Below are 121,896 nucleotides of genomic sequence, written 5' to 3' on the forward strand. Positions count from 1 at the left end.
TCGGCGCTGGATTCCTCAACCTTTGCCACAACTTGCTGGTAAATAGTCTGGGCTAAAATTAGGTATATAGCAAAGGGTAGGTGTTACCATCTGCTGCATGTTGTTAATTCTTGATGGCCTGATAACATCTATTTTTGATGTTCTTTATTAGCTTTCTGGGGAGGAGAGAAGAAGGATAGGGCTCTAGTGCCACCATCAGTGGTTTGCAGTATTTGCTACTTTTCCTCATTTAAGAGCCACCTCAGTCACAACAAAGGAGTTTTAGAAGAGCATGCTAGGTAAGACAAGAAACCATGACAATATTTGAGATATTATCCTTCATTGCAGTGCTTTGAAATCATCACTGATTCTTCTCATCTGGTTCTGAACTCTCCATTTTCACCACCTACAATCATGCTCCCAAAGATGGAGTAAACAAGCCAGATAAGTGACTTAGCACACACAATTCTCAGCCACTTACTAGTAAGCATGTAAAAGATGGTTCTTTAAAAACTACTGCTGAAGGCCTGAGTTGCCTTTCTCATCTTTTACTTTATACATGGCTAAAGTATTTTGCATCATGCTCAGCTAAGCATAATGCAAACAAAAACTGGGAAGAGAAAATAACTCAGAAATTAGCTCAGGCCTCTCAAACTAAAGAGGATCTTCAACATAGGTCAAATTTTCAAGTGAAAAGTTCATGAAATATTTTAAAGGTTAGTAGTGGAGGCTACCTTTTTAATACAAGCTTGGCATGCATTACAAGTTTTCACCTGGAATCCTAAGCTTTGTACTGACCCGTTATTTTGGAATTCCGACATTATGTAGACTTCTTACTCTTATCTTGCATATCCTCATAAAAGCTCCTTCACTGCATGCCACCAGCCATCTCTTCCATGTTGGTCATACTCAATAATTCTCTTTCTTCTTCAAGGTGCCAGAGATTCACCATGACACCAGCTGTGACAAATAAGTGCTTCATTCTCTAGTAAACCAGATGATGCAGCAGTCCAGCTCTCAATTCCATTGAGCTGCTGTCCTGGCTGGGTGCCTTACCATCTTGACCTGTCTGCCCAAAGCCCTTCCTGAGAAAGCTTGGCTGTGTTCTTCCAACAGCATGAAACAGCCAACAAGCCAAGCACCGGTATCAGGACTGGCAAGTATATTTGTTTTCAGCATCTCTGCGGTGAGTCAGTGAGACAGATGTACTCTTGAGGGCTAGCAAAGTCACATTGCCTTTTTATGAATAGCTGAGTATTCAAAACGGAAAAACAGCTTCCCAGAGGAGGCAAATGCGCCCCAGCCTGAGTCGGCTTAGGCCCTCCTGGAAGGCTCAGTGTCTGGAAACATTAGGAGGTAAGAAATATCAAGAGAAACTGTAAATGTCAGCAAAAAGAGTTACTACTCACAAGTGATACATTAAAGATCCCCATCCAGTGAGAAGACTGTATCTGATATTTAGCTCTCCCCAGACATAGAGCTCTGCTACATGGAGATGGAATACTTGTAACTGAAATAGATAAATGCTCTGGCTGCTTTTAGAAAGCCTCCTGAATTATTTGCCTTTTTCAATCTAAAGAGATTTATATCTCAACATAAGCAGGCTGTAGCAGGACAAACAGAAAGAAAAGGGAATGTCTGCAGGTGAAAATGTTACCAAACTCCAACCAACACACCACGTAACCTAGAAGCAAGAATTGTTAGATACATAGCTCAATATTTCTAAAACTGTGGTCTGTGATGTTTATAAGGGTCAATAAAAGATACAAACATTAAAAGTGTTAGATATCAGGAGCATCTGCAGTTTATTTCTAAAGGAGGTGAGTTATGGATGTGGATTATAACATGAGGCTGCAATATTCACAAGACGGGGAACTCAAATACCCTTAGCTGCTACCAGCAGCTTAGTTCCTTCAAGGCAAAACATTAATTAAAATCAAATGTAGCTGGCAACTATGGCTTGGTTTGATACCCCTGTAAGACATGGAAGGAGCTATGTCTGATGCAGTGAGTAAAAATTATGAGATTACATGGAAAAAATGAGTCAAAAAAATAGTCACAGATGTTTTAGAAAATACTATGCCTGTCTTATAGGGAGCTATCTGTTGTTTTCTACAGTCTGAATAAGCTGAGAAATTCACAGAAGGGATGATCAGTGATGAGAAAAGTGGACACCAGAAGCTGTCAGGCAAAGGCTTTGTTTGTGTAATCTAGTACCATTTCATCAGCTTCCATGAAAATTCACAAGTTCATACCAGCTGAGGACCATCACATGTACTCCTACTATGAAGAAATGGAAGAAAGAATAAAGGTTTTGCAAATATGGAATTATCACCTATAGTACCCACTCAGAAAACTAAATAGTTGTATCCCTAAACCTCACTCACATACTCCCTTCTCTCACAAACACACAGGCACACAGAGTATGCAGAAGGATAAGGACTGCTTGCTAATCCCTGGCCATTGCAAAGGAAGATAAGTAATCCTCTGTAATCAAATTTGTATGAAGCTTTTGTTTTTTCATAATAAAGCATTCATGTTACAGATGTCCTGCCAGATTTTACCATCTTGCCTTTATATTGATTCTTAAATAGGAAAGCTATCATACTTCTGACTGCTTCTCATGAGGAGACTAATTAGATTATTTCATCATCTGGTTCATCAAAGCAGGAAATACTTAAGTGTCACAGCTGGTCTCAAACTAAGTATCTAGTACCAAGATTTTAAATGAAAACTATTACATCTTCAGTGGGTAAGCATTTCATAAATGGCTAGATGGCAAAAAATGATGAAGATAACAGATATCATCTCACATCTTTGAGCTGTAAAGGGAGTCTTAACTCTACAAGTGCATTTGGATTTATTTTCTCTTGCTTTTGCTAGTATTATCATCAAAGAGGTTTTGCATAATAAACAGATCTGAAAAACTGAGAGAGCTATTTAGATTTCTGGCGAAGATTTATGACTGAGAATTAAAAACTCTGAGGCAACATCTTCATTTTAAATTAATATCCTGTTATTAATGTAACCTTTCCAATCAGAGCACTCACCACTATGGAAAGATCAGCCACAAGGAAGCGCATCCCCCTTGCAAAGGAACAATCCCACCCTCCACTCACCATTCACTGCCCATCATTCCTTTCTGAATTTGTAAAAGATCTTCCTATTTCCCACACACTGTGTGCATTAAGCAAATCCTCCTGTAAAGAAACTTGTGACAAAGCCACAACTTAGTTGTGCTTCACCTTCTATATATACACAGAGGGAAAGATAAGCCATTCATGTGAAAGAAGAATTTGTTCACCACAGTGATTTGGAGTGAAATTGCCACCTCTCACCAGCAGACACTTAGGAAAAGGCCTAGGCTTTGCAGAGCTACTTAAGACCTCAAAAAGAGCAGCGTGACAATGGGTAAATCATTTCCTTTAAAGAACGTTCTCATGAAAATCATATGTAAAAGCAGAGTCTCCATATTATACCAAAACCTCAGTAACTTTGTTATGGGATAATATAATCCCATTTCTCTTACAGACCTATAATGTCATTATGTAAATGGCTATACAAAGCCATGATTATATCAACAAAATGAAATTGTTGTGTAAGACAGTTCCCAGTCTCTGCAAATAAGCACTGTAAAACCAGAAGGTTTCCTACTATAATGCTAGAGATAATGTTAACATTGTTGATTGCTGTGGTATTTTTTTACTTTGAGATATATCACAACCCCGAAGAGCACAGGACCAATAAAATAATATATATATGGAAACTGCATCATGCAGTGAAAGCTGTAACAATATTTCGACTCCTCTTATGTTCTACACTTCCTTGGCCTTACTAGAAATTTAAAAATCCTTATAACTTTGCCGGCCAGTTTACTTGGTCAAAAATAGCTCTTTGTAATCTAAACTCTCCTGTTTTTTTAAAAAATTAGGCTGTAGGCCTAATAAAATTTTCAACAGAAGTTTTGACTGGGTTACTTTGATGTGAGAAAATTAATTTTTATGTCATAACTATCTTTTTTAAGTTATATGAACCAATAGATGAGCCATGAACCTCAGAAAAGGACACATTCTTTCTGAACTCAGCCTAACTTTTGGAGTGCTCAGAGTAATGAAAGATGCAAATCGTTTAAAACACACATGGAATAGTTTGAGGGCAGTATCAGTGTCATAAGAATATCTCCAATAGACTATCTCCTGAATTAATAGCATATAGCTGTTACAAGACAGTGCTATTAAATAAACCGGTAAAATTTAGCTACAAACTTCAGTTAATGATCATGTAAAATCATGATCGGTGATGCTTTTTAGCCTATTATATCAATAGCTATTCTTAAATTTCTAATTTATCTCTGCTTTTGTGCTGGTTTTACCTTGGATGCATTTCTTTTTCTACAGAGTAGCCAGTGTGTGGCTGTACCTTGTATTTATGCTGAAAAAAAGGTCAGAAATGAAATTCAGATCTTTGTACAATGCTGCAGTTGACCTGTAACCAGCAGTGTGCAACATCTGCTGTGCTAAAAATGCTGGCCAGGGGAACTGCACTGCTCTGTGTTGAAAAATGTCTCCATCTACAAAAAGGCAAAGAGATGGATCTTCACATATCATTACAATAAAGTCTCAAACATGTGTATGAGCTTGTCCACAGCAATGGTGTAGAGAACCATGAGCATTGAAGTGGCAATAGCTATGAAGTATACAATCCTCATTATTCCACTGCATTTTGGACACAAAGAAACACTTTGTTCCTTCCTCTTTACAAACCCTCATTTTCTCATACATAACTTAATTTCTCATATCTGTATGTTACAGAAATACTCTTTAAGGAAGGGCAGAGAAGGGAAAAAAGAGAAGGTCTAACACAGGCAAAAGTGAGCATTCCACCAAACCCAGGTGCTTAAAAGACTGTAGGCTCCACAGTCTGAGGCAAATGAATGCATGTTACAGACAAAATGAGAATGTCTGACCTCCTTTTCCCTCAGCAGAAGTTATTGTTTGGTTTTACACAAGAAAAGGAAAACTGAATATGGGTGCCCGACATTCCAAATAGTGATAAGCAATACTGCTATTTTATTTTAAGATAATTTACTTACTGATATGGGAAAGAAGATATGCCACTGCATAATCAACAATAGGGGGAAAAATCTTACTCAAATACTTGCCTTCACAGCATTTTAGTAGTAGTATTTTAACCATGAATACCATCTCCCTAGCTGATCTGAAAAAAGTCTCCTGTATTCCGTCAGGGCAATAATTTCCATAAAGGTCATCAAATGAGGCCTTACTTTGTTGTTATCAAACAGGTAGCACCAGAGAACTGATAAAGAAATCCCCGTGTGTAAAGTAGTTCTGCTATGGTACTGTTGTCCTATTTAACTTTTTTATTTACAAATTAGGCAACAAACAGAGAAATCACACCTTTCTCTCACGTGGCTTGCACATTTTTATTTTCTTGTGGCAGTAGTCAATTTTGCTATTGCCAGAATTTCCCATCCTCCTGATTACATTTACTGAGCAGTCCCTCATTCCTCCCTAACCATCAGATTCATGTTTCCAATCCCATGCCACACTCTGTTATCTACAGTGGTTTGTGGAAACTGGAAACAAATTCAAACCATGCAATTTTACAGACAAGCCTAAGTTAAAATAAATAAAAAGGCATCTAAAGTAACAAATAATTTAAAAATTAAACAAATAATTTAAAAAATTAAAAAATTCAACAAATGAAGTTACTAATGTGTAAATGAATACTAGATTGAAGAAAACCAGTTGAGAAATAGAGGAGGAAGGAAGAACTAAGCAGCAAACACTGGAGCTTACGGAAAGTCAGACTTACTTTGTTGTGAATAAATGCAAACTACTAACTGAAATGTAAAATTTCTCTGAAACAAGTAATGAAAATTTCAGATTTTCTCATCACAGGGAAAAGATGAAAGATGACGCATTTCTTAAGAGGGCACTGTGATTTCAATGTTAAGACCCCAGTGTCAACAGTGGCTCCCAGCCCTTCTTTTCATAAGACAGGTAGCTAAAAAGCCAAAAGAGGAAGGGAGGACTACTACAGAGCTCTGCCTACAGTTTGGCAGCCTGAGTACTTCCAAGAATGCCTGGATGTCTCAAGACCAGAAGCTTTTTGAATTTCAGACTTCAGAGCATGGCCCATAACTCTTTAATCCCAAAACAGCCCATGTGGCAGGCTCAGACCCAGAGCTGAAAGTCCAGGCTCTGCAGCACATCAAGAGTTCAGCAAGTTGAATAAAAAATGTTTGCAAGTAAAAAGCAACTTCCTTTAGAAAATTTTCAGTCCACTTGAAGAACAACCCTGACCAGGTGATAACCTCAACTCCTTTATGCCAGCAGTGAAAGTCCTCAGAGCAAGGCCCAGCAAAGTGACCCAGCCTCATTACAGCAGCTCTGATGTCATTTTAGTCATGTCAAGGCACACTGAGGCTGCCAAAGAACCCATGGAACCACACACCTGCCCAACCCCCTGCAGGCTTCCCACACTTTTGAGATGTGGCCAGGGTCATGGGAACACACCTTGGCAGCTGCTATGCTGTTCATTTATCAGTGTTAATGTTATGCTTCCAGAAGATTACCAAGCAAAAATGTATCTGTTACAAAACCTGCAGGCAAGCTTTCAAACCATGTATGGTATTGGGGCATGCATCCCTAGCCAAACAAATAGTACATTTTCTCCACAAACTGGTAACATCAGGACACTGACAAGTAAAAATACGGTGATATGCAATTTCTAGCAATGCATTTGTTAATAACCATTGTTATTCAAAGCACTCTGTACCACTGATTCACACTAGTCCTACCAGTTAGCTTTGCCTGTACACACACACGCACATTCGCAATTCTCTCCACATGGAGGTCCAGCCATGGAAACATTCAAGGTCAGGTAGGATAGGGCTCTTAGCAACCTGATCCAGATGAGGATGTCCCTGCTCATTGCAGGGAGGTTGTATTAGACCTGTAAAGGTCTCTTCCAAATCAAACTATTCTATGATTCTATAAAAAAACCTTCCAAGCTGGGACACCACAAGATTTCTTTCAGCAACTGGAACATACCTCATATCCCCTGGCTATTCTCCAGCCACCTTCATTACCTTCCTCTTACATCCAACCCAAAATAAGCAGCAGGCAAGTCTTTAACAGTATGTTGAGGATAATAAACACAATTATCAAGGCAAGTAGCATTTATTTCCTGTAATTTATAGTTGTTTATGTACTTTGGAAATCCATTTTAAAAAGTCAACCTGCTGCTGCTGCTGACACCTATCCAAGCGGAATACTATGAAGAGGTACAACCTCCTCATTTACCTGACTTCCTTAATGATGTTTAATCTTGCAAAAGAGGTTTTGCTGTTTCCACAGGAGTACATGCCTAGCAATCATTATTCCAAAAACATATCTTACTGGTATAATTCTTTTTACTTCACAGAAGTTTAAAAATAAAAGTAAAGGTCATATGCTAATTTGACATTTCAAAATCACACTCAAACCTGAAGATTCATAGAAGTTTGATTACAACACTTGATGTACTCTACATATAGGAAAAGCTTAAAATTACTTCTTTCTGTAATGTAACTGAGATTTTTTGCAATAAAACATAATTTTAAAAGGAAGCTTTTACCATTGTCCTAAAATTGCAACAGATGTACCAAATAACATACTTTCTGAAAATTCTCGAGTAATCACAATGCCACAAGAATTTATAGCTTAAAAAAACCCTTTTATTTTGTTGATGCTGTAAGTAAAATACACACTCCACCCGTTTTTTATTTGAATTTAAAAGAAGAAAATCCCATTTAAAGTAGGGAAAACAACCTTACAATTCCTTAGGAACACTGAAGATGTGCATAATACCTAGGCTGATACTTATTAAATACACCTTTAACATGTCATTACTATCTTGTATTCCTTCATCCTTATCTTCTCCCTTTTTCTTTCATTTCTTACCACCTTTGTAAACTCTTCAGAGCAAGTTTTTTTATACAAGTCTTGACACAACAGAGGGCATTTTCCCCTCTGAGAAATTGACATATATAAGATAAAAAGAAACCAGATCTTAAATTGTCCTGTTATATTAGCTGGTTTCACTCATCGCTGATCTTTCAGTATGCTGCAAGTTCTGCCCGAGAAGAATCTTTTGACAGACACTGAATGATCTGATGGCTGTTTAGGAACAGCTGGAGCCTTGGACAGCTGGAAAAGTATAAGGGGCTATTTAAATTATGAATTAAGCGTAACAGGCAAATAATTATGTTTAAAAGATGACCCTACCAACTGAAACTATCAACTGCTAATACCACCATGAGATTTCCAAGTTAGCAACAGGCTTTCTCCTCCTGAGAAAATGCAATGGTTTCAGGCTGGCTGCAGATGTGGAACACCACTTCTGTCATATTCACAAGCTTTTCTTCATGGCCAGAACAGCGGAAAAGCAGTAAACAGGTAACCAAGACACAATTTTGTAACTATTTAGGACAGGATCAGGTATGATACAAGTTCCAATCTTCAACTTTTGACTTACTCTGAGAAGCTTAGAGTTGCCTGCCTAAGTCCTCTACATACAAGCCATACTTAGGAGGCTGGATTCCCAGGTGCTAGAAGTAACCCAGCTACTTCAGTTTAGTGGTGAACACAGTGATGTTAGGTTAACAGCAGAACTTGATCTTAGAGGTCTTTTCCAATCTTAATTATTCTAGGATTCTAGAAAGCCACTATTTGCAAAGGGACTCCACAGAAAAGACAAATTAATAAGGTCATCAATTCTTAAACAGCCTAAAGAAGGTTACTTGACCAGGTTATTTGAACCCTTTGAAGGGTTCTGTTGCTTAGCTCAAAGGAAAAAGGTGGGTTCCTGATCTCCAAAACTGTTCATCTTTCTTTTAGTTGTAATTAAAATGATAATCTGGAGTTGTTCGTAGCAGCAGATTGGAACAGACAATATTGTCATTTCTTCTTCTGTTTTGTAGAATACAAAGAGAAAACAAGGTACGTGCAGCAGTTACCATTTATTCCACGATTGAGTCCCATACATCATTTAGTACTAGATGAGAGCATCTTGGGAAGGCAGGGGAATTCTGACTGGGAAAGTAGAAGCTCCAGGTAGCGAATGTCTTATAAAACTAGAAGCAAATAAAGAACCTTCTATCCCTTGTAGCTGTAGGTAAGATTGCTTACATACTGACAGCTTAAAATGCAGACTAAATAAAATCATGCAGCACGAAATGTCAGCAAATAAGACACAAATTTTTATTTTCATTTTTATTACAAAATTACAAAAAAAAACTTCTGCTAACATTTGAAGTTTAACTCAAAAAAATCTTCACGGCTCACCAGGCTACCAAAATGGAAATGAAGGTAAAGAAGTTAAGAAATGTGTTTTGTTCTCCATCATAAACAGTAAGAACTCAGGAGTCTGCCATCATAACATCAGTTTGTCCAGCACTTCTGCCTCTACTGCTGCAAACAAGTAAGTGGCAGAGGTCTCATCACATTTTCTTTCTATTTTTCAAAGTATATCTAAGCACAGCAAAGGATACACAAAGTGTACCATTCCTTAATTTTTATTTTTTTAAAGGGATCGTTTTTATGTTGGCTGAAAAATACAGCTCACTGGCATGGCTTTATAATGTTCCAAAACATAAGGAAATTTTTTTTTTTTTTTTAAATACATATAGTCTGCTAAAATTTCTGAATTTTTAAGATGTTAAGACTGATCATTTACAATGTATTCAAAAAATTAACACTATATACACAAAGAAGGAACTGCCAATGGTTTTGAAAGTGTAATTTTACATAGAATATGGTCAGTCAAGAATTCATATGCCAATAAACATAAGCACTGCTCCTTTTATTTTCTCTGAGGCAGACAGACACATACAAACATGCAGGAAGATACACTGCCTTCATAAATATTTCCAGTTCAAAATCCATTGTTTTGCAAAAAAATCTTTAAGAAAATATGCATCATTCAAAACTGTTTACTTCCATTGACTCTTTAAAAACAATACATTATAATTCTTTAAAAATAACACAAGAGCTACAGTACAGCAGGAGCAATGTGCTATCAGATCAGATTTGAAAGCTGCAGTGAGAATACTTTAAAATATCTTTATTTTCTTGAGGTTTGAAAAAGAACAGGGATGAATTTACTCTCTAACATTGTTGACAGATGAAGAATTGTTTTCAGCTGGTGAGTTAATACAATTATTCTTCAAAAACCACAAGCCTATAGAAACACACAATGCTTATTCTCTAGGGTCATGTTAAACATTGACCAAGAAGGAAAACTGCAGAGTAACCTCCAGTTATGCCAACTTTTTACCAGTTCACTGGATGGCCAAATATGATTTTGGGGTGGCCATCAGGAATCACCAAAGAAACCCCTGAGACAGAGGAACAAGTGTGCAAAGGGGATGGAACATACGTTACTGATTTTGGGGAAATTATTATCATCTTTATGTTTATTCAGACAGGTATGTAATATATGTAATATGTATGTAAAATACCCCATATAAATAGGAGCTTTCCCTGTAATCAGCATACACAGTATTTCAGAGGAAATACTCCCTCATGCATCTAGCCAAATAAAGAATGCCTTCTTAATGCTAACCAGCAACTAAGAAGTCTTATCTTTACTGATTTTTGGTAACAATATCAGTATTTAAATATGTTTAGATCATCAAAGTAAGGGACCATCTTACACAAAGGGAGACAGCATTGAACAGATATCCTGCTACTTAAAGAATTCTAACTAAAATGCAATTGGTTTTATTTCTGTCACCTTTAGGTGCACCATCAGTAATAAAGTTAAGTTCAAGAGCCCCCTGGGAAGGTGTGATATTTCAGAAGATATAGATATCTAAGACCCAGCTCAGTTTTCTTTCTGGAGAAGAGTGAAATAATCAATGTGCTGAAACTTCAAGACCTCATTTCCCCAGCTGGTCCAGCCAGGCTGTAGGTTGCGAGCAAACAACTCCAAGCATTCCACATCTGGTTTGATAAACTCTGCCAGAACTGCTGCACAAGAGAAAAAAAAAAAAGAAGGCAACAACAATGACAATGGTACAAATAACAATAGTAAACAAGTAAAACCTCCCCTGTGATGCTAGCAGATGAAAAAAATGGATGTTTCATTATAAAAGGGAGAGACAGCAAATTAATTTCAGAGGTTTCATCAAACAGCTGGACTATTTATAGTGAGAAAGTAATTTTAAATAAGTGCCCTTGAGATTCTGAACAATACTGTCAAGGCCTTCAATAGCCTTGATTTATTGGTTTTCATTTAGAGAAAGGGAAGGAGGATTTATTTCAGCCTCTACATAGATGAGTTCTGAATTTTTTACTAATATCAACCAAACACCTCCTAAAGCTTCACTTAGCTCCAATAACAAGGGGGAAATACTTCTAAAAATAAATAAATAAATAAATAAATAGACCCTTTTCTTAATTAAGACCACACTCTTTTCCTCTGTACCTTAAAGGGAATAAAAGCATTTTTGTAATGGCAACTGTTAAAAGATAAAATAAGACACATCAGTTAAATAAGTATAGCACTAAAAGGGCTATAAAAATACAGCACCTATTTTTTCCTCCAGTATCAACCCAGCAGCTGAAGAGATATTTCTATAACTATTACTGTTATTCAGTAACATAAATTTCTTTCATAGTTAGGCATTTTTACTGCATAAATTCAAACATAAAGATATCTGTCATTAACATCAATTGTGTCACTGATCAGGACATGGTATTCTTGGAGTGATAGAAAAAGGTCTTGCATTTTACTTGAAAAGTATTACTGTGAAGAGTACATTGTTAAATGTGTTACTGGTCATACAGAGCCATTTAGCCTGTGGATGGTCCAAGTGACTCCTTAACTAGGTTTCATGAAATGGCTACAACAATGTTATTGTATACAAAAACATGAATGAGAAAAGCAATGGTTTAAGGACCACCCAACAAAGAGAAGGCAGAAAGACTGTAAAACTTAGCTATACTAAAAATTGCATGTTGTTTTTTGTTTTGGCACTGAAGATAAAAGAAGAAAAACTATGGAAACATATCCCTTTCCAAAGGATACCTTGGTCACTTTTAGATCAGACCTGACAGTGATTTCTGAATTCTGTCACTTAAAAATACAGCTCATAAATCTGACATTTTGCTGCTTCACTCAGTCTCTCCAGATAAGATCACTGCAGAAAGCAAAAACACATCCAGACATCATACACCAAAGTATGAGAGGAAATGTTTTTTTCTTTTTTTTTTTTGTGCAATACAAGTACTGACTTTTTGCATTAAGTTTGCCAATCACAGATGCCCTATGTGATACCCCAGCTGACCAGGTCATGGATTACTCCTGCTGCAGAAAGATGAGCACCCACTTCACTTTCTTGTGTTAGCCAACCCCAGATGCATTTCCTACCTACATGATCACCTCTTCCCAAGCCCCAATATATTAAAAGTTTTTCTATAAATATTTTTTTTGATGGCTGTTTCCAGGCTTTATTGTGTTTTGGCATGGCATAAAAATCTATTTGCCTTCTCCCAATCTTTAACAAATGTCACATGAATGTCTCAGATGGGTTATCATCAAGGCAGCTTTTAATCTAAAAAATACTGCTACCAGAAGGAATCTTGTTCCAAAAACCTGCTTCTTTTAGAGGCAAGATAAAATGTTTAAACAAATCTAGCATTTGCAGAGAAGAGTCTGGGAAGTTTAGAAGAAAATGTACATTCTGACAGAAAACTCATGCACAGTTTGGTGTCATGGGAGTTCATCTAATTAGACACCACTTATGAGTAGCTGCTTAATACCATTTTGCAAACCCATCATAATAAAAAAAAGTGGTAAAAATTATTGTTATTTTCATAGGTCCATTAAGATAAGAATTTCTTGTGCATAATTTGCTGACAATTTGATCAGAGGGCTGAAGCACCTCTCCTAGGAGGACAAGCTGAGAGCTGGGGTTGCTCATCTTAGAGATGAGAAGGCTCCAGGGAGACCGTATTGTGGCTTTTCAATGCTTAAATGGGGTATATAAGAAAGAAGGCAATAAGCTGATTTTAGCAGGGCCTGCAGCAACAGGACAAGGGATAAAGGTTCTAAACTAAAATCAGATCAATTCAGACTAGATATAAGGAAACAATTGTTTACAATGAGGGTGCTGAAACACTGAACAGATTGCCCAGAACTTAAAATTCATAAGTTAAAAATATCATCATAGCATTAGGTTCAGTAATCTAAAGCAGTTTTAATAGGCACCAAAAACTTTCATGTGTAGAAGAACAAATTTGAAAACCACACTTCAAAGATGCAACCAGCCTCAAAGACTGGTTCACCAGAAAGCAAAAAGGGGTAGCCAAGAAACCCATCAGTTCAGCAGAAACAAGAAACATGTCTTTCTATCAATTTCATTACAGAATTTAAAAAGGAAGTCACAGGAATCTCCCCCTCTCCTTCTGCCAGAGACAGCATCTTTTTAAACTCAAAGGGCTTTTTTTTAAAAAAAGATACATATTACATATAATTTGAGATTACATTATAGTATGATTCCTCATTGCTAGGTTGTAGGCATTTACATAATCACATCAGGCAGTAACTTGCACTGCAACGAAATTACCATATCAAAAGAGCTGAATTTTGTTTGCTTAAAATCTCATTACACTGTTTTCCTTAAAATAGGAAAAATCAGTGTTCAAGTTACAAATTATTTCTTTGCTAGACCTTTATATGACCAGTAGGCTATCTTAACACATGGATCTGATCTGCAGCCCTCAAGCAAACCCTTGGTTTTTTCCTCTGAAAACAGCTTAGAGGAGTTCCATCAGTAGAAAAATTAAGTATTGAGTTTTTCTACCACAGGAATAGATTGAAAAGCAAAACCCAGCACACAATTACTTCTATCCACTTACAGATACCACTGACAGGAAACAGGTTAAATAGATGATAAAGAGCCTATTCTTTATCACTTGCAGGTGACTTGCAGGTGTCACAAACACTATGACAGCAACTCAGGTACTTATACTTGAGCACCTAATGCCCTAGGACACCTGAAGCTAGCACTGAGCCAGCTGGCAGACACAACAGTTCCAGAAAACCCATTTCATTCTGAAGTGATCAGGCAGGAGACTTGCCACACCTGCATACTCCTAATCCCAAACACGTAGTGAAGATGCATCCTCCTAAATCCTCCTAAAAATGTTTAAGTGAGCAAAAGAAAGAATTATCTTTGAAACAAGCAACAGTTTCTCCTTATTTTCTGAACTTCCACTGCCTAAAAAGCAGGTTCTGCACTGACAAATTTGATATATAAAATGAAAATAACTGTCTGCTTTTTCACTGCCTGATCAGTGAGCCATGCAAAGAACAAAGCACACAGTTATCTCAGTTTAGAATAACCCTTCAAAAGAGTTTGCAATGTAGAGGCCCTTATTGCCCAATTTGTCTAAACCCTGAACAGAGCAGGACCAGAAAATGATCTGAAATCCAGTTCAAAGATGGCTTTACAGCACTGCATCTTTCCTGAACTTCCAAGTTTAACCTAGATGCTGATGCACCTATCAATTAGTCTTACAGCAAGGGCTCACAAGGCACATAAGGAAACAAAAGGCATTTACTTTTTTTTGTTCAAAAAAAACCTCTATAACACAACCTAATAAGCCCGTGACTTCTCATTGTGTAGTTCTGCTGAATATATGCAAATTGGTTAGAACATAGCCAAGAATTAATTCCAGTGCTTTTAGGCAAACTCCTACACAACAGTATTATTTTCTAACAATAACTGCACATACTTAAAAACTGGAAGAGCAATGGCTATAACAAGAGCAATATGTAATACAGGAAAAGGAAAAAAGGTGCTGTGAAGTTACCTAGAACTTCATACATATCTGTAACAGAGTATCTTTTGTGCTCTCTAAGAGCAACGTTGAATTGAATTAGGAAGAAAACCTGCTGTTATTTGAATCAAAACCTGGAGTAATAAAATTTGATTTTAACACATTTGCATAAAGCAGCTTAAGTACATTTACAATGACATATTAGAGCTCTAAGCATTGAACATAGCACATGCATCACCAAAAACCCCTACAGTTGCAATTTCATGGTTAAATGCACGGTAGGAATACAAACATCTCTTTTTGATGGCTTACTTTAATTTACATCTTTCTCTTCCCCCAGAGAGATAAACTCTTATAATCAGTCATTAAGTGGCTACATATGTACCAACATACAACCTTTATTGCTGTAATATGAAACAAAGTGCCAGACAGCATCAGTAAATTCTATATTTCTGGCTTTGTTACTACTAAACAAAACATAAAGAATGTGTGTGACTCATCAAGTGTCCTTCTCCCCCCTTGCCAAATCCCTGCTTCTGTTCAAATCTCTTCTGAACCCCTCTAGGATGTAGCTCAGCTGCTCTCTACTGGCTGCTTGAGAATATTGGCTGGTCATGAAAGCAACACCTTGTATGGCACAGAAGTCAAAGCATCAGCAATCAGCATTTGCTTTATGGTCTACCTTTTCATTACATAACCATATTCTGCAAAGACCTGCCAATAAACTGTAGGATATATGTGGATTTTCACAAAAACTTTTAAAATCATTTATATTGCTCCACAGCAAGTTAATTTTTTCAAAGAGAAACATAAATGCTGCACAATGGTATCAAATCCTATCACTCAAGTGAAGATTCAAGAAATACACACAAGAAATTAGCAAGGACAGTTTCTTTTGAAGTCCACTCAGGATTATAATTTATAAAGTATTCTCCCATATGGTTTTTAGATTCTGCCCTACAAAAGAACTGTTCCAAGGACCATGGTTGCACTAAAATTTTCTGTAATACATCCAAATTGCTGGTTTGCACCCTTGGATACCTCAGAAGTTTCCTGTTTGTGTCCAAGTTTGCTGCTAAGTATTGGATTGCTAAAGAGACCCTAGGTGACAGCCTCATAAATAAGCACCCCACTGTTCATTAGCTTAAATCAACACATACACCTCCTGCTGTAGCCCTAACTCTTAACAATGTGGCTTTGGGATGGCAAAAAATACTCCTAAAATTGCCTTTCTTTTTTTTCTGTTTTTAGCTAACCAAAGTATGTCCTTTCTACTAGTTTTTCAACAGAGGGGCAGCTGTGTGTATGTGTGTATATATATATACACACACATATATTTATATTTATATATTTTTATTTTATTTTTTTTTATGGTAATTTAATTAATTCAAGCCCCAAACACAAATTTCAAAGCATCCCTGAAGGTACGACAATTGTTCAGATCGAAAGTAGTTCTACCCCTTCGGAAGAGAAAAAGGAAAGCATATCAGTGAAGCAAAGTGTGACACCTCTCCTCTCAAAGAGCATTAAACATTTCTTCTACCTGCCTTTTCTGATGTGAATACAAAACACCTGGAATATTTGCAGACTCTTCTTGAACTTCCCCCTTGGTGGAGGATGAAATCATTCTTGTAAGAGGTATTAATCATATTTCTTACCACAGCCTTGCAAGGTTCTAAGGTGCTGTAATGATGAAAGTACCACTTCCTATGGATGAAAGTGCTCCAGAACAATTCATTGGACTAACTCTAAAAAGTTGAATTTATACCCACACTAACCAGCTGACTGGAATTACTGCATCAATTTCAGAGAGTGAAATACAACTCCTCAGAAACAAGCAGGGCATGCCTTATTTGTTGCCTCTTATTAGCAGTCTTAAAATAATTAGGTTTTTTGATTTAAAGGCATAATAGTACTGCAGGCATATAATCAATTCATGCAGATATGTTAACATTTTTTCAGGACAACATAATAAAGAAAGAGGTTTCTGCTTTTCTATTTTATGTATTCCCCAAGTTCTCTCCTTCACAAGGTACTTTAGGTCATTTGTCACAACGTCTTATACAAAGTGTCTATAAAACTGTTTTTGCAGTATTTAAAAGAAAAATTTTGAAAAAGGCAACATATTTTCTACATGTCTACCCAAAATGTTCACATTTCAAGTAATACTTGAAGTCATAGCTCTTATATTCATTTTTGGAGACCAAGAGTGAACTGTTTCAGAACACTCAGAAATGTTGAGGAACCGCAACTTCTGTTAAGTAAAGTTGCTTGGCAAATGGGAAATCATGGCATTTCTACGTACATCCCAGAATGAGGCATTTGAGTCCACTGAGCTACAGAAACATTAGGCAAAAAAACCAAAACATACCAGCAAGAGGAGGTTTATGTGAATGCAGACTGCAGGGTATGCTGACAATTAACTGATGCTCTGGAATTGGAAGAACACATTCAGATTTCCTGCCATATAAATCAGAAAAGAAAAAAAACATGAGAATGAATGCTACCCAATGTGATGCTACAGCTCTCGCAGAGCTACTCCAGATGGGAGATAATACACAGAATGTTTATTTACAAACTTCAGGGAAGTCCAAGGGAAGTCAAATGTTGCTCAGACATAACGTATAAAATGACAGTTTATGAAATCATTGAGACAAAACATGGTTAACAACGGCCATGCAAAGCCACTGAGAACAAACAATGCAGTCCAGTATATCTTCATGTGTGGAACAGCAGCAGCATCCCCAAAATGGCATCAGCCTGTGCCAAGGACTTGTGGTCCAAGAGAACCAGTCAGCAAAGGAAGCCCTGTCCACAAGGCTTTTCTCCCAGACAGTTCCCCAAGACAGCAGACGCAAGGAACAGACAAGGGTTCCATCCTTTAATCTCACTAAGACACTCTCTTATTCCAAAGCTAATAAGGCTATCTTTAGGTCCACAATCAGCCAAGAGATTTTGGGACATTATAATGCATTATAAGCAAGTGATACATACAAAGGGAATCCTAGCAGATGCAAAAAAAGACACCATAAATATCCTGACATACCTTAAGGCTTCCTTTACATCTCCTTGAAATCTCCCTAATATGAGAACTTCATAGGGTTTTTTGTGCAAAGAATCCAAAGGCAATACAAATTCTCCAGCTGTAGTAATCTGACACAAGAGAGTTAAAAATATACAGCAGAAGATTTTAATATCCCATATTTTTCCAATACCTTTTCCTTTATAAAGAGGATAGTGATGATATCATAGCTTTCAAATACAGAAACACATGATAGTAAATAGAAAAATTAGAAGAACATAAAGTGTCATAGTGCACATCCAAGAAAGCAACAAAACAAATTGAGAGCTTACTTTTACCCAGTGCCACTCAGCAAGTGTTTTCACCGACCAGTGAGGATAAAGTTCATCCTTAACAAAACGTAAGTGCTTCTGTCTATTAGTCACCCACGTGACTACAAGACAATTTGGAGCAGCTAGTGCTGGTACAGGGATCTGCTTGATTTGCCATGAAGACAAGTGGCTGTACCTATGCCAGTATAGTGAGAAAGCAATTAGCATATACCAACCATAAAAACTGCAAAGCAACACAAATAGATAAAAAAAACTACACAGAGCAGTCACTTCAAGAATTACCTCCTGACAATCTAAGTCATAAAAATAGTTCAAGACTGACACCCAGTGGACAATTCTGAGGGATTTTATACAAAATCATTAGGGTAAGTACATAAATTTTACTGAGCAGAACCTTGAACTATGTATTTCCACTATCCCTCAAAATAAAGCATTGTGAGTTGTGACTCTGAAGAAGTTTAGAAGCCCATGCTTCATTTAAGAACTATCAGATGTAATTCAATTTTCTCTTCTTTGTGCCAGAACAAAGCTATTTAGTGAACAGTAGTTTCTTAGACAATGTAATACTATTCACTTCTCATAATAAACTCTCTACTGAATGAAAATGACAAGTGAAAATGACTTGCAAGGGCAATACTAACTTGAATGGCAAGTTAAGAGGTCATAAAAGACAATGATTTCTCCAATTATTTTCAGAAGTTGTTAGTTTTTTTAAATTATCAGCCAAGTAAAGTTCTCTAGGTTATTCAAAACCATTCTGCACTTTTATGAGCTAACTGAATGCTACACCAGTGAATCCAGGATGCCTCCCAGATCCTGGCCCGTGCTACCATTTTTTTTTCAGGATGCAATTCTACACTATTAATAAACTGCAAGAAGCTACACATTGCAGCACCAAAAATATTGGCACACTGCCTAATGAAAATCAACAGCCACCCTGTGGGTACCCAGGACCCCACACAATACTTCAGTGAGAAACAGTAAACAAGGATAAAATCCAAAATAACTCCTGGACTAGATTTTCCAGAGAAAAAAAAGATTCACCCAGATGAGAAATGCTTCACAATGATTAGCTGCCAACAAGATAATTATGAGCAGTGATATCTCTTCCACTTTTTGCCTTTATTTTATAAGGGAGAGAAGATCTTGGTGACTAAATTATGCTAGTAAGTACAATTCTTCTCTGAGTACCTTATATACTCAAGAAGGACATCTGAATGAGAGTTTCTAGAGGTTCCTGAAGGGCTTTCAAAGGAAAGCCTACTCATCAGTCTCCACATCTTCAAACTAAGTCTTCATAATAAGTTTCAAAAGCTACAGCAAACTTTATCCTAGAAAGTTGTAAGGCCATATTTCCTGTCTACCCTTCTTTCAAACAGATACAGTTCTATGGTAGTCAAGAGGACTCCACTGCCATAAACATGATGTTACTCAGCAGTGAAGAAAGCCCATAAAACTTTAAGTTAATGACTTCATAAACTATAGTACTCAAAGTTCCTATTGCACTAGAGGGTTTTACTGCTGCATCATCATGTTCTTCTAAACATTAGACTGAAGCTTAAGCTACACCTCAAATTAAATAAAAACCCACTCAAACTTCAGAGCAAGATTTCAGTCTTGGAAATACTTACACATTTATCTAGCTTTATGCCCATTGAAGTAACCCTATTAATCACAAACTAATATCTGCATGACCTGGGCCCTACAAAACAGCAGAATCCCTACTTGCTTTGTAAAGGACTAAGATCTTCTCACCAGCTAGATAATTTAAGATCTACTCTTGTAAATATTTTGTATGCCAAGCATCCAATACATCTCAGAAGAACACCTAAGACAGTCCATAGATTTGAAGGCAAGCATGGTCAAAATATTTACAAGTTTTAAACTACAGTCTCACAGCTATACTGGTCCTAGATTGGATCAATATATTAAAATGTTAATTACCCTTTGTAAGCTACAATGACAATGTTTGTTTGATTTTACTATAAAACATACCTGTTACTCCTTTTAACAGACTTGTTCTCCCATGGTGGATCAATCACAATTACATCATATTTTTTCTTGTCTGGCAAGTGAAATTAAATAAAAAAAAAGCCAGTAAATTAGCTTTAAAAAATATCTGTGAGTTAAAACAGATAAACAGCAAAACTGCAAATTTCTTCTGTTATTTCCAAATAAGAAGTTAAAAGACTTTTGACATGCTTAATGCAGATAATCATATCCAGAAAATTCAATATTTTTAGGCTGATTAGCTAAGGAAAGGACTTTGATGTGATCTGTGTCAGATCCCTCCAAGAAATTTTGAATATCTCTAGGACTTACAGGAAGAAAAAGGGACAGTAGAGTGTTAAGTATCAAAAATAAAATTTTTTTCCAAGTTTCCCAACAGAAGCTATGTAATGAGGCACCCAGCTGAGTGAAAAGCTACAGCCCTGAATGCAAGATTCCTGTCCTGTTTGATCTTCTATCAGGCCAACAGGGACATGCAGAGTTTCAAGCCAGCCCTAGAAAACTGTTTTCCAATACTGGAGGTAAAGAGAGACAGATAGCTAGACACAGTGTATAAAATGGGAATCAATGAACAAGAGTAAAAAAACTGAAAGAGTTTTCATGGGAGAAGCTGAGTTTACTTTAGCTGGAGGAAAAAAGATACAGAACACATGCATGAAAAAAAAAATAGAACTCCCCAATTTCATTTCTTCAGAGAACATATTTGTTCTTTCATTGAGTCTGATGGTAAGAACAACAGCTTAGTATCTGATTTTCATAAAATGTGATTACAACTTCTTATTCATTTAACACTGGAGGTGTTATCCTTACACTGGACTGACCAGCAAGAATTACTTCTCTTTTGGCACATGAAAGACAAGGAGAAAAATAATAATAAAAATGGACAGCAGACTTACTCAGAAAAAAAAGTCTACTATCAGGGCATTATGTTAACATTCACTGTTGTTTATTTCAAAAGCATTTGCTCAGATTTCTTGGACTTCACTGCAACTCCTTGGAGAATCTTATATGCTCAACTGTGAAGAGTGGTAGCAGAGTGATAATAATCTTCTTTCTTTCCTACAGATGAAAACAGCTAACGAGCTAGATTCTGGACTTCAAATGCAAAATCATTATGTAGACAGTAAGATTCTACCTCCTGAATATCTTCTCAATAAAAAGCAAAATTAAAAAAATATAATGTTTAAGTTACATGTTTCCTCTCTTCTCATGTGCATTTAAAAAACATAAAATTACTGTTTAGCGGGTAGAGCAGTAATGCCCAACTCTTGCTCACCGGCAACATCTTTCCTGTAAACTGTCTGATAAAGCCTAGCTGTGACTGATAGTAATAAAGATAATACTAATACTAATAGTAATAATGAAGGTAAATTTGAAAGCTAATGGAATGGCACTGAAGACCAAGCATGCTGTCAGCTTAAGGCTGAGGATAGTGGCTTGTATAGCTTTTGACCTACTTTTACAGAGGACTTGTTCTAAAATCCCCCCATTTCCCTGTCACTGATTTTTGCATAAGCCAACACTCTCAGCTGTGAAGCATAGCAGCTGAAAAGTCAAGTCAAGTCATGCTTGCTACTGGTGGTCTTGCTAAAGTGGTGTTGCCTTCCAGCTGGATGCAACAGCCTCTCAAACTGTTACCTTCCCTGGGGCATACTGGGCTTTGTTCCACGACCAGTTTATTCCAATCTAAAAAGACCCTGCCACTGAAGTGGATGAGTCTGTAAGTGAACATTTGCTTTAAGGTGCATTATCTCATCTCTTCCCCATGGTCAAATCAAGACAGCAGGACCACCGCTTCAGCAGCAACATGGACCTACCTATGCTAAAGGCTCATCCTGAGGGACAGAGACCCAGCAGCACAGCTAGTCCAAATTCAACATGACTTCCATGCTGACAGCGGCTCAGAACACACTCACAAACTGTTGTATTTTGGCTGAGATTTTTAAAGGAGCCTCCTGGAGACAAATAATCCCCTCATGACATGATTCCCTAACCCCTCAAGATCCCTTTGAAAGTCCTTGCCTATTTGCACAAAGTTAGAAATAACACCTTGAAAGCCTGCAGCAGCATTTGTGATGCTGTATATTAAAATCTGTTCATTGAGTTATCTTGACATTAACTGCCCTTCTTGGGCAGGAGAAAAGGGGTAAATTCTAATACCAAAAGATACTTACAGTTCAGCAGGGGCTGTAAACATGAAATATCAGATAAGAGGAAACTGCTTTTTGGTGGTACTAAGTATTTCTCCCCCATTAACACAATTATCTTCGCACAGTTTGAGCTGTTTTCCATAACACACGAAAGCAGGTCCTGCTCTGCCCTGGAGATTTCCTCCTCTAGCACATGTACAGCTTGATGGTCACTTTCATCCACAGCTGGAAACTGCTTTGCCATTTCACATAATTCAGCCAACCCACAGACAATGTGTTGAGGAACATTATTCTTCCTGGAACTGGGCTTTGCAGTAGTATGGTGAAGAAAACCACTTTTGAGTCCCTCTTGGACTAAATGCAAAGTGCCTTCCCAAATGAGCTTCCTGACCTGTATGGTCACAATAAAAACAAAGGAAAAAAGAAAAGATGTTTCATGTGTCCACTTGACCAGGAAATGCAACTGAAATCAAAATATTTTCAATCTGCAGGTAGGGAAAAGGAACCTTGCCAATTACTGAGATCAAAAGCTACAAAGGCATGATAATAAGGTGTGTGTCTTGGTCTAACCCAAGCTGGCAACCGAGTACCACACGCCCATTCACCCATACCACATGCCTCCCACTCCATGGTGGGCAGAAGAATCCAAGGAAAAAAGCAAATCTCATGGGCTGCTATAAGAACAGTTTAAAAATGGAAACAAAATTAATTATTATCCTTATTTTTATTATTAAAAAGCGGAAGTGAGAGAAGTATGACCCAAGAGAAACAACTGACACACAATACAATTACTCACCACGTACTGACTGATGTCTAGCCCCTCCCTTACTAGTAAATCCACGGCTCCTGGCCAGCTCCCATTGTTTATATAGTGATCATGACATCCTATGCATGGAATATCTCTTTGGCCAATTCAGGACACCTGTCCTGGCCATGTTCCCTCCCAGCTTCCTTTGTGTACCTGCTCATTGGCAGACCACGGGAAACTGAAAACTCCTTGACTTAGGAGTTGCTTAACACACCAATGTCTTAATTTGTTGCTGTCAACATTATCCTCATGCTAAACCCAAAATGAGAATCTTTGATGTTTTCTGATCTATCCTGACCAGGCTGGAAGGGACAAAGCAGATGCAGCTGGGTGCAGACGTTCAGGCAAGATATTTACCTTTAGCTTTCACTATGACTCTAGGGCTTTTTTAATAACTTGGGTTTATTTTTCATTTGGAGCATTCCCACTCTATCAACTCTGTGTTAGCTGTCCAGCTACCAAGCAGAAAACTAACTCTATCCCAGCCATAAACCAGGACACCATGCTAACTTCTGTTGTTGGTTTTCATTTTTTGGTAAAGTTACAATAATTAGAAGGCTGGAGAAAGAAAGAATGCAAAACTACTGAATAAAACATTTCAGACAACAGACGTGGAATATAATTGTTTCAAGCAAACATTTGAATTTCAAATTTCAAAGCAATTATCTGAAGTTTAATTTAAAATTCTAATTTAATTTCAAGTTACTGTGCCCATGAACATATTTTTAATTGAAATGTATACTGGGATCTAAAAAACAGTAATTTTCCACATTTCAATTCACTTCATAAAACAACAGTCTATGCATTTTACAGTAATACAGAAGTACAATCAGTAAATCAAAGTATCAGAATTTGATTTTTGCAACTTTTCTAAGTGGCAAACCTCTCAAATAGCCTGTTAGTCCAGGATGACACAATTGTTGGACCTATATACACTGTTACTTCAGCACCGTCACAAAATTTAGAGACCCATTTTGCTGTGTTCTGCAGCTGCAGGATCAAGTCCAGGGAGGTTATGGATTCTGGTGACTGACATGGGATGCAATGAGACGGGTCTCTGCTTGGTTAATGTCAGGAAACCATTTATTCAACACAGGAACAAACTCAGCTTAAATCCAGAGACAAAGAACACAGACCAGAGGCAGGGTGGGGGTTTCATGGAACAGAGCCAGGGTGGAGTTTAAGGTCAGGGTCTAATAGGGACATTGCAAGGGAGAAACCCAGGGGCACAAAACAAATCAGAACACCCTGAGCTGCAACCCCATGAGGGGTCTGCAGATGGGGCAACTCGTCCCGGGCTCACAGGGCACATCTCCTGAAGCAGAGGGTGGAATTTACTTTTCCCGGGCTTTAAAGCCACACCTCTCACTTTAACACTGCTTATCCAAAATTGAATCTTTGCCCCCCACACCATTTTATATCCAAATCATGGAGCCTTTATGTCTTTTGATTGTCAGTCAGTCAGGTGTGTTTATCCATTTGTCCATTGTCAGTTATAGGGGCTTTATTAAATGTTTCAAATACATACTGCGGTTTCAAATGCTTCTGATTACAGAATCTTCAAGATTACAAGAGGGTTTTACAAAATATGCTTTATTACAATTCCCAGATTAGTGACAGGGGAAGAAATTTTTTTTAATAATTTAATAGTGCCACCTCTAGATATCAGAGAGTACAGAGTCATAAATTTTTAGTACCTTGGTTTGTGATAAGAGAAGTTCATACTGTTTCAACAGAATTAATAAATATATCTTTAGAAACTACACCCTCTTACATGCATGCATTAACTCACAGGTGGACAAAGTGGACAAAGTGGACAAAGTCTCCTGACTATCAATCTATTGAAGCAGGAGTTTTACCAAATGGCTGCTGAAGGAATTTAGCATATTTTGTACTGTTCCCTATGTTGACTCTGACTGAAATTCATAAATGGATTCAATAGCTAAAATTCATAGATTCACTTGCAGAAACAAAATTGGGGTTGTTTGGGTTTTTTGACAATGACTCTACAGATACAAATATGTGCCAGAATAATCTGGGTTGACTTGCAGAGCTATAACCTTCAACAACACAAATACAGCAAAAACCCAATACTACTTTCTAATCTCTGAATAATCTAAGAGGCTAACTGGGGTCACAGATTTTTCCAAACTGTCTTTTCCACATATTTACCAAATATCATTTGAAGTTAAACAAGGCTCCAAGACATCAAACTTCTTTTGTTCATTTCTTTCCTTATTTCTACTGTTGAATGATTTTATTTTTGCCTTGAAGTTTTCATACTCATGTATGAAACTTCATGCTGAACTTCAAAGTTTTTTCCTTTAAGGTGATTTTTTGCACATGCACAGCTTATCCACAAAAGTAATCACAGGACCTCTACACTGTATCAGCAAGCTGCAAATATTTACTACAAGATTGTTGCCATGTAAAAGGCAAAAAAGCATAGTCATCTAAATGTAGTTCAAGCAGAACAGATTTAAGCAAAAAGCCCAATATGACTAACATCTTTGTCAAAGGAAAGAAAGCAAGTGTAGCTCCCAGTTCAGGCTCACATCACTATTTGGGAAAGCAGTAAAATACATCAAGCATTACCTACAGATTGCATTTCTATGATTCACTATTGTGCTTCAGTGTTAATCAGTTGTATCTCCACCAGCACATCACTGACATAAGCACACAGATTTGAATTCCAATCAATGCCTAATCCTTTAGTAGGACAATATAAAACATTAGAGAAAGGTTATTTTTTTTTTCAATTGCAGAATAAGATACTTTGAAGCACATTTGCTTCAAAGGTCACAAAAGCTTTGAGTAACTCAGCACAGTGTCCTGAAACACTGAGGAGCTGCTATTCAGAAGGGGTTATGCTGCCAATTTCAAATCGATCACTTCCTAATATTCAACTCATCACAACATGATGTTCAGTTATCTATAACAGTACAAGGTTACTTTGTGCATGCAGCTTCCAGCTCTTCGTAATGTCTCAGATGCAGTTTCACATTTATCTACACAGAAGATCTACTCTGTAAGCATGAATTCATATAACGATTGGAGAGACGGACCTTCCTTTCCCTTTCCTTCTTTGCACCAGTGGAATAAGCTACAAAAACAGAATTTGTTTGCAACCATGCCCTCCTCTCTGCACACACCCAAAGTCAAGCAGCATGTACTTGCAAAATATACATTTTCTCCAACTTACATTTGAATGGTATTCCAAAGCATCCAGTTCACCTTGGTTGAATACACATTTCCTTTTACGTTTCTGCAGAATTGGCAAAAAACAACAACAAAAAAACAAACAATTCCACAATGAAATAAAACAGGGAAAAAAATCAAACATACCTGAATTAAAACCTACCTCTTTAAAACCAGACAAAAATTTCCATCTCTTTTTACTATCACAAGTACAACTCAAATAAGCAAAAAGATCTGAAACTAAACTGCTGCAGGCATTCACAAGGTACACAGGCTTAAAGCTGCTCTAAATTATTCATGGCACTAGGATCTGAAGGTATCTAGTGCACAGATTGTGCTCATGCCTCTTTGGGCCCATACTAAAAGTTTCAGCTGCCAAGTGCAGTTTACCAATAAAAGAAAAATATTAACTATTCTATATGATTACATTTATTGGTTTAGACAAGTGACTCTTATTTTCTCATGCCCATATGGAACAGTACTGAACAACACTTAAAGTGAATTCATACTGTCCTTCCCAACTCACTAATCTGCACAATCTCAACAGCTACCACAGTTTCAGGCTGTGTACCTGACCACAACCAGTGTCAGATGATCTCAGGAGCAATCCACTGTTTATGAGACACAGAATGTACAGAACTCACATGAGTGGCACAAGAATATCCTCAAAATTTCCCACTCTTCTACACTACCTCAAAAGACTTAGTTATGCAAAACAATATTAGCAGAATAATATTTATCAAGGGATTACTGTAATTTACTGTTACAGAGAACATACCTTCCTAGCAGTGGCAAGAGAATCTCCAGTGTCACTCTTTGCTCCTTCTTGGTATTCCTCTCTGCTGCTGTTGGCCTTTATTCCTGTCAGACTCACCTCAGGGCATCCCTGACACGGCTGCTCCTCACAAGCTGCAGCTATATGGGGCTTAGAAATATCAAAGAACTCCTCCCGAAACACATATCTCATTTTTGCTCTTTTACCTTCTGCTTCTACGGCATCTCCAGGATCATAAGGAGGACCACCGCTTGATGAGGGCATGGCAGCAAAAGTAGAAATGCTGTAATAGTCTTCAGTAGATGTGACAGAAGTACTGTGAGTGACACCACCAGGGTGTGCAAAGGAGTCACAGATCTCATAGCCACACTGGTTGATGAAAGAGAGATGATCCACAAGCCATCCCGCTGTCAGACGATGTACCACGGACATCATAAGTCCCCTTTTCAGGATGAAAAATCAGCTCCCTGAAACCACAGCCTTCACCAACCATCTGCACTTCCTGGAGCAACCTCCTCCTGTGGGAATTTTTATAAGAATTCACTTTACAGAATTACCACTGTTTAATAAACTAGCACATCTCTTCTGACAGACATTTCCATGCTCACACAGGGCACACTGCTGAAACTGCTGACTTCAGCTAGTTTCCTCATTATGTTGATCCCCATGCCACTACATTTTTTGTAGTAACCGAATTTTATATGACTTTCCATACTTTTATACGGTATGTGCCTACTCTGTCTCTTTTAAACAAGTCAGAAAACAGCCCTATGACACTCCAATTATGTCTAAGACTATACGATACTTGTGTATATCTATACACTGTATATACACCAAATATATACGCATTTACACTACATATCTTTACCACGTATGTTACACACGTGCTATATAGACTACATATAATGCACACACTATATACAGACATACGCTATATGTATTTACAAATAAACACACACATATATGCATACATACCCACTATATACATATGCATACACTGTATCTACACACACACATATACATATACATAGAGACATGGTTCACAATGACGGCACCCGGGAGCAGCAAAGGCAGGAGCAGCCGCAGGCCCAGCGCTGCTGAGGCCAGGCGCCGACTCCCATCCCCGAGGGCACACAGGGACCGAGAGCTCGGGCTTTTCCCCAGGAAAATTCTCGGCGGCTGGAGAAAAGCCCGGGATTCACCGAGGCCCGGCAGCGCCTGGCACACACTCACCGCGGGCGCCGCCATGTCTCTGTACGGCCATGGCCCGTCCCTGAGCCCTTCCGGGGCTTGGGCTCCTCCTCTCCTCCATTCGCTCCTCTCCTCCATTCGCTCCTCTCCTCCATTCGCTCCACCCCTCTATTCCCTCTATTCCCTCCATTCCCTCCACCCCTCCATTCCCTCCTCCCCTCCTCTCGGCGCTGCTCCGCCCGCGGCCCCGCCGTGACGCAGTTCCGTCTGACGCACTGAGGGACGTCCGGGCGGGCATATTTGAAATTGCGAGCGGGCGGCGGTGCTGGTGGTAACAGCAGGGCGGGGAGCGGGAGGGTAGCGGCAGCAACATCAACATCAACACCAATACCAATACCAATCACCCTCACCCACCGGGACAAATGTCCGTGCGGCGGCGGCGGTAGTGGTGGTGAGTCCCGGGCTGCTGAGTGCCCCGGTCGCCCTCGGTACGGTTTAGAGGCGCTCTCAGGGCGAGCGGGCGGAGCTGCGCCCGGATCTGCCGCGCTCCTACGTTTTTCTCTTTTTTTTTTTTTTCCTGCTGGCATGCTGCCTCTGGCAAACTGCTCTTACATCTCTGCTCCAGTTCTGCTCTTACAGCGTCCTGGTTAATGGCAGCAGCAGCGTGGCCAGCAGGAGCAGGGCAGTGACAATCCTTGTGCGCGGCACTGGCGAGGCTGCGCCTCAGTGCTGTGCCCAGTTCTGGGCCCCTCAGTTCAGGAAGGTCAGTGAGGGGCTGGAGCGTGTCCAGAGAAGGGCAGCAGAGCTGGGGAAGGGGCTGGAGCACAAGTCCTGTGAGAAGTGGCTGAGGGAGCTGGGGTTGCTGAGCCTGGAGAGAAAGAGACTCTGGGCAACCTTATAATTTTCTGGAAACACCTGAGAGGAGGCTGTAGCCAGGTGCGGGTCGGCCTCTTCTCCCAGGCAGCAAGCGACAGGACACGGTCTCAAACTGCGCCAGGCTTTGGTGGGACAGTTGGAGGAATTCCTCCACAGAAAAGGCGATTATACACTGGAAAGGACCGCTGTCGTGAATGAGTGTGCTGAGCTGGCTTAAACAATCATCAAACCTGCCCAGCATAATGGGGAAGTCAGTGTCCCTGGAGGTGCTTAAGGAAAGGCTGGATGTAGCACTTAGAGCTATGGTCTAGCTTACAAGGTGGTGATTGCTCATAAATTGGACTAGATAATCGCACAGGTCTTTTCCAGCCTAATTGATTCTGTTATACTAGAAGCTAATCAGTTGCTATGTTTGTGAAAATTCAATCTCTTTGTGGTTGGTCCCAGATAAAATAATGGAATAATGCAGCTTCTTCCCCAGACAGAATGAAGTCATGGAATATGCTGCCCTATGAATTGAGCTTGAGCTGGACTTCTGTTGTGGTCTGTGAGCAGGGGAACTGGAAGCAAAATGAAGCAACAATTTATATTAATAATGTGTTTTGGTAATGTTTGTAGTGGAGGGGGCTTTTATTAGTTATAATTCAGTCATTTAAGCCCATTCCACAAATGAGATAGAACTTCTGTCGGGGGCAGAAGCTGGCATTTTTTTCCTCAGTTAATTCTGTTTACTTCAAATTCCACCTTAATGCCACTGTGGGGATGATGGTATTAATATTCCAGTTTGATTTATATTCTGCATGTACAGTCTGAAGAAAGCCATAATATTATCTCAGAATAGGTTTTCCAGTTACTGTGCTATGATTCTGGGAGATCAGTAGCAAATGAATTGGTAGGCTCAGATTGAGCAGCCCAGGAGCTGATGTATGGCTGAAGTGCTGTAAGCAGTACTTGTGTACTCATGGTAGTGTGGCCTTTTTCCCCAGTGGACTGAACTGAAAAATTTCTCAAGCTCTTTTGCTTTTGGAACCTGGGGATTTGAAGTGACCAATAGAAAGAAAGGCAAAACAGAAGATTTGGAGTAACCACTGACTTTTGTCACTAAAACAGTTGATTTAAAAGACTGTGGCTGCTCTTACGTATTTCTGGAGTCTAACATAATCTTTTTCTTCTTTTTTTTTTTTTTTTATATTTTTTTGGTCCAATGTGTACAGGTCTACTTCTTTACTTTGGAAAATCATTGTGGCATTCAGAAAAGAAAATACCCTTAGACCCTGGATTTTCTGACACTGCTGGAATACTGAGGGGTTGTGATTTACAGCAGTCACAATGAGGCGAAGCTCAAGTATTGCTGGAAGCAGCAGCCGACAATCTATGATGGCACTGAGAGTGCAGGACAGCAACAAGATGGGTCTTCAAACACCTCAGATGTACGTCTTGCCTGTCAGATTGCTAAAAATAAGTATATAAAACTAATTCTGAAGAGATTGATAGTAGTGTGTCTGAGTCTGTAAGTAGCAACTGAGAAAAAAAAATGAAATAGTGAGAAGAAGGCTCCTTACAGCCAAGCATGTTTGCACAAGTGTTCCAGTTCTGCAACAATACTTGCTTTAACCTTTTTGTATACCTGTGTAATGTTTCAAATGGTAACCCTTTGTTACATGTTTCTTAGGAGATGGCTGGGTGCATCAGCTGACCTTTCTAAGATGTTGCTATGATGAAGGTGCTTAGGAATATATGAGTGCATGTATAGTTCTTGTACAAGCAAAAGATGAATTGGTAGAAATAGTCACTTGAATCCTTCTCTCTATTCCTAAGGAAGGACAGAAGCACCCTTGGGAAGCAGAGTATGAGCAAACCTACATCTGGAGCTTCAGAAAGAAAAGTCAGCTGTTTTGGGAACAGGTATGGATAGGTTTTGTTCCCTTCACTGTAAATTAAAACAAAAATGGTCCTACATAATTTTGGAATTTTTCTTTCTTGACTGGTTTTCATTATAGTGAATAATGGATCTGAGGCAAGCAGACCTTCAGGTCTGCCTTCTTCCAGTCTGTGATCACTAAACAATAATGTTGTGGAGCAGGAATTGCTTTGGGAGCTTTTTTTTTTGGGGGGAACTACGTGCACTGCAGACCTTAAGAGCATCTCAGTACATTTTCTTGTTTAAGGAAGGATGACATCTGAAGCATACTCTGCATTAGTTTCTTCTCTCTAAGATACAAACCTTCCAATAATCTATAATCTTTCTGCTTAGCTCATGACTTTCTGTGCTGTGGGTATCTTCTTTCATAGGACCCCAATACTGCAGAGGTCTATTCCTTTTAAATGGTCCTTAAATATTTTAGTCTTTATTTACAGTCACCAACATGATTTCTTCTTCATCTTTGGGGTTTTTTTTTCTGCTCTCTAAAAGTTTATTTCTTTCAATAAAATGATGAAAGTATTCATCTAGGATGCAATAATCCCTTTGTTGCACATGTGGCATTGTGGTTCCCACTCTGATGATGTTTTTACAACCACCTTAAATGAAGAGAAAACTTCAAGTATCACTTTGCAAATGCAAAGAAAATATCAACATAACATTTGTGTTGTGACTTAAACATGGGGAGTGTTCTTTCTATGTATTATCACAAGACCTGTGTTTATTGTCTGTCCTTAGAGCAAGTGGGGCTGGAGGGTCCCGCAGCAGCCAGTACAGTGTGTTTGGGACAGAAAAGATAAAGGATCCCAGACCCCTTCATGACAAAACATTCATCCAACAATGTATCAAGAAGCTTTGTGAGGTAACATATTAACTCCTTCTGCACTTATGTTATGAGGTGTAAAATGTACTAATCAGAAGGGTCTTTCTCTTGGCTTCAACTCTTACATTTTATTTACTGACTGATATTCTGTGTTTCTTTTGCACAGTTCCTCCTTGAGAATGGTTACACCCACAATGTTTCCATGAAATCTCTACAATCTCCATCAGTTAAGGACTTTTTAAAGATCTTCACCTTTATCTATAGATTCCTCTGCCCTTCTTATGAACTGCCTGACTCAAAATTTGAGGAGGAAATTCCCAAAGTTTTTAAAGATCTTGGGTAAGATGATTATTGTTAGTCTCCTGGGCTAAATACATATGATATGGCTAGAAATTTAAAAGCTAAGAATTACGCATTGATAGTTGGGGAGAATGGATAGGTTTTTTTATTCAGATGAGACTCTAAAAGTACAATGTTGTGATAGTTTTGTTTCACTTTTGTTTAGCTCTAGATTTACTTGCTGATTTTCAGAGTCTACTATACATTTTATATTTAAACTTGCAGAACTATAAGCTCTTTGGATCTTGCTTTGTAACATTAAATTTAATTGATTATTTGTATAAAACTTTGAAAGATAAGACAGAATTTTTCTTGACAGACCTTTCTTAGAGTTTGTTAGAGTCTAACAACTAAAATTTCCAGAATTTTTGGATCAAGTCAATTTAGTTTAAAATATGTTTTCTTGCAATTTCTCTTATTCTGCTTTGAAAACAGAATGTGGAGATAACAAAAATGACTGTTTAGGTGAAAAAACACTAAGTAGCTGAGTAGTTTATTGCTGAATTTGTTCAGTGTTTGAAATTATTAATGCCCCAACACTTTCCAAGAAAGAAAATCTTCTGGCTATTGTTAATTGTGAATTTTCAATCTCATTAAAAAAAAAAAAAGGCTGTTTTACTCCTGTAGATTTGAACTCGTGATGGTGTGAAAGTGCCAGGGCTCCTTAAATGTAGGTGTAAATCTGTTTTGTTCACTTCTCGGCATTTTAATAAAATTTTGTTTTAATCTGTAACATTTTAAACTGCTGACCTAGCTTGAATCGTTGAAAAGGATTACACTCTGCTGCACCAAGAGTGTAATTTTGGATAAAATTACTAATTCTGACAATTCACTTGAAGTTGTCTTTTGGGAGTTCAAGGAGCATCTGGATGACACTCTTGATCATACAGATTGGTTGTAGACAGTTCTATAAGGAGCAGGGAGTTGAATTTGTTGATCCTTAGGGATCTTTTTCAAATTAAGATAGTCTATGAATCACAAAATGAGAAACCCACAATAATTGAATAAAATAGTGCTGTAAGAACTTAATTTCCTTTGAAGTACAGTATAAAGTGCAACTGAGTTTGCTCTTCCTCCTGTGCTTTCATCCACATATAAAAATGTGCTGTGTTATTTTCCAAATATGCTGATTTGATTTCGTCACTGTCTGCCACAGCTATTAAAAGTGTATCTTTTTTGGTATTATAGGTACCCCTTTGCCCTGTCAAAAAGCTCCATGTATACTGTGGGCGCACCACACACCTGGCCTCAGATTGTGGCAGCTTTGGTTTGGTTAATTGATTGTGTCAAGGTAACGTTAAACAAATTTCTTTAACATATAGGTATGGAAAAAGTTGGGTGTTCTTAACTGTCATCTGGGAGCTGACCCTCAGCCTTATGTTTTAGTAACTTTTAAAGTGAGCTTTTCATGTTATATTGTGATATTTTTTTTCTTTAAATGTATGCACTGGATAAACTAAAGTATAAAAAAAAGGTGGGGAAATACTGACTTATACATACATTAAACATGAGAAGTTTATGAGTATAATAATTGAATATAACATATATCTTCAGTGCGAATGTTGTGACATCTACCATTCTCTCCTAAATTTGAAATCTAAGGATGGAATTTTCAACTGAAATTATTCAAATGCCCTGTAATTCTTATACAGAGTGGCAAGTTTTGTGTTTGGGCAGGGTGTTTTTATTTAATTTTGGGTTTGAGTTTTTTAGTTGTGGAAATAGTTGTTGCTGCCAGCTCAGGTCTGAGCAAAATTTGGAATCTGTGACAGAAGTTCACCACTGCTGACCTAAGCACCCATGAAAATCCTGTCTTTTTTTGCTGAAAAGACACAAGACAATTTGACAGTGTTCACTGTCCAGTTCATGCCTCTTTACTTGTGTGTTTAGTCAACTCAACACAGGCTCACTCCAACCTGCTTACTGAAATCGTAATCCAGTGTTACTCTGCTTCTTATCATGAAACCAATATGAAAACTAATGGATGTGTTCACATTTGCTCTTTGTGTGTGCACCTCTGCTTTTCAGCTGTACAATGCGATCAGGGAAAACCCACCATCGTTTGATGATGCACAGAACTGGGGAGGAGAGGTGGATGATGGAATTGTACATCATAAGGTACCATAAAAAGGAAATTGGAATCAGAATTGCTCAACTGAATTTTGCCATGTCCTGTAGCAACACAATTTAAATACAGTTTAGGTTGTTGTCATGTATTTATAGATTCTGTTCCCTTTGATATTCACAACACTTTCTAGGAAGTAGAGTAGCATTATATAAAAAGCCTGATCAACTATATCCTGAGCAGGCATCATGGCCAGTCTATTGGTGAAAACTGGGTATTAAACAGAAGTGCCTTATTCTCCAAGCACCTACTGTTTCAGTTCTCCTTTGTGGAGAAAGGGAATCATGCTGCTTATTGTTTTAATAGAGTTTCTGGAATACTTTGCTTTAGCAATCAAGACTTCTGAGGTTCACAGCAGTGCAGTGTAAAGACAGTGACTTAATTCTAAATATAGTGGCTCCTGCCAGTATCTAGTCAGTTAACTATGTAAAAATTGGTTATAATGTTTTATTTATGAGCCACAAAATACGGTGGCAATGTAATTCAGGGTCTTAAAAATCCAAAAGCTTGGTTTCTTTTTAATTTATCATTGATTATTAGTACTACTCAGATTTAACTCAGTGTTAACACACAACAGGTGTTTGGAAGGGGTCACATAAGCTAAACATTTAATTAGAGAATTGCAAAAATCAAGTTAAATCATGGTTTTGGACTAAGGTTACAACCTGATGGTTGGCAAGTAAAAATGTTTTTAAACTAAAAATGTTCTTCTACACTGACACTTATGCATATATGTTGATACAAAATTCACAATATTGGTGTAATTGCTTCTGAAACATCTGTAACAGTGTCTAACAGATTCTTTTTGGGTAAGCTTTTGTTAATTCTAGCTTAGTTCTTTGACATCTGCAGATCTGAATTTTAATGGTCATATTTACTGAAGAGATCTGTTAAACAGACCTCCAGTTTCCATAAACTAGCCTGAGAGAATCATATCAGTCAAGATGAAAAATTCTTAAATATGGTACCTTCAATACTTGTTAAATATCACAGAAATATACAGAATTTCTAGATCTTTCATAAAGTGAATTATAGATGCCTCCTTCTGTCTGAATATAATCTGCTGACATTCTTTTCTCAAAGGAAAGAAAAATGTTTAATTTTACAAAAGTACAATCAAAGCATTGAAAGATATTTTGGTGTCTGTTTAATTCCTGTGACTGAGTAGCTTTAGACTACCCAGATATTTTACAGGCCTTGGAATTGTTGAAATGAAAGATTTTAAAATTGTTTTCAGCTTTTCATGGACTACTGTGTGAAGTGCTATGATCTTTTCATGAAAGGGAGAGATACCTTTGAAGAAGTGGATGCTGAAGTGCAGTCAAAATTAAGTAAGTTTTTGAGTCTTAATTAAGTATTCAATTGTGTTACTGGTTTTTCTCCTAGCATCAGTTTGTTTGGTTTACAAGTGAAAGTGATCCAAGGGAATCTCGAATTCCTAAGTACCTTTTGGTTACTTCAACTTTTAATGTTCTCTTTTTTATATATTTTTACCAGTACAGATGGATAGGTGATGATCTGCTATCAGCTGTAGCTGTGTCACCTGTTTTTTTAGTGGTTTGTCACAGAAAACCAGTATACAGTTCTTCAGATGCAAACTCCCATCTATGCAGATGACTCTTGTTCATGTCATATTTGTGTCTTGTTTATGGGAAAGCTAACAATTAAAAATCAAGAAAAAGGATGATTATCAGAGGATGCACACCTGATAAGTAAGAAAGTTCATCTTTTGAAAGCTGTGAAAACAGTCTGCAAGAGTTTCAAACTCTATTGTGAGAGTTCTTGTATGCGATTCAGCATGTACCTGTGTTTGTCTTCGGGTGGTGGAAAATTATTAGGTTTTTTTTTACTCACCACCTACAAAAATACAAACAGAATGTGAGAACAAGGAAGAAAAGTGTTTCTTACTTTCTTTGATTTCCTATGAAAAGCTAGACTAAGGGCCCTTTGTTTGCAAACTGGAGCCTTCAGCTGGAGAGGAAACAAGCTACCACACTGTTGCTGGATATTAGAAAAAAATAATCATCCCATTCTTTGGCAAAGCCAAGTGAAGTAAGGGAAAAGATGTCTCAAGAAGCAAGGAAGTATATGGATAAGAAAGAGGTTGTTAAATAACTTTGATCTGTTCTAAGTTCACAAGGTAGTCTGATTTGTGTACTCTCTTGTGGTATGGGCTGTATGAGAGTTTGGAAACTCTTACCTCTTGGGAGAGACTTTGAACTGTTTTTGTCATGAGGACTGAGAAACCAATTTCTCTTCTTGTTCGTTTTGGGGTTTTTGCCTAGTTGCATTTGAATGAAGGGTTTTTCTGATAATTTCTTGTGTTTTTGTAGTTGCTTCTTTAGTGTAAAATAATTGTCCGGATAATGGGTATTTACTGTGCTGAAGCTTAAGTTCAGATACTCAAAATAGGTGGTAATATTAAGTGAGATTAATTTGTAACCCCGCTTTTTCTTCTCTCCTACAGAGGATTTATTTAATATAGATCAAGTCAAGATGGAAAGTTTAGCAGCTGAGAACAAAAGACTCCAAGAAGAGATTGCAAGACTAGAAAAAGAGAAGGAAAGCGAGCCGGTTAGTAAATTGTGTCTATTTTTATGGTGGAGTTGAACTTTATATTATTAACCATTTCTTAATGAAGATACTTACAATACATAACAAATAGAAAATTATTTTCAGTGCTTTAGGATTTTAATTAGGCCAGGTTTTTACAGACTTTATACCATTGTAGAACAAGGCTTTTTCTGTGGAGTCTTCAGTGACTATTTGTTCGATAATGTGCAGATGTTTCCACATAATAAGGTCTTGTATTGACTGAAATATTAATAAAATACTTGAACCTCTTTTTTTTAATATAAATTTCAACATTATTTTTTCCAAAAGTGTTGGTGTGAGGTGTGGGATTCAGTGGTAACAATATATTTTATGGAAAATATTTTGCTTGAAAAGCTGGATTCTGCTTTTAATGCATCATGAGCTTAAAAATGGGTTAGTGGCTGTGCAGGTGGCAAATTAAAACTCTTGCTGTGCAAAATGCACCGGGTTTACTCATGGCTTTCCATGCATGCCCTAGTTTTATCTGCCTTCCATATATTATTAGAGTTACTTTGTGAACTACCTGTAATAAGAATTTTCTACATGCAGTGTCTGATGTAAATGAGAGACCTAATGCTGAAATGCAAGAATCTTTCCAGCCTTCCTAGCTGTTATTTTAAAGGTGCTTGACTTGACTCAGCTCTCACAGAGCTTAAAAATTGTTAAAGTTCTTTAGTTTTATATTTGTGCTATTGATATTGACCAGTTATTCTACGGTCTTGTCTGGAAAGTGAAGTCATTATTTTATATTCATCTAAGAGTGATTGTTTTTCTCACCCATTTCCTAGGATCGTAGAGTAACGCTACGAAACGTGAAATCATCTCTTCAAGGAGACGTCCAGAAATACCAGGCTTATTTGGCTAGTCTGGAATCTCATATAGCCATCCTTGATAAAAAATTGGAAAGTGTTAATGATGAAGTTGAGACAGCAGGTAAGGAGGCCTTGATCACAGTCAGGACAGTGTAGCTATAAATAGTCTTCAAATTGTAGTTCTTAGCTTGAGGACAGAAGTTGATCCTTGGAGTAGGATGATGCTACAAATAAACTTTCCAGAATGGATTGCTAATAAAACTATTTTTTGTCTAATAGTTCTTTTATGTCCATTTCACAAATGTTTTGTGAACTTAGAAATGGAAGTAGAAGCAATGAAGCAGGAGAATGCCCGGCTCCGGCACGTCTTAGATAACCAAAAGTACTCAGCTGCGGACATTGAGAGACTAAATCACGAGAGAAATGAGCTGCAGCAAACCATTAACAAGCTGACCAAGGAACTGGAAGCAGAAGAACATCTGCTGTGGAATGAAGAGATAAAATATGCTAGGAATAAAGAGGGGGTATGTGAAGACCACACTACACTCAGAGGTGGCTGTCAGTTGTCATCATATAAACTTCAAATTGGAGTCTTGATAGTTTCTTTCCTATATAATCTAACACCACCATAAGTGTATCTAACCAGGCAAAACTGTCAAGAATGGCCTCTGTTTACAATATTGCTGAAAGATGTTTCTCTTTTTTTTCCTCTTTTTCTGTTTTGCACTTAATGGAAATGTATTCTTTTTTTTCTCCATAAGAGATGTAGCTAGAATATGAATCACTGTCAGCTCTCACTGCTGTAGCATTAAAAGCTTTGATAACATTAGCATGCCATTGGTTTGATAACACAAGAAATTTCAGACTAATGTTAATATTTCATAGCAAGGAAGCAAGGCAAAACTATTATTTGAATCAATAGCTTTGCATGCATTTAGGGTTTGATTAGTTCTTTGTGTAGAAGTTGTAACATCTTTCAAGGGCAAAGTTCAATCCCATCAAACAGAATGAAAATATATAATCCTGTAGGTGATGGGATTTAAAAGCTTCTGCTTTGCCAGTTGGAGAACTAAAGAAAAAAAAATTCAAATATATTTGGTAGGGTTACCCTTTATCAAACACTTGTATTAACTTAAATCCTTCTGTGCAAGTATGAAGCACATAAAACTGGAAAAAAAAAAACCCTGGGTTCTTTGTTAGCATATAAATAGCACTCATTAATTAGTAGTTAGAGCATTTAATAAGCTTTGTTTCAGGGCATACTCAAGTTAGTTTGTTATAAGGATGTGTGGCTGTGTGGCATTTCCTGTCAAGACTAATGAGAGAAGGCATATTGACCTGATGACTGATCATTGGTTTAGTGTTATTTTCCAGCATGTTTTTAGTTCCCTGTCAGCTAATTCTCAAAAACTTGAGGCAGGAGAAATTATGGCAGATGAATATGGAAAGCCACAGGTGAAACCATTCAGTGTCAGCCACATACACTGAGAAACCTGGCTGAGCAAACTGAAAGAATCATAAAACAGTACCTAATGCAGCAAACTGCTGGACTGGTGTTACATACAGCTCTCTGGTGTAACCAGGAATCGTGTCTGTAGAGAGAGCAACTCAGGAACTTGTTTAAAGTATTATATGAATGCTTCTCACAAAGCTTTTAATTTGTATCTCTTCTATGATTTCTGCCCTTTTCTCCTCTGAGCAGATTGAAATGCAACTGGCGGAGTATCATAAACTGGCTCGAAAATTGAAATTAATTCCAGTAAGTGCTGAGAATTCCAAAGGCCATGACTTTGAGATTCAGTTTAATCCTGAGGCAGGACCAGATTGCTTAGTCAGATACAGAACTCAGATCAAGGTAAGTAGAGTCAACACTGAAGGCTTTAGTTACCACTCACAAAAAAGATGTGTTTCTTTGGAAATGCTGGAAAGCATCTATCAATCTCAGAGTGAAATGTCATTGAGAAGTTTGTGTGATGAGTCACTATAATGATGTTGTATATACAAGATGTTTTGGTTTGGAGAATATAGTAGCCTAAAAAAAATAGAAAGAAAATATGTATCTTGGTTCAAATAAGCAAACTGTATTTGTCAGATCTTCTTGTGTGTTTATTACAGGCTCCCCTCATGGAGATCATGAATGAGACTGAGGAGGAAATCTGTAAAGCTACTCAACGGAAAATGACTTTGGAAGATACTTTGGACCAGGTGTGTTGGCTAATGAAGATTAGGAGCCCTAAAACCTTATCTGCTGCTTTCATTCCACCTTTTGCATGGATGAAGTGTGGTGTGGTGGGTTAGATTTTTGGATTGGTGGAGGTTTTTCTGAGGACAAGCAGAGGGGGAGAAACTGTGAGAAAACTTTAATTGTGATGGAACCTAAAAGTTTTTCTAAGAATTGGGGACTTCGTTGGTTGAAATATTGTGTATTCTCTGAATTAAAGTTTATGTAGGTTACATATATTTGACCATAAATATTGGAAATATTTGTTTTTCATAAGTTGCCCATTCCAGTCAATTGTGTGGCTTACCATCACTGACAAATTGTCATCAGGAAGATTTTTAGCAATATTTGGTTTGCTGGTATTGCAGCCTAGCCTAGTTTAATTGGTTTTTGGGAGATAGCAGGTGTAGTTTGTGATGGCATGTATTTATATGTTGGAATTCTTTTTGAACCATATTTCCTCAGTTATGTTTTCATCCTAGGTGAATGTAATGCTAGAGGAAAAGAAACGCAATGTGAAAATGCTGACAGAAGAAGCTGAAAAGCTGGATGATCTTTACCAGCAGAAGCTTAAGGTAGAACTTCTTATAGCTTGATGACAACTTATCCTTAATCATACCCTTATCCTTAATCTTTGTGTTTATAGATAAGTTTTGGGGTTGCATTTTTGTTTGGGCTTCCACCTTTGTCTTCTTTCCTTCCTCTTACAGGATTTTTTCATTCTTTTCAGAAAAGTTATTTGGCTGCTACCTTAACTGAATCAGTTTTCACTCACTTGTAAGAGAATCTGGCATGATACTGTAGCAGATCCTGCAAATCTTAAATTACTGCATCCAGTAATAAAAGCAGCAGCAATCATCTGACCTCAGGATGTCTTCACGCATGTGCTTGAAGGAGATTTTAAGATTAACAGAATCTGCCTTGTCTAATTAATTTGTTTGTGATAAATACATTTACATTTTTTAGTAAACATGTTTAATCAGCTTGTGTAAAAACTAAGGAAATCATTGGCTGGCCAAAAGTATGTTAAATTGTTCTAAGGATCTTAAACTGTTGCTTGCTTTAGCTTCCTTTCCCAGCACAGGAGCAGTCCCTATCCTTTTCCCCTCTTGCAGTTCAGCAACAAAACATAGCCCTCTCTGTTAAAAACTGAGTGGCTATTTTGGTACCTCCCAACTTCTCTGACAACACTGTTTTGGTGGGGCTGAGGTGCCCTGCAGAAAAATGTTCTTTGAACTAAGCCAGTGTTTGCCATATATGCTCTTGTAAATCCTAACTCCTGTGCTATAGCCAGGAAACAGGGTTATTTCACTGCTAATACCTGCTGAGTTGGCTAAGGGCAATTAATTTAGTTTATATTTTTCAAAACCACATGAAATTTAGCTTTTGTTCTCTGCTCGTGCATATACTTTTCTCTGAAGTTAAGCTCATAAAATACACAGTTGCCATTGGATGTTTATAATAACATATATAGTAATATATATAATAACATATATAATAAGACATAGTCATGTAATTCCTCTTGTAATTTTTAAAATGCTGTTTGTAAGTCTTAAGTATTAAAATTATTTTTTTAAGAATGATGCTTCAGTAATCTACCAGAATCGCATGTTGAGTTGATGACAGAATTTTGTTTGGTTTTGTGTATAGCGTCAACAGTGTCATTCTCCTTGAAGAGATGATTGCTTGGAATTGCACTCTCAGACAAAAAGGAAAAGCCGTTTTCTTACTCAAATGTGGTTGTATTTTTTTAACCTAGAAACAGGTGCTCATGATGTGCCATTTCTAAGCTATATAGACTATCTAAGCAACACGTTTTGAGTTTAACTGTGAGGGGAAACTAGCTGCAACACAGGCCTTTAAATATGGTTAAAGGAAAAAAGAGATGGTTAGGCTTATTCTGGGATGGGGATGATACAGAAAATAGCTGAAACTTTGTTTGGGAAAGATGTCCTTGGGTTTTCTTTTTTTCAGTTCTGAAATTTGAGTTACTTGTGTGAATTTTGAATTCAAGCGTTAGAATGTAATCAGGTAATAAAAAGAAGAAAAAAAAATTATTCCTGAGCAATACAATTTTTTTCTCCTCTTATGACTATAGGAGATAGAAGAGGAAGAGCAAAAATGTGCAAATGTACGGGAATCATTAGAAAAGCATAAACAGTTACTTGAGAGTGGTGTCTATGAGGGTCTCAGTGAAGCCACAAATGAATTGCATGATCTCCAACTACAGTAAGACTCGTAACTTCCATGTTTGCCTTGTTTATTTTGTTTTTTAAGGATAAAGATATTCTCTTGAATGTAACATAAAGTTGTTTCAGCATGTATCCATCTCAGTGTATCAATTTCACAAATTAACAACTGAAAGGTGTTCCTCCTCAACACTATTTTGCTACTTTTTATATTTGTCTGCTGCATCAAAACTCCTGTTTTCCATGTAATTTTTTATATATATATATGGTTGTAGCAAAGAAATTAGTTTCCAAACTTATATTTTATACCTCAAAGTCTGGAAAGAGTATTCAGACTCTAAGGTACATTGTTTCTTATCAGTTAGCAAAATACAGACTTTTTTTTTTTTAAATTGAGTATTAATATATTCTAACTTGGTTCCAATTAATCCTAATAGAAAAAAATATGGCTAAACATGATGATAAATCCGATTTGAAGTGATTGTTTTAAATGTTAGGAATTCTTTAATTTAGAACACGACCTTCTGAGTATCTTTACCTTTTAGATATCAAGTTGTTCTGCAAACAACAACAGAAGAGAAGAGGAAAATTGGTGATAACTTGAGTCATCTTATAGAAACAGTTGCTAATCATATAGCATCTATAGTGGTAAGCTAAAATTTGATATTCAGAATTAAATCTCTCTAGAGACATTCATAGTTAAACACTTGGAAATTAGAACTTACTTTTTCTAAGGAAGTATCAGTTATTTAGCTGCTGCACCGAGTCCATGGATTTTAGTTAAATTTTCTGACAAAACCTTTGGTATAATCAGAATTGATCACTAAGTTTCAGCAGTAACATCCTGTCAGGTTAAACCTGCTTCTGGTAGATGTCCCTCAGGAAAGTGTTTAACTGAGATCAGCTACCCTATGCAATGACTGCTTAAAATGCTTTAACAGAATCAGTACAAAACAGATCATGATAGAGCTAATAAAGTTTTCTGTACCTCTTTTCTAGAAATACCTTGATGAACAGAATGTGAAAATTTACAGAGACTATGAAGAATTCATGTCTGAAGATCTATTGTCAAACTTGACCAGCATCCTAGAGAGTTATAAAAAGAAGGCTGAAAGTCTCTAATCACTACAAAGATGGAGATAAAAATGTTGCATTTCTGAAGCTCTTCTATGAGGCCTTCTAAAAGGATGGATACTACCTGTATTTAGCACTGAAACTGGTTTTAAGTGGAAGGAAGTAGTTATGAACATTCTTTTTGTTGACACAAATGCATTAAAGAATTAAACAACATATTTTCGTTTTCTTAAGAAAGGCTTTGCTCAGACTTTGTACTTGCAATAGCATGTGTATACATTTAGGGCACGTGCATGACAGACAGTTCACATCCTTCTCCAAGGTTTATTTTACTAACAAGACAAAATGTAAATGTCTGTCTCCTGCTTGTTCAGTTACCTATGAAACTGCACAGAGACACCTCTTACATGAGTAAAAAATCAAAACCTCTTTTGAAAAGAAAACAAGACTCCTTATATAGTAGTCTTGTAAATAGTCTAGAAAAAGAAACATAGTAGTTTGAACACCAAGTTTTGTCTTTAGTTGCTCATACTCCCAGATGAAACTTCACTGAACATCTTGAATATGTGTACCAGAGAAAGTTCTAAGTAGGACATCATATGAATTCTTGGTGTTTATCTAATGAGTTAGATTTGGTTCATGTTAGATACATCAAAATGGTCTAAAATGTCTGTATTCTTGTTAGGCCACTTGGACAGACTCTATTTGACTTCTCTTCCTCAAGAAAGTAACAGTGAAATCAGTGTATGGGCAGCTTTGGTCTAAAATACTTTGAAGAAAGCAGATTGATACTATGTGAAAATAGTATGTTTTTATCTATTCTGTGTATAATTTTGTGTTTAAAAATAAATAAATAAAACCCAGCATTCATATCTTGGGTCGTTTATGATGGTATTTCCCAATGATAGCATTGAAGTATTTGAGTGTTGTCTTTAGAGTTCAGACATTCAAATATACAAAGATAAAAACAATTTTGCAGTTGTTTAAAGGCTTTTAGCAGCTGATAGGTAAAGGAAGCTGCTCCTTAATTCTACAATACTTGAATGAAACACTGATCCCTAGGATATACAACAAAACTTGAGTTAGACTATCTAAACACAGACTGCAAATACAAACTGAATTGCCTAATTCTAGGCTATTTTTGCAGAATGAGTTTAAAACTCAGTTGTCCTTAACATAGTGCATGAATTTTCTGGCCCTAGTACGAGTATTTTGTTTCAGATATGATAATGATGACATTATTTAAGCTTCTAATTTTCTGTTCCTCTTATACTCCAGAATTTTAATTGGACAGCTAGAAAAATCTGACAGGTGGGAAATTTTTATACTTTCTTTTGCTGTCCTCTTTTCTGTTATCTTTACAGACTCTTACTTTTTGTTTTCTGTAACAAACTGCATCCCACTTCCTTCTCTTTAGAAGTTTTTTCCTTTTGTGATCTCTTTAAAATTTTTGTTATCTAAAGCAATGTGGCAATCTAACATAGCAAAACTATGAGTCATATATGAGAGCCACATTCCTTTAAACTATGTGCTTATTTAGGGGCTGTGCTCTCTGACTCTCCCATACCTGTTTGTCTCTGCTTCTATACTGATCTTGTGTTTTGTAGCATCTGTAGGTTCCTTGTCATATGCAGTAGTCAGCTGATTAAATGAAAGCAAAATAAAGGGCATTTCCAAGGACTTAATATTAACCCTAATGAACACTGGTCAAATCACAATGCCTTTGCGTAATGCACTGGCCAATGTAATATTCTGAAATTAAAGTAGTCCAAGTAATAAAAAATAAAAAAAAATCCATGTTAGGAACATTGGCAACATGTTTTTGTTATTGGTCTGTATGTCAGTTAAGCTACGCTGCTTAGAACCACCTCAAATTTGGATCTTGGTTCTATGGAGCTGTTTGTTGTAATCTAACAGATCAACACCAGACAGTGTTTTACTAGGCACTGTGTCTTCACAATTTGAAAATTGAGGGAATTTTTAAATCCTTCTTGAACATGTCTCCTCTGTGATGTTGAAAGTCAGGTAGTTATTTTTGATTTGTGTTCTGGACTATGGCTTTTAAATTTAGGCAGTAGGCACTAGAAAATGATTACTGCTCTTGGTTTTGTTTCTTTATTGGAATGTAAAGTCTTAATGTGAAAGTACCACAGCACCTGTTCATTTCAGTAGTATGAGTCATTTGTAAATTTTGGCTTTTGTATGGATACAGTTGCCTCATTTAGTGCTAGGGTACCTTTTGTACAGTTTAATGTATCAAGTCTTTGTATTCTTATACTCAATAAAATTTCTTATACCTGTTTCTATAAAGGACTGACTCTTACTGCTAGTGTAGAAATACTACATAAAATCCCAATTAATCTGACTTTCCTCACAGAACTAGATAATTATCTTAGCAGCAGATACTAATTCCCTGGCTCTCCTTGCTGTTGAACATGCATTGTGTAGAGGAAAAATAAAATATAGAAACATTTTCTTCATATAAGCTATAGAGGAATAAAAATTGCTTTAACCTTTTTAAAAATAGACGGCTTTTTAAAAATTATTAGGAACATAGGGCCAAGCTGCTTTGACAATGATTTATGTGGTGTCCTTTTGGCATTAATCACACCAAGCAACCTTTTAGTATTACATAAGTATTTCCTCTATGTTACCACTCTTGCATCTGTTTCATTATTATTATTATTTAGCTATAAAAAATAGCACTTGATGCTGTAGAAGCATACTGGAACTCCATAGCTTTTTTCTTTTCCCTAGGGTATGCTGGTTTTTTCCATATATTGTTGTCTCATCACCATCAAGAACGAGGTAGTTCTTTTTTTGGAGTATTTCTTGAGTGCATCATGCAGATTCATTCAGGTTGGAAAAGGCTTCTAATTTCATTAAGTCCAACTGTTAACCCAACACTGCCCAGTCCACCACTCAACTATGTCTTGAGTGCCACATCCTCATGACTTATAAATGCCTCCAAGGCTAGTGATTCAACCACTTCCTTGAGCACCCTGTTCCAATGCTTGACAGCTCCTGCTGTGAAGAAATTTTTCTTAATAGCTAATTTAAACATCCCCTGCTGCAACCTGTGCATGCTAAGGCCTTAACTTTGCAGTGTCTGTTCAGCTCACTTGTATGAGGCTTCTGCAATGCTCTTCATTGTTTTTGCCAATGTAAAGCATGGCATGCCTGTGCAAGCCTTTAGTTCTGAGCTGGATTCTGTGATTCTGTGGTTTTGCCTGCTCTGGCCTTTTATGGGAGTTCTCATCCCTGCTCTAACATCTGTGTTAGAATTAAAAAAAACACCTGTATTTTTTAATTTTTTTTGAAAAAGTAAGGAAGAAGAAAAAGCCAATAGCTGAAGACATTCCCTTTTCACTAAAGGGCAACACTCTCACTGCAATGCTCTAGTCAAAAAGGAAGACTGTGGTCTCTCATGCCAAGTGACTGTAAAACAATGGAGATTTTGTGAACAAGGGTATTGCCTATTCATTCCTAATCTATAGGTTATTTGATATGCAAGTATTTTGAGCACTGCAAACAATCTGAAGAGACTATACATGTAATTGTTACATTCTTCTTTGGGGTGCACTTATTTGCTTTAATACTGGAAAACTTAATGTGTCCTTTAGAGCCAGTTAACCCTTCACTTTTGGCAATAGTACAGAATAAGGAATTTACCTGTTTTTGCAATACTTTCTGTCTACAGATTTTTGGCTCTGAAAAGGTCTTGGTATGATGAAATCACGTATCACTGAATCTTTTTTGTTTGCAAAGCTCTCCACCATATAGGGCTATTGAATCATCATTATTTCACATTTTAGACCCTTGTTAGAAGTGTTGATGCCATTTATTCCTTTTAAATAAAGAAGTACAGAAGACACAAAGGCCTCAGTGTCCCCCACTGGATGAGGGACTATCAATGCCTTAGCCAGTGTTATATCCAAGGGACATGCACTGACATCTTCAATCCTATATCAGGAGATTGGCAAAGACCAATCACTCAGCCCGAGGGAACTTCATTTTGCAGTTTGGTGAGGATTTTTTTGTTGTTTTGTTTTGGTTTTTTTGTTTTTATTTTTTTTGGTAGGACTAGATCTGCTTACAGGACTTCTAGACAGTGACAGATGCCAGGTCTGTTGTTTACTACTGCCTGCTGGAGAGTGGACCTTTTGTGAACCCTGGTTCATAAAGGTCTACCAGTCCCAGTATTTGCCTGAGGTAGACAGGATCACATGTGTGTCTACAGGATGATTTGCTGCCCTGTCCCTCCATTACAGAAGTTCTAATCAACAGCTTAATGTTAACAAGGAGCCTTTGTGATATGTGGTTTGTATGTTGTTTTCCCTAGGACCTCATGCATGAGACCACAGTTTTAATTGGCAGTGACCTGATAAGCATTTTAGTCTTAAGAACCCTTTGCACAAGGCAAAGATTTAGAAGGCATATAAAATTGTCTGTTACTCTAATTTCACCTCTAAAGAAACATTTATCAGTCTGGCAAGACTCCAAAGAAGAAGGAAAAACAGGCAGTGATGGAATGTGTATAAGTATTTTGAAACAAGCAAGATGTATGTAATTTTATCTAGCTTTTTCTCCAAGGATTCAGAATAGTGAATACCTTTGTATTGGTAGAAGCCGTGGTTCTGACAACACTGAACACTAGCACAGTCATGCATGACAACTGGTGTGCCTAGTCACTATTCTGCCTGGAAAAGAACATCTGGAGTTATTAGTTCTAATTATATGGAAGGTCTTGATTAGCCATGGAAATTACATTAGATTTGAAATGCAGAGTGGACACCAAATAATGGGGTCTGCTTGACTACTAGTGGGTAGTGACTCACCATCCTCTTCCCCCTCCCAAGGGTTAGGCCATCACTTGTAACAAAGTAATAAGGAAAGCTGCAGAGTTAAGTCACACAAGACAACGGGAAAACGGTCAGAGGTTGCACAGTTCAGACAAGTTTAGATATTTTAAGAGGAAAACCACAAACTTGAAAGATATAGAATTTTAAAGGTGTGAATAAGAAATCAGGGAATGACAAAGCAGCATGAATTAAGATCTCTTCCAGCAACTGCTGGATTGTTGCATCGTCTGTTGAAACAGTATCATGTCCACGGAGGTGCAGCCAGCAGTGACGAACATGGGAAATCAACGAGAGGGTCTCCATTTGGTTAAACTTGGGTTAAACTTATTTATTTGGGCATCACCAACACAGGAATTAACCCAGCATAATTCAGAAATGTAGAACCCTGAACAGACGCAGGGTAGTGGGTTTAGTAGGGTCGATCCAGCGTGGAGTCTGGGTCCAACAGAGACACAGCAAGGGAGAAGCCCCAGGGGCACAAACCAATTGCATACAATAGGAGGGGTTAATGCAGTATAATACAATGAATAGCAACACAAGAAGAGCAAAACACTTCGGGTTGACACTCCACGAGGGATTTGGGGTTGGAGTAACTCTTCCCAGGTTTGAAAGCCACACCTCTCACTTTAACACTGCCGGTCTAAAATCAAATCCCTGCCTCTTTGGCCGGACCACTCCACACTGGATGGTTTGATTCCTCAGAAGCTACTCCTCAGGTGATTCATTAAGGGTGCTGAGAGCACAAATACTTAGCCTAGAAGCTCCTTAAATACCATCTGTCTTTTGTGTGTGCTTGTGTTGGGTTTGCACAGCCAGGTCTTGGTAGCAGGGGGACTACAGGGGTGGCTTCTGTGAGAAGCTGCTGGAGATTCCTCCATGTCCAGCACAGCCAATGTCCGAGGCAGCTCTGAGATGGATGTGCCACTGGCCGAGGCTGGGCCAATCAGAAATGGTGGCAACACCTCTTTGACAGCGTATTTAAGAAGGAAACAATAAAGGTGATTGTGCAGCTGAAATTCTAGCCAAAGAGCAGAGTGAGAATATGGGAGAGGGACAACCCTGTTAAAACCAAGGTCAGTGGAAAAAGACGGGAAGGAGATGCTCCAGGTCTGAGATTCCTCTGCAGCCCATGGTGAGAACCAAGGTAAAGCAGGCTGTCTTCCTGTGGCTTACAGAGGTCCACCTGCAGCCCTTGGAAGAGACAAACACCAGAACAGGTGGATGCCCAAGACAAGACTGTGAACCCATAAGAAACCCATGCTGGAATAAGCTCCTGCCAGAGACCTGTGGAGAGAGGAGCCCACACTGGAGCAGGTTTCCTGGCAGGACTAGTGACCCTGTGGGGGCCTCACACTGGAGCAGGCTGTGCCTGAAGGACTGCAAACTGTGAACAGGTGACCCACAATTCCAGCAGTTTGCAGAGAACTGTTTCCTGTGGAATGGACCCGATACTGGAGCAGGGGAAGGACTCATCTTGCTGATCGGCATCAGGAACAATGTATGATGAACTAACTGACTGTAAACCAAATTCCACGACTCCCTGTGCCATTGAGGGGAGGAAGATCTGGGAAGGAGAGAAGTGTGCGGGGAAGGTGTTTTTAAGATCTATTTTATTTCTCATTTTACTACTTACGTGCTCTGATTCTGTTAGTAATTCATTCAATTAATATCCCCAATTCGAGTGTGTTTTGCCCTTGATGGTATTTGGTGAGTGACGTCTCCCAGTCCTTATCCCAACCCATGAATTTGTTGCATTTTCTCCCCTACCCAGTTGCAGAGGGGAGTGAGAGACTGGTTTTTGGGTGGGTGCCTGGTGGCCCGGTATCCAGCCACAGTGCTACAACAAAAACTGTGTGATTCATGCTTGAAGAATCTCTGCACGGCAAAACACAACCATAGTGACAAAGACAGGGCAATGGTTACTGTGTCACTGTCCCAAAATCTGGAGTATGAGGCAATGTCATGCAGAGACATATCACAAATAACTAAGCAGTCAACTGGGTTTGCCCAGGCTTGCTTGGACTCCATGGCACCACTGCTACTGGAGCTGGTGATACAATCACTCCTTGAAGGATCAGGAGAAAGCAGCCAGGGGAAGGGAAAGGGTTAAAAGAAGAGTGTAAAAAGGAGTGTTAAAAGCAAGGCAATAGGAAAAGAGAGCAGCCTTCCAACCTTCCAAAAAAAAAAAAGGAAATACTAGTGATGCTAATGATGCTCAGCTACAAAAAGCCTGGAAGACACTAAGTTAAGACCACAGAACAGCAATAGCAATTTGAATGGAAAAGCATAGGGTCTTACATATGAGGCAGGATCTTTTCTGTGAAAATGTATTAATCAAGTTTTCCTATTTCTTACACATTTAACAGGAGAGAATGATGTGTTTGATCCCAGTATTTTAAGAGTGTGATTGGAGGGGCTTCTTCAGACATGTGCTTAAAAATCTTTGCAATCATAGCATCAACAGTGTTTTATTAGAATAGTAATGTTTGAAGACATAAATCTTATATTCTAACAGCCTTTCCACAAACTAAAATCTGTTTTCTCCCAATGTGCATTTGCCAGATAAATGTTCTCATGTATTTGTTCAAGAATCATTCACGTTTCCTTGTCTACAGAGAAAGAAAGTTTTTAAGGTTTGGTACATCCTTATTGATTTCCCATGAGATGAGTCTGGGACTCACAAGGTGCAGTGGATTGCCATCACACTTATTTCATGACCCCTGAATATTTGGCTGCATTCATTTGCCCTTGTCAAAGGTGAATGACAAGAGATTCTTGCTGGTTCCCTTTTCAGAGAAGTTCCCTGCTATTGCCATGGTTTCTCTCTAATAGTTCTGTGACAATCCTAGGAGAGCTGACAGGCTAAATCCTGCGAGTATCCATCTAGTGTGGTGTCTTCCTTACAAATACAGCTTTGGCAAACAGTACAAAAAACTACAGTGATCAGATATGGAATAACTTGTTTTCCAACTTAAACTCTTCCTACTCAGTAATATTTGGATATTTTATTCCAAGGCCAAAGTATACAATTTGTATGTCTCCTGGAAATAATTTCATTCTTCATTTTTCTAGTCCTTTATCCCTTTCTATTCATATGAAGAAAAAATTGTTTTAAACCTCATTAAGTTATTCGTTCTCATTACATATTTCTTAGTTCAATCAAATGTTTTATGAAAAGTATATCTTCCTGTCAGTTCTGCATGTTTCTTAATATAATTCCATGTTCTTTCTTGCTTTGTGAGATATATTGGAAGGTCCTGATTATCTTCCCTATTTTTATACTTTTAACTATAATACTTTCACTTGAAAATCCCAGTCATATTAGCATGCTTTCCACAACTATTTATAGCCTATCTGTAGTCATCAGAGCTTTTATTTCTACTGGATTTTAACGAGCATGTCACTTTGTATTTTTGTTAATGAAGTACACAATGAACAGTGAGAATTTACATGAGTTTTACTCACACAGCCCAGCTGACAGAGTTAATCTGGACCACAGGAGGTTGAACTAATGGTTTGTTGTCCCTTCCCCTTCTTCACCATCTCCCTCTCAGTTACCTTCAATTTTTAAAATTTAATTTAATCTCTTATCACATCAGTCTGGTATTTCAGAACCATGGACTGTGTTTACAGTCCCCTCAACTTGACTAAGTGGATTGTGTTTCACAAATTTTGTCACTTTCTTTGCTCACTAATTTTTGTCAAGTTACTGAGAAGCAAATTAAAAAAAATTACTAGATAGCACTTCAGCAACCCACTTCTGAATATCTACCTTAGTTTTCATGTTATGATGATAATTCATTGTTTAATTCCATGATTTGGTTTCTGTCTCTCAGATGGCTTGGTTTTCTGAATAGTGATACTATTGTTTCACACCTCAGTGGCTCAAGTAATGATATTCCTTTGTTTCACACCTCAGGGGTTCTTACTAAGGTACTTTTTCTAACAGGCCCAGTAAAAAGTCTATAGAAGTCTAAATCCAAGATGCCACCTCTTCTTATGTAACCTTTGTTACCTTAAAGAGGAACAGCACATTTTTTTGGACCATTTGGAATTGGTAGCATTGCTCCTACAAAGCATATGTAGGCAGTAGCATCCAGTATCAGTCAATAGAATGTGCCACGGTAACAAGCTACTAGAGAGGCTGTGCACTTTCTTCTAGTGAATACACAGCAATTTTCATTATGTGTATACAAAATATTTGCTATCTAAAATGTCCAGTGCTGGAACTTAGTTAATATTTGCTCTCATTAAAAAAAAAAATCAAAAAAAAAAAAAAAATCAGATATTTAACTTATTCCTTGAATAAAAAAAATTAAATACATGCAGGATATAACACTAAATATATCCGCACACACACACATACACACACAAAAAACCCACTTTCTTGAGCATCATCTGAAATATCAAATGCCAAGATGAACAAATTATTGGTTACTCTACTGTTACTATTAATTTTGAAAAATGATATGTGCTTTAAAATACAGTAGATGAATATAATTTTTTTTTTCCAGAAAATAAAATTCTTTTCCACAAGGATGAAAATGATTGTCCAGTCATTCAAGAACAAAACACTTCATACTGCAAAATGAAACTTTTCAACTGCAGGCACTCTTTAAACCAGCTTGGAGATAGGCTGAAGTGTGAAGAACTTATTTTCATGTAAATTAAGTGCCTGCTTTTCAGGTAGAACCATCCCTTCCTCCTTGCAATAATAATTTTGAAACTAGATTAAATAGTTAATCAAAATTAACTCATCAAAGTGCTGTTTTCCAAAGCACTTAGCATTCTAAAATGGAAGTGCTGTCTCAAAGCTAGAAACAAGTACACTGTAAAAATTTTGTTTGGTGAACTTGTGAAGTAGCAAGGATAGATACACTCTTCCAAATTTCATCAAGTCATTATTTAGAGTGGCTCAGAGTCACAGCCTATATAAAAACTCTCAAGGGACCCTTCCTCTCTTAACTGGTTAGTAGAAATACTCTTTATTGTCACAAAACTCCACACTGCTCATGCCCACTATGCAATTTGCTTTCTTGTAGTCTAATTGGGCACAGAGAATGGTAGAGTTACATCCAGATGATGGCCAGTCAAAAGCAGTGTTCTGCAGGGCTCGGTGTTGGGGCTTGTCCTGTTTAATATCATCATTGACAACCCAGGTGATCAAGCCAACCCTCAGTCACTTTGCACCAAGATGTGCAGAAGTGTTGATCTGCTGGAGAGGAAGAAGGCTCTGCAGAGAGATCTAGACAGGCTGGATTGATGGGCTGAGATCAGTGGGCTGAGGTTCAACAGGACCAAGTGCTGGATCCTGCCCTTGGATCACAACAACTCCATGCAGTGCTATGGGGTTGGGGAAGAGTCACTGGAAAGCTGCCCAGAGGAGAAGGACCCGAGGACACTGGTCAACAGCAGCTGGACATGAGCCAGGGTGTGCCCAAGTGGCCAAGAAGGCCAATGGCATCCTGGCCTGTATCAGCAGTACTATGGCCAGCAGGACAGTCTATTCTGTACGGGGCACTGGTGACGCCACACCTCAAATCCTGTGTTCCCTTTGGGCCCTTCTAGAAGGACATTAAGCTGCTGGAGCATGTCCAGAGAAGGGCAATGGAGCTGGTGAAGGGTCTGGCACACAAGTCTTATGAGGAACAGCTGAGGGTGCTGGGGTTGTTTAGCCTGGAGAAAAGGAGGCTCAGGGAGGGGGGCTTATCTCTCTCTACAACCACCTGAAAGGAAGCTGTAGCCATGTGGTGGTCAGTCTCTTCTCCCAGGAAACCAGTGTCAGGACAAGAGGATATAGCCTTAAGCTGTGCCAGGAGAGGTTCAGGTTGGACATCATGAAGACTTTCTTCACTGAAGGGATGGTTAAGCATTGGAAAAAGCTGCCTAGGAAAGCGGTGGAATCCCAGTCCTTGGAAGTGTTCAAAAGGCATGTGACAAGATTTTTTTGTTACTCATTTGTCACCTCTACTGTTTTACAAACCTCCCCTACACACCATCACAATCCTTTCCTCAAAACAAAGACTCCTTAAAACAGAAGCAGCGAGGGTTGGATGAGTGGACAGTGGGGTGGATTGAGAACTGGGTGACTGACAGATCTCAGAAGGTCATGATCAGTGGCACAGGGTCTAGTTGGAGGCCTGTCATTGGTGTCCCTAAAAACTCAACACTGGGCCCAGTACTGTTTAACTTGTCTATCAATGATTTCGATGAAGGGACAGAGGCCTCCTCATCAAGTTAATTGATGACACAAAGCTGGGAGGAGGGGCTGATATCCCAAGGAACTCAACTGGGTGGAGAGAGAGATAGAACCTTCTGAAATTCAACCAAGGTATACACAGGTTCTGGGACAGGAAGAACAACCCCCTGCACCAGGACAAACTGGGGGTCCACCTGCTGAGAAGGACCTGGTGGTCCTGGTGGACAACAAACTGTCCAAGAGCCATCAGTGCTCTTGTGGCCAAGAAAGCCAATAGGATCCTGGGGTACATTAGGAAGAGAGCATCACTAACAGGTCAAGGATGCCCCTCTACTCATGAGGCCACAATTGGCCTTCTGTGTCCAATTCTGGGCTCCTCAGTACAGGATATGGAGCTCCTGCAGTGGATGTAGTGGATGGCAAAAAAGATAATTAAGGGATTGGAACACATCTCTTACAAGGACAGGATATTTGGGCCTGTTCAGCCTCAAGAAGAGACAACTGAGAGATGATCCCATCAGTGTATGCACATAGCTAAAGGGGGGTTCCAAGAGGATGCAGCTAGGCTCTCCTGGGTGGTCCCAAGCAATAGGACAGAAGCAATGGGCAGGAAGTGATACACAGGAAGCTCCACCTGAACATGAGGAAGAACTTTACTGTGCGGGTAACTGTGCACTGGAACAAATTGTCCAGAGAGGCTGTGGAGTCTCCCCCACTGGAGACACTCAAGAACCATCTGGGCACAATTCTTTGCTCTGGGATGACCCTGCTTGAGCAGAGATTTGACCAGTTGACCCACTGTGGTCCCTTCTGTGAAAAACGAGGTTCACATATTTTTTTTTTTTATAGAATTTAAAAGTTTAATAAAAAGACAATCAGGAGATAAAAATAAAGTATACAGACACGGCCGGGTGTCTCTGCATTCAGCCAAGAGAGCACACCTTACTAACAAAGGGTTGTCCCTTAAAAACAGAACCCTACTACATATCCATAAACTCTCATACATATTCAGACATTCTTCCTAGGATTTTTGGTGTTCCTCTGTTTAGTTTTTCCTTGCCCCCTTTCCCAATAGATCAGTCTTCTAGGCGCCACTAGGTTTTATGTCCTTCGATAATGGGTGCCATAAAATTTTCCTTTGGAGGGCTTGGAGAACTGCTTGTCTTCATCTGGACAAGATAATCTTAGGATGCAGTGGGGTCTCTGACTATTTTCTTTTTTAGTCTCTGGGTTATATAAACAAAAAAGTAGTTTGTGTTTTAATATCATGTTATAGGCTAACATATATGTATTACACCACTATTTCTAAGTTTCATCAGTAACAGAAATAAAGGAAACTATATTAATACAACAAAATTTTCTAATCTTATACATATAACATTCATTATAATATTTGCGAGAAGCCAATAATACGATATACATTTATAACACTTCCAACCTGACCGTTTCTGAGATTCTGTGATTATGTGAAACAACAGTGTTGGGATCTGGACTGGCCGCTTCATTTTAAGGCAGAGGAAGCGGGACTTCACACCTCTGGTGTCCCTCCCTGGCCGCTCTCGGGCTGTGGCGGGAACGCGCCCGCCGGTCCCGCTGGCGCCTCGCAGCACGCGCTCCCATGGCCCAGCCCGCCTCTGCGCCTCCTGCGGCGACGACGCCGCTCTCGACCCCGATCCGCTCCTGCCCCACCCGCCGGCGGAAGTGGCGCGAGCCGGAGGGCGACAACTCGTTCCGAGGTCGCGGCGGCGAAGCGGCGCTTTAGCTTCTAGGCCCTCCTCACGCGTCTGCCCGGCGCCGCCCCACACCGCCCCGCATCGCCGGCAGCAGAGTCCCCGCCGCCCCCCCTTCTTTCCCTCCCTCCCACCCTCTTCTTCCGGGCCTCCACGGCGCCTCCTTCCTCGGCTTCCGGGCTGGCTCCGCCTTCTCCTTCCCCGGCCGGGACGTATTTTGCCGGGAGGGGGCGCCGGTGGGCCCGGTAGCAGGAGCCGTCGCTGCCGCCATCGCTGTGGGACGGTTTCTTGTCTCCTCAGCTCCCCAACATGGCAGCGGTGGCGGGAGGCGGCCGCGCACCTCGCAGGCCGGCGCTGCTGACCCCCCGCGGCAACGGCGACCGCACCGTGTTCGTCTTCGACCGGCGCCGGGAGCAGGCGGACCCGAACGAGAAAGTGCTCAGCTACAGCAAGGACAGCTACCGCGCTTTTCGCAGCGCCGTCTGCCAGGTACGCGGCAGGGCGGGCGGCGTCGGACGCGGCGGTGGCGGTGCTCCATGAGTGAGGGTCAGTCCCTGCGGTGGCTGCGGGGAGGGGCGGGGATGTCACAGCCTGCCCGGGGCCCGCCGCCCCCGCCGCCTGCCTCCGAACTTTGTTGCCGGGACAGGTGGGCGGCCATGGAGGAAAGACCGCGGCCGACCCGTCGGCGTCGCCTTTCTCCCGCAGCCCGAGAAGCCGGTGCCGGGCGGCAGCGGGAGCAGCCCCTGGCGGCGGGCGGGAAGGCAGCGGGCGCCCCCGAGCGCCCCCCCGCGGGGAGCGGCGGCGGCGGGCGCGGTGCCTCGCTCCGGAGAGTGTCTGTAGGTGACACGGTGGTTGGTGTTCGGTCACAGCGCCGGCTCTGGGGTCTCAGAGGTCTCTTCTGCCCTAAACGGTTCTGTGGCTCTGTTTGTGCTGTCCAGGGTGTAAGCGCCGTTTCCCGTCCGCAGCCGTGGCTGCCGTTTAAATACCGTGTCTGGCGGCGCCTGTGCCCTGCCGCGTGTCCTTTCGGTTCTTTTTCCTTGTCGTAACGCGAAACGAAACTTACTCCGTCTTCACAGCTCGGGGAGGTGGAGATTGTTTTCCGCGTACGGGCTGTTTCCTGTAGTTGGCTGGCACTGCCAGTAGGCATCGCCCGTTTCTGTCATGGTTTCGTTTTCTGAGCGAGTGATAAATGCCATAAATCTGCTGCAGGCTAGCTGCCTGCATGTTTTACCATGTGAAATGCGCAGGGAAATCACCTCTAAGCGTAAGTGTAATATCAAATCAAGACAAAAAATAAGTGAATTTTTTTTGGTGAATATTTGCTTAACAATGCCTAATAAATAAAGTATAATCAAATTATTTTCAATCAGAGAAAGAATATTAGGAACTTCTGCAAGTTTGTATCACCAAAACATCATTCTAATAAATGATCAATAGAGGTACTTTTGTTAATGATTAAATCAGTCCATCTTGCACTAATTGTATTTTTGTATTTTAAGCCCTATGTTTGTTCAGCAATTTTAGCAATTCTGTATAACCAGAAACTAAAAATAGGTATATTTTAAACATGCTATGTGTATGCAAAGCAAGTTTCTCCTTGATTTTTAAAGATGCTGTTGGAAGTACTGTAATATCTGTGTAAGATGCAGTAATGCTGTTTTTTCCAAAACTATCACTGTATTTCAGACTTTACAGAAATTCTTACTGATGTTTTGGTGGGAAGAAGGATGCAGTTCGCATACCTTTGTGTACTTACGTAAAGCTGTATGGTGTATCAGTTGATTTGGAAAGCTGACTGGCTTGTAGGTTCCTGGTCAAATTCAAGTGTTGGCAACCCAGTCAGATAGTCTTTAGGATTAGTTATCCAGGTGCAATTGTTAGATGTGACCAAATATTTTTTGGTTTTGAAGAGTGGTTTCTAAATTCTTGTTCCTTTAACAAGTGGTGCCATACAAAGTATTTTGATAGGAGAAGCTAGCATGAAGCTAACGTTAAAATTTTGGCTGATAGCTGCACTGAGTATTTGTCATTGTGATTTTAGAGACAGTGGTTTATGATGGTCTTGTGGAAGTTACTGTCTTGACTCAGACTAAGTCTAGTAATGACAGCATACTCTTTGTAGAAGTTCTAGGGTCCCAAGCTTCTTTCTGCTTGCTAAAAGTTGCAAATCTTGAAAAGGTGTCTGAGTTAAAGCATTGTTCTGGACAAATATGCTTGTGACTTCTGTAGAGATCTTGTGTCATGCAGTTTGCCTCTTCTTTTTCTCTGTTTTTCCATCAAAATTGTGATAAAACTTCAAGAAACCTCAAAAACCTCTTTTATCACTGGATCTTGTGATACATAGCAACGTTCTAAGTGTTTCTGTTAAACTCTCAGTTCACTTCTTAATGACTTTTATTGATTACTTTTTGTAAATATTTAGAAGTGTAAATATTAAGAAATATATCTTTTAAGTATGACAGAGGAAAAGGACCTTCAAGTTCTGCAAATGTTATCCTCTGTAATTTGTTCTTTAGATGGAGATGGTGCTGTCAATAAAGGATGGCTGGAAAAGATTTTAGAATGTTAGTGTTTATTGCTAGTTTTTGTCTGTAGATAGTCTCTAAAAACCATTTGACCAGAAGATATGGGCTCCTGTGTATTCCTGTATTACCATAATAGATAAAGTTTTGCTTGAACTCCAAGAAATGCTTAGAAATAATTTCTAGCTTTTTTTTAAAGTTTCAGCTACTTTTCTAGAGACTTTTGGATTCCTCTTTCTGTTGGTATCCAAAGATGTTATATCTAAGTTTGTATTCAGACATTAGGGAAGTTCATTTGGATTATGATTAGAGATGACTGTTATCATACTTGCCCTGCTATCACGAGTGCTTAGTCCTAGGTCCTCACTAAGAGATCCTCAGCAAGTTGTCTTCGTGTCGAGAATTGTCCTAACAGTGGATTGGAAGAGTTTATTTAATTAGCATTCTTATGAGTCATATACAGCTGTTCTCATTTACTTCCGGCAAGGTCTCCACTTGATCTTTTTTTATTTTAGGTTTTGTATTTGCTACTTTTATTAATTAAACCTTAATATTACATGGCTGTATGAATAATTGACAGAGATGATACAAAAAACAGTTCTTGGCTTGAAAATCGGTGATTTGAGAAGGAAATAGTTTCCCTTAAATGCATACTATGACTTCGTCGGTTTGTTGATGTAGGACGTTTTTCTTTATTTGGACTGATAATTCTTCATTAAGTGGAATAGCTAACTGATAAACGCCTGTCTTTCAGATGGTAATTTGGTAAATAGTATGGGATATTCAGTTATTCACATGCAAAATTGCAGAAGTCTAAGGCTTCTCAGTGTTTGAATGTGGCTCTTAGCTACATTTTTTCAGATTCCTGGACAGGTTTTTGCAAGGGAGCTGCTGGATCAATTTGAAATACTGAGAAAGCTATACTGCTTTATGCCATGTTGGGTAGCTAAGTAAATAAATATGAAGGATAGCATTGAAAATGGCATTATCAGATTTCTTTATGTTTAACTGATTCAGTTCATGTTCCCCATTAGAGGTTTGCATTGGCAATACAGTTCTAGTAGTCAGAAAAAATACTTCTTGGCTATGGAAGATGGCTCCATGGATGTTATCTCTCTGTTATCCTTTGGCTGCATCACCAAGCTCTGAGTCCATTTATTCTCATCATTCTCATGCACTGTCTGCTTGGATTGGTTGTGGTAGGAGGATACAGAATTTTAAGGGTACAGAAATTGCATATTGTAGGGAATAACTGTTTGTGTTGGAAAGATACAAATTCCAAGGAGTTAAATATCTTTTCTAGAGATATTGGTAGTTTTGGTTTCACTGTTCTACCTTTATCATGTTGAAAAGTGTTCCATTCCTTCAGTTTTAAATCACCACCAGAAGTTCTTATTTTACGGTAATAGACTGACAGACCAGAGGAAGCAGAAAGGACTCTGTCCTTACAGTATGTTATTTCTCCTTCACTTACCACCTCAAGCCTATTCATGTGACTGCAAACTGTGGTGGTACACACACAAAGTTAAATATTTACTCGTTGAACACCTTTTCCAAGGCAGATAGTAAATCCAGAGGCAAAATCTATGTTGACTTCATGCTGAGTGTCTCAGTAGCCACTGAAGCATAGTTAGCTCAATAGCCAGGTTGGTCTTGCTGTGCGTGTGCAGAATAAGTAGCAGTAAAAGTTTTGAGCTTTTGTGCTGATATGTGAAAGAGAAAAGAAACAGAGGCTTGTTTGAAGGAGTGTAAACTGCTAAGGCCATCTGCTGAGTTTTCTGTGATTTGAGGGGTTGTGTTTTGTTTTGAGGTTTGTGGGGTTTTTAGGTTATAAAGAAAACCTGTGACTGAAGCTAGTACATAAACTGAACCTTGCTTCTTGATTCAGATTTAAAGGTTGAAGATACCGCAGTTCATTCACACTTTCATGTGTCATACCTGTAAAGTGCTCTGCTAAAAGTTTCTTGGGCATGTGACCATGTCTCAAACTCCTTTATTATTATATTAATCTCATGTCATAAACACCTACCAGCAAATTGAGGGCTGATAATAATACTAACTTTATTTATCATGAAGCATAGACAGTGCTCCAGTTTCTAACTGATCCTCCAGTTTATAAAGAAGGCATTTCTCTTGTCTGTACAGGCAGCTCTTCTGCTTCTGTATCATTCCATGGGTTTAAGGACTGATACCCTGCTGTGTGCAAAACAGGCTCAACTCAGGATTTTAGTTTTTCTTTATTTAACTTAGTGCCCATTAACACAAACTTCTGATGATTGAGTGGGGGGAAATAAATCACTTCGAGAAATGCCTTTCCTTTTTCTAAAATTTGCCTTTTCCGAACTCATCTTCTGTCATACACCATTCTTTCCCCATTCCTAGTCTAATAGATCCTTGTTCTTCCAATGCACATCACATAATAAATCCCAATTCTTTTGGATAGGCAAGAGGTGGTGTGAGGTGTCAGGGCATGTCCAGGGCTTTATACTGCTGCTCTTACTGTTTTTATACCTGCTATGATGAATTTGCCATAGGTCACATCTCCATGGGAGTAGGAGGACAGAGAGGGGAAATTCTGTGCCCTGACATGGGTCCTCCATGGAACTCGGCACCTTTGGGACCATACCTTCTCTGGTGTGGAGAATGTCCTTTCAGTTTTTCGATGTCCCTGACAATGTCTCCTGATGCATCTCCTCTCTTGGTTCTCATCTGTCTCTTCTATCTCCTTCCTTATGAGTTTGAGCAGAAGCACCATGTGCCCTTCTAGTGGAAATTTGGGTGAGGAGTGAGTGTTTCCATGGATTTGAGAACTTTCTGGAACTGGCTGTGGCTGTCTCAATCTCAGTTGATTGGCTCTTCTCACACTCGTCACCCCTGCAGCTCTCCAGTGTCAAAGCCCGGCATGCTTCCAAGTGTGGTTTAGCGATTAATTCGGTTTCCAGCCAACAGCTGTGGTTGTTTTCCTAGAACATTAAAAATTTGGTTTGTTGACATTATCTATACTTTTCAGGCTTTAGGTGTCATTTTTCTATTCTCTATACACATAACTGTTCATCTTTTTACCATTTTAACTCTTGAATATGCATGTAGCAGTAATATGTAACCAACAGTTTAGGGATCCTTGCCTTTTCACATGTCTGCCTTTTCTAGCTTGTGGATTTATTTGAAGCTTGTCTCTGTTTTTCCCCCAACATCTTTTCTTTCATATACAAAAGATAGAAGCTTTCCACTTAGTTGTTTGAACACAATAACCTCCAAACATGCTTTCACTGTGAATGTGCAGAGGCATTTCTGAGCACACTGGTTGTACTTTTGGAGATTTTGATGACATGACAAAGCTTCATCATGGTTGTGTGTCTGGATTATCATAGAATAACTCAGATTTATCATATGGATGTGCTTCTGGGTTGTCTCATGAATCTCATGAATCTTGACAAATGGAGTTGTATGCATCTTCAGTAGTTATTTGGAAAAGGGTATGGTGCTGGGCTGAAAAAGACATGGCAGTGAAACCTGAACTTCTTACCAACAAAAGGTATCATGATATCTCTTACATGCACAAATCTTACTGAGAAATTAAACGTTTGACCAAACATTGTCAGAACTGAATGAAAATCACCAGCTGTATAAATAAATTGTCCTAGTAGGTTCACTTTAATTCAGGAATGACCAGCTGCTTCTCATTCTGGACATCACATCCACATACTGGCGCAGCTGTGCAGCCCCATCGCTGCTACCTGGCATAGTGGGAAGAGACAGGGACTAGGATAACCAAGAATGTAGGACAGAGGGAAGGAGGAAGTAAAAGTAAGGCTTATGTAGAAGTGAAGCATTCAAACTGAGTAATCCCCAAAGTTTACAGAGGATATAGCCTGTTAAACCATGGCATGGACAAGAAAGAACAGTTACCGGCAGTTCAGACTGCCACACTTGATCTGTGTACTTACCTAGTAGCTTGTGAAGTGGAAAGGACCTGCTGCCAGTGAACACAGAAGTGCTGGTTTCACACAGGAAATTAAAGCATAGTATGCCAGGCTGTTTGGGTTGGTTTAGTTGAGGCTCACCTGTGTGGTATGGGGGAGAGGACCAGAAGGATGAGGCTGTCCCTGCTCCCTTAGCAGGCTGCTGTCTTGTACTTGCACTAGCTGATTCTAACTTCTTACTGTCTTAAAGTAAATACTGCACTCTTCATAAGGGTTTGAGAGCAGAAGAGCCTTTGGCAGATTGAGAAAATAGGGAAGCTGTAATTATAGCTGGAGGGAAGGATGCTTATCTGTGCTTTCAAATGTAAAACTCTGCAGTTACTCTGTATTAACCACTGACCTCAAATGGCACAGTAGGATGTTAGCTTTCTAAAGTCCATGTATTTTAATGCTTACTTTTCTTGTTCTGAGCAATTTTGTAGTTTTTTTCCTGCACAGATTTGCTATGTGGAAATTTGTGTAATGTGAGGGGTAAAATTGATCTGAATGTAGAAGTTAAAAATGTATCACTCCAGGTTCTTAAGTCTGAATGTCAGTCTCTGTGTCATCTGCGTTTTTTCAGCTGCACCCAGTGCTATGAGAAATGCAACAATTTTTCTAATTTTGCTGATGGATAATAACTGTAACTTTAATGTGGTCACAGGGAGAAAGTAATTGAAATATGGAAAATAGGCTCCTAATGAAACCATTAGTAGTGTTTAAAAATATTTTCATGAATCTGAGTAATAAGGATGAAAAGAGGGATGTGGGAAATCATGAGGACAAGCTGCTGCAGAGAATGCTAGAGCTTCCTGCAGGGAGGAATCTGGCTAGAAGTGCATAAAACACCTGTCTGAATTGTTATGCAAGACTGAGTGTGTTGATGGAGTTTGATGAGACCAGAGTTGGCTTTTACTGGAGTTTCAAAGACCTGGAAAGGCAGGAGAAGATACAGATATTTATTTTATTATTTTGAGAAAGAAATTAGTGTTGGACATCAGGGTGCAAAAATGAGGGTAAAAGTAGAAGCATTGAAATGCATGTAGAAAACAGGATTTATTCTGTCTAAAGCTACAGTAAACACATTCAAAAGAAGGCATCAAAGTGGCAAAGATTGCTTAGATTCAGAAGAATAAACTTCAGTGTTTTAACAGTAAAGATTCTTTCTGAAAGAAATCTTTACTATTTTTTTAGATGTATGATATAATTGAAAAGCAAAAACTTTAATATCCAATGTTAAGAAATATTAGGTTGGTTTGGTGTCTCAAGAGTGTAGTTTAATATGGGACACCCTCTAGATCATAGCTATTGCTGTTGTGGTTTCACGGTCAGAAGTAGAGCTGTTCAGTCTTGTTCCTCTGTCCTCAAGGGGATTATCAGTAAGGCAGTTCTTCCTCCTTAAAATTCCTATTGCTCATTAGAGCATATTTTTATTTTATGCAGGTAAAAAATCAAACCACCCTAGGATGGACAGATTGGGCTAAATTGAGAAAACAAGTTGATCCTAAATTCAGCTGTGTTCTGAGAGATTATGTGATTACTCATCAGTAATGAGTCTTGTCTTGTGACAAAGTAAATAGACTGCATTTTTTTTGTTTTAATGTTTCTGAATAGTTTTTGGACTACTTAGTTATCGTAACTGAATAATCTTCAATTTTTGTAGGCATTTGGCATACCCTCTGATGAAACCTTTGTTATCACCACAACAAATAGGAAGGAAATTACAGAAGATAACTTCAGTGAGTATCTTAGATGACAAAATAATTACAGCTATTTCTTATACTGATCGTAAAGGTCACATGATAATTGTTTTTGCTCTATGACATGCAATTATTAACTGAAAGTACAAATCCTGTAATAGTTTGCCAAAAACGGTTAAAAAAATTACTTTCACAAACACATTTTTGATGAGTTAGTATGATGACAGTTATACTAAGTATCTTTCATCACAAATTCTGTAAATTACAAGAAAAAATTATATGTACATAGCTGTCACCTGAGAAAACTTGCATCATTATGCTTGGGAATGTGAAAAAATATTAATTGAAATGTTGTTCTTAAATGGTGAACAGGCAACGCTTAGGAAAATACAGAGATTACCTGTGGCTAAACCCGTCCTTGTTTTGAGAGCAGAAGTTCCCTGATGCAGTGTTCTTCAATGTACTTTGTATTTCATCTTCACTGCAGGTGCGCTTGTTCATGAGGGAGTTACTTTGTATCTGCTACAGTCAGTTGATCAAATGTTGCTTTTGGCAACCAAGGAACGAATCGACTTTCTGCCCCACTATGATACACTTGTCAAAAGTGGTATGTACGAGTACTACGCCAGCGAGGGCCAAAATCCTTTGCGTAAGTACATGCAAAAGTAATCTTGTGTAAATGATGTTTATATGAATATAATGTGGTTATGAGCAATTCAACTTATAATTATAGGTGCTAAAAAAAATGGTCTTAACTGTAAAAGAAAAATTAACTACGTTTTTCATACAAATTTTTCTTTTAAAAAATTTTAAAAGTAGCCACCTAAGAATTCAGATTTATAGAGGTACATTCTCAAATACTAGTTCAAGAAGTTTGGGTATTTTAGAACTCAAATAACTTCAGCCTGAATAATCTTGTGCATGTCATTCAGACAGGTCAGCATTTGTCTTATCAGGTTTTTGTCTCCTGTACTAAACTGTGGACTTTGTGTTTATGTTTCGTGAACAGTTTTTGTGTGGGTTACTATAGAATTTTGTATGCCCTCCCAACTGGGGTGCTACAGGGCTTAACTTGCCAACAAGAGCAAGTATTTCTTTTAAAAGATGCTGCTTTAATTAGTTTTTATCTAAGTGGTCTATGAAATAAGTAACTAGCATTTTGTCATGTTTTACTTAATAAATTGCTTTCTGTTTATGGCTTCTTTGAAAATTCTGTCTGTGGCTGTGATTACCTTCTAAGTACTATGTACTCTTAGGTAAAGCAGGTTCAAAATTGCACAGAAAAAAAATGCCAAAAAAAAATCAAGACTCAAGCATGATATCATTCCCGTTGTTTTAAAACAATATCAAAAATGTCTATAAATAGCAGCTGTATTTTTAAAGACCAGGCTTTCCGCTTTCCTCTTTGTGCGCATCATTTGTTCTATGCCCCAGCAAAGGTACTTTTTTGGTTTTGGTTTGGTGGTACTATGCTCAAAGTGCAGTAGTAGTTGAGTCAGTGGTACATCTATCCCTGTGCACAGGAATTGCTGTGTAAAGCCACACAGAGTGTTCTGTGGAGATTTGTGCTTTGTTCTTGCCAGCAGACATTAGTGGTCTGGTTCCTCTTCAGCACAGAGAAACTGACTGGAAAGGCCAAGCTGGGCCAGGTCTGTAGTGACCACACCCTGTTGTAATTCGATTGAATAGACATAGTGTTAAGTATTCTAAGGGCTCTAAACTGTAGGAAAGGACCTTTCAGTTGTTTAAGGGTGTGGTGGATCAGACACCGTGAGCCACCCTTGGGAATAAAGGAGTAGAAGAGTGCTTGCAATTATTTAAATGACTTTTTAGAGCACAAGAACTATTGATTTCTATGTGGAAGAAATCAGGCATGGAAAACAGAAGACTAGCATGGCTAAGTAAAGATCTTCTGGTCAAACTAAATCACAAGAGGAAATTGCATATATGGTGGAAGCAGGGGCATGAATACTGAGAATAATATAGGGATATTCCATGGGAATGTACAGATGAGATCAGGAACACTGAAAGCACAGCTGGAGCAAATTTGGCAAGGGATGTGAGGATGAATAATAAGGGTTTCTACAGATACATTAGAAAAGGATGACAAAAGAAGTTGCACTCTAAATAAATGAAATGCAAGGTGAGGGGGTCTAGTGGCAGCTGATAGAGAAGGCTGAAGTACTAAACAAATTTTTGCCTAAGTTTTCACTGGCAGCGAATTGCAGTTTTGAGCCTGTGTAAGTGTAATGCAGCTGTTGCTTCCTATATACAACATCTCTAAGGGCAATGCTTAACCAATTTCGAGTGTTAATGAAGGACCATTGTTCTTTGATATGGGTTATATGGATCACATAACTAATGCTCAACTACTGTTTACAATGAAGAAAGCTGCAAAAAAATACATTGTTTTTATACTTCGATAACAGCTTGAGGGAAAACGCCAAATGCTTCAGTGTTGCTGTGTTACTCTAATTATCAAGGGTTTTCTTTCACATATCTGAAGTGTGTGGCCAGTGTAACTTGCACTGAAGCGTTCTGAAGAACTGCAAATGGTATGAAATAAGGTTTCCGTTTTAGAGAGGCTGAATGGAAATGTCTGTTCACTAAGGCTGGCCAGCCAGATTGAATTAATCTGAACTTGATATGATTTTCAGATTAAATGCAATTTTCTAGGAAACTTAGATAGTTTTACGTTAATAAGGCTTTAATAAGGGTTCCAAACATTAATAGTTAGAAACAACACATTTGTGCAAACAGTTTACTTGACTATTTCTGCTGTGTATTGCTATGGATCTGAGAGAACTTTGCTTGTATTTATCATTCACTGAAATCCTTCAACCATTTCTACAGTTTTATTTGTTTTTATAAACAATTAACATTGTAGTTTTAAATGTTTCATAAAATTTCAAAGTTTCTTCAGTTAATTCATTCTTCCCTCAATATTTTAACAAGTCAAAGTCTGTTTTTTACGTACTTTGGACTCTCCTATGAATCACAAAACTTAATTCCTAGTCGTGAAAGGGACAAATCTGCCTTTTGGTGAGGAAGCAGTTAATTTATCGTTGTTCTTTCCAATAATTGTGTTCTTACCATTAAGAAATGTGAGACATTCAGGGATGAAACAAATCAAATAAACAAATAAAATACATGTACAAAAGCTATTTTATTTTTTAAACAACGTGTTATGTGATTTTGATTGTTCTGACAGGGCTTAGGTCTTGTCTGTGTTTAGGTAATGGGTTATCCTAAGTGCTTGAAAGAAACTGCTATAAGTGGGTGTCTGTTTTTCTTCAATTTCTTTAGCGTTTGCCCTTGCTGAATTGATTGACAATTCTCTGTCAGCTACATCTCAAAATACTGGTATTCGGAGTATACAGATAAAATTGGTAAGACAGAAAAACTTTAATTTTTTCAGACATAGTTTGCATTATCCTTTTTCTTTTCCTGTTGCTCCCTGTTAATTTGTGCTATTTGTTTGTCTTTCCCCAAACAGTTGTTTGATGATTCCCAAGGAAAACCAGCTGTTGCTGTGATTGATAATGGAAGTGGAATGACTTCTAAGCAGCTTAACAACTGGGCTGTATATAGATTGTCAAAGTTTACAAGACAAGGTGACTTTGAAAGGTTAGCAAGTTATAAGTATTTCCACAACAATTAGTAAGCTCTGCAAAGGTCCACAAAATATGCTTTTAAGACATAGCTTTATACCAACACTTAGCTAAACCCTGTCATTTTATGATTACATAAATAAACCCATACTTATTTCTAAGTAGGAAATAGAGAAACTTCATAACATGAAACTGCTCTTCTGTTATTGTGACACACTGAGTACTTTTTTTGTTCTTGGGACCTTTTCTAAGCTGTCTTTTGCTTGCCTGCATAGAGTTAGGGGCATGCTGCGTCCTACAGAGGATTTTTGTACTGTGTTCATCTGTTACCTGAAAACCTTTCAGTAGTGCATTAAATGATGTATTCAATATATATTAAGCTACTGGAATAACAGATAAACAGATATACAGTTTTAATTCAAGTTTTCTTTTATTTAATCTTAATCCTGTATAATGTATTACAAATTATACCTGAAGATGTCTAGTTTTTGATGCAGGCTACGTAAAATAAATGCTTCATATTTAAAGAAGAAAGTGGATGGTGGGTTTTGCTACTTACATGAATTAACTTCATAGGTTTGAATCTGTTCTCAAGAGATGTTCCACCTGCACAACTAGGATTAATCCTGGTGTATAAAATTCACAGGATTAGTTGCATACAGTTTTGAGCTTCAGTCACATTTTAAATGTGATTTAAGCCTAGGATTGTAAATGTGAAGATGAGGATTACAGCCTCAGTCATACCTAATTTGTCATATGAGCAGATAGTGTAAAAAGTAATGGGGCTGTAGGAAGTGATAATATGACTGGGGGAAGTTTTTTTGCATTGAAAGCATCTCCAAATAGAAAGTCAATGTTTAAACAAAGTCCAGTTTAAACATCTGGAGATAAGTGCATAAAAAGTGATTCTGGGTCATTTGTAAAAAAATCTTTTTGAATCTGCTGTAGGTGAGTTTAGTAACAGAAATGCATAGTATTCCTAAAATGCAGGTATCAGCTGTGGTTTACTACCACTTAATGGGAGTGTAGGTGTAAATTATAGCAGGATACCATCTGCGCCTTATTTTCATTTGGGACTGCTGTGATTTAAAAATAAATGTTTGTCCTAAAGTAGATGAGACTGTTCAAGGTGACTTAAAAGACATGGAATTTCACTACTGATAGTATATGTCACCTCTCCAAGTCTGCATTTAGTAGTTGGTTGGCATTATTTCCTGCTTTGACTTAGTTTTATGAAAAGGATGCTGTCAGAAAGATCAGGCTTCCTTTGTAAGCCATTTTCATTTGAATAAGATGCGGTTTGCAAGAAGGGACAGAAATGTTTTATGACTTAGGAAAATACTTATTCTGTCATCCTTTTAAAAAGAGTACATCAAGAATTTCAGGCACATATATTTTAATGTTACAGTTTTAAAAGGTATAAAGTGAAGGATTTTTAAAGAAAATGCCAGGAGGAAGAACTTAACATAAGCTTTAGAGCAGAAGTATCTTTGGGTTTTTTTAATTACTTCTATCTTGAAAAAAATTATTAAAGACACTTCTATTCTCAGTGATCATTCAGGATACGTACGCCCTTTGCCAGTGCCTCGTAGTTTAAATAGTGATATCTCATATTTTGGAGTTGGAGGCAAGCAAGCAGTGTTCTTCGTGGGACAATCTGCCAGAGTAAGTCAGTGTCAGACTTTAATTTTATTTTAGAACATTTTGGACACAATCAGATTACTAGCTTTTAATTACAGCATTAAAGCATTTTATGATGTTAATTTTAAGTCTTATTTTGATTTTAAATGCTGTTTCTTTAATTAAATCAGATGATAAGCAAACCTGCAACATCTCAGGATGTTCATGAACTTGTCCTTTCTAAAGAGGATTTTGAAAAGAAGGAGAAAAACAAAGAAGCAATATATACTGGATTCATTCAAAACAGAAAGGTAAATAGCCTTAAGACTCTTGCATTTGTAATTGAAAGCCTTTCCCAGGTTAATATGATTTAACTGTGTAATATTCTTGTAATACTTACCTAGAGATATATTCATCTTTTGAATCATTTGCACCCTGGAGTGTAAAAGGGAGTAACCAAGAACTAGAAGACACTGTATCATAATGCCTTATTTTTATGCCATATTTTTTCTTCTTTTCAGTTAAGGTTAAATAACAGAAATGCCTTACAGTTTTACATATCAGGTTAAGAAAAATATTTTAAAATACTTTTCTAAGCATAGCAAATTTTTTTGTTGCATATGAAACAAAAATGAATTTTCTTTGAAGCAGTAAGGAATAAATTAGGGAACCAAATTGTCCTTGTTTAGAAATATGTAAGACTAATCTGCGTGTGGGAGAAAGGTCCAGCCAGACCAATGAAACCCATTGGTTTTACAAATATTCATTAATTTTGTAAAATAAATGAACTGTTTAGCTGAAAACTGAACTCAACAGTCCTGATGCTTTTCATGAAGAAAAATAGTCTAAGTAAAAAAAGCTGTAAGATAAGGAAGAAGAATGAAAAGAACTGTTCTTTGGACATTTTCGGGCAAGGAGGGAAAGGCAAAGATGTAGCTATACAGATGGGAAGAAAAATGGGTGGTGTGTATGACAAGGTAGTCAGATTTTGAGACCGTATCTGGTGGGTTATATAAGTGTTCTTGGTTTTTTGTATAGATGAGAAAGGAACAAGGAGGTAAATAAGGTTTTTATCATGTCAATCTTGGGTCAGTGAGTTGCAACAAAAAATGAATTGCCAGAGTTTTGTTTTTGTTCTCTGTACAATATTGTTAAGAAGGTAGACTCATAAAAATAGAAACTGAAAATAAAAGCAGAGAAAACCTGCTTTATTGTAAAGGGTACAAATGCTTTCCCTCCGTTTGATGTTAAAGAGAAAGGGTGGATGATATAAAGTAGAAGACAAACTAGCAGGCATAAGCTGGAGGAAGTAGCTGAAAGAGATGCATAGATACTACTAAAGAGTTCAAGAAGGTGGTGCAATCAACTGTTTGAAAAACTGTGGTAACAGTACAAAATTAAAGTTAAACTGACACAGTTAAAAATGCAAGTAAGTTGTATTAGAGTTAAAAGATAACTTATAACTATCCAAGAGGGAAGAAATGATGTGAAAAACTCAAGGAATAGAAGTGAAGTGTGAAGATAATAGAGAAATAACTTTCTAGGATATTTTTACAAATCATTGAAATACCTAGGCCAGTTCATTATATTGGTGTGAAATAAAATGTGTGAATTCATCTTGTTAATGACTTGAAAATGTCTGCACTGCACATATATCAGCAAGAGAATACTGTGGCAGAAGTAGAAGTCGTAAATGGATTACTAGTATGAGAAGAATAATTGCGCCTTTAAGCCATTCCAATGGTGAAGTTACTTTTGCCAAGAAATCAAAATGTAATTAATGTGGAACAAAAGAGAGTCTAGAGCAAGGCCATAACACTGGAGAGAAGTGGCATTAGTGGTATGTGCTGTTATCTTTCCTTGATGGATAGTAGGCACCTGTCTCCACTGCAGTCGCATCTCAGGACTGTTTAATATTTCAAAGAAATAAATAGTAATTTTGTAGATGAGATGATGCTAGGAATGTAGGGGAAGGTGCCATGGTAGTTTGTCATCTGTAGTGGGAAAGCAACCAGAGAATGTGGGAGTGAAATTTTGGAGGTTCTTTCACTCTGTAAATTTCTTCCACGCTGTACAGTCATCAGTGCACAGCTTCTGGGTTTGTCAGATCACTACTTGATATTTCATCTGAAATTGAGAATTCACCTTTTTTTCTTTTACAGCAAAAGTGTATTTCTTCTGCTTGAGTTTCTGTTACAGAAAGCAGCCTATCTCTTTAAAAGCCAATAACTTTTTTTGGCTTTGTTTTCTTAAAGAGGAAAATGTCTTGCACACTTAATGCTTCCACTTGATGGATGAGAATATGGATATCACATAGTGCTACATTAGGCTTGATTAAATGCATTTCTAGACTGCATACTTCAAGTGCTGTGATGAAAGTGAGTTGAAAATGAACTGGATCAGTGATGTCACATTCTCAGCTTGTTGACTTTAATTTGGAAACTTTTATTTTAAGCTTTAATCCTTTGTGATACTTAGCATCATGTGTTCTGTATTACTTTTCTGTTGTGTCTTTTAATCCCTTTCAAGTTGATGGGAATTCAGAAATTCAGTTTACATCCCTGCTCTTATTATTTTACTCTTTTTGTAGCCATCTGATTCTACTCACATCACAAGTGATGATGAAAGATTTCTTCATAATCTAATATTAGAAGAAAGGGATAAAGAGAGTTTCACAGCAGTTGTCATTACAGGTGTACAACCAGATCACATGCAGTACTTGAAAAACTACTTTCATCTTTGGACAAGGCAGCTGGCGTAAGTTGGTGATTTAAAATATTTGATTTAAAAGCGGGCTACTAACAAAGATAATTATGAACCGTTTCCTTTTTGTACTTTGACATTTTCCTTCTTCCTCTTAAGGCTGTTGATACTACAATTAGTCTTCCTATTCTAACCAATTTTACAGGAACTAACACAACTGAATGCTCCCCCCACAACCAAAGATGTGACTTGATGATTATACATAGTTATCCACTGTAATTTTTAGTACCCTACTCAACTTAATGATGTATTACTAATGTAGTAAGTTGTTCATCTAATTACTAATAACTTAATTATTAGCTGTGCTCCTAGCCTTGGTATATAGCTTTGTATTTATAGTTATAGGGGATCTTTTGGTTGGTTGACTTTTTTAAACAACCATAAAAGAAAGTACTGCTGCTTCATCCCAGTTTAAGAAGGAGAAGTATATATGACATGGTCTGCTATGTACTGTAATAGCATCATCAGTGGGCCTGCAGAGCCTGGAAGTACCTGTGATAGCTGTGAATAGTTTGGCCTTACCTGTTAAAATGATGGATCATCCATCTGTACATGTAAACTGAAATACAAAGTCGTAGACCAATTTTGAAATCTGGCAAACTATAGAAATTTGTTTTCAAACTATGATTTTATTTTTGTGATACCTATAATCTGATAATAATATATATACTTTAGAAAGGATTAATATAAGAATTAAATAATATTTTAGTATGTGAAATATCATTCAGTGTTGCACATAAAACCTTGTTGCTGAAACCATTTTTTATCTTATGAAAATATAGAGTACATTTGTATGCAGAGAGTAACTTAGGTCCCTCATTAGCTTCCAGGTGCTTGTCAAGTGAACACTCACATTTAAGTGTGTGTCAGTTCTTTCCAGCCATCTCTTGAACTGAAAGAGCTGCCTGAGATCTAACCCGGTGGAATTATTGAAATATATGCCCTGTAACTGTTACAGTAAAATAAATCATTTAGCCTTCCAGTGCTACAGAGTCCTGTGTCACTCTTTCAGCTGTAATGGCCCTTTTCCCCTTGAACACCTCCCCACTCCCTTCTGCCATGCATTTTACCACATGTGCATGATACCAGTTTCATTTCGTTTTAATGTGCTGCAGCACAGCCCTCAACATTTTGGATGGTTTGGAGTGGAGATGGACGTCTAAAATAACAACGTCTTAAGGCCAGGAGACTGTCTTTTGAAGTCTGGAAGAAATGCAGACAAAATTCTGAGCAATTTGGACATACTGTAAAGTTCTGAGCAATGTGAGATCATGAGGAGCTTTTTTCTGGAAACCAAGATTTCTCTTTGGGGAACATTTAGTGCAATGGATGTCAGAAGAAAAGCAGTTAAAAATTTGAACGTGCATTTGACTTCTGTTGTGCATTCAGTCCCCTTGACTAGTACAATCCCATTTTTCTACAAACCATCCCCCAGAGGTTTAAGGATTCGGTCTTTGAAGTTGGAAGATCTAACTAGCTTGCTGAAAAGTTGAAGTAAATGGAGTTAAGTTCCTCAGTTTTGTCAAATTGCATATCTCTGTGAAATTATTTAACTGATCTCACCATGTGAATTTTTGAAGTTTCTTAAATAAGGAAAAATGCCAGTTAGAAAGCAATGTTTACAACAGAAAAGTTGCTTCTATTGTGCAGATCACATCCATGACTCCTACCAATACTCATATTTTTGTAAATAATGTAAAGATAGTGATTGTTACATGTTTCTGTTACCATGAGATGATTGATATAAAACTGGTATCAGAGACAAAGTATGGAAAGATTTGTGGTCCTAGTTCTTTCTGATTTCCTGAGTGCAGAGCAATTTACGGTAGTTGTTATCCTTTGATGTTAAGGATCTGTAGCCGTGTAACGATTGTATTTTTTTGTTTTCAATTATTTTACTCAAAAATTGGTCCTAATGTGACTGTGCATGACAGAGATGAGAGGAATGAAAAGGAGTCACTCCCTTTAGTAAATCTTTTGTACCAAATGTATGTTGTCAAGGAGTTGATTTATAACAGTGCAACAAACCAATTGTATTTTAATAAAAACACAGGCTTATTTAGAATTTTTTAAAATTATAATGTAAATTTTTTTTAATTTAACTTGCTGGTTTTTTGGTTTGTTTTTTTTCTGAAATGTGTTTCAGACATATCTATCACTATTATATCCATGGACCGAAAGGAAATGAAACTAATACCGTAACAAAAGAAATAAGCCCTTTCAACAACATCGACATTCAGGTAAGAGATTTTATACATGTTAATCAAAAGTCCTCTTTGATTGCACCTTATTTCATATTGTGCCCATTTCTCTGTAAACATGCTTTTTAAAATACAGCATTCAAGATGTTTATGTAGTTTAATTTTTTGAAGTAATTCTATTTAGCATTGCAGTGTAGGAATTAATTTCTTTGCTAACAGTCAATTGTCAAAGTCCTTGTTACTGTAAGTCTTTTGATCTAAGGAAACTCAACTTGTTTTCCTCTTTTTCCAGATTTCAATGTTTGAAAAGGGAAAAGTACCAAAGATTGTCAATCTGAGGGAGATCAAAGATGACATGCAGACATTGTATATAAATACTGCAGCAGATAGTTTTGAATTTAAGGCGCATGTTGAAGAAGAAGGCATAGTCGAAGGCATCATCCGTTACCATCCCTTCTTGTATGATAAAGAAACGTACCCTGATGACCCATGTTTTCCATCAAGTAAGTGAAAACTTTTGCTGCTTGATGGTCCTATCATAGACAGTCCTACTACTCTAAATATTTTAATGAAATAAAAACTAGATCAATTTTAAGTTGAAGTGCTTATTATTAAGTTATTTAGGCTGTGTCAGGACAGAAAAGTTCGCATTCTTTTGGATGAACGGATCCTGTGAATAAATTGGCTATTGTGGTAACTCATTCCTGTAAATCTGATCTTTGGCATAACACTGTCTGATTTCAAATTATAAACTCTTATGGAATGTAGTCCAGTTGAAACTTTGCACTTCCCTGATTGTGTCTTTGCTCCAACAAAGTAATAAAATATGAGCAGTTAGATTCAAGAGATTCTAATATTGAAATACTGCAAAGGACAACATTTAGTCTGAAGTCTTTAATTTAAAATCTGTTTTATTAAATTGTGGTGAGTTTTCAAATTATAGGGGCTTTAAAATACTTTATGCTTGTTTGTTTGTTTTGGGTTTTTTTTGACAAAATAAATCTTAAATTAATTGTGACAAGAATTTATTATACTAGAAGAACATCACCTGAAAGTATGGAAAAAGTAACACTCAAATTTGAAATTAACAAATTTTGTAGATTTGGCAATATTTAACTTCTGTTTAGAATTTTTCTTTACCTTTCTCAGTTTTTCTGCTTGGTATTCTAAAACAGGAAAAAAACACTAATGTTGTATGTAATGAGCTTGATATAATGTGCATTGCTGCTGTGCTGAGCTTAATAACAATACTTCTTCATTAAGACTGCTATGGGTCTTGATATTATATTAGTTTTTAAAGGAAATATATTCAAGGATACTTATCTTTTTTTTAATCAAGGATTAAATGATGATGATGATGACGACTGTTTTATAGTAGAAAAAGGTGCCAGAGGAAAAAGGCCTATTTTTGAATGTTTTTGGAATGGAAGATTGATACCATACACGACTGTGGAAGAGTAAGTGGTAATCTGCTTGTACAGTCTCTTTCTGTAATGTAAACCTCTCTTTATAAAAAAGGCTTTTAATGACTTTCTTCTTTTAAGTTTTGACTGGTGTGCTCCTCCAAAGAAGAGAGGATTGGCACCAATTGAATGCTACAACAGAATTTCTGGTGCATTGTTTACCAATGATAAGTTCCAGGTCAGCACAAACAAACTCACTTTCATGGATCTGGAGCTGAAGCTAAAGGATAAGAATACCCTGTTCACGAGAATCTTCAATGGACAGGTAGTTACTGCATTTTGTTAAGTGTTTCTTCTTGGTGAAGTTCATGTGATACAGAAACTTTTGCTCACTGGTTATTTGTTCATGTCTCTCTGGTTTAGTGAATAGTAAAGCTAATCTTTAAATTTGAAAAATTAAGACTCAGTATTTTTCCTTTTATTTTCTTAACCAACTACTTTATTTAGTTGTTAGATGAAAGCTTTTGTGGAAAGACCCTCTTTCTAGAGGAATATGGCTGCTGGGGGAAGCACTTTTTTTTCACTTGAAGTGTAACTTTCCTAGAATTTTTAATGTTTTCAAGCTGAAGAATCCTTTTTTTCTTTCTGTCTCTTTTTCTTTTCCTTTTCTGTTTGTTCTTTTGTTCTTTTTTTTTTTGTGCATGTGTTTTTGGCTTTTGGCTTTTTTATTTGTTTTGTAAGTATCTTTGTACTCTTAAAATTTTTCAGTCTTCTGATGTGGTCAGATTCAAATTTTATAATACATCGTTAGTATTTCCTTATTTTGTAATCTCATTATAGGAGCAGCGAATGAAAATTGACAGAGAATTTGCTCTGTGGCTCAAAGACTGTCATGAAAAATATGACAAACAGATAAAATTCACAGTCTTTAAAGGAATAACTGTACGTTCTGATATATCATCCAAAAGAATGCAGAGCCCTTGGACAATGTATGCTGCAATAGAGTGGGATGGAAAAACTTACAAAACTGGACAGCTGGTGAGTTGAACCCTATAAAAGGCAGATACTGTGCATTTGATGCAGGAGTAATGTATTATTGGTGTCTTCTGCTTATAGGTGAAAACTATTAAGACTCATCCAATATTCTATGGAAGCATTGAGAAATTTTACTTGTATGGGGACCATGATGGGGATATATTTGCCACTGGAGGAGAGGTTCAAATTGCTTTGGTAAGAACAAATATGGAAAGTATTCACACAGCTAGTGTGGATATTAAATCTTTAAACATAATCCCTTGTCCAACTTAGTTAAATTCTCTTTAAATAAGTTGAAAATAATGTAATTTTTTACAATCAGCAGTCTAGAAATACTCAACTTTAGTTTTAATGTAAATATATTAAAATTATTATTCATTATGAACAGTCCGATTTATTAAAATTTGCATATGAAATAAAGTATCACAGTTAGCATCACTAGTATGTTACAGATATCCATTTGTAATCCTTGTGATTTCAGCAAATTTTAAAACCATGTCTTGTGGTTTCACCAAGTAGTATTTATTAGCATATTGCATTATGTCTATTTTGACTTGTCTAGTCCCTAGATTGGGAGGTCTTTCTTGTCTGACATAATATAAAGTCTGGCCATTTATAACTGCACTGAATTATTATTTCAGGAACCACAGGCATTGTATGCTGAAACAAAAATTATTCCAATCTCAAAACTTGACAGAACAGTGTCTGACAAAGTTGTTAAAAAATACATAGAGGATGAAATGGCAAGGTAAGCACTAAGATATAATTGCATAATTATGGAGTTTCTAATTAAACTTTTTGCATTTAATCAGGAATCAAATGAAGTTCAATTTAATTCCCAAATGGGAAAGCAGTCAGCTATTTCAGTAAAAACAAAAAGAAAATATAAACCAAGAAGAAATAGCTTGGGATTTGTTTTTTCTTTCCCTACTGCAAAAATTGCTTCATGTCTATTTAATAAAGATAAATTTCCCTTTATTTTAACTTACTGAAAAAATGTTCACTTTTTTTTTTATTAGACTTCCTGACAAATTATCAGTAACATGGCCTGAAGGAGATGAGTTGTTACCAAATGAAACAAGATTTGCTGGTACACCAATAGGTATATTTTTTCTTCCAAATACTAAACCATTAAAGGCTAATTTATAAATACATTGTGCACCCTTGCTAAAAAGACAAGCATACAGAAATCTCTGATCACTTCTAATCCACAACATATTTTAAAAGTCTGTCATTTTTCATTTTGAATTCAGGAGCATTAAGAATAGAAATTTTAAATAAAAAAGGAGAAGCAATGCAAAAACTTCCAGGTACAAGCCACGGAGGTTCAAAGAAACTTCTTGTTGAACTCAAGGTTATTCTGCATTGTGAGTATTTCATTATGTTTAATTGTATCTTTATTATTTTTAAATTGTATAATGGATAATAAGGTATTTAATTGTATAATATATGTACATATCTAAAATACATATTAGAATTTGATAAACGGATGTGGTAGTTAGACAATACTCCATCAGTACATGTAGCATTTCAAAGCCACTTTCCATGAAAGGTCAACTGCCTCAATGCCATATATTTATTGTCTTAATGCTATATTTTGATTACATCTTCTGTCACAAGTAAGGAGGGCCTATCAATTCTAGCCTGTCTACTTAACATGCATAAGAACATGGGTAAAATAGATAATGTTTCTGTAATTAGCGTAGCAGTTTACATGAGCTGCATAAAAGTAGGGATCAGACTTGTTTAGTATCTAACATAAATTCACTTCAGAATTTTAAAAAAAACAAGTTTATTTTGATTTACTGTTTTGTGGTTTCCATTTTGTGGCTTCACTTGATGTTCTCATATTGCATTTTAATAATTGCTTCCAAGGCAGCCAAAATCACTCAGTTTAGTTTTGAACACAGGGTTAGAACACTAAATTCTCTGAACACTCCAATTCTGCACATGTCAAATGTATTTGAAACTTGTAGAAACCTAAAATCTCGTTTCTTTCCATACACCACAGGAAAATCCAATTCCTTTGTCTGTTAGGAGTTGTAAAAATAACTTTCTGAAGCACTGAGGTTATTGTAGTAATACATGCCAAAGAAACCAAATGGAAGATACTTTAGCTACAGTTTAGTAGACGTGTCACAAAGACTACACATGGTATTTTAATGGCAGTTGTTTATGGGAGCTGGCTGCTGTGCATGACCAGCATAAAGTGCTGGGGCATAAAGAGGTTGAAATTGAACAAAAGGTGTTCATTTAATATGGATTATCAAATTGTCTCCTATCAGCATGTGTGACAAACCAGTGTTTTGCAAGCTTAATAAAGCACAGCATCCTGGTGTCAGGAAGCATGGACTTGAGAGAGACCTGGCATTTCTGTTGTTCTGTTTTGTCAGGGTTGTTCCTAGGATCACTGAAAAGTCTGTCTTCAGACCTTTCATGTCTCCTGACCCATTCATTGATGGAAATTTGTACTTTTAACTGTGTCTACTGCTTCCTGTGTTAACTTTTTTCTCTGCTGAATTAAAGAATCAGTAGTGTAGTCCTTGTGTTCTTCACCAGAACAATAAGTCATATAGGTGATGATTTAGGCATGGCATACCTGTCAAACTCAAGCCCCTAACTGTATAAATGAGAGAAATATAGTTACATCCATACAAAGGCCAAGAGCAAATATAATGTACGAAAAGACTCACTTCTCTTTTGAAGAGTGGAATACTTGGCAGACTGTAACATGGACTACCAAGAGAGCTGAGCCATGAGAAACCTGATCTGTTACTGGGGAGTCTTACTGTACAAGCTTCGATTTGAAATGGGGTTAAGAGAATGATAAAGTCTAGTTTACTTTAGCTCTTACTTTATCTTATGTATGCCATTTGGTGCAAGAACAGGGGCTTAAAACAGTTTTGTGTAGCTATAGAACAATTTGTGTTTCTTTTTATACAATACAATTTCTTTTTTCAATACATTTCTTTTTATTCGGCGTAGTCTTATTACAGTCACTTTCTATATTCTGAAGTGTATTTTGGGGGGGGAAAAGGTATCAATACCTCTTGATACTTCCGACAATCCTACTTCTCTCTATCTTAGGTTATAGAACCAGTCACTAAAACTGCCTCAGAGTTTGTGTATTCTATTTTTATGTGTCTTACCTCTGCAGAGGTTTATAAAGGTAGATAAAACAATTTGGAGCAAAACATGGGTGTTCTTTTTTTTTTTTTTCAGTTATATGTTCTGTCAATTGAACATTTTTATCTTTTTATCATTGCTCCCATTTAAGCAATTTTGCTGTGGTCATTTGTCAGGTTGATCCATTGCCAGCATGGAATGCACAGTGCTCATACTTAACAGGGAACATAAACCAAAGAGCTAATAATATTCAACTTTACAAACCTGCTTTCAGTGTTGCACTTTCAGTGCAATGTGCCTGAGGCTAGCAAGTTTTAATTAAAATCGGATTAGAGAGGGAACTAATTTTTTTTAGCTGTGATCAATGTGTTTAGTTGTAAAGCTGAATTGATGTTTATTAGATCCAGAAGTGATAGTAATACTTAATAATAAGTGATACCAATGCTTGAAAAAGTTAAGAATTATCGTGTAGAATTTAAATACATGTAGCTAAGTGTTTGTTTTGCAGCACCTACTGAGAATAAAGAAATCATTTCCCATATCAGCCAGCATGGAGGCAAGTGGCCATACTGGTTTAAAAAAATGGGTAAGTTTGCATATTCAGTATCTTCAATTTATTTATATTTTTTTTCTTCCTAATTGTACTTTTATATCTATTTAGAAAATCTTCAGAAACTTGGCAACTACTCGTTGAAACTGCAAGTAGTATTGAACGAAAGTAATGCAGACACTTACGCTGGAAGGCCTCTGCCATCTAAAGTATTTAAATTTACTATTGTAGGTAAGAATTCTGACTTTTTTCCTACTTTTAGTGTTTCTATTTGATTCAAAGTATATCAAAATTTGTCATGTTCTAGTTGAGAGGTCGTTTTCAGCACTGAAAAGTAGCATTTGCATGTAAAATTGAAGCACTTCCAGGAAGAAATGTTTTTTTTGTAGTAGGTTTTGATCTCACACATAATGTGTTGGCTTTGTGGCAGGCAGTTTTACATAAAAAATACAGTTTTGGTGGAATCTAAAGCTCCCTGATGTTAACTTTCCCAAATGTACTTAAAGAAATAAACTTCGTTACAAACACCCTTTTTCCTCATGCCAATGGCATAGTTTCATAAAACTAGTATTTTTTAGGCAAACTTTCATGCATAAACCACAGAAACTCATTAAAAAACAGGTTATACATTTAAAATAAACATTGAGATTAAAGTATTTTTTTAAATTAATTAATTAAGGAAGACTCCTATGCAAAACTAAATCATCATTTGGTGGCAATGGATATATCTCTTTGGATTACCAATCATAAAATACCTACTACTAGAATACTCACTTCAGAAAGGATTAGTGTGAAAGGAGAGGTGGTGGGCCAGCCTGGGAGTTGATGATGGTGCTGGAGCTTGATGATGGTGATAATGTTGAGTGTTTGTAGCTAAGAGAGCAGAGAAGGCCAATGAGGCAGATACTGTGGGAGTCTGTTACAGACCACCCAGCCAGGATGCAGAGGCAGATTAAATACAGAAACTGCTGAGAGAAGTGTCACAATCACTAGTCCATGTTCTTGTACCTTACCAGATGTCTGCTGGAAATATAACACAGCAGAGAGACAACTGTATTGGAGGTTCCTGAAATGTGTTGAAGAGAACTCATTGACACAACTGGTGAGGGTGCCAGCTAGGAAGGGAGCTCCATCTCCTTTGTGGTTTTCTCTTTGTGAACAGAGAAGGACTGTTGGGTGGTCAGAGACTGTCTTGAGCACGTTGATCACAAAATTAAAGTTTATTGTGTTTACTGTTCTTGAAGAAAGGAGAAGGGTTAGCAGAACTGCCACCTTGGACTTCCAGAGGGCAGAATTTGGCCTGTTTAGGTGAGTGGTTGACAGAGTCCCTTGGGAGGTAGTTCTGAAGGGCAGAGGAATCTAGAAAGGCTGGAAGAGGAGCAAAAAGGAAGCTCACAACATGGACTTCAGGAGAAGACTCTGACCTCTTCAAAGATCTGCCTGGTAGAGTTTTATGGAAAGAGACCCTGGACAGACTGGAGACCCAAGCAAGTTTGTTAGTATTCACAGGTCACCTCCAAGCTCAAGTCTGGTTCATCCCAATGAATAGGAAGTCAAAACAAAATTTCATGGAGGCCTACATGGATGAACAAGTTGCTACTGGCAAAACTCAACACAAAGAAGTATACAGAAGGTGGAAATGGGAACGGGTAACCAGGGAGGAATACAGAGACTCTATTCAAACATGCAGAGATGGGGTTAGGAAAGCCAAAGTCCAATTGGAATTGAAAATGGAGTCACTAGCAAGTGCTATCAAAGTCAACAAGACAGACTTCTTTAAATACATAGGTGACAAAAGGATGGCTGAAATAAACACGGGCCCACTGTTGAATGAGTCAGGGATCACAGGATGTGGAAAAGACTGAAATACTGAAGTAGTCTGCCTTAGTCTTTACTAGTAAGACAGACTTCAGGAATCCCAGGCCCCAAAGACTGGTGGAAGGTCTGGAGTGAGGAAGATACACCCTTGTTATAAGATGATCAGGCCAGGGAATACTTAAGCAAACTGGTGATACATAAATCCATGGGTCATGATGGGATGCACTCAAGAGCCAGAGAGAGCTGGCTTATAGCCTTGTGAGGCTGCTCTCTTGAATAATTGAATTATTCAGTTGAATAATTGAATAATCATGGCAATTGAGAGAACTGCCTGATGTTTTGAGTAAAGCATCATTCCCATCTACAGAAAGCAGAAGGACCACACAGAGCTACAGACCAGTCACCTTCATCTCAGTTCATGGGAAGGTGATGGAGCAGCTGATCCTGAAAACCATTTCCAGGTATATGAATGACAAGATGATCATCAGAAGTAGTTAGCATGGATTCACCTTCTATAGATAAAAGGACTAGCTTAGTAGATACCTAGACTTCAACAGGGTTCTCATCTGTAAGAAGCCATAAGGTCCTCACATAGAAAGTCATGAAGTTTCGATTGGATGTACACACTGAGGTGAATTTATGAACAGCTGAGCCCAGAGGGTGGTGATCTGTGGCTCTAAGTCTAGTTGCAGGGCAGCAAGTAGTGGTTACCCCAGGGGTCAATACAGGGATTGATCCTGCTTATTTTATTCATTAATTATCTGGGTAGCAGGACAGAATGTACCTTCAGCAAGTTTTCCTGATAACACAACACTGGGAAGAGTGGCTGATACATCTGAGCGTTTGCCACCATCCAGAGGGACCTCAACAGGCTGCAGAAATCAGCTGTCAGGAACCTTAGGAAATTCAGCATGAAGGGCAAAGTCCTGCACCTGCAGAAGGACAACCCCCAACCTGCCACCCAAGTATCTGGAAAGCAGCTTTGCAGAAAAGGACCTGGAAGTTGTGGTGGGCAGCAGGTGAACATAAACCAACAATGTGCCCTCAGCAGCGAGCAGCAACAACCTCTTGGGCTGATCCTTTCTCTCCACTCAGAATTGATGAGGCTAGCTGGAGTACTGTGCCCAGAACCAGACACATTACATTAGAACAGAGACATGGACATACTGGAGAGAGCGCAGGCCTTTGAAGATGATGAAGGGACTGGAGGGTGGTGAGGCAGTGAAACAGTATGCCCAGAGAAGTTGTGGTTGCCCTGTTCCTGGAAGTGTTCAAGGCCAGGTAGGATGGAGCTCTGAGCAACTTTATGTAGTGGAAAGTGTCCCTGTCTAAGGCAGGGAGGGGTTCAAATTGAATGATGTTTAAGGTCCTTTCCAACTCAAACAATTCTATGATTCCATGACCTCTTACCTGAATGAAGTCTGGGGGACTGCTCTGCCTGGAGAAGACTCCTTGGGGTTCTTACCAATGTCTATAAACAACTGAAAGGAGTTCAAAGAAGGTGGAGCCAGACGCTTTCTAGTGGTGTTCAGTGACAGGACCAGAGCCAATGGGCACACACTGAAACACAGAAGGTTCTCTCCAAACATCAGGGAACAGGTTTTTTTCACTATAAAAGTGACACAGTGCTGGCACAATTTGCCCAAGAAGTTGTGGGATTTCCTTTCTTGGGGATCTCAAAAGTTGTCTAAATGTGTTCCTGGACAACTGATTGTAGGTGGTCCCACTTGAGCCAGGGGCATTGAATAAGACGACCTCCAGAAAACCCTACTGACCTCAAACATTCTGTGAACTTTAACTACAAGGGGGATTGCAAGAGGGAAAGTAAAAAAAAATAGTTTATTTGCATTTGATATTAAAATGGGTATTTTGTCAAAATTTTGGGAGGTACAGCTAACATCTGTTTTCAGAAGATCAAGGGGGGAAAAAAAAGTCAATGTTTTCTGTAGCTTCCTATTTCTTCCACAAAATGAGAGGCTTTGAATGCAAATTCTTGAGGCAGAAAAGAGTTCTTTGTATGTGGCATATTATTCTAAAAGCTTCTGCTTATTGGTAGAATAGAAAGATGTATTATTGTATGATAATAAAGGAAACAAAAGTTGGCATTACTTGAAAAGAGTACTTATTTAAGCATGTCTGAAAACATGCAATTGAAGAAAAATATTTCTGCGAACTTGCAAGAAAAGAAAAATCTTGTTCTCTGAAAAAAATGAACCTTGTCTCCTCTTTTATCTCTTTATCAAAGTGAAAAGAGAATCTTATTACTTTTCAATAGTAGTGTGGCTTCCCCCAGTATGGCAGCATTCAATTAAAGATTGCTTCAGATACAACAACTGAAATGAACAAATCTTATTGGAAAAGAATAAAAATTTGAAAAATCTGTGTAGCCAATAGTATGGTACTTTTAACACAAGGGATACTAAAATCAACTTTAGCTATTGCTACCTTTTTATTTAATCAGAAGATAATTCAACATTTTTAGCATTGTCAGTTTTTAAAGGTAAATATTTCAAGTCCTTATTTTTGCAATTGTGTCTTGTGTTTTCTCAAAGACAGCCATAAAGCTTCACACTTGTTATTCCAAAATATTAACATCTGTGTTACCATTTATAATATAGATTCTAAAAATCCAGAAAAGAACAGTCTAAACTGAAAAAGCATTTTTGGCTGAGGAATAAATTATTCTATTTCTCTAACACCGGGTTGTCACTGAGTGTTTATAGTTGTTCTTGGTAAGCTAAAAAATCACCATAAATGATGGTTAAAACTAAGCTTCCTAAGTCAGTCTACAAGGTTTGTGGTTTTATTTTAGGCATGTTCTTTTGGTAGTTACTCACTTTAATATTGTGGAAGTTATTTTACTGTTACTTTTTCAAATAATTTTACAATTTTGTCATTCACTTGTCATTATAAAGTTTTAGACACTGTATGGTTGACGTCTTCCTCTTGTTATAACCAGTAACTAACTTTAGCCCATACAAGTTATCTATGATCTCATGTGCAACGGAAGCTCCCTGATAACAGACACCTGTAGGTTTTGAAAAGAGTTGTAAATTTGTGTTTGAAATTATTTGGTAGGATATTAATTTACCACTTAGCTCAGCGTGCATTACATCTTTTTTCAAAGGCCACTTGACCAAGACATTCTTTCCACAATATATGATTCTTGATTTACATGCTCCACTTGATACACACTCCATTTGTTACCACTTGTTCGGTCTTGTTTGTTAGTGCCTAATTGGAGGCAGTCTGATGGTGCCAGGTTTCACAGGAAAGGTACATTCGCCTTTCTTTTTCTAATACTCATCTTTACATATCTTTATCTCTCAGATTTGGGGAAGTTGTGGGACAAAAATGTTCTGTTGCATGAATGATTTATTTTACCAGAACTAAAGCACTTAAATACTTAGGAAAAGCTACCCACACACTACTTGTTCGCTTTCAGGTTCTGTATTGGTGTTTTGATTACTTTGGGAATTTTGACTATCCTGTTGTGTTTTTTATACTGTAGTCTCCTGCTGTTACATTTTAACTTTCATTTTTATTTTAGTGTAAGTTTAAAAAAGAACATCAATCAATAAAGCATAACTTCGGTTATAACAGTATTCTGAACAGCCTGTTATCTTTGTGTCTGAAAACCACTTGACTTAATTGCAGTCCTAATCAAGAAAAAGCCAAGGAGCACACTTAATTCTTTCTAAAAATATATTCTTTTCTTTTAGAGGGCAAACCAGAGAAATTTTTGGTGGGTCTCTTGGAGCTTCCTTTCCGAATTGGAGTGCCTTTTAGTATTCCTTTGGAATTGCAGGATGAATTTGGTCATGCAACACACTTGACAAATCGTATCAGACCAATTCTGGAAGCTAGGTAATTCAGCCTTTTTTTTTTTTTTTCCCTTTCTTCATGTGACAATAATGTAATAATACTTTAGGGTTTATCTGAATGATATACTGGGAATTTCTCACATAAATTAACTGATATTTTTGCTTTTATTTTCATACGAATATCTGAAAGTGTCTTGTATATTAAAACACTGTGTTTGTTTTTAAATTGATTCTCTTGTGTTTTCTATATATTTTTCCAGTGGATTAACACTGAAGCATGAAGACATACCTGTGGCAACAAAGTGTATCATTAAGGGTGTTATAGCCAAAGGCTGTGTAAATAGTTGCCAGGGAAAGGTAGGCTAATAAATTTAAACTTGAAGTAACATATTTTAAAAAAAGACACGGAGAAAATAATTTTTTGTGTAAAATGAATTGTCTCGTAATGTTAGCTTAAGTTTGGTCTACACTAATGACTACAGATATTTCTTGGGATATTTTCAAATTATCTCTTAGAGCTCTACTTGGAGCAATCTGTATTTCCCGTACCTCTGCTCTTTTCAGCGGATGGGACTGGAGCTGGAAGGGCTGAGCAACACATGTGTGGGTGTGTGGTAGAGTGTACCCAGCACGCCAAATCAGCTGCCTTAGTTTGAACTGGTGCTGAAATTGATTTAAGCCAAATCATCCTGGTGACGTCTGCACTGAAAGATGGTAGGGAGCTAAAGAAGATGAAATCTTCCAGTCTTAGTTGAGATGATGAGTAGTTATAGCTAATATGCAGAGTATCTGCTCAAACTTCTTTAAATGTCTCCACTAGTCTGGTTGCACTTTGACAGTGAATGTATTATCCAAATCCAGCCTTATGGATTCTGAGCACCTTACCAAGCTTCTACTTCACAGTAAAACCCAAAACATACATTTCATGCTAAAAAGATTTTTTTCATAAAACAAGTCTTAATACTTTTGATAAATATAGATTTAAAGGTTTTTTTTAAATAATGTAAAAATTATTTCTAAGGTATATTTACACAGCATTTTAGACAGGTCTTCATCCTTTCATTTAGTCTCATAGTCTAGCATAATAAAGACGGAGCTAGGAGATGAGGTACACCAGTACACTGTTGATATTGTTGCTTAGAAAATAGGAAACAATGTTGCTGGTGGAAAGATGTGTGAGGAGGAGAAAGAGCATGTTTATAGAAAGACCTGCTTACTGCAAATTAAAGGGTGTTCAGTGTAGTAAATTTTGTAGACAAAGTTCAGAATTTAAGGTGAAGGGCAAGAACAGTGACAGAAGATGGAGTGAATTATGAGAAATAACGTGTATAGGAGTAAATGTGCCAGACTTTAGCAAGAGATAAATTGGGTGAGGGGCAAAACAAAATCATCCAAGGAACTTGCAGTACAGAAATAATATTGTACCATAATAATTAAAGAAGAGTGTTAGTTTCTTATTTTTATTTTGCATTCTCTGGTTTTAATGTGAAAATTTGTTTTAGTGATGCAGTTCACAGCAGTTTTTTTTTTTTACATCTGAATTAAAGCTGAGGTGGATGGTGGTAGTGGTGCATTGCTAAGGAATAACAAACACAGAATTTGCAGACCCTTTCTTAAAAACTACATGTTTTTTTGAGCTGCTATATTTTTCCCCATTAAAACAACCTCTGAGCAGGAAACTAAAAGTTATGATAACTGTTTTTCATAGTTTCAGAATCATGTAGTTTAACATATAAATCCTGAATTGAACGTCTCTTGTTATAGTACCATGGAAAAGCCAGATTTCAGTACAGGAGAAAAAAACAATCTTTATTTTTTTGTAGCACTGCAAGACAATTTCTAGGGACTTCTGAAATTAACATATGGTTTTGTTTAAGGTTAATAATTGAAATATTTTCTTCATTAGAACTTTAATCTGAAGATTACTCTTCCTGGTTTGAAAGAAGATACACAAGTCATTAAAATAAGATTGCAGCCTGGTAAGTATCCTTAAAATATTTAGGGAAATTCTGTTAAATTTTATTCTGACACTATTAATGAAAGCTTCTCCCAAGAAGGTAAAATATTTAGTGATACATAAAAAAGGATCCAGGTGATGACTAGAGAGGAAATAAAGCCAAGAGCATATAATTCTTGGCAAGAATATCATTGTACTCAGAGTCCAATCTTATTTACTGTTCTGGGAGCTGGAATTTTTGTCTGTTTATTTGAGACACACTTTTCTTTTTTAATTACTTTAAATCTTTTTCTAATCTAGCACCACTGAACAGATTAATTTCCTATCTTGTTTTTCTTTAGCATTAAGACATTTAACCTGTACTAATCTGCATTGACCTGTTCTCCCTGCATAAAACACCTTATGAATGAGTAAGTGCTCATTCAGTTTCTTACCTCAGCAAACAGAGATGCTTTGGCAATTGAATTGTGTCTGAAATTTTAATGTTACAATTAATCAATAAATGTTGAATTTATCATAATGCAAGACCGGAACATAGTGGACTGTAAGGACACTGCCCTTACCAGAATTTTGTTTTGTGGATGTCTTGATTCTGAGGATTCCCTTGTTACCTGTGTTTTTCTGAATTTGGGATGTAAGGTGTAGTATGAAAACTGAGTGTTGGCCTCCCAGATTACCAAACTTCAGTCTTGTCCATGTAATTTTGCATAGATATTGTCTACAAGTTTAATACCAGCAACGCACAGCTTAGTCAATTATTCTTTATCTTTTGAGGAGTTAAGGGTTTATATAGAAAACACTAAAATGATTGGACTTGAGACAGACTGTGTTGTGTGTTACTGTTATTTACCTGAAGGCAGCTTCATCCTTCATTTTGCTTCTGACAATGTAGAGAGGCTTCACTACCTCTTTCTTCACACTTCAGTTATATCCTTGGCTTTGTAAGCTGTTTTTTGAGGAAGGAATAATAAAAGCTATTTCAGTCTTATTCTTTAACCAGTGAGTTTGAAATAGAAGTTTTAATAAATCATGCATAAAGGATGCTTCTGAAAAATTGCCATCTGTGTTTCTTCAGAGACTGTCTTTTAATAGTAATCTATTACTTCCTTCTCTTTTTAAAAACTGATAAAATACTTGTGTTCCAGGATATAGACTTATTTGAATAGCTTCACTTTATTAGCTAAGTAATGACAACAGAATTTTCTTTTGCATTTGTTTGCTTGCAGATTGTAGCTGTGATAGCTTTGGCAATTAATTGGTTATCTCCACATTAATATTTTTGGGTTTATCATGTCAGAAGAAAGCTCCAAGTTTCTTTTGGTGAACGTGAATACATATAGTCTGTAATCAGAACTATATCATGTATTTACACCTTGTATATTCTGAATTTCATCATGTTTGTCTAAGTGTTCTCTACTAAAATAATTTGAAAGATTGCACAGAAAGTGTCTAGAACTTTTCAGTACAAGACAGTATATATACCTGAATTGTTTGAAATGGGTTGTTACCACAAATACCTTGGTAGTTTGGCTTTAAAAACTCCTTGAGATAGCAAAAACTGAAATTCAGTGTCTCACAAGTTATCTAAAATGTAACTATTGTTCTGCAACTGTGCATTTTTTACAGGCCCTCCTCGTCAATTGAAAGTAAAACCAGATTCAGAAATTCTAAAGATAGAAAATGGTACAGCTTTTCCCTTTCAGGTTGAAGTACTGGATGAATCAGGAAATATAACAGTGCAGCCAGAGTTAATTGTTCACTGTAAGGTAAACTGCATTTCATAGTGTGCCATAAAGATTTTGATTCTTGCTTTTTAAAGGGCTGGAAAAAGAATCTGTTTTGGAATCCATGTAGAATTTATTATCTTTAGCAATGCTTTTGAATTTTCTACAGCTTGCTAGCCATAACTGTGACTTCTTACCTCTTATCTATTATATGCCATTCAGGAAGTTTTAGAATTAGTGGAACCTGGCCATACAAACAGAAGAGAAAATTATGTGAGGATATATAGGTTCGATTTTAAGGTCTTTTAGGCCATATTTATCATCTAGAATGCTAAAATTTATTCAGAAAAATAACTTCAGCTTACTTTTGATATTTTTTAAGTTGAAAATTCAAATCTAGTACCTAAAAATAATATTAGATAAGACTCTTATCATAAGTACCGATATAAGCTCAGAAAGGAACGCATATCTTGCTCTGACTTTAGGAAGTAAAAAAACTTCCCCTTTTAGCCTTCTTTTTTGACTCAAGAAAGTGACTTTCCCAATTCTAGTGAAATCCAGCAAGGATATATATAGAAAATATATATCAATATATTTTGCAAATATATTTGCTGCAAAATAGTCAGCATTCAATTTGCACTTCATATGTGTACACGTTCTTTCTGTAGACTGGGTCTGCAGTGATATGATGACGTGTCGAACATGACGTTTAAATTCCTTTAATGTATGATATTTAGTAAATTAATGAAAAGGAAGTTTATTTCACAAGTTAATTGAATTTATTGCATAATGGCAGAAGATTTTAATAATTATGTGTCATCAAAGCAGGGGAATAGATAGTATATTTTATTTCTGTAATTTACTCCTTTCTTCCACACATCTCTTATCACCTGCAGAAAAATACAGGTATTGGTCTTACAGTTGTTGGAAAACTGGAATATATTAATTTTTTCTGTATATAATTATATGTATATTTGGACTTGTGGAAATAATAATTTCTAAAATAATAATGATGGTTCTGTAAAAGAAAGTTGTTGCTTAATCTTACATTTTAAATAGTTTTTAGGTGCTTCAGACCTTCCTGTGTATTCTGTGGACTGCAGTAATGGAGGAACAAACATTTTGACTGGTCCAGTTATACATGTACAGAATATCAAGAAAGACCAGATACTGAAAGCAAGGTTTGAAGTACTTGTAAGTATTGGTTGGAATGTTGGATTAAGAAAAGATTGAGAAGTTTATTATGCAGTCTTGCCAGCATTTTTTATGAATAAGCTTAGCTCCCTAAAGTTACAGGTTTAGGTATCAAAAACTTCATAATCAGGGGGCTATGCTTTTTTATCACTAGAAAATCATAAAAAGGCAAAGAGTTTTACTCCATTTTTTTCTTCACTTCTTACTCTATTTGTTAAATCCCTGAGGTGTTTCAGAAATATGCATGTTGTATGGGATTTTTCTTCCCCTTTTTAATTCCTGGATTGTTCTGAAAAATTGCCCTCATTACATAAACATTTAGTGTAATGACAATCAATAGTTTTTTTGTAGAATTTCAGGTTCAAAGCTCCCAAAGTATGAATTTTTTAAGTGCTATTGAACATTCTAGTTCTCTGGTAGTCAGGAGAGTCACACTGCTCGAAAAAATAAGACCCATGTGTATTTTACCCTGGAAAAATGTGTGAATAAATACTAATATAGCAAGATGAATTATATGAAAGGATACTTAGGATTACGCTTTAAAAGTATTTTGTAAATTTTATGAACTACTACTTCTGGAATAGAAAAAATTCCAAATACTTAGCATTGATTCTAGTGTCTGTTAAAAGTTGTAAGAATACTGGTATGCCTTTTTGATTTACTTTTGACAAGTCAAGCTGATTTCATCCTGTAGATTGCAGTAGAGCCATAGGCTATTATGGTGTTACGTGTATGCATATCTAAATTTAATATCTTAATTAAATGCCCTTTTTTTCACCTATTAATAGAATTGCAGAGATGTGCCACCAGTGGAGAAGATTATAAAACTTCTTCCTAGCAGTCATGTTGCAAGACTACAAGTCTTAAGTATGAATGGACAAAAAGCTCTTCAGGTTAAACATCAGGATGAAATCAGCTGTGTTGCTGGCCAAGTCATGAACAAACTCATATTTCAGATGTATGATGAAGCAGAAAGGGAAATACCCATAACTGCAGCTGCTGCAGAAAAAATCAAGGTAAGTACTTTTGAGTAAACAGCAGCATAATTTGGGGGAGAGACACAAAGCTGATACCCTTAAAATCCATAAGTGTCAGACTATGAAATAATATTCCTCAAAACTATATTAATATACATGAAAACTTAACTCTCCTTTTAATTATTTTGTAAATATATTTTATTAATTAAATGTTAAGTAATGCTTCAGGGTAATATTATGAAAAGCAGGTTACTATTTCCAGTTAGTATCTCCTAAATGCATAAAATAATTACGACATATCTGTGAGTTCTCAGATCCGGGGCCTTCCCAACATTTAGGAACTTTGAATAGGCCTGTTCCTATGAAGGCTTGCTTGCCTATCTTATCGCCCTGTCAGTGGAACCTAAGAGAAACACAAAGATTCACCAAATACATCACACTTGTATCTTTCCTAACTCAAGTTCAGTGAGGGAAACCTAATGTATGTTTTGATCTGCTTGGGGTTTTTTCCAAGTGATTGACTGTTTTTCAGCAGATAGCATTGGGAAATATCCAGGTTTTCCGTTGAAAGCTGCTGTTGCCTGTATGTAATATCAGCCTATTTAGAATGACTACAAGATATATTATGTAGCTAGTAATTTATAATTTAGCTTTTGATTAATTTATAAAATTTTAATTTTAGGTTAACTGGACACCTAAAATTGACAGAGAGTTGTTGATGCAGGGATTATTACCTGATGTAAAAGTACCAACTTCAGTAAAAGATGTACGTTACTGTCTAATTACGTACCTTGATGAGCACGTGTCTTTGGAGAGTGCATTCACAGTCAGGTTTGTTCATTTGATGTATTTCTTTATTAATCATATTATTGGCATAGCATTGTCAATCTCATTACTTTGCGGTAGAAGTCTTTCTACAGAAGCTGAAATAATGAAAGCAGTTGGCAGATTAGCAGGAGAATGTAAGCTTGGGAAGTGGGTAGGGTTTGTGTAAATTTGTTACATGTTAGAGCATTACCTATGTGAAAGATTCCATTGTGATATGCTTGCCTCCAGCACTGTAGTCACTTGTGTAAGTATCCATAGACTGAAGAAGATGATTGATGTTTTTGTAAACTTGCAGTAATAGAATAACTCACAGAATAACTAGTTTTACTGAAGAGTTAGCTTACTGTTGACTGAGAAGAAAGAAGTATCACTGCATAGTTCTCATATGGTTTCTCATCAGTTAAAACTGACAGGCTGTAAATTGAGCTTTAAAATTACCTGTTTATCACTCTTAGTGATTTTAATACTTGTATCTTATAAAGTTTATTAAGAGGAATCTGATTGTATATTACTTTTGTGATTTTAATAGGTTAAAATTAACTAATTAATTTACAGCACTCTGATGCCAGGGGTAAATTTGCAGCAATTAGTCATTTCATAGATCTGCAGTAGGAAAATAAAATATATATGATGAAACATTAAGATTATTTTAAGATATTTGTCATGATTGCTATTATGTTATATTCACCTTGATGAGATAAGTCAATTTTCATGTGCTCAGACCAGTTCCTGATGAACCCAAGCACATTAAATGTAAACTAAAAGGCTCAAACACATTGCAGATGGGTGAAGAACTGCAGAGTGAAATTGGTGAGTGTTCACATATTCTTAATTTTCTTCTAAGATACATTTATTTTTCTTGGTAGTTTGTTAAGACTATTATATATACAGATGTCATCAAGAGTAAATTACCTTCAATAACTTTAATATAAAAAACAGGTTTACATTCTCATTCACAGAGATTATAAGACTTCTGAATTGTCATTTTACAATTCTGGAGTTACTTTCTGATAAAATTTGTCTCTCACTTTGTACGTCAGGACATTCATTGTGCCTAGTTCAAGTTGTTCATAAATTTGTGTTTAGTTAATGTATTCTGAAATCTGAAAGGCCATAACAGCATTCAGACTATTGCTAAAGCATGGACTTCAAAGTGACACATTTTAAGGTTAACTTATCCTAAGAGGAAGAGATGGTAGGGATCAGTCTTCTCATTCTCCTTTTTTGCAGTTTGCAGTTGCACATGACATAGTGAGAAATTAAAAATTCTTACAGTATTTTGGGACATTGAAAGCTTGTGTGTGAATGAAGAAAGCACATAGAACAAATGAAGAGGTTGAAAACCAGCTTTCAATTTTAACATTTATTTTTCTTTTAACTTCTTCATAAGAAATAATATTTTTACTCAAAGAAGTGGGAAGCACAAGTATGGGATATGACTGTATAGATATATTTGGTTTATATCCACAAGACTGGGGGTTCTTATCAATGTATATAAAACCTGAAGAGAATGTTGGAGAGCAAAGAAATTGGAGCTGGGCTTTTCCTAAGTGTGTTTGGAGACAGTAAATAGAGGCAGTGGGCACCAAATGGAACATGGGATGCACCCCCTGAACATCAGAAAACACTTTTTCACTGTGAGGGTGACTGAACACTGGCACAGATTGCCCAGAGTTTGTGGAGTCTCCCTTCTTGAAGATAGTCACAAGCTGCCTGTCTGCAACTGCTCATGGTCGCCCTACTTGGGTAGGGGCTTTGAACCAAGTGACATCCAGAAGTACTTTCCAACCTCAGCCTGTCTGTGATGTAGTGACAGTTATTTAAATTTTCTCTATATTGAGTCTATGCTGTGTATGTTTATATTCCATATGTTGTATAATGTTTCATTAAAGCAGCTCCTGAGGTAATCATCCTAATAATCGTTTTAATCATCATCATCTTTTTTAACAGATGTAATGATTACAGATCAGTTTGGAAATCAGGTTCAGACAGTGACATCTGCATGTGTAAATTCCCTAGGAGTTTCTGGGCCTGGACTTGATAAATCAAATTTGAAAGTAACTTGGCAGGTATTTATAAGATGTCATGTAGTTTATTACATTGTGGTATTTGTGTGGTAATTGTCTTAATTCTGTTACACAGAATTGAACCAAAATTGTGGAATGGTAGTCAAATTACACACTAGTTGGTTGCTCAAAGCATTAAAATTGTATTATCCTGTTCTAAGGAACACAGCTGCATCTGTTAAAAACCTTATCACTGCTGCAGCTATACAATGTAGAGGCCAGTTCATTTTGTGCCTGAGTCAGGTTTGCTTTTTTTCTGGTTCATTGTCCTGTATGTTTTCTTCTATCTTGCTTTTAGTCTTTCCTTCTGTGTCATTTTATGTTGGTACAGTTAATTTTAAGATCTTTTGAAGAACCTTGTAGAACAGACTATTATCTGTACCTTTTAAAATATGCTGTATATAACCTGAAAAACAGGTTTCTGAGAAATTCTTGGGTTTGAAATGGGTCACTTCTTACTCATGAAGTTTATTTAAATTAAGCAGAAGGAATAGAACTTGCAGCTTAATTTTTAGTCCACTGGTCCAGTATCTCACAGTAAAAGCACCAAATAGTATTTATAAAATAAATGCTGTATGCTATATTGAAAAAATACTAATACATTTTACTTTGCTTTATTTGTTCTTTATAAAATGTTATCTTTGTTTCTCAATAGGAAAGTACTCAGACAATGAAAGTAAAAGGTATTCGATATAAACCCTGTTTACTCGGAAGCAAAGAACTGTGCTTTGCTTGGCGTGAATTTTCTGACTTTATCAGAGTGAATTTAGTAGCAGGATCCCCAGCTAAACTGCAGCTTGTGGATTGGCCAGAGTTAGAAAAGGTAAGTTGAACAATTGTGGTTTGAAGAAAAAGCAACGTGGTCTCTAGTCAAGTATTTTAATTCCATGTTTTGTGCAACAGCTAACTATATTAGACTTTTAAAAATAAACTTACTTTGGAGTAATCTAACTCATATGTGTACATTTACAGCCTTAAATATTGTAAGCTTTATTCTTCCCCATTTGTCTTTCTACAGATTGTGTAACTTTCGTTTGGTGCAGTAATTTTACTGTGGATTGTAAGCTTTATTCTTCCCCATTTGTCTTTCTACAGATTGTGTAACTTTCGTTTGGTGCAGTAATTTTACTGTGGGCTGGATCCTGACCCCCATCTTTCACTGCTGTAATCCTTAGTGGTAGTAACGGCTGGCAGCCTATCTCTCCATCTCTTACTGGGGTTTTTTGATGTTCAGGATGTAGGATAGCAGCCCCAAATTTACTTCAGTTTACAAGTGTTTACTGTCAGAAAGTAAACACTTAGACAGTGGAGTACAGGACTTAAAGGAAATGGGTGGAGATTTTTGGTGCTGTACATCTATTTGCCTTGGATTTTTCAAATTATTTTTCAATGTTTACTTTGGCTATTCAAATAATAGTGTTTAACCTGCTGCAGAAACCAGAATAGAAAATTGAAAGTAGAAAAAACAAAATTGTAACTCTGAATAGAGGACAGGAATCATGATTGGTATTTTGGGAAAATTGAGAAGGAAGTTACTGAAGAAAATGAAACAAAAGGTTCAGGGGGTTGTGTAACTATTTTTGTTCTCTAGGCAGCTGTTTAAGTATATCAGAAAATAAAAGTTTTAGGCCATAGCTCTTCCTACGACAAAGACACTGCTAAGGCCCTTGAGAATCATGTCCTTCCTTTTGGTCACATCAACAGGAGTAACCCAGGTCATTTAATTCAAGCAGTGCATTGCATTCTAACAAGAGAATATAAACAAAATAGAAATACATTCCTGCATACCCTTAAGTCATGGTCTAGCTGTTCTGGGAGACAAATAGTATGGAAAAGTTGAACACCATTGCCCTGGGGATTCCTGAACTGCCCTGAATGTCCAAGATATGTAGAATTTAATAGTATCATGCATTTGTATCTCTTCCAGCCTGTTGCAGTGATTAATGGTAGAGAATTGCAGAGGCCCCTTATTGTTCAGTTGTGTGATCAGTGGGGAAATCCAACTCCTGAACCTAATGTCAAAATCAGCCTTACAAAGAGTAACAACTTAAAGGTAAGACTTGGCCTTATTAGCTGACCTTTGTTTAATACAAGTTTTTTTGTCATGCTTACAGTATGTTAATTTTCAGGACATTTTTGAAAATGCTAATAAAATATTGTAAGAGCACAACAAAATAATTAATGTAGCATAAGAATAGTGGCAACAAATAACATAAACAGGTCCCAGGACAACAGCCACAAATATAACAAAATTCCTGTGGGACAGTATCTGAGTATAATTTGAATACATTCCAGATCTTCTACAGAACCTTTTTCCAAGTTTTGCATGCATATCACACCACCACAGCCCCCATGTTATCAGAGGTAATTTACTGAATGACCATAATGATGATGATACAGTCTCAACTAGTAACCAAATAATTTTTATCCGGTTGTTCTTTGGTTTTGATTCCTGAATGTATGACTTACTGGTCTGTATATAAAGGTGGTCAGCCGGTTTGGGCCCCACTTGATTATCCTGTGAAAAGCATTGGCAGGATAAATGAATTAAAACAATGAGGATGCAAATCTAGCTCAAATTTAAGTGGTTACTGTCAGTTCCATGAATCAGGTATGAGTATCAGATGGTTTTCACATTGGTCTGTACAAAGGACTTTAACAGAATACTTTGACAGACCATTCATTAAAATTTTTATTCCTGTTTTTTTGAACAGAAAAAGGTCAGTCAAGCTGTCAAATAGTCCTGCCTATCAGTAAAGAGACTGTTATATTGACTATATTTATTATCAGGATATATTCATCCACCTCTGGACATAACATTTTTTCATTCAGGGCTGGTCCTGTTCTGTTTTTGTTCCTCCTTGCTGTGCATTTGTGTTCCTCAGTTTTCTCAGAATACACAACAACCAAGAACCTTCTTTTCCTCACTTCTCTAGAGCTGTGCCACAACCTTAGCTTTTGCCCAACTTAACTATGCTATTATTACTTTTTTTTATTGGATATTTTGAAGTAGATTTCTTGATATCTTGAACATTCTTCTTCTGTATTTTTTTACTGTCTTGTCTTAGAAGCCAGCCTCACAGTTTGGGGATTTTTTTTCTTTTCCCCAACTACTACCTTTATGGTGTCAACCGAAGTTCACTGTGGGTTCTAGTTATGTTCTCGAGAGAAGACGCAAACTTGGCAGTAGCACTGTGTGGGTATGCTGCCTGGTCAAATAGATGTTGTGGTGGCATGCTGCATCTTTTCAGATTTTATGCCTTCTCCCAGGGAGCACCAGCAGCATGTCTTAGAGTCCACAGGTTCTTTATCTTAGTGGGATGTGGCCAGGAGAAAGTGTTCTGAAAGCCAAGGTGGATCATTGTTGTAAAGTGTTTATTACAGCATGCTCTGGCTTGGCATTTCCAATAGGTTCTATGCAGAGTCTCCCAAAATAAATGAGAAGATTTTGGGAACTGAAATTCTCAAATAAGCTGTTCTCTATATTTCATATTCCACCCTCTAAGTCTCCAAAGCTTGATACAATGTAGCATGCATTTCTGTACTCCTTTATCTTACAGATCTAAAGCTAAATGAGAACCGGAGTACTGTAACAGGCACTAAATAGTTTGTAGAAGATTCTTGGATCTGAAAATACATTCAGATTAACATCTGCTATGGATGATCTGATAGCATCAGTAGCAATTTAAAAAATAACGTTTATAAAATATTAGAACATATTAATGAAGAAAAATATGCTAATTCAGATGAAGTGATTGCTTTTAAAAACTGGCAGAGAATTTGAAACCTCTTCCTTAATATTGTCTTCATAACAGTATCTTTCCCTAATTTACAGTGCAAAAATTTAACTGTAGCTCGAATCAACAGACAGTATGTAGGCAAATGAGATAAACTTTTTATCCTAAGACTTAATACTGATTCTGTATCATTGAAAGAATTTATCTTTTTTTTTTTGACAGCTTGTTCCTTCAAACCAGCAACATAAAACGGATGACACTGGTAGGGCTAACCTGGGAGTTTTTAGTATTCACGCACCTAGGTAAGTTGTGAAAACCAGATGCATTTCATAAAGTAGTACCAAGTATTAATCTAGAGCCAAGATCAAACATTGGTTATTCATATGCAGGTGGATGGACAGATAGTAAGTTCTAGAAAATTAAGTGCTTAACTAAATAAAATTCAGTAGCTGCTTCTTTGATCTACTGAGAAGTTGCTGCTGTAATTTTCTGAATCCTATTTTTTTCTGGTGATGGTAAACCTCATCTTATTATTGTCAACCTGCACCAAGTGCAAGTGGTATTTTAAACCACTTTAAAGTTTTGAAATGTATAGTCTTTAGGTGGCAGACACTATGCTTTTAAAGTAGGAACACATTCTAGGAGGGTTTAAATCCCACTTTCTCTGTGCTAGACATTGTTTTAAAGGATTAGGTAGAGAGTCCAAAGGAATTTTAAATACATATATATTTCATTTTTCCTATCTGCAATTGAACTGCTGAAGTCTCATTTCCAGCAGATGTGTGTCCTGTGGCTCCTGCTTCTTCATGTTGTGCTTCTTCATGCTCACTTCATGTGTAGGTTCCTTTACACATTTATGTTCCATATGGCTTTTCAAATTCATCATTTCTGTATCCTACTCATAGTCACAGTTCTGCAATCTACTCCCCATATCCCTGAATTTTCTGAGCAAGACAGGACAGGGTTGGCTTTAGGTTATTTTGAAGCTAGCAATAAGTGCTTGTTCTTTGCATTCAAATATGGAGGATTTGACCCATAATACTCTTGGAAGAAAATTGTATTAAATGCTGTTGATGGTACTCAGTAGTGTGTTTATAATGCCTGTGACTTGGTAGAAGGATGATTAATATTAATTATCAGTTTGTTACTGGAGGTTAGAAACAGGTGTGACATCATACTATTTACAGCATAATCAAAACTGACAGGAGAGTGCAGTCTCTATACAGTTAAATACTATTATTCCCAGTTACGTTTGAAAACTTGAAATTTAAGTTCTTAATACTGTAAAGAAAATAAGTTATTCGATAGCATTGAAGACATTATATACTTTCAGTGTACTTTGCTAGCTGTGAATGGTACTCAGATTCACTCTTTGGAAACTTTTTTCAAAGCAGAATACTCCTCACCATTTTGATTGCTTCCTGCTTTACTGTCTTCTGCTATTTGAAGCTGTAGTTGCTAGTGTCTTACAGGCAATGAAACATGATCAAAATAATGAAGTATTAACACAAACTTAATTAAGTTAATATTGTAAGAATAAATTAAACTCGTGACTTGTCTAATATTGCATTAACAGTTCCATTTTTTTCTTCTCTTTACTGCTACATTACTAGATATTGTTTAGCATGCTTTCATGTACATTATTCAGACTTGAAGCCTGTTGAAAATTGTCTTTTCAGAAGAGTTTTTACATCTGTTTTTATGATTTCTGTATATTGCAGGGGAGAGCACATTTTACAGCTTAAAGCCTCATACAACAAGACCGTATTGGATTGTCTTGTAATCACAATAAATGTCCTGCCTGATCCTGAGAAACCTGTTTGCTTGAATGTCAAATATGACAAAAGTCCTTCTTTTCCAGCAGGAAGTACCTTCCCTGGTAAGTATATGGATCTTTGGTGGAAACCAATGACTCAAGCTTTTAGTGAATTGCCTACTGTATTTTTTTGCTTTTTCTACTCTGTTTTCTTAGTTCTTTCTAACAGCTGTGTCTGAGATGTAACACTTGGACAGAAGAGATCTGTAGATCATCTTTGGAAAGCATTTCAAAAGACCACTTATTTATTTGTTCCAAATTTCTCCTCTTATCCATCTATAAATGGTAAAACTACAGAATCTCTTTTCTGTCTTATGAAAATACGATCTGAGCTCATTCATGTATGTTTTCCCTGATCTCTTTCAGTGGAATATTAACAAAGGAAGTAGCTATGAAATTCTAGGCCGACTGTGAGCCAAGACAAACCAAAAAGTAATCAGTAATCAAAATATTCTTTTCTCTTGCTGTATTCTCTCACAAAAGGGTTTGTTTTTTGACTGTCCTAACTTATCAGCCAACATTTTTATGGTGGGAGGTTGCTGTTTTTTAAAAAACTCCATACAGTGTTATGACCTTGATTAAATTCACAAGGTATTTTAGTTTTGCCTAAAGGAATCATAGAATGACAGACTGTTTTGGGTCGGAAGGGGCCTGTAAAGATCATCTACTTCCCCCTGCTAAACAGACATTTTTCAAATGTGGTGTGCAGTGTAAATCAACCAGGTTTTGATTTAAGAAGATAATTAAACAGCTTCTTCCAGGCAATATAATCTACATAGTATATATAACAATAATTTTTTAAATAAAATTAGATAATAAATTTGGTATTAACAGCCTTCTAAATAAATAAAATACTGACATCCTAATTATTTGATTTACTGGTAATCTCAGGTATACCCAAGGGCAGGCACTGTAATCTTGGAGGGGGTCATGCCTGAATTTTTCATGCACATCAAAGCTTCCTTCCTTAAAGTACAAAATTCAGTCCTGCATGAGCAGTGCAAGTTCATTTACATGCATTAAATCCATGTGCTTTGTTCACATTTTGAACTTGAAGAAGGGTAGCTTTGTTCTAGTTTGGATTGTATTTCCTTCAGATTACTGCACTTTCTATGTGATATACGCGTAAAGTGGAATTTTTCATATTGGGATATAAAGTGGTAGGTATTTTGACTGTAGAACCAGTCAACAGTGAAATGTCTCCCTATAGCCTATTTCTAACAGAACTGTGTCACCCTAGTCCATAAGAAGTTGCCAAACTCAGCTTCAGATTCAGAGTCTGATTGCTTGGGAAAATGCTTGTGATGTTGGTACAGTCTTTTTACAGCTTCCGTACCTTTCTATCCAAAGTTCAATGGCTAAAGTGCTTGTGAAGGAGGAGGGGGATTTGGATTTCCTGTCCTTGAAGGAAGAAAACACCTACTTAACTACCTAATGTTACTCATCATGAAAGCAAGAAACAGCCTGGCATGAGGTTTTGATAAGAATGATAAACTGAGAAAGGCAGGCTTGAAATTTTAGGATTTTTTTTTTTTTTTAAAGCTGTCATTGGATAAAGTAGGTGTTTGTTTTTTCCCTAAGGATTATTACCTGGTCTAATTACAGTGATAAGGAGAGAAGGTTTCTCATATCTGGTTTGAAATTCTAAATGGTTTTGGCTCTTTTTTATGTGCTTGTTTTGTAAGTTTATTTTCTCTTAAGTATGAGGGAGACACAGAAATTCATGAAGTTTGAGCTTCTTAATTCTGAATAAAAATAATCTTCAAAACTATGTTTTTCATCCTACAGATTTTATGGTTAGTGTTCTTTCTGAAGATGACACCATTATTAAAAATATTAATCCAGCACGGATTTCTATGAAAATGTGGGAAGCACAGAGCAGCCGGGTTAGGACACCAATTGATGTAAGTCACCAAAATGTATTTTCAAAATGGGTATAAAAATTCCAGCATAGGACAAACATACTTATAGTAGAAGCTGTGTTTCATTTGACTTAGATCCACATCCTGTTCTGGACTTTAAGTAACAAATATTACAGATCAACCCTGTGTGTTTATCAGCATCTGTCCTGTTACAAATTATCAGACTGGTCAAGCATCAATACTACAGTAGTGACAAAAATGTTACTATTCTGCAGAAGTTAACTCACAAGCATGGAGAGTACTAGAAGTAACCACATTAAATTTTGCAAAGAAAAGACTGAGAATTAAGATCATGAAATTTGTATCTAAAATATAGGCAGTCTCATTGACTCATTGTGGGCTATCAGTACTGCAAATCATCAAGTCTTGGTAGCATGTTACAAGTACTTTCAGTACATTGTATTAAATTTTTTGCATCATTCTTTACAGGTTACAACATTCAGCTGTAGTAAAGTGAAGGATGACAAGGAAGATGGCTTCTTCTACTTCAGGTATAATAGCATTTATTCTATAATTACTCATGGAACTTACTATACAAAATGCATAGTTTGAAATAGAAAGAAGTTTGTTTTGATAATAACAGTCCATCAGAATTAGAATGATATGGAAAAGGTGAAAGATACTAGCAAGATGCATTGAGATGAAGACCGAATTCTTTCCTAGATACTTTTGACATTTGTATAATCTGAGAGTAGAGAAGAAAAGAGTCTAAGATGATGTATTAGAATACATTCTGAGAAATGCTAGCAATAGTGGAACTACATTATCAGCTTGTAACTTATATGGTAACATTCTTTAATTCTTTTCAATATTGCTTCAACTACTGTAGAATTGCAGGTTGGACAAAGCAGACTGAATTCTTTTTTTACTACTTCTCTATCTGTGCATCATGACCTTGGTCCTGTCAGTTTAGTAGTTGTTCCTTGGGCTACTTATTCAGAAATAGTGTCTTAGATGAACAGTGGCAGAACTAGAGCTCGTCATAAGATGGTGCCTAACTGCCACAATCTTTCTACATCTATTTCTAGAAGACAATCTATAGGATTAGTTAAATAGTTATGGTACTAGCTGTTGATTCAAGCTTTTGCCTCCTGGGGGTGGGCTTTTCTTGACATAGGTGCCTGTAGTTTACTAGTAGTCCACAAACGTCCAAACTTAAAACTCCCATCCTTATTGAAAAATTTGAAAGGAGAGTAGACACTACCCATTAGCAGACCTTGTAGTAAAGTATGTTTTACTTGTTACTACTGGTGTCTGTGGCATCACATCTACCAAGTGACTTTCTCTTAGGTTTTTGTGTTTGTGGCACACTCTCAGATGGTTTTCATCTGTTTATTGCCAGTATATAAAAACTTCCATAGCAATTGTGTCATTTCTTTTTCTAAAGCCTGTGTCTGTCCAGACATGAGATTCTTAGCTGATTATTTACTAATTAGTGTTTTAATGTATCCTGACAAGGCAGATGCTACTGTCAATCTTAAGGTAGATAAAATGCAGAAAAGAATTGTTACTTCTGTATGTGAAATCTAAAAAAGGAAAAATCATGGCCTGTTCTAGAAAAATATTAAAGCTTTGGGATTTTGATTTTTCCAAATTAGGCATTCCAGGGAATCTTGAATATTACTCCTTCCCAAACAAAATCAGAAGAAATAAATTACTTAATATTGACAAAACAGTTAAAATGGTGTACATTGAAAACAAGAATTTCATTAATCCATTCAAGAGTGCCACATGTCATCCTTCAAAAAAAACCTGAATTTTGGCTGTTTGCATCTCCTCAAAAGTTTGTAAGCATTTGTAAGTTCCTGCTATCCCTTGCTAAACTCTGCAAAGATCCCCTGGATGCCATGTGGCCTTGGTGGGTGAAATTATAGCAGCAGAACTTCAGGTGTCTGGGCTTTTCTTTGTATTTTGATGGTAAGGGTCCTTTGCTAGTAGTCTACACTCTGGAATGCTGTTAGGTAGAATAAAAACTTTTTTTCTCTCTCACTATACTCAGTCTTGACCAGTGGTCCAGGTTACCCAACTTTGTACAATCTAAGGAAGGAATTGACTACTCTGATTTTATGAAAATTTTATTAAATTTGGAGAGAAATGGTTGTTCCAGATCAAGACATGTCTATGTTTTGTTCCGGTAGCTTTATGAAAAGTCTGAATAAGAAATGAAATGATGTAGACTTGCTGATTTCTGAACAATAGGGCCATGACAAACTTTCTGTCATATAGAAGAAACAAACTCTTGGAGGAGACTTTGCTCATTCAAGCTTCCAGACGCCTTACTCTAATTTTCAAGTAACTTTGATGGCCTTCTTGCTGAAGGAGGAGTATTATGCCTTAGTAGGGCTTTCTAACTAGTTTGAAGGATTACTCAGAGGTTGCTTGCATACTTAGACACTTGTGACTTCAGTATTGACTCATGTTTGCATGGGTTTTACTTTTGTTTTTTTTAGAGATAAAGTGGTTCCAGAGAGAGTGGGCACTTACATTATCCAATTTTCCTTTGCAATGGATAAGACAAATATGCTCAACAGCGAACAGGTTTGAATCTATAATTAATTGTAGGTAGCTAAGAACACATAATACAGAATCATTTGGGTGAAATGTTACGATACTTTGTAGGTTTAGAATGCAAATACTTTCACAAGTTTTGAAGAAAATTATATTTTTATTTTCTATAGTTACTGATTTCAAACTGTTGGTTATCAAAATTTATTTTCATTAACTTCTCTAAACAATTTGATGGTATTACAGAGGTGCATAATTTGAAACCTAGCAGAACTGCTTTATGGTTGTGCTAATTTATTGCAGGTCTGTCCATAAATTTCACATACATTTGTTTCAGTGTTTTTTTTGAGCAACCCTAGTGTGCATGTGATTTGCAGTTAATTATATTAATCTTTATTTTATTTTGTTTTATTTTATTCTTCCTCCTTTTTCTGCTAGATTATAGTTGAAGTTGTACCTAATGACCCTGTACGCTTGTTACCTGATTCTTTACCAGCTACTCCAGCAGTTTCCAATGTTCGAGCTCTTACCAGCCGTACACTGGTCAAGGATTTATACCTCCATTTAATGGTAACTATACTTGCATATAAAATCATAATTAGGGAAATACAGAAGACTGCTAAAACTATGTTGAATTTTGCTGTAAGGCATTGCTATTGTTTCTTTGCAGATTCACTTCATTAAAAAAATGTTAATCAGTGATTTTTCAGCATATGACAGGTCCATCTTGTTTCATTTACATACAGATGACCAAAACTGAAATGTTTGGTCCTTGCTGTCAGATATCTCAGTTGAAATCCATGTGTCTTGTTGCCACACGAAAAAATTGCTTCAAGAATAGATTCTAGTGGAAAAATATTTATGTGTACAGCAGATGTTTTTCTCCGTGATTCTTCTTCCTAAGGACAGTTTCTCTTAGAAATCTTATATTACAAAAAATAAGGTCTCTTGAACTTTGAGTGTTCACAGGGTTTAAAAGGAAATCACTTACCAGCTACCACAATAGCAAAGCAGACTCAGCTTGTGGAAAAGTAATTTAATTTAATCACCTGTTAAAAAAGATTCATGTAATAAGAAACAAAGAGCAAAAAACTAAAGACCACCACCTTCCCCACCCTTTCCTAGGTTCAGCTTTGTTCCAGATCCCTATGTCCTTCCCCAGGCAGTACAGGGGGATGGGAAATGGGGGTCACAGTCAACCCATAACAGCTCCTCAACTCTTTCCTTCCAGTGCTTTTTCCTCACAGTTTCCCTGTTCTGGTGTGGGTCCCTTCATGGGCCACAGTCCTTAATGAACTGCTCCAGTGTGAGCCCTTGCCACAGGCTGCAGTCCAGGAATTATTAACCTGGTTTAGCATGGGGTCCTCCATGGGCTTTCATGCGGGTGTCTGCTCCACCATGGTCCTTCACGGGCTGCAGGAAAGTACCTGCTCCAGTGTAGTTTCCCTGTGAGCTGCAGGGGTATTTCTGCTCTGGTCCCTGGAACACCCCCTTGCACTGTTCCTTCTCTCACCCTCTGCTGTTTTCTTTTCCACACACCCCACCCCCCCTTCTCACCTGCCTGTGCATTTTTGCCCATTCTTAAATACAAAGAAACACCATTTTGGCTGTGGGGTTCAGCTGTCCCTGCAGTTGATCAGTTGGAGCACTGGCCATGCAGAGACTCAGCAGAGACTGCTAGCACCTTGCCATGTAAATTCAGTGCAGTATAGAAATGGATTATTTAGTTCAGTCCCAAACAAACTTTGATTTCTTTTTTTACTTACAGGATGAATACAACAACCACACTGGACTTGATCTAGATGGCAGAATAATAGCAAAAATTAAAAGCCCCAATGAAGAAGATAAAGAGATCCCGCAGTTTCAGGGAAAAGTCAGTACAGTAGAGTTTCCACTGGAGAGTGGATCAGCTGAAATTGTAAGTATGACTGAAATACACAGCTCCATGGACAGTGTGTCTAATGAGGCTTATTTTCCTGCAGTTCTAAAGTTATCTTACACCTCATTGTATTCTCTGGAGATTTAGTTTATACTGTAGCTTTACCTTAGAAATAAGTAGATAAATAAGTTCTTCTCTGTTTGGTTGCTGATTTTCAGAAAACCTGAAGGAAGAACATTCTTTAAACTGTTTATCCTTGCCAAGTGAGGGAAGTGTACAGGTACTTCCAGCTAGGGACCAGGACATTGAAGAAGGTCCAGGAAAATATTTTCTTCATTTGAATTTCACATGAGAATTAACCAATTTGTAGTTAAACCATTAATATTACTGGTATTTTACATTTTTATTTATAATACACTCACACTGAAATATCTGAAGATCATTTAGACTGACTTCTTCATATATTTATAATTAAATTTTGCCAGGCTCTCTTTACATTTTGTCTAAGTAGTGGGCCTATATATACTTTGTAGAAAGACATCCTACACTCATTTGAAGAAGATGAAATTATCATTTCTCTTTATACTTTGTTTCACTCATTAATGCACTTGGCTTTTAAAAATGCTTTCTTTATTTTGTTTTGAATCTCTGGCATCATGCATACTCTGAAAGTACTGCATACTGTAGTCACATTACCGCAGTCACTTTTTCTTCAACAAATACAGATTGAATTTGAAAATCTGTAAGTTGTATCAGTCACAAGTGCTATTAAATATGATACAAAGACTCAATGTAAAATGTGCACATGCATAAAACCAGGAACTGTTTAAAACACACCTAAGAAAATCCAGCTGAATGTGGAGTTTCTTCTCAGTGGAACTGTCACAATCTCCCTCTTAAAAGCCTACAGAGAATGTCAGTCAATAGTATTTCTGTGGTGAAACAGTTGATTTTTATTTTCAACTTGAAATATCATATAAGAATGGCAGAGCAAAATTATATCCCTACTTCATTTGGTTAAGATATATTTTAAAAGTGTGACATCTACAGAATTCTTCTAGTTAGAAGATGTACTAAAGGAGTATCCAACTTTTTAAGGACATTTTCTCAGCCACCTTTTCTAACTTGCTCTTTGGAAGCAGCTTTATGACAGACCAGCATCTGTGTGTGCCAAGTGGAGATAGACACTGCATAGCAATCAAAACAAATTCTCCAAATACATCTTGGAAATCGCCATGAGACTCCAGTAGAATCCTAAAATCTACAGATCCTACATAGAAACTTCTTCATAATACATTTTATTCAGTACATGACTGCTTTTTTGGAGCTACATATGTGAAACTGAATGACACAGCGTAAGCCATTCTCTGTCAATAATAGTCAAGGACAGAAACATCTAGTTAACATGGCCAGGTGTTATTAATATGCCGAATTCTGGTCTACTCTAATCCATACAGAAAAGTGACAAAATATGTATGAAAAACAAGCTAATAAAATAAAATGCAGAGACTTGAATAGAGGTATCACATAAAACTAATATACTGATTGATTTAAAGTACACTCTTGGGTTTCTCTGGTTTCCCTACCATGTTTCAGGAGTAATAAATTAACTGGTTTGTGAACACATTTTTCCCCAGTCAGGTGGGTTTAAGAAAAGATGCAAAAGTATAGTGAAAGGATCAGCTAAAACCACTGGTCTAACAAAACATTCTGAAAACATTGCATTTATACCTGTGGTAACAAAGTGTAAATTGAACACCTTTATATGGCTAATAATAACCCCATATACAGCCTGTGACAGTTCAGATAAAATTACTGGATAATTTCTAAGACTCCTTGCTAATGCAGAAATATTTTTTTTTGTTGTTTATCTCCACATAGTAGTAACCTGCTGTTGCATAATTGTTACCTAAATTCTCCAGTCTTCCATCAGTAACCAAACTAACCTATGTAATGGAAAGGGGAGTGTGTGGAGTTTTGTGGTGTTTGGGGAGGTTGTTTGTTTGGCTTGTTTTGTCCTTCCCCCCCTGCCTCCATTTCTTTTCCTTTTTTGTAAGCAGATGGGAATTTTTTTCTACTTAGATATTCCTGGTTTGGTGGGAGGTGGGGGGTTTTGCATGCTTCTTCCTTTTTGTTACTATGATCTAAAGAGATCCTGCTGCTTTTGACAGTAACTTGTGTTCCCTAGTCATTCATGGGGACTAATTGCATTTCAGTGAACCCAGTATTTCTTCCCCTCTTCAGGCAGTTTTCAGGCATCTGGCTTATACTGATTTCACTGATTTCAGACTACTCGCAAAACCCATGTAGAAAGGATTTGTTGATTGTGATGTACTGTCCTTTTCATGTGACTTGTAATGGGGAGGGGAAGGGACATTCTTGTGTTCTTCAAGTATTTTAAAATTGTTCCATCTTGTTTATAAAGACAGTTGTGTGCAATTACCACGAATAATGAAAGTGATAATCTGACATGTTTACACGTAATCGCAAGTACAGGAATACTAAACTTGTTTAATGAAGAAAAATGTTTAGATTTTGGTTAGCATATATTTTCTAAGGAAAAGATATTTCCACTACAGACTTCTCCTGATAAAATATGTAGCTGCAATATTTTTGAAAGCCATGAAGACTATCTTTGAAGGTTATATATCTATCTCTTCTTTTAGGCTGCAACCACCTCTCTCTTGATTTGGCCAGTTGAGTAGCAATTTCTACATGTTAAAGGTGGAAACAGTATGAGTTTTATTATAAGCATTATTCATTTTATGCATGATACCTTTCCCAAAGTAACAGCACATTTAGATATTACCTTTACTAATTTTATTTATGTTTACCTTTATGGTTTTATAGTATTTCTCAAGTTTATAAAGAAAAGTGAAGGATTTTGTATGTCTTTTCAATAAGGAACTGATAAGAAATTAGATGTTTATGGTAATGTTTGGACATATAATGTTCATTCATTTGGGATCTGCTGTCTGCTTCCATAGTAACAGCAGTAATTTTAACTAAGCACTGGGAATAGCTTGTTTTCCCTTCTGTGTTTATGCGTTGGGTCTTCCTTTTTAATGATCTGTTTACATTTCACATACTGAATGAAGTATACCTGAGGATATCTTGCTTATGAGACAGTGCAGAAGATATTTTTTCTGAGCATATGTCTCTGAAATAAAATATATAGCAAAAATAATAAGACTTTTTAAACAGGTAAAGTTACAATCTTAATTCTAAAATAATAAAAGAGCTTCATCTTTGTATTTTGTTTAATTGTTATAAAAGGCATTTCCAAGCCAATACTTAAAATTGTAGTAATTCTTAAAATGTAGTAATCATGTGTTATGTAACTTAAAAGATTTAGTATTTGAAGAATGTTTGTTTTGTGTGTAATTCTAAGCATGGGCATAAATTTACATTTGTTTGTTTATTTTCATAGAATTTAGTGCTGGCTGAAGACAGTCCTGGAAGAGATAGCACTGAATATATTCTTATCTTTGAACCACATCTGCCAGCTTTGAAAAAACGTTTGGAACCATACTGTCTCTCATTTATGTTTTACAATGGTATGTTTCACTGCTCTAAAATACTTGCTTTTCTGTAGAATCGGCTATTTTTAGATGCATAATAAGTTTTCAGAACTACATAATAATTAAATAGATTTTTGCTAATGCTTAAACCAATTAAGTATGTTACTGTATTTTCTTCTAAAGGTGTATGTGCTTATTTCTGTAGATTCCAAGAAGCAGCAGCTGATGGCAACACTGACCAGGGAGAAAGACCAGTTATCTAAGTCCATAGATCTTTACAGAAAGATGTTTGATACTACAAATCAGCTCATAGCTGAAATTAAATGTAAGTTCAATCAAATATGTAAATAATTTTTCTGTGAATTAAACTTCTGTCATAACGATTTTTTGAGTAGGGGAGAAAAATCAAGATTGAAATCATGAGATAGTAATTAGAGGGTAGCAGAAGGGGTGTATATCTGGCAGGGAAGCATCTAATTACTTGCATGTAGGTACATGCAGACCTATAAAGGGTCTTGATTAGAGGTAGAATGTCTTATGCCAGAATTATCAAAAGGAGATAAGAAATATTGAAGTTGGTGTTCTTTTTATCCATGACTGCCTTTTACACCCATCTTTGCATGCTCATACATCTGGAAATTCAACAGTTGCCTAAAAACAATTTGAGGATAATGAGCTATAGATCATCCTCTTGTAAAAAGTTAGTCTTATGTTTTCAAAATGTTACTCTTCCCCCTCATGTTTGACCCTGTGTACATTATTCAGAAGTGTTGTGTTATTGTTTATGTTCTTTAACGAATGTAATCTTTAATGAAGTTCTGTTAAACTACAGAGTAGTGTGAGGGCACTGGTTTATGGGAATGTGAGAAATGAAGGAAATGTTTCCTTTGTTTGTTTTTTTTTCCCTGTTTGAGTCATTCTGCCTGTTGATTAAAAGGTTTGTTTTAATAATTGCATTTTGAATTTTTATTTTAAACAATCACCAAGTGTAAATTAAGCAGACTGACATAGAAAATGCTGCTGTTTCTTGTAATTTTAATACTGCATATTTCCATTATGAGTGGGAAATCCTGAATTCCAGTGTGAAAGGGATAACATTTTTGTTTCGCACATGCAAGTCTGTAAAAGTAAGTTACAGTGCAGCATTTATGTACTCTATGTGCTTACTTTATGCTTAAGTAAAATTTTCAGATATAAACACATTTTGAATAGAGGGTAGAAAGCAACTTACCTGTTTGTTTTTGAAATTAGTTCAGATATTAGAGCTGAGGAAAAAGTGTCCAGAAAGTGGTGTCCCATAACAGGCAAAGAAAGTAGTGCTAGCCACCCCTCTTCTCTTCTGTCTTGTCATTTCTCCTGTTGGAGAACCATTTACAATGATAACTGAGGTTGAAAACTAAAACCAGCTGATGTTTTCAGACTGATATAAGGTCTAGGCCCCTTTGCTTCTTGAAGCTAAAGTCGTGGCATCTGCTGAAGTTGTTTAGAAACTAGACAAAAGATCTTTGTGGGAAAATTCTGATATTCTGTGCTGAAATTAAGTAGATCGAGTCGGTTGCAGCTAGCATAATTCTGAAAAGTTTTAAGAAATTCTGTAAATGTTCCATTGCTTTTTATCATTTCTTCACTCTCTTCTGATTTTGTTTCAGGTCAGGTTAAAGAAGCTGAAACAAGAGAAGCTTTCCTGAAGAATGAACTGAAAAAGCACCAAATTGAATTACCACAGGCAAACACAGTATGACTTTTTTCTTACTAAACTCCATTAACATCTCTAAAATTGATATCAATAATATATCAATACTAATATTGCCGAATCACACCTGTTACCAAAACAATGAAAATTTAAACTGTAGGAAAATTTGTGGATTGATGTCACACTTAGGATTTTTTTTTTATTTTTTTTTATTTTTCTGTTACTGTGAAGTTCTTTTAAAAAACTGCTAAAGAACTAATAAAAACCTTCTCTTTTATATCCTGGTCATGTTTCTGCTAAAGTTACCAGTGTTACTGGTACTGCTAGATGTTACAGCAGGTTTTTGGAGGCTGGTCAATATATATTGGATGTATTCTGGCATAAGTAGGCCAAAGAAAAAGACTTTTTTTTCAGAGAATCAGAGAATTGCATATTTTGCCGCCAAAGTTCATGTAAAAATAAGTTTGAAAGTATTCAGAGCAATGTACCCAATGCTAATTTCCCTTAAAGATCCAATTATATTTAAAAGAAACTGTTTAAAGGCTTTCAAGCTACCAACATTTGGGGGGAAAAACCTACTATATAAACAATTACCTATGTAAACAATTACCATTAGATCAAATAAGACCAAGTTATAGTCATTAATCACAAATCAGTGGAATTAAATTGCAGTCACAGTACTGAAGTTCCCCCTGCTGGCTAAATTTTTCAAACTTGGACCTTGTCTCCTGAAATGGTTTCTTTTTGTACATTCATGAGTGTCCTTTCCTGCTGTTTTAAACTTCCTTCACTTTTGTTTCTAATTAAGCACTGATAGTTTTTTGTGAAATGCTCCTTGAAGTCCTTAAAGGAAAAAAAGGAGAAATTAAAAAGTTTGGTCACAATTGCATTGAGGTTTCCCTTTGCTCTTCTCTGGTATTGTGCACAGTAGTCCCTTATACATTAAAAGCCTGTTTCAGGTTATTGAATATTTATTTTTAGAAAGTTGATTGATGACAGATAACTACTTCTGCTGCTCAATACATGCTGAGCATGTACATGCTTGGTACATGCTTGCTAATTTTAAATTTTCATTCTCAGATTCAGTATGTGGATTCTCTTCTTAAAAAAAAGATGTTAGAACAAGAAGGAGTAATGAAGCAGCCAAGGAGAACTTGTACCCTCCCAAACTATCCAAAAGGCAACCAGGATGTTCTAGGCAAGGTGAGTTTTCTCTCAGGGAGCCTTCTAATGAGTACTGCTGGTTCCAGAAAACTGTAGCAATGAAAAATTATCCAATGACCAGCTACTCTAACAGAGGCATCAATGGGGGTATTAAATGTCTGTCTGAAGTTGCAGGATTATTGTGATTGCTATGAAAAGGGGATGTGGTCTTGGTTTCTGTTTTTACTGTGGTAATTTCTGTGGTACAGATCGCGCATTTAGCTCAAATAGAGGATAATGAAGCAGCAAAAGTTATCTCTTGGCACCTGGCAAGTGACATGGACTGTGTAGTCACATTGACCACAGAAGCTGCTCGTTCTATCTTCGATGAAACTCAAGGTCGACAACAAGTGCTACCCCTTGATTCTATTTTCAAGAAGACACTTCCAGATTGGAGCAGGTAGAGAAAATACAATGGAAGTTCTTCATTTGTATTAAATACTTCTTCAACTCTTTTTCCTTGTCTAATTTGTTTTTTAAACTTCAATTAAAGATTCGAAGTATAAAATTTCTAGGTTCATTATTATAGCAACAGTAATGTCACTTAGAAGCGTTAGCTGAAATCTCAGCTTTATTCTGTGTGATGTTCTTTATTTAATAAGGTGTTTCTACTAAAAAATAAGACAATCTTGTTTTTTCTTCATGTCTACATGTTTTCTAGAGCAGGAATTTATTTTAAAGAATTATAGTGCTTGTAATCAGAATACAACTTTCAAAAACCCAGTTTCAGAATACATTCCTAAAATCATCTGTAGTAATAGGAATTCATTTTGTATTTCAGTTGCCTGAAAAATAAAGAAAAACACAGCATTTCTGCTCTTGAAAATAATTTGCTTATGAAGATGACTTCTGATATAATAAGAATGCCCTTTAGAAAAGATCTGATGTATAAATGTATTTATAATATTCAAATTCTCAGTTTTCATAATACAGTGCATTAAAACTTTTCCATAAAAGTTTTTGGCATATGAATTTGTTGGAAATAATGTTTTATAACAAATCAGTGTTTTACTAAAACATCTTAAATATAACTGGCATTTCAGATAATAGTGGGATCATTTACCTAATGTGGAAGTGTTAAGATGCATTCAATTCAGTTGGAGATTCCTGACTAGAATAAGGACAAATTGCTTTCTTCTTTTCTTCTCCCTCACCCTCCCCTTTCTTTAACCAGACCTTTACCTCACTTGAGAAATGGAAGAACCTTCTTCAGACCTATTGGAAATCCTGTATTTGCCAGAGATCTGTTAACATTTCCAGATAACATAGAGCATTGTCAAACAGGTAAATGATAAGACTGGAATCATTAATAACTTCTTTCTTTTAAAAAATGAAATATGGAAACATCACAAATTATAATCCCTTCAATAATCTTCACTGATACATTTGCAAATACCAGTGTACATTCCTCCTGAGCTCTATTGTAAAAGTAAGAGGACGTTAGCATTAATTATTTTTAAACAAAAGTTGTGAAAATTTCAACAATGACCACTTTCTTCTGCTTGTTGTCTTAGTTCCATTTTCTCTACTTAGATGTATGGCAGGTTTTTTCTTTTTTAAATTCCTGCAGCATTATCTTATTCCCAAGCTCTTTAGAGCAGGAACTGACCATTACAAGATTAATTTTATAATCTAACATTACAGAAGTTACTCCTTTTGTTAGGCTTTGTTTCCAGTTCTGTTCCTCTCAGAAATGTGTAATCCATGGATTTAAGTACATGCAGACTGAACTGTACATGACTGTGTATGTTATGCTTAAACAGTTGTAAGAAATCTTTCAATTTTTATATAGATTTCAGTTTAGGAAACTATCATCCTCTCACTCTATCTGCTCCTTGGAGTCTATAGTTACTTCAGTAAGTTTTGCAGTTTATTTCATGACTTCCCACTGTTGAAGTATTCCTCTCTACTGTTAATAAAGACCAATTTTTAATCCTGTGCATTTTCAGAAAGTTACATATTGACAGACTTTTAACTATAAATTCTTCTTCATGTCCATTGTGGAAAATGAAAAACCACATTGCTTGATGTATCTCATGCATGACTACATTGTTAGATTTTGTACAGAACAGACTTTTATTGGCAGGAAAGTCTTAAGCTCAGTTGGCTCATTGGCCTGTGAATGTTTTTTTTCTTTGATAAACCATTGAATATGAAGAAACATATTAAGAAACTGAGAACAAAATTCAACTTTCCAGGAAGATTTTTTAAAAGTTATCATTTATATAATTTCATGAGATTTGGGATTTTATTATGTGTATCTTGATAAATATAACGTGTCAAGAGAGTATTTTATTGGAAAATACACTCAATTATGCCAAAAGGCAATTAAACATACCATTTTTTTTCTTTATGGATTTTCTGATGAAAGCAGAAGATTGCATATCCATCTCAACCACAAAAGAATTTTATGGAAACAAAAATTATTTACATGCTATTTCCCTTGCACTTATCTTAGAAAAATGTAATAATGATGCCTCAGAATTGACTTTTCAAAACTCAAGTTATTTTGCTCCAGAGAAATTTCATAGTTCAAAAATTTATATTTTTCAGTGTTTGGTATGCTCTTGGGTGATACTATCATAATAGATAACTTGGATGCTGCCAACCACTACAGAAAAGAGGTATGTTTAAATTTTTCTTTAAATTTTATGATATATTTCAGAGCCACATATTTAATACATTAAAAACAGAGTAATTGCCAAGTTTAATGCTGTGTTAGCTGTCTGTTTACTTGTCTGTGGGTCTCAAAGCACTTAACAGTGAATGAAATCTCTATTATTGGCACTGACAAAATTACCTCCATGCAACAAATTCCATTATGTGAATGTTGCCATGGCACACGGGACCGCGTTTCTAAAGATAAGCGTCTTCAGTTTTGCTGTTAGTGTTAAACACAAGTTCTTCTGTACTTTCCTAGTCACTCTATGTGTAATAAAACACAGGAGCCTAAGACACATGATGAAATCTCAGGTCCACTTGATAGCAACTTGATGTGAAACTTAACTACATCTCTTTGGGACGCGTTTTATATAGGTTTAATGGTATGTGTTCTAGCAGGCAAGAGTCTCTGAGGAATTCCTGACACTGAGCACTTTTCCTTTCAGTTTATGAGTTTGCTAGAATCAAAATTATGATTGAGCATAAGAACGTAGAACTGTACTGATTGTCACTGCTTCCTAATACATGTTGATAATCAGCTTTTTCTAGGTATAGATCTAAGTTTTGCCTTCAGAGTTGTGGTAAAATGTGAGAACACACACCCAAAAATACTGGTCTTTGTAATTATTGACAATACTCCTTAGCTTTAATATACGCATTCTATTGTGTGAAAGCAGAGTTACAACATAATTTCATAAAATGTTTTCATTAGGGAACAAAGTTGCATTGCAATTGAAAAATGTAAAGGTTCACAACAGCATTGCTAAAAACTTAGATCTTCTGTGGAGTTACTTATTTATTATCAATTTTTATATGTACGCAGGTTGTAAAAATTACACACTGCCCTACCTTGCTGACTAGGGAAGGAGACAGGATTCGCAGCAATGGAAAATTTGGAGGCCTGCAGAATAAAGCTCCTCCAATGGACAAACTCAGAGGAATGGTATTTGGAGCACCAATGCCTAAACTTTACTCTACTTTCTCTGGACAGATAGGTGGGTTAGTGAAGTCATAAAATTACAAAACTTAGAAAATTATATTGCTTGTCTATGTTTTTTATTCTCTGATGTAATACAGAAAGGAAAACTTCAATTATTTTAAAGTTATTTTAAGAAGTAGAAGCTGTACAGTGTTCTGTTTATAAATTTGCCTTTTCTTGAAAGCTTTATAGCTATTACATTTCCTGAAAAAAAATAATAATAATGAGATAATCCCCTTTTTTCTTAGTCTTATGAAAGGAGTATAAGCAGCAATAATCAGCATTGAACAGCAGCATGACAAGCTTGAGCTGGTTGAATCCCAGTGTCACTGAAAAACAAGTTATAGGTTTATACAAGTTTTAGGTTTTTCTACTCTGGAAACACCATAATCAAAGTAATCACCATCTTATGTGCAAGTGAGCTCTATGAAACAGTAGCAAAAAAGTTCCTGTTCTTAAGAGAGAATATCTCATAAGCTACCCTGTTTCCTGTGGGATCACTTCTATTTCTTTATATGCTTGGATTCTTCATTTCAGAATAAAGGTTAGAAATTAAACTGGAAGATGCAGTTTCTGACATGTAACAACTGACCTGACTGATGGGTAAAACACTGAAAAGTCTTACAAACAAGATTGTTCTTAAATACTTAATTTAAAAAAAAAGGACATGAAGGCTATCCATGACAGTGCAATGAAGAGGTGTGGGGAGAGAGCACAGGTACCTACCAAAGTAGCCATATATATGAGCAAACTACTTAGTACTGACCAATTGAGTAAGGAAAAAAATAGGGACTAAAAAGACCTTTTCTCAACATTTCAGTAAAAATATATTATGTGTAGGAAAAACACAGTAAGCATGTCAGTCAGACTGAAATACACTGGATTTAGCACACTTTCTGTCTATCAGAAATTCAATTTTCAACAGTTTTCAGTTGTTGAACTCAATTATTACCCAATACAAATTACATTGGAATTTTCTATAATTTAGTACTGGAGCAATGATGTCGAAGAAAAGAGCATGTTTTAATTTCACTTTAGATACTAGACATTTAAAGGAAAATCATAGTAAAATTCCATTTAAAGGACAGCATCTCATTATGCAGGGCTTGTTTTGAACTTAATTTTACACTTAGCATTACTTCTGACATGCCCTTTTTCAATGTTTGTAGGATAAAAGTTTCTTAATCTGTTATTACACTGGCAAGGTACTTGTAAAATAAGCTGTACTAAGAATTTGCAGTGCCTTTTGTCAGTCTGCAACAGCTCTCTGAGAGCTTTCACCCCATGGCAAACTTAAGGTCATTTAGTGTTAGTTAAGTTTTGTGCAAGATGCCTCATACTCACCTCAAAGTAAAATGAATGAATCCAGGCTAACGTGCTTGAACCCCTCCTTTATTACTTGACATATTTATTCAGTGCCTGGATGTGGAAAAAATTTTTGTCTCATATGTTTAAAGAGGAAAAAGGATTGTCAACAAAAAACCCTTTGTTTGTCTGAGTCTGCTTGATTAAATTTCCATAGTGGGACACAGTGAAACTCAGTAAATGTTCACTTGGTCCACAAGGTGGAATACAATTCAAGTCAGTAATACAAGCTTCTGCTTTGTAGCACTGGAAACACAATATGCTACAAGCACCTAATGAATGTCATTAGAGGTAGAGAATTTCACTTGGAGCACACAGGTAACAAGATGTGTACAATGATACCAGTTTCCCACATAATTTTCAGAGCTTGCAGTACTTCACTGTCATCTAAGATATGGACTCAAAAAGAAAAGAGGAGTCAAAATATTGGATATGTTTTTTTTTTTGTAGTCATTTTAGGAACAGCCATCAATCCACTATAAGGTTGGATTGTTCTTGAGAAGTGTTTTTGAAATATATGTTTTCTTGTGGATTTATACATTGCCTAGGTTGTATTGGTAGCATTCCAAATCAAAATGGTCATTTACTTATTGTTTTGTGGCTTATCATTTTATTCCTCAATTAGATCTTCTTCAGCAATACCGTGCAGCAGTGATTAAACTTGATAATGTGAATAAGGACCTTGATTTGCATTTGCAGTCACTGAACACTCCAGAAATGCAAAAGAAAAAACGGGAACTTGCTGAACAAGAGAAAAGCCTCAAGCTAGTAAAACAAAAATTGGGTATGTTATTGTATTATAATTTTGGTGTCCTATAAGAGGAGAACAGTTAACTGCAACCAGATGTATTCTGCTCTTAGAAAATAAGAAGTTCCAACTATGAATGAAAATTGTTCACATTAATTAATAGCTTAGAGATGTCACATATTAAGGAAAGAATAGAAAAACTGTATGTAGTAGTATGATGCTGTGGGTATTGCCTAGAGCAGCACTGTCCTGTATTATGTTCAGATAATAAGAATGTGGTCAGTCTATGTCTTGTGAACATGAAACTATAATCTCACTAATAAGGGATTATGTAACTATTAGTGTGGCTGGCCCCGTGCTACAGAACATTGGCATGCTTTTTGAAATAACTGTGTAGTAAAGAGCTGAATTGCTTTTGCTAAGGAAACGCAATCAAAACATTGTACTATAAAAAGAAACACCCCAAAGTCTGCAAGGATTGCCTGAGTTAAAAACATTTTTTATATCAATATCAAATAATATTTAAAAAAACAACATTTACTCTGCAACAGTTATAAAAAAAGCAAATAGTTTTAACTGTCATCTTTGAACTCTGTTTCAGAGATAAGGTAACCATAAAATTTATGACATTTCCAAAGTCTTACTTCAAAGGTTTAACTCTATTGTTATTGAGCCCATTTATAACCAGCAGGTTTAATTTTTCCGTTATTGATTCTTACTTCCAACTTTTTCATAGGTATGACTCCTGCTTTATCAGATAAAGGTGCTGAATCATTACTTCAGCCTATAATGTTAGATATATCTGACACTCCCATTCCTCCCAAAAGAATGCGAAGAGATACAGCGAAAAAATTGTATAGGTAAGTATTTTCTGAATCTAGTCATTATTTTCCCAGAATCTGAATTTAAAACAAAAACTAGTTTATTCTGGATTTTTTTTTAAAAATTCATATTTGTATCCAATAAACAACAAATAATAGAGTTTGCATAAAGCTGATTTTCAAGATAGTTTTTAATTTCGTTAAAGTTTCTGCTTCTATTTAAGCCTCATATAAAGATTTGCTTACTAATTCTAATTCTGCTTCTCTTTATGAACTGATTGATTGGCATCTTTGTGCATCACATTCCCCATATTTTGTGATATATTCCACACTGTTACATGCAGAACTATTTGAGATGGCTTGGTCTGTAAACTCTTTTAAGGTCTGCTGTCAAATACTGGATAGGTGAACACAGAAATAATTATTCTTATGGAATAGAATCATTCTTACATATTTTTTCTAAGTAGCTGTCTTAAGTAGCTTAAGAGGTGAGCTGGTGGAAAAGTGTTTAACACAGTTATCTCTTTACCCATGTATCTGTTCTCAGTCCCTTTGCATTGCTGAGCATTTGAACACACATACACAAAAATTTAGGAAATCTATATCTTTAAGGTGACATGTAACTGACTTTGCCATTTCTCATCTCTCTCCTCATGACTATAAACTATCATTGTCTTTGCTGAACTATGGTCATTTTTCTAAGATTATTTAAATCTTACACAGTAGTATTCTGTGAATCTCAGAACAAGTGTTCACTATATTACTATGTCTCTATTTTTTATACTTGTTAGTTTTTTAATTCTTATCTACATATAGAACTAAAGTGGTTATGTAGTTAAACTATCTAATATTAGCCTGATGATGTTCTTCATTTTAACAAAATAAATACAATACTAAGAAGCTGTGTACAAATATGGGGTTTATATTGTTGATACTTGCAGGAGCTCTATCCTACATACTATACATATATATATAAAAGAAACGCTTTGTTTATAAGCCACTGTGCTATGTTTTGTTTAGCTCAGAAGAATGGATCTTCTCTTCTGCACACCAGCAGCAACAGCAAGTGCTGCAAATGGCCCCTTCAGAACTTAATGGAACTCCACGAAAAAGAAAGGCATAGACTGATCATTTGCTGGAGATTTGCTGGGAAAAGCTGTGTATTGAAAATGTGAATACATTCAGTTAAAGGAAATACTCATGTGGTATTACCATTACTCTGAAGATTTTTATACTGATAGAAGGTATAAATGTATTTCAGTTAGTAGGAACAAAAGTTTAAGTATTTAACATTGATAGCCCAATTTTTGTATAGTTAATTTTCATTTCTAAAAGCTTTCAGAGTTTTTATGTTCGTGTGTGAAAAAGAAGTTTAAAATATATTCTTTTTTATTTATGAAAAAAATGATCTTTTCAATAAAACTGCTTCTGTACAAAGTACTGACATTGCAACCACTTGTGTTGAATAGATTGTGTCATGAAATGAGATTTTAATTTTAAAAGCATCCCAGGCTGTCTTGAGGAAGATAGTCCAAGGTCACCTTTAGTGATCTGCATCGCAAAGTTTTTAGTGACGAACAGAGCAGAAACATAACAAGCATGATTAAAGGTAAAATTTCAGCCAGGGTCAGAGCAAGCAGCTGGAAACAGACTTGATTGAAAGAAAGGGGAGGGCAAGAGTAGGAAGCTAACTGGAAAAGTATAAAACTATTAGTTGAAGCCCTGTGAATAACGTAGGAGAGAGTGTTCAGGGGTGTGGACGTCACATCTGCCTCAAAGAATTTCTGCCTAGGGGTGAGTGTTGACACCAGATCTGCTGATCTGTACTCTCAGCAACATGCATTTTATATATGAACTCCTTTTTTTGAAAAAGGATTTTAAACTTAAAAAGACATGGTAGCCTTCTGCTAGAAGTTTTAAAATGCAGATCACTGGTGCACATCTCTTTAACAGTTTTAATAAAATTAAATTTCTCCAAATTAAGGAGAAATAAAGCAGTGCAACTTGTGCTTGAAAGTTTTCCAGAGCTTCTTGTTTTAAAGATGGGTTAATCATGAAATAGTCCTACTCTTAAAGAAAATT

At 36.7% G+C, this 121,896-nt stretch overlaps 3 protein-coding genes across 8 annotated transcripts; 2 read left to right on the top strand and 1 right to left on the bottom strand.

Annotated features, from left to right (window-relative positions):
- Positions 1 to 9,103: 9,103 nt before the first annotated feature.
- Positions 9,104 to 28,492, bottom strand: METTL4 (methyltransferase 4, N6-adenosine). Of its 2 annotated transcripts, none has more exons than XM_014253762.2 (9): positions 28,360 to 28,492; positions 27,130 to 27,644; positions 26,356 to 26,418; positions 22,370 to 22,736; positions 20,181 to 20,250; positions 18,186 to 18,360; positions 17,878 to 17,984; positions 17,203 to 17,291; positions 9,104 to 11,012 (listed from the first exon to the last, which is right to left on the bottom strand). In XM_014253762.2, exons 2-9 carry the CDS (start codon positions 27,559 to 27,561, stop codon positions 10,870 to 10,872), a joined length of 1,446 nt encoding a protein of 481 aa, XP_014109237.2. In that variant the 5' UTR covers positions 27,562 to 27,644; positions 28,360 to 28,492; the 3' UTR covers positions 9,104 to 10,869. The 2 variants fall into 2 exon arrangements, with proteins under 2 accessions (XP_014109237.2, XP_005517288.2); XM_005517231.3 differs by having other exon boundaries at positions 9,106 to 11,015.
- An 85-nt stretch (positions 28,493 to 28,577) lies between these two features.
- NDC80 (NDC80 kinetochore complex component) lies at positions 28,578 to 44,162 on the top strand. 4 transcript variants are annotated; one of them, XM_088056710.1, is made up of 17 exons: positions 28,578 to 28,805; positions 30,408 to 30,623; positions 31,012 to 31,098; positions 31,853 to 31,976; positions 32,104 to 32,276; positions 33,465 to 33,567; positions 34,305 to 34,394; positions 35,639 to 35,732; positions 36,869 to 36,975; positions 37,785 to 37,929; positions 38,127 to 38,332; positions 39,511 to 39,663; positions 39,924 to 40,013; positions 40,512 to 40,604; positions 42,128 to 42,258; positions 42,764 to 42,866; positions 43,218 to 44,162. In XM_088056710.1, exons 2-17 carry the CDS (start codon positions 30,523 to 30,525, stop codon positions 43,338 to 43,340), a joined length of 1,923 nt encoding a protein of 640 aa, XP_087912836.1. In that variant the 5' UTR covers positions 28,578 to 28,805; positions 30,408 to 30,522; the 3' UTR covers positions 43,341 to 44,162. The 4 variants fall into 4 exon arrangements, with proteins under 4 accessions (XP_087912836.1, XP_005517289.2, XP_087912847.1 ...); XM_005517232.3 differs by having other exon boundaries at positions 28,578 to 28,768; XM_088056721.1 differs by lacking the exon at positions 28,578 to 28,805 and adding an exon at positions 28,958 to 29,080.
- An 11,073-nt stretch (positions 44,163 to 55,235) lies between these two features.
- On the top strand, positions 55,236 to 121,254 carry SMCHD1 (structural maintenance of chromosomes flexible hinge domain containing 1). 2 transcript variants are annotated; one of them, XM_005517233.3, is made up of 48 exons: positions 55,236 to 56,572; positions 64,231 to 64,306; positions 64,755 to 64,916; positions 67,574 to 67,656; positions 67,764 to 67,894; positions 69,429 to 69,543; positions 69,690 to 69,809; positions 72,089 to 72,255; positions 74,408 to 74,501; positions 74,755 to 74,965; positions 75,802 to 75,919; positions 76,007 to 76,190; positions 76,706 to 76,903; positions 76,982 to 77,095; positions 77,542 to 77,648; positions 77,920 to 78,002; positions 78,154 to 78,267; positions 80,535 to 80,612; positions 80,688 to 80,807; positions 86,117 to 86,261; positions 86,479 to 86,575; positions 88,125 to 88,197; positions 89,802 to 89,941; positions 90,959 to 91,093; positions 91,882 to 92,109; positions 92,753 to 92,901; positions 93,620 to 93,708; positions 94,849 to 94,967; positions 95,620 to 95,787; positions 96,892 to 97,017; positions 98,924 to 99,003; positions 100,423 to 100,580; positions 102,306 to 102,421; positions 102,869 to 102,930; positions 104,890 to 104,977; positions 105,383 to 105,514; positions 106,713 to 106,862; positions 110,254 to 110,380; positions 110,550 to 110,669; positions 111,994 to 112,079; positions 113,118 to 113,240; positions 113,450 to 113,640; positions 114,415 to 114,524; positions 115,794 to 115,864; positions 116,725 to 116,896; positions 118,871 to 119,029; positions 119,730 to 119,853; positions 120,835 to 121,254. In XM_005517233.3, exons 1-48 carry the CDS (start codon positions 56,393 to 56,395, stop codon positions 120,935 to 120,937), a joined length of 6,096 nt encoding a protein of 2,031 aa, XP_005517290.2. In that variant the 5' UTR covers positions 55,236 to 56,392; the 3' UTR covers positions 120,938 to 121,254. The 2 variants fall into 2 exon arrangements, with proteins under 2 accessions (XP_005517290.2, XP_014112858.1); XM_014257383.2 differs by lacking the exons at positions 55,236 to 56,572; positions 64,231 to 64,306; positions 64,755 to 64,916; ... (1 more) ...; positions 67,764 to 67,894; positions 69,429 to 69,543 and having other exon boundaries at positions 69,696 to 69,809; positions 72,192 to 72,255.
- Positions 121,255 to 121,896: the final 642 nt, after the last annotated feature.

Source organism: Pseudopodoces humilis, chromosome 1 (assembly GCF_049639895.1).
Source record: "Pseudopodoces humilis isolate 2021_Gansu_Grassland_sample_001 chromosome 1, ASM4963989v1, whole genome shotgun sequence".
NCBI classification, from domain to species: Eukaryota; Metazoa; Chordata; class Aves; order Passeriformes; family Paridae; genus Pseudopodoces; species Pseudopodoces humilis.

Coding starts and splice junctions, on each gene's coding strand:
- NDC80 (XM_088056710.1), top strand. CDS start 30,523: ATGAGGCGAAGCTCAAGTATTGCTGGAAGCAGCAGCCGACAATCTATG. Junction 35,733..36,868: donor TGAAGTGCAGTCAAAATTAA/GTAAGTTTTTGA, acceptor TCTCTCCTACAG/AGGATTTATTTAATATAGAT. Junction 40,605..42,127: donor TTTACCAGCAGAAGCTTAAG/GTAGAACTTCTT, acceptor TTATGACTATAG/GAGATAGAAGAGGAAGAGCA.
- SMCHD1 (XM_005517233.3), top strand. CDS start 56,393: ATGGCAGCGGTGGCGGGAGGCGGCCGCGCACCTCGCAGGCCGGCGCTG. Junction 72,256..74,407: donor CTTTGGACAAGGCAGCTGGC/GTAAGTTGGTGA, acceptor AATGTGTTTCAG/ACATATCTATCACTATTATA. Junction 93,709..94,848: donor AGAACTGCAGAGTGAAATTG/GTGAGTGTTCAC, acceptor CTTTTTTAACAG/ATGTAATGATTACAGATCAG.
- METTL4 (XM_005517231.3), bottom strand. CDS start 27,561: ATGATGTCCGTGGTACATCGTCTGACAGCGGGATGGCTTGTGGATCAT. Junction 22,737..26,355: donor CTTTGGAATACCATTCAAAT/GTAAGTTGGAGA, acceptor GTGACCATACAG/GTCAGGAAGCTCATTTGGGA. Junction 17,985..18,185: donor CTGAGTGGCACTGGGTAAAA/GTAAGCTCTCAA, acceptor CTCTTGTGTCAG/ATTACTACAGCTGGAGAATT.